Consider the following 126,138-nt stretch of genomic DNA (forward strand, 5'->3'; position numbering starts at 1 on the left):
GGCTTACAACACATAAAAACAGTAAATTACAATAGCATTAATCCAATTAGATTAAAATTCCAGTTCCTTAATCAAATAGTCGATTTGCAAAATCTTGGTTCCTTTCCTACAACAAGAGTCTCCAAAGGTTTCCTGCCAAAACGAGCCAGGCGAATTAACCGCTCTTGCCGTTTACCTGCCCGGTAAACGTTAACCTTCCAACGATGATTGACGTCGCAACTAGCCCATCAGCAGCCGCCCTTGCTGGGCGTTCCGAGCCCGCTCCTCGGCGGCTGGGCGTTGTCGGCTGCAGGTGCGAGGGAAAAAACAGAATTGGCGCGCGCCTGTTGGCTTTCCCGCCAAGCGCGCTTCTCAACGATTCTTCTGAGGAGGAGCGAGTCCGGTCAGATTTGGCCTCCTAGTTCGGGCCACGGCAAGAGAGGCGAGAAACGGCTGGTCGGCCTGAGGGGATAAACTCCTGAGAGGAATGCAGTGAGTCCGGGAAAAGCTCCTCTCAGAGGCTGTGGATGTATCATGATCCCTCAGAATAGTAACTTCAAGGCAATAGCGGGGATTTTTACCTCAGGAAAATGCCGCCAATGCTTTCGTGGTGTGGAAAGGGGGCGCTTTCTAAAGAACTCGACTTACCCACCATATCAGAGCAGGCCTTGGGATCTTCAGTTGGTTCATTTATGTGAGTGGGAGGATTATACTCGCTTTATCTCCCCTGTGTTTGCAGCGAGGTTTTTATTATATAAAATTAACAATCCGATTTCCTACATTAACCATCGGTTACTAACTAGGTTATTTTACCCTAAAGTCGTGCCAGTATTTACATTTATCTTATTTCTAAAGAACCTATCCTTGGTTGGTTTATATATTAGATGTCTATCATCCCTTTTATTATTTCATCAAGTAACTCAGGGCAGCAAACATACCTGTTTACTTCCTCCTATTTTCACTCTACCGTTCTTTTATTAAAGCTTATTAAAACTCCTCATTTATTGCTTTGTTAGCCATAACTGCTTTTCTGTTAGGGAGCTATTTCCCACATATAGAAATATCAAAATTACTTTAGGAGCAGCAAAGAGGGCTGGAGCTACAGTTCCTTTTTATAGGCTTATGTAAACCTAAAGAGGTGTGATTTATACAGCAGCAAGTTATTTGATTAGCACCAGCGCTGATGATGTTGCCTACTGTAGTTTGGGTAATGCTTAAAAACAAGCAAGCTCAGCACCAAGGAGCCTTAGTTATTTATTGTGTTCTTAAGTTAGAGAGGCCATTCAGTTATGAAGTCCTGAGGCAGCAGGACTATAGACACCAGGATTTTCAATGAGCAGAATTTCTTTTGTAGTTTCTTAATTGAAGGAATGCATTTATTCATAAATAAATCATCAGTATGTACAATAAATCTCTTTTGCTTTCCAAAAATTTCCCAGGCCTTCCCCAGCGTATCAACTTTTCTGAACTTTCTAAACGTTTTATGACAATTTTAGTATCCTTGGCTAAGTATTTGGGTGGTAAACTTAGTTTGACCCCTACATTCTCATTCAAGCATGAAGTCCAGCACTGTTGGCTTGTGTCCAGTACTGCTATGGATCTTTTTTCTCCTCTCAAATCAAAAGGTAATCCCATTAACTCTGGAATCTCTAAATAATCTAGTGGTCTTGCAGCTAAATTTTTAGTTTTGTGTTCCCCCGCTGTTTTACGACTGGGAGCTAACAGACTAGTCAGAATATGGGGAACAACAAAGTCATTTTAATCATAAACTGGGCTAGAATACATTCACTTAATATTATACAAGAGATCCATAACCTAACAATACTGTTGGGTATATCATCATCCTTTACCAAATTGTTTCTTTTTATGAGCATTCTAATTGGATGATGGGTTCCTTCTCTGCAGCCAATCACAAGCTCCAACAACCTCTGCCCATTGTTGCCCTTGGACAGGGGTCTAACAAATTTGATCACTATAAGACTTGTGGACTTCAACTCCCAGAATTCCCCAGCCAGCATGGCTAGCTGAGGAATTCTGGGAGCTGAAGTCCACAAGTTATGAAGTGCGGTGGCTCCTTGGCAATGCCTGTTGTTCCACATAAAAACAAAATTTAAAAGATGCTATCCTCTAAATTAGTGGTTCTCAACCTTTCTAATGCCGCAACCCCTTAATACAATTCCTCATGTTGTGGTGACCTCCAACCATAAGTCTAGCCCCTTTTCTCCCTACAGCTTTAAGGGAGAGGGAGGGAGGGAGACCTCGACTATAAATGCCTGATTGGTTGGATTATAAAAATACTTTCTAAAGCGCCAGAATAGAAGCTTTACTTCCTAACACCATGGGAAATTTGTCTTTTCCCATGGTCTTAGGCGACGCCTTGAGATAGTCATTTGACCCCAAAAAGGGTCCTGACCCCTAGGTTCTAAACCATAAAAGAGTCAGTTTGGCATAGTGGTGAGGGTGCCTGCCTAGATATGAAGACGATGAGTTCCAAGCCTGCCTTAGCCATAAAAGCTGACTGACTTTGGGCCAGTAACTCACCCTCAGGAAACCCAATTCACAGGGTTGTTTTTGTGGGGAAAATAGGCAGGAGGTATGTGTGTGCTTACTGCCTTGAGTTCTATATTAAAAGGCAGGATAAAAACTGAATACAGTGTTCCCTCAATTTTTGCGGGTTCAAACTTTGCAAAAAGTCTATACCACAGTTTTTCAAAAATATTAATTAAAAAATACTTCAAGGTTTTTTTCCCTATACCACGTTTTTTCCCGCCTAATGACGTCATGTCATCGGCAAATTTTCATTGGCCTTTAATAAATATTTTTTTAAAAAAACTTTAATAAATAAACATGGTGAGTAATAATCTAAATGGTTGCTAAGGGAATGGGATATTGTAATTTAGGGATTTAAAGTGTTAAGGGAAGGCTTGTGATACTGTTCATACAATAGCTGCGGGTGTCTCCAGTAATAGTGGCTGAGGGAGGGGTAGGCAGGAAATATGGGCATTCCAATTGGGTGATGGCTTCCTCCTCTGCAGCCAATCACAGGCTCCAGCAATTTCTGGCCACTTGCTCTTGGAGACTCCCTCCAATTTCTGAGGGTTTTCGAATGTGAGGGTGAGAAAAACTCTGAGGCTTGGCGGGACAGGCTGCTCCTCTTGAGGCTGAGAGGCAAAGGAGGCAGGCTAAGAGAATAACTATAGGAAGGGACCTTGGAAGGCTTCTTGTCCAATCCCCACTCCAAAGCAGGAGACCCTATACCAGTGATGGTAAACCTTTTTTTCCTCGGGTGCCAAAAGAGTGTGCATGTGCACTATTGAGCAGGTGCGAGTGCCCACACCAATAATTCAAGGGAGGGGAGGGCGAAAGCAGCTTGCCCCGCCTCCTGGAGGCCCTCTGGAGGCAGGAAACGGCCTGTTTCCCAACTTCTGGTAGGTACAGTAAGCTCGTGTTTTGCCTTCCCCAGACTCCAAAGGCATCCCTGGAACTGGCCAGCACACACATGCATATTAGAGGTGAGCTAGGGCAACGGCTCGTGTGCCAACAGATATGGTTTTGTGTGGCACCCGTGCCATAGGTTCGCCATCACTGCCCTATACTATTTCAGACAAATGGCTGTCCAATCTCTTCTTAAAGATCTCCAGATTAGACAGGCAGATGTCCTTGTGTAGGATTGGTATAGGTAGCCCTCGAATTATGACCACAATTGAAATCAGAATTTCTGTTGTTAAGCAATAAAAATGTAAAAAACTAATAATGTGATAAAACTGAGAGGACCTGCAGTAAATAAAATGTGAAGTGGGTTGGCAGCCTAGGGTCTCTCCCTGTTGTTAAACAAGACAGCTGTGGAGTGAATTATGCTCAATTTTACAACCTTGTTTTGCTGGGATGGTTAAATGTAGTTGTTAAGTGACTCAAGCCATCATTAAGCAAATCTGGTTTCCTTCATTGACTTTGCTTGTCAGAAACCAACTGGGAAGGTTGCAAATCACTATTTGCAAAGCTCTGAGATGCTGCACCCATTTTCATATAAGCTTGTTACTTCAGTCTCCTTGACTGTGAGGATGTTGCTACAGTCATTATGAGAACTGGTTGTAAGTATTTTTTCAGTACTGTTACAACTTAAAATGGTCATTAAGCAAATGGTTCTATGTGGAAGAGTGCCTGTAGAGCTAGTTTTAGTCAGAAAGACCCCATTTGCTGAAATATGTTCATTTGAACGTTCACTTCTTTTTCTTAGATGTTTTTGTTTTGGGGCATCCTGGCCCTAAAATTCTTAGAAGGCTATATGAAGGAAAGCAGCAGTGGAAAGAAAGCTGACCCCTGTTATTGCAAACCATTACTTAGAATGTGTCCCATTTGGGGGATCATTCACTGGAGAAAGCAATTATGTTTGAAAGAATTGGTAGCAAAAGGAAATCAGTCTGTCAAAGGAGGCTGGAGATCATCAACCCTGACAGCAGCTAAAGCATTAAACAATTCAAAGAAATAGTGCAAGATTGGAAGATGTGGAAAGACCTGGCCCGTAGCCAAGGATTGGACTTGACTGAATAATATCACCACCACCGCCACCACCATATCCTGTTTTCTTGTGGCAGATAAATTATCTTGAAAGCTTTGCATACTTAACTATCAGTCTTATCAGTTAGGGACAGAATGCAGAGAGCTGTAATGTAGTAGGAATGAACCCACCTTCTGGATGGAGCATCCTCTATCATGGGTGTGAATACTTTTATTTTATTATTTATTTTATTTATTCGATTTTTATGCCGCCCTTATCCTTAGACTCAGGGCGGCTTACAACATGTTAGCAATAGCACTTTTAAACAGAGCCACTTTGTTGCTTGTTTCTTCTTTTTTGCTATTGATTATGTACCATGTTTTCCAAAAGTGCGTAAAAGGCATGCTGATTTGTGTATAGAGGGCTCTTGATAGAAACATAGAAACATAGAAGACTGACGGCAGAAAAAGACCTCCTGGTCCATCTAGTCTGCCCTTATACTATTCTCCCATGCCTCTGGAAGGAGAGTCCAGCATGGGTTTAGCTCAAGTCTTATTGGTAGGGACTGAGTTTTAAATTAATATAATTAACATATTAAGTAGGTACCGCCCCCTTGCTGCCCCAGTACCTCAGTTTTAAAAAACTCAGTTTTTTGCTCTGGAAACAGAGTTGATTAAAATGTTTTATTTGTAATGATTGTGATGTATTTTGCCTTTTTAATTTGTTTTTTCTGTTTTCACAGGCATTTCTTCATCTAGGGGTCTCTGCCCTCCGTGGGCAGCACCCCCATCATTCTCCTTATGGGGCCTCTTCTCCCAGTGAGTACTGCCCTGACGAGGAATGTTGAGCCAGAGATCACTGTCCTCCGTGGTCAGATCTAGCTCGTTCACCCCAGGTGCGGGGGGTCCGTCCCCCACCCACTCTGGGGGTGGCGGAGACGATTAGCAGCGCGGCCGCCGGAGCGCGTCTCAGCTGGCGCCCGAGAAAAGCGGCTGGAGCGCCTCCCAGCTGGCGCCCGAGATAAGCGGCCGGAGCGCCTCCCAGCTGACGCCGGGAGAAACGGCCGGAGCACCTCTCAGCTGATGCCGAAGGGAAGCGGCGGAGCGCTTCCCAGCTGACGTTCGGCAGGAGAATAGTCGGCTGCTAGGGGCGAGAGACAGCCGGGGATTGCACAGTCAGGCCAAGCGCTGCAATTCCCCGGCGATTAACGATCGCCAAAAATGCTGCCGGTGAGAAGCCTCAAGTGCAGAGGCTAAAGCACCCGCGCCCACCATTTTTTTGTTCAGCGCACCTAGGGCTTTCTCCCGCCCGAATTTAGGCGCGATTTGGCGGAGTGCCAGCGAGCCGGTGACTAGTCTGCCCAGTAACAGGGCTTAATTGGTGCGGAGGCTCACGTGATGTGAGCAGCTACGGGGTCCCATGAGTCTCTCACTTGCGAGTGGAGCAGTCTCGGTGTGGAATTGTTTCTTGCATTTGTCCGGCTTGTGCCAGTTTGTGAGTACGCTGCCCCATTAAATTGATAAGGATGGCCGATCAACAGGTGCATCAGGGAGAGGAGCAACCCCAGTCTATTCCGGCGTCCTCCAGGGGCAAGGAGAAGACTGCTTCTAAGTCTAAAACCAAGTCTTCCCAATCATCTTCCTCCTTGAAGGAGGCTGAGAGGAAAATAAAAGTGTTAGAACAACGCTTGGATGCAGCATTAGCCTTTCCTGCTTCGGGGGTTCTGCACATACCCCCCTTTCAACCGCTTCCACCGGCAGGGGCATCTCCACATGGATTGGCCTTGGGAGCTATGGGTTCTGCTACAGAAAGGGATTGGTCCCCGGACCGTCAGGCCTTGCCATGCCCAACTCCACCATTGCCTTCACCCCACATCAGGCCAGAGAGGCCTGCCTCAATTAGCCATTCCTTATATGGGCCTTCTGCTGGGACACAACCAACTGGTGCCCCTTCTGCATCCTTCACACCTACGGCTGCAGGGTTTAGATCCCAAGCTGATGTCTGGCAGACCTTCCCTCCATCCCTGCAGGACATTATTGCCAACGCTTATGCTCAGGGAATGGTAGTTGGAGCCCAGCGTGCAACACCTCCTTCACCACAACCATACCAGCCCAGGGATCTTTGGTCAGCACCACCGCCCCCTCCTGGGCTAGACTCACTTGCAGGGAATGGTAGTTGGAGCCCAGCGTGCAACACCTCCTTCACCACAACCATACCAGCCCAGGGATCTTTGGTCAGCACCACCGCACCCTCCTGGGCTAGACTCACTTGCGGGAGACACCGGTATCCTGGAAGGGGACAGTGAACATGGGAACAATGAACTATCTGATGATGAATATACCTTTCCAGAGCAGCCAGCTCCCGCGGGGTTGTTTAAGCCAACGTTGTTTAGGGTGCTTTTGCACAAGGTGAAGCAAGCCTTGGATGTGCCAGGTGCGGCTGCACCAACTGATGCAGGGGAAGGACCTAGGACTTCTGCTTCCCTGTGTAAGGAGCAACCTAGGGAATCCGATAACGTACCTGCGATGGAGATATTTCTAGAAAATATTAAGCGCACCTGGCAGCACCCAGCAGCGGCGCAGGGTCCCTCCAATTTGGAGCGCCGCTTCTATACATTCGACGATGAGATGGAGAACCTGTTACAGTTTCCGCCAGTGGATAAGCCAGTAGCCACACTGGTGTCCAATGCCGTCGTCCCTTCTGAGACTGCGGACAGTCTCAAGCCTGATGAGAGACGGGCTGAAACACTCCTGAAAAAGGCACATCAGATGGCAGCATGGGCCCTGCGGGCGGCATCTACTGCATCCGTCTTCAATAGGGCATCCATTATGTGGATTCAGAAGGTACAGGCCAGGATGGGGCCTGAGGACTCTCGCCTAAAGCAGGATTTAAACAAACTCCTGGCGGCGGCCGAATTTTCCGCAGATGCCACCTTGCATGCGGCGAAGTTTTCCGCAAGGGGCATGGCTTCCACTATTTCCTCTCGACGCCTCCTTTGGCTCCGACATTGGCAGGCAGATGCCAAATCGAAATGGCGCCTGTCATCTGCCCCTTTCCAGGGCACAAAATTGTTCGGGGAGGTTTTGGAATCAGTCCTTGTGGAGGACAAGGACAAGAGGAAGATCCTCCCCAGATCCTCTCGACGTCAGGATCGCAATACCACCCCATATTGACGCTGACAGCCCTTTCGGTGGGACCCAGCTTCAGGGACCACCCAGTCCTCCAGACCATATGCACAAGGACAATATGGTCAGGCCTATTCGTACTGGAGTGATAGGACCTACTTCCAGGACCGGGGTAGAGGATACCAGCAGGCAATACGTCCCTTTCGGGGTTCTAATCAACGAGGCTTCCGTCGACCCAAGTGACTGCATAGGGCAGGTCCCTTTTGGGGGGGAAACTCCAAAGGTTTTGTACCGCCTGGAGGATCACATCCTCCGACGCTTGGGTCTTGGACACGGTAACTCGGGGCCTACGCGTGGAATTCCTTCAAGTTCCACCTACCCATTTTGTGTCATGTCCAGTGCCCAGAGACGTTACCAAACGGACATTACTAGAACGGGAAATTGCGCATCTCCTGGAGATCCAAGCCATCGAGAGGGTGCCATCCCAGATGGAAGGTATGGGATTCTACTCCAGAGTCTTCATAGTGCCCAAGACATCGGGAGGTTGCAGGCTCATTTTGAATCTAAAGCACCTGAACAGGTACGTGTTATACCTCAGGTTCAAAATGGCCTCCCTTCGCACTATCCTGGCGTCAATCCGGTCTCGAGATCTCATGTCATCCGGGGAATTTGCGCATGCGTCAAACTAGATAGACACATCTACAGAGAGCTCCCTAATGTGAATTAGGAAAAGTGAAAGTTAACCCCTGACAACCCTCTCTAGCTTGGTGGAAAGTGGATTGAGAGGAAGTGGATTGAATGGAGCTTTTGAAAACTTTACAAAAAAGAGACAAAAGAAGGAGCAAGCTACAGTTTTAAATGTGAGTAGGGGGAAAAAGTGAGAACAAAGAAAAGATGGCGTCTACTACGGAGCTGGAGGGAGAAATGGATTCATTGTTAACGGCATTTGCCAATATGGGACAGTTGCTCCAAGATATGAAAAAGGAGATAGCTGCCGTGGGGGCTGGGGTTGCTGATTTAAAAGAGCAGTCGAAAACACAAGATCAAAGAATTGTGAAACTGGAGGAGGGAAAGAGTCGTCAGAAATTACGTATAATTAACTTGGAGGACAGACAGAGAAGAGCTAATCTCCGCCTGAGGGGATTCAAAAAAGATTTTGCGGAGGGTAAACATCTTATCCAAGGAATTTACCAATGGTTCAGTGTAAATAACATTAAAAGTGATCCAGGTGAATTTGAAAGAGCGCACTGGGCATTTGGATCTCGGAATCAAGGAGATCAAAAAGATGTTATTGTAAGATTTAATTCGGAAAGGAGGGCAGCAGAAATCTTCAGAGAACTAAAGCAGATTTCAAACTTACGTTATAAAGCCACTCCAATACGCATTTTAAAAGACTTGTCTGCAGAAACTCTCAATATGAGAAACCAGATGAGAGATGTCACCTGCCAATTATATGAAAATGGAATCCGTTTCACATGGCATTATCCTGCCACAGTAATTGTTTTTAAAGACTCCAAAGTTTTCCAGGCGAGATCTCTGGAGGAGGGGAAAAAACTGCTTCAACACCTGGGGATTGATTCGAAGGCAACTTCCCAGGCATCAACATCGAAGGGCAAGCCAGAAGTAGGAGACGGGGACGGGAGACACGGAAGAGGAGAAGATGATTTGTTTATGCTCCAACCAACTTGTGCAGCAGAACAAAGTAAAGAGGAAAAAATTGCAGCTCTGCAAAAGGAACTTGAATTACTTCAGGAGAAGGAAAAAAGAGAAGAACCGAGAATCACGCGGCAGAAGAAGAAATAAATAACTGAACTGAGCTGATCTGCCAATATGGTATTATTGTTCTCAACTAATTAACTTCTTCTTTGTGTATTTTATGCTAATCAACAAGGGGAAAAGAGGGAATGAGGGGGGGATCTTTCTTTATTGTATTAAAAGGGGAGATGGGGGAGGTCTCTAGTGGAACGCAAATTCAGGAGTGCCTTTTGGATAACGAAAGTTTTTTTCATTGCCTCCCCTTGGGGGTGGGTGGGAGGGAAGAGGCACTAGGGTGGGGATTCATGATAATCAACAAGCATTTTTCCAGCAGGCTCTGTTTTGCAGGAGGGGGAAATATATTTAAAATTATGTAAATGGGTGAAACAGTGTTATTGTCGTTAAACGTAAATGGTCTCTCATCACAGAAAAAACGTTATAGAATCATGAAGCTGGCTAGGGACAGTAAAGCTGATATCTTATTTTTATCAGAAACTCATAAAGGAAGGGGAAAATCAGATAAATTAGTTACAAATGACGAGTGGCAACGGGCTTATGAGTCGAGAGGGATGGCAAAATCCAGACGAGTCGCCATCTTGATTAATCAAAGAATATTATTTCAATTAATTAATATTAAAAGAGACAAAGACGGTAGAATGCTATTTATCAAGGGAAAAATAAATAATAAGCTAGTAACTTTAGCAGTAATCTATGCTCCTAATGTAAATGCAAAACAATTCATAATGAATGTAAAGCGTAAATTAGATAATTTTGCAGAAGGCACAGTGATTTTAGCAGGCGATTTCAACCTGGAATTAACAGCAGGGAGGGGAGAAAAGAAAAAGTTACATTTAAATAAAATTAATATGATGGACCTACATGAAAATATAGCAAACAGGGATACATTTTATTCAGCAAGACATAATAAATTTAGTTGCATTGATTATATATTAATTAATAAAACAGCCGAGGTACAGCTTAAGAAAGTAGAAGTTAAAAGCATTTGGTTATCAGACCATGCCCCACTGTTAGCAGTGATTGAGATAGACGTTGGTAGGCAACAAAGGATTTGGAGATATAACCCTGTGGTTTCAGCTAGTGAGAAAAATAGACTTAAATTACAAAAGGAACTGAGTGATTTTTTTAGTATTAACGCAACAGGCGAAATTAAGCAAACAATAGTTTGGGATACACATAAGGCTGTCATGAGGGGTAAGTGTATTAGCACTGAAGCTTTTATTAGGAAATCCTGGGAAGTTGAAAGAGAAAGCCTATTAAAAGAAATAGATTTAATTCAAGAAACTTTAAAAATTACAAGAAATAGAGCTTGGAACACATTACTATAATCTAAGAAAAAGAAATTACAATCACTTGATGAAGAAAGATGGAATAAAATGAAGATGATTGTAAAACAGAGAATCAGAGGATGGGGGAATAAATCAATGAAACAAATGGTACATTATTTGAAAAAAAGAAAAGAGAAATCCCATATCTCTGCTTTAAAGGATAAGGAAGGTGTAATAAAACGTAGTAATGCAGAAATGGAAAAAATAATGAGTGACTTTTATGGGAATTTATATAAAAAAGAATATATTACATTGCAAACCATAGAGATTAATGAGAAATTAACGGAAGAAGATAGACAAATGTTAAATGCAAAAATAACAAATGATGAGATATCTAGAGTTATTAAAGGGTTGAAACCTGCTAAAGCTCCAGGTCCAGATGGTTTTACTGCTGAATATTACAAGACTTATATGAATGAATTATTACCGTATTTGGAAAAATTGTTTAACAATGTAATTGAGACTTTTGAAACTCCACAGACGTGGAAAATCTCAGAAATTATAACTATCCCAAAGCTGGATCGTGATCTAATAGACCCAAGTTCTTATCACCCTATCAGCTTACTTAATCAGGATTATAAAATATTTATGAAAATATTGGCAAACAGGGTAGAGAATATCTTACCAAAGGTAATTGGAGAAGACCAATATGGATTTGTTAAAGGAAGGAAGATTTATGAACCAATTAGAAACATGGTTAATGTTATACACCATGCTACCAATACCAAAAGAAAACTAAGTATTTTAAAATTAGACGTGTACAAAGCCTTTGATAAAGTCAACCATGATTACCTGTTTCAATTATGCAAAGATTTAAATATGGGAGATTCATTTTGTAGAATTATAGAAACAATTTATAAGGATAATATAGCCCATATTAGAGTAAATGGTAACAGAACAGAGACGATTAAAATTCAAAATGGAACTAAGCAGGGTTGCCCATTATCCCCAATGTTATTCGCATTGGCAATTGAGGTTTTAGCAAATAAAATTAGAAATGATAAGGAATGGAGAGGTTATCAAATAGGAAAACTTGAATTGAAATTAAATTTGTTTGCAGATGATGCTATAGTGATGTCCGAGACCCCAATCAAAATGATGAAAAGAATAATGATATTGCTCCAGGAATTTAAAGATCAATCGGGACTTATGGTTAATATAGAGAAATCGGAGATAATTTGTTTAAACACAGGCCCAAAAGAGCAAATTGAGATACAAAAAATATCAGGTTTGAAACTAGGATGCAAAAAAATGAAATATTTAGGAATTTGGTTGTTTAAGAATCCGATAAATGTGACAGCCAACTATAATTCAATATGGAAAAAAATTCAGAAGTAGATAAAAAATTGGAGGGGGGAAAAGGTTGGGAAGAATTGCCAAGATCAGAGTCCTTAAAATGATGATAATACCAAAAATGATGTATTTATTTCAGGTTTTACCAGGTACCTTCCCTGGGGCAAAACTGAGAGAATGGGATAGTAAATTAAACTTTTGGATTGAAGGAAACAAAAGGCCCAGAATAAGAAGAAAATGGCAGTTTGCCCATGAGAAAGAGGGGGGTGGGGGTGCCCGTGCTTAGTATTATATAGAGAAGCATTTCAAATAGAAAGATTAATAGAATTACAGTTATGGGGGGGAAAGAAGTGGGTGAATTTAGAAAAAAAAATTAATAATATAAATAATAAAGAGCTATTATTTAAAAATTGGAGTAAAATAGAAATCAGTAATTTAATTGACCCTCTGAAAGCATGTTTAGAAATATGGTCTAAATGGCAGGGGAAATGTGGAACCAGGAATTCCAAGCTATCAACGTTACACGTATTGAATACAGGTGATGATGTTAACTTAAGCAGAATTATTAAAGTATTAAATAGCAAAGGGATAATGAGAATTGAACAATTATGAGAAGGATGGAAGAGTTAGCAGAACTCGATTGGAATGGTGGCTTGGTCAACAGAAGTGGCTGCAGATTAATGCAATAAGTAAATATTTAAATAAAAGTGAGAATAAAGAAGCTTTCTTATGAGAAGAAAATTGTTTAGAAAAAATAATAAAAGAAAAGATTAATGAGATAAAAGCCCAAGCCGGTAATATATATAGAATGCTATTGCAGGCGGAAGAGGAAGTAATAAAAAGTTTGACAAGATGCTGGCAAAATGACTTACAAATAGATGAAAGTGAAATGAAAGAAATAGTAGAAAATATATATAAGATCAAAAATACAAGAGTTAAAGAGATGAGAAGGAAAATTTTACATAAATGGTATTATACACCGGCACAACTTGCACACTTCCAGGGGAAAGAGAAGGGTAATTGTTGGCACGGTTGCCAAAAAAAGGGAATCTTTATGCATATGTTCTGGGAGTGTGCAGAAATTCAGACATTCTGGAAGGAAGTACAGAACGAAATTAACAAAATGTTAAATATTAATTGGATAATTACAAAAGAAATAGCGATTTTAATTAAACAAAGAAAATTAGGAGAATTCAAGGAAATAAAATCTGCAGCGTTGGAAAGTGCTCAAGCAGTAGTGGTACTGGGTTGGAAAGACTCTACAAAATGGACAATACAGAATTGGTACTGGTACATGGTGGACCACATACATTTTGAAATTATGGAAATAAGATTAAACAATTTTGATGAAAACAAATTGGAGAAGCTGATGGTACGATGGAATAAGGTGAAAGATTATATGTTGAGTAGAATCTGTGATGTAAATGTGAAAAATAAACTGCAATCACTCTTTTAGTAATATCTAATGCAAGATAGAGCCAAGGAAATACAGATAAACAAAATCAAAAACTTTTGAATCCCCTTGTATGGGTGGTGGTGGTGAAGGGGGGTGTCTTGTTTTGTTAGGTGATGGGCACATGCACTGTGCACTGTTATATGTTCGTTCTATGTAATTATTTTATAAAATCAATAAAATTTATTTTTTTTTTAAAAAAGAGATCTCATGTCATCCATCGACCTGAAGGAGGCGTATTTACATGTGCCCACTCATCCGGATCATCGGAGGTACCTCTGTTTCTATGTCCAGGGAAATCATTATCAGTACTGGGCAATGCCTTTTGGCCTCTCTTCCGCACCGCGTACCTTCACCAAACTCCTGGATGCGCTAATCACTTCCTTACAGTCCCAGTCCATACGACTTTTAGCTTACTTGGACGACATCCTGGTGCTATCCAAGGATCTGGCGACTGCGCAGCAGGATCTACGGGACACGGTGACGCTGTTGCAGGAGCATGGCTTCACGATAAACATGACAAAAAGTCATTTTTCGCCCACAACCAATATCACTCATCTCGGTTCAGTTATAGACACCATCGCCGAGAAGGTTTACCTCTCTCCGGAGAGACAGCGCAATGTTCAGGACTTAGTTACCAAGCTACAACATCAAAGGATGGTACCGCTGGCCTTTTTATCCAAGGTTCTAGGGACCCTAGTGTCATGCGTGGACATCGTCCCTTGGGCAAGGTATCATTTCCGAACACTACAATGGACATTGCTTCCGTTCCAAAAGCGACGTTTGAGTCACATACGCAGATTGATTACGGTAGGACGAGGCCTGCGCGACTCCCTAAAATGGTGGAAGTCCCGGGCGCTACTTCAAGGGTCTCCGTTTGGCCACCTACGATACATCATAGTGACCACGGATGCCAGCCTACTGGGTTGGGGAGCTCATGTGGACCATCATGTAACCCAAGGGTTGTGGCATCCTCAGGATTTGAGGCCGGTGAATATCACTTTTTTGGAGCTAAAAGCAGTATGCCTTGCTTTGCTAACCTTCGCACCACTTCTCCAGGGGAAACATGTTTTGGTCTGTACGGACAATGTTACCACCAGAGTGCATCTCAATCACCAAGGAGGGACCAAATCTCTCAGGCTGATGGAGGAAACACAACTTCTCTTCGACTGGGCGGAGGCCCATCTTGCGTCTCTCCACGCAGAACATATTGCGGGGGAAACCAATGCTCAGGCGGATTGGCTCAGTCGGCAAGCACTAGATCCGACAGAGCGGAGCCTGACCCCGCAACTGTTCCAGCAGGTAACCAATCGGTTTGGCAACCCGACCGTGGATTTATTTGTGACTCAGCACAATGCACAGCTTCCGAGGTTTTACTCCAGGTTTCCCACACCAGGAGCCGAGGGGACCAATGCTCTATACCTTCCGTGGCCCAAGGAATTGCTGTATGCCTTTCCACTGATACCGTTCCTCCCAAAGGTCATCGAAAAGATTCTAGTGGAGCAGGCGGAGGTCATCCTGATAGCGCCACACTGGCCGCGACGAGCTTGGTTCGCCGATCTGATGGGACTCTCAATTGTCCAGCCTTGGAGGATTCCAGACGACCAGGTCACCCTCACTCAGGGAGCGATAGTTCATCCGGACCCTCAGTGGTTCCACCTGACCGCTTGGCGCTTGAGGGGGACAGATTGAGAACCTGGAATATTCCCGAGAATGTCATCACTACGATCCAGTCGGCCAGGCGGCCTTCAACGACTCAGATTTACCAGGCTACGTGGGCCGCATTCACCGCCTTTTGCATGGACAGACACCGGCGGCCACAAGATGCTCATTTAGTATTTGGAGAAGGGATTGGCTCCTAACACCTTGAAGAGACAGGTGGTGGCTTTGGCAACTATTATTCGATCTGAAGATGGTGGGTCTCTGTCTCACCATCCGTTGATTAAAGACTTTCTGAAAGGAGCTACTAACAAGCATCTCCCACCTATACGACGATTCCCTACTTGGGATCTTTTCGTGGTACTGCAAGCACTCACAGCTCCTCCGTTCGAACCTTTAAGAACGGTGTCGTTAAGGATGTTATCTCTAAAAACTGCCTTTTTAGTTGCCATTACATCGGCACGTCGGGTGTCAGAACTGTCGGCCTTGTCAGTTAGATCTGACCTGTGTATATTTCAGCCCGATAGAGTAATCCTCCGTTTGGACCCCACGTTCATACCTAAGGTCAACACCCATTTCCACCGAACACAAGAACTTGTTTTGCCGGATTTTTGTGTCCATGGATCCCATCTGTTGGAACTTAAGTGGCACAAGGTGGACGTGCGAAGAGCACTGAAACTCTATATCAGACGCACGAGTCCTTTCCGGAAGTCTGAGGCCTTGTTTGTCTCCTTCGGTGAGCATCGACTGGGTCTGAAGGTGTCATCACAGACTATTAGTCAATGGTTGAAGCTTTGTATAGTCGAAGCATACAAGGCGGGTTCCCATACCCTACCTAGTGGAATCACGGCTCATTCAACTCGTAGTGCGGCTACTTCAGCGGCATGGGCCACACAGGCATTGATAGAGGACATTTGTAGGGCGGCGATGTGGGCCACTCCTACCACCTTCATACGACACTATAAACTAGACACATTTGTTTTGGCCGAGGCAGCCTTCGGGAGGAGAGTATTGCAACGAGTGTGTGATACTACAGGGTCATGATTCAATGATGTCCCTCCCTTGAACACTGGAACTTGGGTATATCCCATGCTGGACTCTCCTTCCAGAGGCATGGGAGAAGAACCGTTGAACTTACCTGAACGGTCTTCTCGATGCCCTGGAAGGAGAGTCCAAACCCTCCCATTGAACCATGGACATTGTTGCATTTCAGTTAATGGTTGTAGTTAGTTGTTCAATAAATTCTGTTTATTACTTGACTTCGTTTTTTAAAACTGAGGTACTGGGGCAGCAAGGGGGCGGTACCTACTTAATATGTTAATTATATTAATTTAAAACTCAGTCCCTACCAATAAGACGAGCTAAACCCATGCTGGACTCTCCTTCCAGGGCATCGAGAAGACCGTTCAGGTAAGTTCAACGGTTCTTTCCTGTATTTTATCTTACAATGGATATATGTTTATCCCAGGCATGTTTAAATTCAGTTATTGTGGATTTACCAACCACGTCTGCTGGAAGTTTGTTCCAAGGATCTACTACTACTACTGATGGGCAATGTTATGTGATGTAGAACACACCTCTTCGCACTGCACCGAATTAACAGCATCATCTGAACTGTTATTTCTATTAATGAAATTAATACATAATGCATATTAACTGGAGATGTTTTCACCTGGGCCTCCTAAGATGTTCAAGCACTGGACAAAATCCTTAGACTCTAATGATATTTCCCAGCTTTTTCCAGAGAACCAATCCCTGATGAAACATTTCTTATTTTTCAATGGTGTCTTCTAGGTGGTGTTTTTTGGTCTTTTTAATATGTTTAGCAATTATTTTATCCTGTGCTGGAGAAAAAAAGATTTATTCTACAAATGAAAAATATTGAGAAGGGCACTTGGTACTTTGAGGTTGGTTTTTTTCTTGCAGACATTTCATAACCCAACTAGATAACATCATTTCTGATGAAACGTCTGCAAAAAAACAACCAAGCTCAAGGGGCACCAAAATTCCCTCATTTCAATCCTGACCTAAAAGCATTTTCCTCTTATAGATTGAGAAAGGTTTATTGTAATGAAACTCAAGAAAATACTGAACTTTACTTCTGCATATTGTAAGCTGAATGATTGATTAGTCTTACAATCTGTAATTTCAGAATAGGGTAGGTGAGAGGAAATAAAATGAGTGGTGGGACTCAAATTTTTAACAACCGGCTATGTGGGTGTGGCTTTTTTGGGAGGCATCGCTTGGTGGTCATGTGGTGCAAGTGGAAGTGTCTAGCTGGTGATGTGACCAGGTGGGCATGGCTACATGCATAGGGACTACTCAGAGGGCTGAAAAATGTCATCTATGACCGGTCCTCACACTTTTGACCTGTTGTCACACTTACAACCATTCTCACATTTATGCTTGTAGCATTATTAACAACCGTGTCACTCATTTCACAACTGCAGTGCTTCTCTTCACCATGGTAGCAAGATAGGGTGCAAAATGAAAAATGTGCGACGACTGGTCAACAGTGTGAGTACCAGTTAGAAATCACATTTTTCAGCCCTCTGGATAGTCCCTATGCACATAACCTCGCCTACCCGGCCACATCACCAACTAGCCATGCCCACCTGGTCACATGACCACCAAGTCGAGAAAATATGCCATATTTGTATTTTTTGGCAGCCTGTGAATAGCTGTTGACTTTTTGAGAGCCGCTTTGCAAAAAAGTATTGGAAATTGCGGAAAGAATTGCTGCCATCCTAACCCTGCACCAGCTAAAATGGGTGGCAGCTCCAGGGCCTCAAGGAATGGCGTGGCCCTGAGACCCCCAAACATAGGGTGAGTGGGTGGCATGTTTACTTATCTTTGGTGAACTGAGCAGAGAGGTTGAGGTGCAGAGATGACAGATGAGGTCCGTAGCTGGACCGCGTGGTAAAACAAAGGCCTATATAGGGCTTGGATGGGTAGGGTGAGCATTGAGAGAGCATTGTGTAAGCGGGCTGCACTAGTGAGTGTCAGGCAGGCAGGCAGGGTGAGCAGCAACTCGGCAAGTGGGATGAGTGTGTGGTGACTGGGGGGACCAGTTTGGGGGGTGGCCAGCCGGCCATCTCTACCGGTTCGGTGACCTTGGCCAAATTTCCATCACTGATTTACTTGAACTGGTATGAACCAGCTGAATACTACCTCTGCTTCAGGTTGACCCCTTCTTTGTAGCAGCCCCTGAGAAGATTGCTATCATGTCGCCCCTAGTTCTTCTTTTCATTAAACTTGACACACCCAATTCCTACAATTGTTCGTAATATGTTTTAGCCTCCAGTTCTCTAATCATCTGTTGTCTTCTGTGCTTTTTTTTCTAGGCCATCCTGGGCTTAGATTCAGTTTCTAAAATCCCCAAAATTTTGCCTTGTGCCACAAAGCCATTTTTCTTCTTCCAAAGATACACACAATTCCAAAGATAAATAACTAATAAAGCAGTTGATGATGGAGAATATTGATTGGCACTGGGCTGTTAGTCAGCCAGGCAGATGGAAAATAGTGACCACCACCAAGGAAAGAAAGTGTGCAAAATTTGGGCTCTGAGAGAGATACAATTGGCCCCACCATTCCAACACTGATACAATCCAAGAAGCTTCTGAGACCAAATGAAAATTGCTCCAATAACCACCAAGATACCTGAGCAATAGCATTTAGACTTAAATGCCGCTTCACAGTGCTTTACAGCTCTCTCTAAGCAATTTACAGAGTCGGCATTTTTCCCCAGCAATTTGGGTTCTCATTTTACCAGCTCTGGAAGGATAGAAGATTGAGTCTATCTTGAGCCGATGAGAATTGAACTGGTGGCAATTGGCAGAGATCACCTGCAATATTGAATCCTAATCAGTTCCATCATGTTGACCTAATAAAGCAAAGCCTTCAAAACAAACCAACAAACCTAATGTAATCTGGCTTGAAATAAACTAAAAGCTCTCTTGTCACCATCTTGAAAACAACAAGAATAACGTAGCCCCTTAATACTTAGATGCAGTATGGCCTCATCACTGTTGAATATTAGTTGGCAGAGGAGATGGCAAGAATCACAAGGTCAACTGTGAGAGCCCTCGGGAAACTTACCTGACTTATAGAAGCGGAACTTGTTATTTTCAGCATCTATTCCAACAGAAACTGGAGCAATCTTATTTATTTATTTATTTATTTATTTATTTATTTATTTATTTAATTTGTATGCCACCCCTCTCCGCAGACTCGGGATGGCTAACAACAGCAATAAAACACTATATAATAACATCCAATACTAAAAACAGTTAAAAACCCATTATATAAAAACCAATCATACATACAGACATACCACGCATAAAATTGTAAAGGCCTAGGGGGAAGTGTATCTCAGTTCCCCCATGCCTGGCGGCAGAGGTGGGTTTTAAGCAGCTTTCGAAAGGCAAGGAGGGTGGGGGCAATTCTAATCTCTGGGGGGAGTTAGTTCCAGAGGGCCGGGGCCGCCACAGAGAAGGCTCTTCCTCTGGGTCCTGCCAAGCGACATTGTTTGGTTGACGGGACCTGGAGAAGACCCACTCTGTGGGACCTAACTGGTCGCTGGGATTTGTGCAGCAGAAGGCGGTCCCTGAGGTAATCTGGTCCGGTGCCATTAAGGGCTTTATAGGTCATAACCAACACTTTGAATTGTGACCGGAAACTGATTGGCAACCAATGCAGACTACAGAGTGTTGGTGTAACATGGGCATATTTGGGAAAGCCCATGATTGCTCTCGCAGCTGCATTCTACACGATCTGAAGTTTCTGAACACTTTTCAAAGGTAGCCTCATGTAGAGAGCATTACAGTAGTCGAGCCTCAAGGTGATGAGGGCATGAGTGACTGTGAGCAGTGACTCCCGGTCCAAATAGGGTCGCAACTGGTGCACCAGGTATTGCCAGGGGGTTTATTAGCATCAAAGTTTAGGGAGTGGGATAAAGAACTTAACTATTGGGTTGAAGAAGATAAGAGACCGAGAATAAGAAAAAAGTTGTTAATAGTGAATGAAAATATAGGGCGGATGGGGAATTCCTTGTTTGGAGTCGTATAGAGAAGCATTTCAAATTGAAAGATTAATGGAGCTGCAATTATTTGAAAATAAATGGGTGAAATTGGAAACAGAGATAAATGGGATGAAGAAAAGAGAATTAATTTTTATAATTTGGAATAGATTAGATTAATAGGTCCCATGAAAGGGACTTTAGAAATTTGTAAAAAATGGCAGGGGAAAATAGGATTACATAAATCAAAACTATGTACAGTGATCCCCCGCTCGTTGCGAGGGTTCCGTTCCAGGACCCCCCGCAACGAGCGGGTTTTCGCGAAGTAGCGCTGCGGAAGTAAAAACACCATCTGCGCATGTGCAGATGGTGTTTTTAACTTCCGCAGCGCTAGCGAGGAGCCGAAGATTGGGGGCGGCGCGGGTGTTTTAAAACGTCCCCGCCGACACGGGGGGCTCGCTAGCACCCCCCCGAACCCCCAACCCGGGTTCGGGGGGGTGCTAGCGAGCCCCCCATGTCGGCGGGGACGTTTTAAAACACCCGCGCGGCTTTCCAATGAGTCCCGAAGACAAACGCGGAAGTTCCGCGTTTGTCTTTGGGACTCATTGGAAAGCCACGCGGGTGTTTTAAAACGTCCCCGCCGACATGGGGGGCTCGCTAGCACCCCCCGAAGTCCTTCGGGCTTCAAACTGGAGGGAAGCCGGCCGGGGGGGGGAGGCTCGGCGGCTGATAACGGGAATCCCTTAGCGGACGCTTGCTTTGGCTAGTCACGTTCTGACGGCGCGAGATGCTGAGCCGCGGCTCCAAGAAAGCGCCCGGGCCCCCCGGTTTGGCTGTGCTCGCGCGCGCCTGAGCCGACGACCTGCCCATCTCCTCATGGACACGGAGTCCCGGCCACAGCTCGGGGTTGCTGCTGCCGCTGCTGCGTCTCTGGGGAAGGCGGGTGGTGTGAACGCCGAGCCGCAGAGGGACCGGACGCCGATGCCTTCGTATGGGTGGGAGGCTGGGCGGGCTACCCATTCGGGGTCGTCTCGTTGGGCAGGGGGCTTAAGAGGCGGTTTTTAAGGTTTGGGTTGTTTTTATTATTTATTATTATTATTTGGGAAAGGCGAGGGAGGGGGGTGTGTGTGTGTGGTGCAGGCGACCACCCCAAGCCCCGTCCATGGCCAACCTGCGGCGGTGCCTCGAGCTGGAGCACTTCGAGGAGCGAGACAAAAGGCAGCGGCAGCGCTCGGGCTCCCGCCGGGTTGGGGGTTCGGGGGGTGCTAGCGAGCCCCCCATGTCGGCGGGGACGTTTTAAAACACCCGCGCGGCTTTCCAATGAGTCCCGAAGACAAACACGGAAGTTTGACGTTTGTCTTCGGGACTCATTGGAAAGCTCCGATCGTTTTAAAACAGTTGCGCCGTTCTCCGCTGACTCCTGGCGAACTTCCAGGGCGAAGGGCGAAGGGCGGGCGAGCGGGTGCTGGGGGGGGCTTCGCCCTCCCGCCAGCAAGAGGGGGAAGACCCAGGGAAGCCGCCCAGCAGCTGATCTGCCGGGCGCCATCTACGCATGCGTGCCCATAGAAAAAAAAGGCACGCATGCGCAGATGGTGTTTTGACTTCCGGGTTAAAAAATCGCAAATTACCCTGTTCGCAATGGTCGGGGACGCAATAACCGGGGGATCACTGTAATAAGTAGAAATAATGAAACAAATCTAAATAGGGTTATAGGAGAGTTGAAGGGAAGATGTATAATTAAGATAGTACAGTTATATGAGAAGGATGGGGGGCTAAGTAGAAATCGTATAGAATGGTGGTTGGGTAAGGGAAGATGGCTACTAATAAATGCAATATGTAAATATCTGAATGAAAGGGAGAACAAAGAAGCACTATTTAGGGAGGAGACAGAGTTAGAGAAAATAATAAGAGAAAAAAGTGAGGGTACCAAGGTGCAAGCAAGTAATACTGTATATATAAGATGTTTGTGCAGTCAGACCGGGATGTGATCCAAGGATTTACTAAATGGTGGCAAAGTGAGATACAAGTAGAGGCGTAAGAGATGAAAAATATAGTGGAGAATATAGACCAGAATAGCTATGGCATGGGCCCCAGCCCACACTTTATAAAAAATTATACCAAAAAGAAGACATAGTAGAAGATAAGGCTTTCAAATTTTTAAGCTCAACAGATTTACCAATAATAATCGAAGAACAACAACAAAACCTTGGCTGAAGTACAAGTACTTAAGAATCAGAAAAACAATAAAGCTACCGGACCTGATGCTATACCGGCGGAATTTTATAAGTTAAATAGTAATATACTCATAACAAATATGTTAGAGATTTTTAATAACGTAATTGCAGATGGCAAAATTCCAAAATCCTGGTCAGAAGCCTTAATAACGAATACAGAAACCAGGAACAGAGAAGGAAAAAATTCAAAATTATAGGCCAATTTCCTTATTAAACGTAGATTACAAAATTTTTGTCTCAGTATATGCCTTCAGACTTAAATATATTATGAATGGAATAATACATGAAGACCAAATTGGATTTTTACGGGTAGGCAGATTAAAAATAATTTAAGGATAATTATAAACACCCTAGAATACTATGAACAACATCCAGAAAAATAAATGGCACTAGTATTTTTAGATGCAAAAAAACCCATTTGATTATGTTGATTGTTCCTTTATGAAACTGCAATTGAACAAAATGAATTTTGGTACCAAATTTTTTAACATAATTGATGCTATATATTCAAATCAAATGGCTAAAATTATTTTGAATAATGATCAAACAGAAAAGATAGAAATACAAAGAGGAGTTAGACAGGGCTGCCCCATTTCACCACTGTTATTTATTTTAACATTAGTAACCTTATTGATAAAAGTAAAAACAAATAACAATATTAAAGGTCTAGAAATTAAAAAAAGAATCTTATAAAGCACAGGCATTTGCAGATGATGTAGCTTTTATAATAGAAGACCCTATAACTTCAATATCAAAATTAATAGATTTAATAGAAGAATATGGGAGTGTAGCAGGTTTGAAAATTAATAAAATCAAGATACAATTATTAACTAAAAATATGACAGATTTTCAGATTAAACAATTAGAAAAAATGACAAAAATGATAAATAAAGCAAAATATTTAGGTATTTGGATTTCAGTTAAATATATGTCATTAAAAAATGATAACATAAGATTTAGATTAAAATATTTTTTTAAATAAAACAACAGTAAATTTTGGATTATGAAAGGTTCCCACCGGGCACAGAGTGTGACCTCAGTGACTACAATAACAACCCGAAAACAACCAACTACTCCTGCTCCAACTTCTACACCCCGGACCTCCCCAACCTCATCACCGTTACAACAAAGGACCATACCCACAATGTTGGCCAAAGAGAAAGGAAAGGACAAGCCTACGATGGATCCTAGTCTTCAGATTATCCAAGAAGCACTAGCAGACATCAAGGCATTACAAACCCAGGCAAAAACTCAAAGCGACACAAATAAAGAAGAAATGAAAACTTACCTACAAGAACTGAGGCAAGAGATGAAGGAGATGAAAGACGAAATTAAAAAAGAAATTGCGGAACTTAAAACTGAATTAACTGAAGTAAAAGGGAATGTTGTCGAAATGGACGGAAATATAAAAGTCATCCAACAAAAACTACAAGACAGCGAAAAGAGAATACAAGTGACAGAAGAAAAAATCCAAGATGTGGGACAGAGAGTAGAAGAATACGAAGATCGCAACTACGCAGCCCGCAGAGACTTTGATATAGCAATAACCAATTTAGAACTTCATTCCGCACTACATGGTCTGAGGTTCCAAAACATTGAAGAAGAAAAAGATGAAGACTTGCCTGCAAAAATGGCAGAAGTTATGGGAGCCATTTTGCAGTCAGACCCAACAGAACTGGTAAAAAAAATCGATGAAGTCTACCGAGTTCAGACTGGATATGTAAGGCGCCATAATCTACCCAGAGAAGTCCACATCAAATTCACAAGAAGAATCGTCAAAGACGAGATATTGAGATACACAAAAAACGAGTCCTTTCAATGCAATGGGAAGGAAATTACGATCCTGAAACAAGTTCCGAGGAGAGTCCGAGAGACTAGAAGACAATATTATTTTCTTACAAGTATTTTAATCAGAAAGAACATTCCCTTCAGATGGCTGATACCAGAAGGTTTGACCCTAACATGGCAATCAACGAGAGTGAAAATAGAAAGTGTAGAACAAGCAAGATCTTTCCTAGCACACAGTGGACTGGACAGCACCGCACAAATTCAGTTTCAACCAAAGCCTAGCAACGAAACGATGGGGGCCACAGGTGGTGGAGGGGAAGAAGCATTGGTGGTGAGGCAGAAACAACTACAGATCTCACAGGACTTAATTTTGGATACCCGACTCCGAGAACCAAAAGAACCTAAAAGGTACTATAAATAAAGATGACGCATGATCTGAAAATATTTTCAGTCAATGTAAATGGATTGAATAACCCAAGGAAGAGAAACCAAGTATTAACTAAACTTATGAAACAAAAAGCCCAGATAAATATTCTACAAGAAGTCCATATCAAAAAATCAAAAAGAAGTCTCCTTAAAAACTCAAAATTGGGAAAATTATATACTAGTTTTGCTAATCAAAAGAAAAGAGGTGTAGCAATGTATATTGATGAACTAATTGAATCAAAAGAAATATACAATGATGGGGATGGAAGGATTTTGATAGTACAATTAGATTTAGAAACAAAACCATTAACAATTGTCTCAATTTATGCACCAAATGATAATCAAAAACAACTTTATAAAGATTTACATGAAAAAATTAACGAGTTATCAATTGAAAATATGATAATAATAGGAGACTTTAATGCAATTTCAGATGACCAAATGGATTATAATGGGGGGGGGGGGAAAGGTAATCTTACCGGCATCATTTTGGAAAATGAGTTCAGAATTATCATTAAAAGATGTATGGCGAGAACAGCATTTTTTATTCCAACCCGCATAAGACATGGTCTAGAATTGATATGGCTTGGGCCCCTATTCACATAATGGAACAAATAAGTGAAATAGAAATAGAGACAAATACTTAGGCAGACCATAACCCCTTATCTATATATTGGAAAGGTAAAAGGAGAATAAAGAATTGGTCAATGAATAGAACTATAATAAAAGATCCTGAATATAAGAAATGGATAGAGAAGGAATTAGATATTTTTTTAAAAATAAATAAAAATACAGATACCACTCCTCAAAATTTATGGGATACAACTAAAGCATATATACGCGGATTAACAATATCATTTATAGCAAAAAATAAATAAAAGAAAAAATATCAAGGAACACTAATAGAAGAATTAAGAAAATTAGAAATTTTAATGCAAAAAGAGGATAAGGATGACAAATTAAAAAATCAGAGAGAATTAATAAGACATAAACTGAGATTAATAGAACAAGAACCAATTGTAGAAAAGATAAAGAGAGCAAAACAAGATCATTTCGAACATGCGAATAAACCTGGAAGATGGTTGGCATACAAACTAAGAAAAGAGAGAGAAAATAAAATTATAAAAAATTTGACAGATTCAAAAGGTACAATAAAACATAGAATAGAGGATAAAAAGGAAATAGTATTGGAATTTTATAAACAATTATATAAGAAAGAAGAGATAAGTGAGGATTTAATTTTTAGATATCTGGAAAAAATAGAACTTCCAGTTTTAACCGAAACACAATAGCAAAGATTAAATAGACCTATTACAGATATAGAATTAAAACAATCTATAAAGAATCAAAAAAATAATAAAGCGACTGGTCCAGACGCAACACCAGCTGAATTTTATAAACTAGAACTAGAAACATTTTTTTCCAACATGCTTGAGATATATAATCAAATATTGACAATAGGTAAATTACCAAAAACTTGGTCAGAAACTTTAATAACCTTAATACATAAGGCTGATACCAAGAAAGAAAAAATTGAAAATTACAAACCTATCTCATTGTTGAACGTCGATTACAAAATCTTTATAACAATATTTGCTAATAGACTTAAAAGTATTATAAATAATACGATACATAGCGATCAAAATGGATTTTTACCAGGAAGACAAATAAAAAATAATTTAAGAATAATAGTTAATACTTTGGAATATAATGAGCAGCATCCTGAAAAGCAAATGGCACTTATATTTCTGGATGCTCAAAAATCATTTGACAACGTGGATTGGAATTTTATGAAAATACAATTAAATAAGATGGAAGTAGGAACAAAATTCTTTAATATAATAGATGCTATATATTCTGAACAAACTGCTAAAATTATAATAAATAGTGAACAGACAGAAAAAGTAGTTATACAAAGAGGAGTAAGACAAGGTTGTCCAATATCACCATTGTTATTTATTTTAACTTTAGAAACATTGTTGATAAAAATAAGAGCAGATAAGGAAATAAAAGGATTGAAAATTAGAAAAGAAACCTATAAAACACAAGCATTTGCTGATGACGTAGTGTTTGTTTTGGATGACCCAATAGAATCTATTTTAAATTTAATAAATGGGATTGAGGAATATGGGAAAGTTGCAGGATTGAAAATAAACAAGGAAAAGACACAGATATTAACAAAAAATATGACTGAAACACAGAGAACATATTTAGGAGACCTATCTAACATGAAGATCACGAAAAAAGTGAAATATCTAGGGATATGGATGACTTCTAAAGCCGTATCTTTAAAAAATGACAATTATCTAAAATTATTAAGTCAGATCAAAAAAGATTTAGAAATATGGAGTAATCTACAATTATCACTTGTAGGAAGAATCTCCACAGTTAAAATGAATATCCTTCCAAAAATATTGTTTCTTTTCCAAGTGATCCCAATAAATCCAGGAACGAAATTTTTTGCCGAATTGAATAAGATAATAAGAAAATTTATTTGGCAAGGCAAAAAATCAAGAATAAAACAAAATTCATTAGAAGATCGTAAGGAAAGAGGAGGCCTAGGTCTCCCAAATTAGAAATTATATTATCATGCCACGGCCCTGACATGGATAAAAGAATGGCTGACATTAGAAAATCAAAGATTGCTTAATCTAGAAGGTCACGACTTGATGGTAGGTTGGCACGCATTTGTATGGTATGATAAATTAAAAACTCACTCATATTTTAAAAATAATGTTATTAGAAAAGCATTGATAGAAGTATGGAATGAAATAAAGAAAAATCACTTTTTAGTAATGCCAGAATGGGTTTCACCCTTTGAAGCCATTGTACACCCGAATCTTAAAGGAAAAGGTAAGATTTGAAAATATAGTGACTTGTTAGATAATCAATTAAAACTAAGAACAAAACAAGAGTTATACGAGTTAGGTATAGATTTAGATTGGTGGCATTATATGCAGATTAGTTCCAGATACCAAATAGACGTAAAGACTTATATCTTTAGAAAAGAAAATAATGCATTGGGCAAATTATTATTCCAAAATCAAACAAAGACAATTGGAAATGTTTATAAATATTTATTAAATCATAGAACGATAGGTTGGATATTGAAAGATAATATGATTAGTTGGTGCAAAAATTTTGGCAAAGAGATTGATTTAGATACTTGGGAAAAGATATGGATGTATAATTGGAAAATTACAAAATCAATTTCTTTTAAAGAAAATCAAATTAAGATGTTCTATAGATGGCACCTTCCACCATATAGAATTTCTAAAATGCTTCCATCTGTATCGCCAATTTGTTGGAAATGCAAAAAAGAAGTTGGCACATATTATCATGCATGGTGGACCTGTTCTGAGACAAAAATATTTTGGAATAAAGTAGAGAATTGGATAAATGAAATAACAAAGGAGAAGATTAAAAAATCTCCTGAATTTTTCCTATTGGGTATTTCAAATATAAAGTATAAAAAAGAAATTTACTATTTAATAATACATATATTGGTGGCGGCACGAATAGTATTCGCACAGAAATGGAAAGAAAAGACGATACCGAAAGATACGGAGGTATTTTAAAAAATTATAGAATGTGCAGAACTAGACATGATGACTAAACGTTTGAATAACCAAACCGAAACGGAATTTTACAAAATATGGGATAAAGTATATGATTGGTGGAATGTTAAAAATAGTACTAAAAATTAAATATATAAGAATAAATGACTATTTGAAAAATTATAAGATAGAATTAAATAGTTTATATGATAACTAACCAAGAAGTCTTTATTTTATTTTTGTACTACTAATAATTTGTTTATTGTTCTTTATATATACATATATATATATACAAGTGTATCATTTTTTAAAACAAAGAAATTTAATCAATAATTTTAATCTTAAAAATATGGAATTAAATTTAATAATAATGTATTTTGCAAGAGTGGCATTTTTGCTTAGATCTCGTAACAGTTAGAGTTTTTTATATTCTGTATTAGTTAGACTTCTATGATAAGCGGAGCAATGGTAGCTCCTTAAATGTTCAATGTTGTATGTCTTTGTCTGTCCTTTTTGAAAATAAAAAGAAAATATTTTTAAAAATGATAACTATACAAAACTCTTAAACCAAATAAAAAAGGATTTAGAAATATGGAATAATTTACAGCTATCATTACTTGGAAGAATTTCCATAATTAAGATGAATATTTTATCCAAAGTTCTATTCTTATTTAAGGTAATTCCCATAAACCCAGGAGGAGATTTTTTTTTAAAGAATTAACGAAGATAACAAAAAAATTTATATGGTAAGGTAAAAAACCCAGAATAAAACAATGTGCGTTAGAAGATGTGAAGGAGAGAGGAGGCCTCGCTCTTCCAAATTGGAAACTATATTATCAAGCAGCAGCCTTATCTTGGATCAAAGAATGGCTTATTTTAGAAAACAGAAGGTTACTAAATTTGGAAGGCCATGATTTAATGTTAGGCTGGCATGCTTTCATATGGTATGAGAAATACAAAATGTACATTCATACTTCAAGAGGCATACAATTAGAAAGGTATTATTGGAGGTTTGGAATGATATAAAAAAAGACCACTTTTTAATTATGCCAGAATGGATATCCCCAATTGAAGCTATATGTCCCCCTAATTTATTACAAGAAGGTAAAATGTGGAAATACAGGGATATATTAGATAATCAATGTAATTTGAAAATGAGACAATTACTGGATACAGATGTAGTAATAGACTGGTGGCAATATGCACAGATTAAGTCCAGATTCCATAAAGATGAAAAAACATATACATTTAGAAAAGATAACAAACTTCTAGGTAAATTATTAATTACAAATCAAGGAAAACTGATTGGGAAGGTATATAAATATCTAATTAATTGCAAAACTGTAGGTTGGATATTAAAAGACAATATGATTATGGTAGTTGGTGTAGAAACTTAGGTAAAGATATACATTTAGATACATGGGAAAAGGTTTGGACATATAATTGGAAAATAACTAAGTCAGTTTCCTTTAAAGAAAACCAAATTAAGATGTTTTACAGATGGCATCTACCACCTAATAGAATTTCAAAAATGTTTCCAAGTAAATCACCAAATTGTTGGAAGTGTAAAACAGAAATAGGCACTTATTATCATACATGGTGGACTTGCTCAAAAGCAAAGAGTTATTGGAACATGGTAGAAAGATGGTTAAGAGAAATAACGCAGCAAGAAATCAAGAAAACCCCAGGATTTTTTTAATTAGGTATTTCAAATAATAAATATTTAAAAAGCAATATATTACTTAATAATTCATATATTAGCAGCTGCTAGGATAGTTTTTGCACAAAGATGGAAAGAAATGGAGACACCAAAAGAAGTAGTACTCAGGAAAATTATAGAATGTGCAGAGCTTGATATGATGAGGCGGTTAAATAATCAAGAAGAATCGGAATTCTATAATATTTGGCAGATGGTATATATCTGGTGGGATTAAAAAAATGTATAAGGATGTTCAAATATTAAGTCACAAAGTTAAATTTATTAAATAGAACAAGCTAGGTAGTGATGTTTCATAATAGAATGTATTTATATATATTTAATGAGTTAACAATGTTAGAAAATATATACATTTCAATATATCACTAGATTTATTTTCAAATAGCGAATTGTAATAGGTATTTTCTATAATTCTCTGAATTGATCTAAACAATAATAGGTTTTTCCTTTTGTACAATGAAGACTTCTATTTTGAGCAGAGCAAATGTAACTCCTTTTTATGTTATGTGTTGTGTTCGTAATGTTTGTCTTTTGAAAAATAATAAAAATATTTTTAAAATAATAATAATAATAATAATAATAATAATAATAATAATAATAATAAAGAAAGTCTCAATTGTTGGAGCTCTTACAACCTCTGAAGGTCAGCTGTTCCACTGGTTGATTGCTCTCACTGTCAGAAATGTTCTTCCCATTTCCAAGTTGAATCTGTCCTTGGTCAGTTTCCATCCATTATTCCTTGTCTGACTTTCTGGTGTGTTGGAAAATAGCCTGACCATCCTATCTACACTATTTGCCCATACTAGTTACAAGAGAAAAGATCTTCAGCTACAGGATGATGGGATTATCCTTCAGGGCAAAGACATTCAGCCACAATAGCAACTGCATTGCCTCAGCCCAAGTTTCAACCAAGCTTGATTCAGATAACCTCAATGAGTGATTTATTTATTTATTTATTTATTTATTTATTTTTGTTTTGTCAAGTATGCGTTGGTTGTATACAAAAATATACTATGTTTATATACATGATACTAGTAAAAGAGAAACTTTAGGATAGGGGGAAAAAGGCACGGTGGTGCATGCCACTTACTGACCACTTAGGATTTGGGAGAGGTCAACAGCGGATCTAAGGATAAAGTTTTGGGGGTTAGGTGATGATACTACAGAGTGGTATGTGAGTTCCATGCATTAAACTGCTCATTACTACTACTATATTACTAAAGTCATATTTCCTGAAGTCACATTTAGAGCAGTTTACTTTATGTTTTTATCTGTTGTGTGCTCGTGTGTTGTTCTGGTTGAAGCTGAAGTCGTTGATAGGAAGGACATTGCAGCAGATGATTTTATGGGCTATACTTAGGTCATGTTTAAGGGGACGTAGTTCTAAGCTTTCTAAATTTAGGATTGTAAATTGCGTACGGCATTCTGAACTGTAAGTGGAGGAGTGATGGGCTCTTCTAGTAAAGGATCTCTGGACGTTTTCTAGAGTGTTTATATCCGAAATGCGGTGTGGTTTCCAGACAGATGAGCTGTGTTCAAGGATTGCTCTGGTGAAAGTTTTGTATGCTCTGGTTAGTAGTGTGAGATTAGTGTGATGCAGTCTTGAGGTCACATCTCTTTCTACTGCACTGAATAAACAGTGTCACCTCAACTGCTATTGCAAATTAATAATATTTCTAATGTTTCTGTGCTTTCTTACTATGCTAGATGCATCAGGAATCCTGACACGCCATGGGGAAATAGGCCACATTTATACCAACACCTTGTCCCTAACAAACACATGCACGCATAATGGAACAAAGTATGCTGGGTCAGTTCTGAGTAGCATTGCCCCAAAGCATTTATTGATTAACTTTCCCCCCTTTTTTCCCCAGAAGATTCCAAAGCAGCAGTTCACTTTTAGCTCTGCATGTCAAGCAATCCTTATTCTGAAAGAAGAAATTACATTCCCTTCTCTGGATCAGCAAGAGGATAGACGGCGTAGTCGGCGATGGCGCATTGATTTGACCCTTTGGCCAGGCGCATGTAACCTTTCTCTCCCCAAGTGGTGGCCCAGCTGTGAAGATAAGAACACAGAACATTTATCTAGAGTTCCAGACAGTCAATTAATAGAACAGGGGGCTAGACTAGAAGACCTCCAAGCTTCCTTCTAAGTCATTCATTTTATCCATTCATTCTATTTCTGCAATTCTGCAGCACAGTGAATCATTCATAATTGTAGCTGAGGGTTTTCAATCTCCAAAAGCCTGGTGCAAAGGGAGGCTTTTTGCCATGTGTTAACAGGGAGGCAGCCATCTTTAAAAGAGGAGCTGTATGGCAACAACAGACCAGCTTCCTGGTCTGTGGCTTCACATAGGCTATGCAACCTGACTTTAAGATGGAAACTAAATGTTATGTGTTGAATATATTTAGTTGTGTTAAGCCCTGCTAAAGTGAAACTAACCTTTAGATGACCCTGTCAACGCCAACTGTTTTGGAAAGAAACTTAGAGCATTCATATTTTGGCAGGCTTTTTCAAATATTATGATAGTTTAATGCCCTGTTGACTCAGAATTACAGGGATTTGACTGACAGCTGAAGGGGGTTGTAACATGGAAGAGGGAATGGATTATTTTCCATATTTCTCCAGAAGACAGGACCAGAAAGGAACTATTGGGCCAATATTTTGGGCCAACTATTTACATTGTACAGTGCTCCCTCAATTTTCGCGGGTTCGAACTTCGCGAAATGGCTATACCACGGTTTTTCAAAAATTATTAATTAAAAAATACTTTGCGTTTTCCCCCCCTATACCACGGGTTTTCCTGCCCGATGATGTCATATGTCATCGCCAAACTTTCATCCGCCTTTAATAAATATTTTTTTAAATAAACTTTAATAAATAAACATGGTGAGTAATAATCTAAATGGTTGCTAAGGGAATGGGAAATTGTAATTTAGGGGTTTAAAGTGTTAAGGGAAGGCTTGTGACACTGTTCATAGCCAAAAATAGTGTATTTACTTCCGCATCTCTACTTTGTGGAAATTCGATTTTCGCGGGCGGTCTCGGAACGCATCCCCCGTGAAAATCGAGGGAACACTGTATTATTATTGTTGCTAGTGTTAATGTCTGAGATGTGATATGGGTTCCAAACAGAAGACAGGACCAGAAAGGAACTATTGGGCCAAAATTACAATGAATTACAATTATAAGCTAAACTGCAGAAAAACTTTCCAGGTAATTCAGATAAATGTTTGGCCCCAATGAGCATTCATTTGCAATTTCCTACAGCACAGCACAGCACAATCTCTTCATATGGAATATTAACAGAAGATAGGCAGAAGCACTCCTGAGAACATTGTGTGTTTCTTGCTCATCTTTACGGGAAGATAGGACAGAAGAATTCAAATATCCAAATCCCCCAGGTGGGAAAAAACTTTCTATTCTATTTTCAAGTGATGCTACCTGGAGATCACCTTCCTCACCTAAATCCTCCATATGAATTGGATGAGAACACTCACTAAGCCCCATGTACCCTATTTTTCAGAGTATAAAATGCATCAGAGTATAAGACACCTCTTAGTTTTGGGGGAGAAAATGCCTACCAGGTATTCATCTGGCGAGCGTCTTTAGTTTGGTCATCTTCAGCACATTATTTTATCCCCTGGTTAGCACTGACAAAATCTTATTCGGAGAGAGTAGCAATGAAAGCAAGCCTGCAACGACTTAAAGCTTGAAAAACCCTTTGGAGGAAGTAGCAATGAAAAAGCGTGCAAGCCACTAAGAGTCGGGAAGATCATTAGCACCTCATTAGGGCTGGGGGAAAAAACTTTGAAAAAGCTACATTCAGAATGAGGGGGGAAAGTATGTCTTATACTTCACAAAAGACAGTATTTCAGGAGCATTGTCTTCCAACCCATCTGAAGGACATTCTTGGAAGAAGCAAAATTATAACTTGGTAAGCCACTCAGAGTTACCCTGTAGTAAGATGGGTGGCCAATAAATGTAATAAATAAAATAAAATAATTTTTTTCTGTCTGGAAATCCCATAGGAAAAACAAGTACCGGTAAGCTACTGTATACAGTAACTTCCCATTTCTTAAACGTCTGCAAACTGATGTCTGTTTACTCACCTGTTCTTTATAATCCAATAGCCACCATCCTTGCTGGTTTCCTTATAACCCACAATCAGCACAGCATGATTTAATTTTATATGTCCACCATAGTGTTCTGTATATATACCTGAATAGAGAGAACGAGAAATGAATTGGGGAATAACCCATCCTTGCTGGCGTCCATTAAAGGTGCCCCACCCTATCAGCTGCAGCAGAGGCCTTTTTAATGATTGCATCTCTTACTGGAGAAATATGTTTTCACCTGGGTCGCTCAGATGTTGAAGCACTGGACAAAACCGAATAAAGAAGGTAATTGACAGTCTGTTATAACAAATAGTAGCTAGAACAGAGATATGTCACTCAGGGAAGGGTTAAGGAGGGGAAAAAAGTAGGAAGGAAGGAGAAGATAGATGGTGGAGAGGGGAGAGAAGGAAAGGTGGGGGAGGAGAGAAAGCAACTTAAAACTAAGGATACATTTCCTGACTGTCGGAACGGTTGATCAGTCGAACAGCTTGCCTCCAGAAGTTGTGAATGCCCCAACACTGGAAGATTTTAAGCAGATGTTGGATGAGCATCTGTCTGAAGTAGTGTAGCCTAAGCAGGGGGTTGGACTAGAAGACCGCCAAGGTCTCTTCCAACTCTTATTATTATTGTTGTTGCTGTTATTGTTAAGGGTCCAGGAGATTGTCAATGCTTCCTTGAGGGAGGGGTCATTTCCAGCTCCCCCGCAAGGAGGCACTTGTGTGCCCCCTCCTCAAGAAACCTTCCCTGGACCCAGCTCTTTTAAACAACTATTGTCCTTCCTCCAACCTTCCCTTTATAGGGAAGGTTGTTGCGAAGGTCACCGGTGTCGCTCCAGTTCCAACGGTCCTTGGATGATTATCTGGGCTCTCAGCAGTCAGGATTCAGGCCTGAAACTGCTCTGGGCCCAATTCAAAGTGCTGGTTATGACCTACAAAGCCCTACATGGCTTAGGACCAGATTATCTCCGGGGACCCTCTTCTGCCTCATGTATCTCAGCAGCAACTGGCAGGGCCTAGGGGAAGAGCCTTCTTTGTGGCGGCCCCGGCCCTCTGGAACAAACTCCATCCGGAGATATGTACTTCCCCCTCCCTCCTGGTCTTTCATAAAGCTTTAAAAAACTAACTTTGGCGGCGGGCATGGGGGCTGTGAGTAATGAGATTATCTCTGGCTGACACGAGATATGATTGAATTGGATGAATATCTGTGAGTGTACATGGGATCTTTTAGTAAATTTTCATATTTTTATAGTTATTAGATTTCTTATATATTGTTATATTTAATGTATGCTGCCCTGAGTCGCCTCGAGAAGGGCGACATAGAAATACAATAAATAAATAAATATTATTATTATTATTGTTGTTCTTGTTCTTGTTGTTAAAGTACAAGAAAGTAGACAAGAGAGAAGGTGAAGAGGGTTGAGTGAAGAGATCATGAAAGTTCAGACTGGCAGATATTGATAGTAATATTGAAGCCAAAGTAATGAATATTTATTGAGAAAAATTATGTTCTGTGTATGGTAATGTAAACACGTGTGGAGAAAAAATAAAACTTAAAAAAAAAAAAGCCCCCAGGAACGTTACCTGACTTGTAGAACTTGAACTTGTTACTCCGAGCATCTATTCCAACAGAAATTGGACCAATTTTGGCCACAGCTTCCTGAAGTGCTTTTTCATCCCCCACCATGATCCATCCGAATGAGTTACATCTGGTAATAGATTCCTCAGGTTTATAGCGACAACACAATTTCTGCAGAAGAAAACAGTGATCATCCTAAGAAAATGTTGCGGTTGATGGGCTTCAATTGTAATTATCTCTACTCATGACTCAAACCGTTTCTCTCTTTATTGCTGGAGGCATTATCAGCTAGAGGCATAGAGCAAAAGAGTTCATCTTGAAGCATGCAGAAGGAAAGGGCTGGGATATACACAGATTTGATCATTTATTACCTGTCTATCATAAGGATAGCTTTCCTCTGAATTGATCCCGCCTTCCTTAATCACAGTTTGAAAAGCTATTTGCATCAATCCACCATCGCACGTTCCCTGAGAACAGTCGAGAAGATTTTGTTCGCTCAACGAGACCAGCTTCTTCGTCTTCTTGAAATGCATGCCTTCCAGAGCACCAGTGGCGCTGAAGGCCCAGCAAGCACCACACTCACCCTGGGTTAAAAAACAAACAAATGCTGAAGTGATTCACTGAGCATGTGAAAACTCGGGACATAGAATAACAGATTTGAAAGGGAACACAGAAAATAGAATAGAATAGAGAATAGAATTTTTTATTGGCCAAGTGTGATTGGACACACAATGAATTTGTCATTGATGCATATGCTCTCTATGTACATAAAAGATAAATTTCTCAAGAATCATGAGATACAACACTTAATGATTGTTTTAGGGTACCAATAAGCAATAAGGAAACAATATAAATAGTAAGGATACAAGCAACACGTTACAGTCATACAGTCAAAAGTGCGAGGAAATGGATGATGGGAATGATGAGAAGACTAATAGTCATGGTAAATGACTATTTCTATGATAATGGTGATGAAATTATTTACTTAGCATAGTGATGGTGTTGAGGAAAAACTGTTCTTGTGTCTAGCTTTCTTGGTGTGCAGTGCTCTATGGAGGTCCTTTAGTCCAGCCCTTTGCTTGAGCTGGAGATCCTGTATCCATGAGAGCAAACCAGCTCAGGTCCACCGGCACCTGCGCACCTGCCTCATGCCAGCCAGCTGATTTTTGGGTTTCTGTAGTCCATGTGTGGGGGCAGAAATAATATTTTCTCACGTTGCTTCTGATCTTTCCCCCAATTAACTTCAGATTGCATCCCCTTGTTCTTGTGTTCACTTTCCTATTAAAAACACTTCCCTCCTGGACCTTATTTAACCCTTTAACATATTTAAATGTTTCGATCATGTCCCCCCTTTCCCTTCTGTTCTCCAGACTATACAGATTGAGTTCATTAAGTCTTTCCTGATACGTTCTATGCTTAAGACCTTCCACCATTCTTATAGCCCATCTTTGGATCCGTTCAATTTTGTCAATATCTTTTTGTAGGTGAGGTCTACAGAACTGAACACAGCATTCTACAATATTATGGGTTATAAGTGCAGGGAAGCCTACTTGGCCCAAAACGTGAACCCCACACAGCCTGAATTTGCTCCCAGAAGGCTGCGTGGAGGCCTATTTGGCACAAAACAGGGCATGTGGAGCTGTGTTGCCCCATGTGGCCTGTGTTTGTTCCCAAGAGGCTTCAGGAGGGTCATATGTACATGCAAGGAGTTGCACGAGGGGTCACTTGCACAATCGCAAGAGGTGGGGCGCACTGATGGGTAAATGCACATTGAATTATGGGTGTGGGTGTACAAACAGAATGGTTAGCCATCACTGTCCTATATCATTGTGGACAAAATGGCTATCCAATCTCCTTAAAACTTCCAGTGATAAAACAGACGCAACTTCTCAAGGTAGCCACTCCACTGATTAAATGTCCTCAATTGAATCTAGATGAACTCACAGATACTGTAACATCCTATACTTGCTTCTGTGAAGAGGAAGCTACAGAAAAGGTGATAGAATACTGTGCAATCAGGCCAGAAATATATTAACAAGGGAGACCAGAGCAGCAAAAAGGAATTACTCTGAAAGCTAAAGAATCAATTCTCAACAAATGAACCAGCAAACATGTGAAAATTCTCAAGATCTTCACCAGTTACAGCAACCTATTTCCACAACCTCCATCCCAGACACACCAACAACAGCCAAATCTACAAATGAATCCATCCCATTGAGTTTACAACCCCTAGTGATCTCAGAAAAGGAAGTGCAAGATCTATTTCACAGACAGAAGCCTGGAAAAGCACTAGGCCCAGACAAGATAACTCCTTGCTTAAAAGTCTGTGCTGACCAATTGGCCCCCATCTTCACCCAAATCTTCAAGAAATCACTAGAGCTGTGCTATGTTCCTTCCTGTTTCAAGCGCTGTATTATCATCCCAGTGCTGAAGAAACCCTCCATCAAGGAACTGAATGACTACAGACCAGTTGCTCTAACATCTGTAGTTATGAAAACCTTTGAAAGGCTAGTGATGTCCCGCTTAAAAACCATCACGGATCCATTTTTAGACCCCCTGCAACTTGCATACCGAGCAAATAGATTGACAGATGATGCTGTTAATATGGCTATACACTACATCCTACAACATCTTGAATCTTCAATCACCTACGCTAGGATCCTCTTTGTAGCAGTCAACACCATCATACCAGACATTCTCTTTACCAAACTAAATCAGCTAGAGGTATATGAACACACTTGTAAGTGGATCGTAAGCTTCCTAACAGACAGGAAGCAGTAGGTGAAGCTAGGAAAAATAACATCAGATACATATACAATTAGCATGGGGCCTTCCCAAGGCTGTATACCCTCACCACTTCTCCCTATACACCAATGACTGCATCTCAAACGATGCATCTGTTAAACTACTGAAATATGCAGATGATACAACAGTGATTGGACTCATTCCAGACAAAGATGAATCTGCATAGAGATGGTAATTTGAACAACTAACTTTGTGGTGTGACCAGAACGGTAGACTTTAGGATAAACCCTTCCATCCTTCCACCTCTCACAATACTAGACAACACAGTATAAACAGTAGAGACCTTCAAATTTCTAGGTTCTATCATATCTCAAGACCTAAAATGGACACCTAACATCAAAATCATCATCAAAAAGCACAACAAATAATGTTTTTTCTGCGCCAACTCAGGAAGCTCAAACTGCCCAAGGAGCTGCTGATCCAGTTCTACAGAGGAATCATTGAGTCTGTCATCTGCACCTCTATAACTGTCTAGTTTGGTTCTGCCACCCAACAAGACTGTCACAGATTTCAAAGGATAATCAGAACTGCAGAAAAAACAATGGCTGCCAATCTGCCTTCCATTGAGGACCTATATACAGCACGAGTCAAAAAAGGGCGGTGAAAATATTGACTGACTCCTCACAACCTGAACATAAATTGTTTCAACTCCTACCCTCAAAACATTGCTACAGAGTACTGCACACCAAGACAACTAGACACAAGAATAGTTTATTCCCCGAACACCATCACTCCACTAAATAAATAATTCCCTCCCTCAACATTGTCAAACTTTTTACTAAGTCTGCACTTCTATTTCTACAAGTTTCTTCTCATCATTCCTATCACCCTTCCCCCACCACTTAGCACTGTATGACTGTAAATAGTTGTTTGTATCCTAAGATTTTTATTAATATTGATTGTTTCTTCATTGCTTATTTGACCCCTATGACAATCATTAACTTTTGCACCTCGTGATTTTTGACAAATGTCTCTTTTTCTTTTATATACACTGAGAACATATGCATCAAGACAAATTCCTTGTGTGTCCAGTGACACTTGGCCAATAAAGAATTCTGTTCTGTTCTATTCTATTCTAGTTATATTCCTTTAAAACATTACTTGCTTTCAATATTGGTAATAAGCAGCTGGACAAGAATGAGTTCCGACAGGATTAAAGTTTTGGGATGCAGTTAAGAGAGAAAATAATTTAGCTTTAATCTGCAAGTCGACAGGAATCCGATTAGTGGACAGATCGTAACACTCTTTTCCTTGATAAGATATCTACATAAAACCCAGAACCATCCACCACAACCCACCTGATCCTTGACTTCGGTGACAGCACCTTTTTTTCTCCAATCCACACTCTTAGGAATATCTGCATCGTCTGAGGATTTGAACTTGATCCCTTTGGCTATAGTTGCGTTATCAAGGGGAGGAAGCAGGCAACGCAGCCTCTGGTCACGCTCTTCCTTGGTCTGAGGAGGAGAAGAAGAATCTTAACAGATCTCCATTTCGACTTCTCATCTTTCACCTTAATAAGTTTTATCCCACGATCAAATGCAAAGAATGTGTGTTATGAGCAAATGAAACCCGATTATCATAGAGGAGTTTGTGTATAATTAAGTCTACCGAAGTGTTTCTCAATTTTGGCAACTTTTAAGATGTTTAGACTTCAACTCCCAGAATTCCACAGCCTCCATGAATCAGCTCAAATGCCTAACAAATAAAATGCTAACGTTCCCAGTCTGGGTAACAAACTGGGAGAGATGGTAAATGCATCTAGTGTTTAAAATTATGTATTCATAAGTGCTGGAATATTAAAATTCCTTTGCAATTGGCCTTTGGTTGGGCCTGCTTGGTTTGCTCTGGGCATTCTGAAACCACAATATAGCAATAGCACATGGACATATACCACTTCATAGTACTTTTACAGCCCACTACGATTATAAAAGCCACCGACTGGAAAGAGTTTGTGACCACTTCGGCCATAGCAGCTCAGTGGGTCCCTTTGGGCTGAGAAAGAGCAAGCACCCCAATATACGTCTTGAGGTTTTTGATACGGAAAGTTGGGATACTAGATTTGGCTTTGGAACTTTCTAAGAAAAGGGACATCTATGTCTTATAAATAAGTGAAAACTAGAGTCATTTGCTGAGCTGGGTGGCTAAAGAAGTCAGATACATGTAGGTAGATGGATGGATGGAGGAACAGAGAGATGAATGATCCAGGCTTACCAAATCGCCAAAGTGGTTCATGCCAAGCCAGTAGGTGTATTTCCCCAGATCAGCCTCCTTGTTATGGTCTTGGACCATCTGCAAATTCTCCTCCCATATGGCTCTTCGAAAGGATTCCTCCTCCTCCTGAGAAGTCAAGACCCGGAAGATCCGTTAATTGCATCTGCCTAAACAAGTGGCACCTACAAGGTCTAGAACTAGTATCTTTCTCTACCCGGGACATTATCCCATGCAAAGCATGTCTGAAGACAGATAGCAGAAAGTAAGTTTAAAAACATTGTTTTTCTTTGTTGAAACCAATAATAATGATGATGATGATGATGATGATGATGATAATAATAATTCATTAAATTTGTTTGTCTACGAAAACTCGGGGTGGCTCACAACAATAATAAACAATGTAGAAATCCAATATTTAAAAACACAACTTAAAAACCCTTATAATAAAATAATCACACAACCCAATCAGACCATACATAAACCAAAGTCGTTAGGGGAGATGTAAATTTCCCCATGCCTGGAGGCAAAGGTGAGTTTTCAGCAACTTGCGAAAGGCGAGGAGGGTGGGGACAGTTCTGATCTCCGTGGGTAGTTGGTTCCATAGGGCCAGGGCTGCCACAGAGAAGGCTCTTCCCCTGGAACCCGCCAGACGACATTGCTTAGTCGACAGGACCCGGAGAAGGCCAAATCTGTGGGACCCAAGGTACAGAACTAGAACACTTGAAGTGAAAGAAATTTTGTTCCTATGGGACAGAACCTGCCAAAGACTGAGAACATCGGTAATAACAGCCAATTCAACCCCCATTGTATCCAACCAAAATATGGCAATTTCATTTGAGTTCTACTGGAGCAAACTCACCTGAGGGTACTCTTTACCATGAGTGGCCTTCCAGTCTCTCCATGTCCCCTCCAGGGTTGGATCCAAAGCTGTGGACAAGGTCCTCAGGGAGATCAACCAGATCAGGGCTGCCACCGAGATGGACAGCATTGTCTTTCTCTAGTCTAGGAGAAGAGAGAAGAGAAGAGCTCAGAGAGTAGAGTCCATGTGGCTACGTGCTAAAAGTTAAGACTGACAATACCTGGTTGATGAAACCCTCCAAACCCTGGTTTGTACTGACCCCCCCCCCCCAAAAAAAAATTAAAACTATTCAATTGCTGTTAAGAAATGCATAGAATCTCTTGAAAGTTTGAGGAAAGCGTAACTGGCTGGAACCTCACCTCAAACAATTCTTTTACAGAAGGCAAAGAGGCAGTTGTTAAACAAAACTGCAACAGCCCCTTTTATAAGCAAATATATAATTGCCCCCTCCCACTGCCTTTAACTGACATTTACAAGGAAATTTGCATATCTCTAGATCTATTGGGAAGGCAGTGTTTTTTTTCATTTCAGTAAGATAATCATTTAAATACCAAAATTTTTTTTAGTATAAGATGCACCTTAGTTTTGGAGATGGAAAATGGGGCAAATCTACCTATCAGGTATTCATCTGACTAGCATCCTTAGTCTGGTCAGCTTCAGCACATCATTTTATCCCCTGTTTATGGCTGGAAAAAAAATTTTTGGGGAGAGAATAGCAATGAAAACAAACGTAGAAAGACTTAGGACTGGAAAAAAACTTCAGAGTAGCAATGAAAAAAATACTTCCCTGCAAGCTGGGAAGATCTTAGCACCTCATTAGGGCTGGGGAGAAAAATTTCCAAAAAGCTACATAAGGAGTATAAGACCATCTAAATTTTCAATATAACGGAACTCAAAAAAGTAGAAAAAGGGGCAACAAGAATGATCAAGGAAATGGAGCCCCTCCCTTATGAAACCAGGTGGCAACGCCTTGGTCTCTTCAGCCTTGAAAGACGACATTTAAGGGATGACTTGATCAAAGTGTATAAAATCATGCATGGGATAGAAAAGGTGGATGATGATTATTCACAATATAAATGTGAACTCCTTTTTTCTTCTACCCTTATTCTTTCATCTTTTTTTTCTTTTCTTTTAGTTCAATTTAAGTTAGAATTTTAAAATTTTTACATATGCTGCTTAATATTTTAGATGTGTTCTTATTTACCACTTTATAATTGATATTTTTAAATATTTTATAGACGGTGTTAAACAACGACAAGATTTTTTCTTTCCATTTTTTTTATGCTTAAATATAAAGATGACTTCTACTCTGAGCGGAGCGACTGTAGCTCCACTAAGTGTTGCATGTTATGTATGTCATGTTTGTCTATGAAATTTAATAAAAATATTTTTAAAAAAGAAAGTGAGTACAAATAAGAATACCCTTATTCTTTCATCTTTTTTTCTTCCTTTTTTCTTTTATTTTGCTCAATTTAAGTTAGAATTTTAAATTTTTTACATATGTTGCTAAATATTTTAGATGTGTTCTTATTTACGACTTTATAATTGATATTTTTAAATATTTTATAGACGATGTTAAACAACGACAAGATTTTTTCTTTCCATTTTTTTAATGCTTAAATATAAAGATGACTTCTACTCTGAGCGGAGCGACTGCAGCTCCACTAAGTGTTCCATGTTATGTATGTTATGTTTGTCTATGAAATTTAATAAATATATATTTTTTTAAAAAATAAAAATAAAGGGAGGACAAATAAAGGGAAATATTTCTTCACCCAGAGGGTCCTTGGTTCACTTCCAGAAGAGATTGTGACAGCAGTCAGCCTGGATATTTCAAGGCAGGTTTAGACAGATTCATGGATGCCAAGTGTATCAGTGGCTATTGAAACGGATGTCCAAGTGCTGCCTCTGTTGGTTGAGGCAGGCAGGGTTCCCTTGGGTCCCATTTGTTGGGCGTCGAGGGAAAGGGAGGCTTTTGCCTTCTTTTTCTGCTCAAGATCCCCACGTACAATTGGTGAGCCCCTGTGTGACCCACAATGCTGGACTCGATGGGCTTTGGCCTGATTCAGCATGGCTCTTCTTAGGTTCTTATGTTCAACCTCTTTTTTGGGGGGGGGAGGTGTCTTATACTCCAAAAAATATGGTGTCTCTTAGAAATTTTATATTGGTGGAAGGTAATTCTATAAAGCAAAATAGCCACTGTTTAACTGCTGATCTGGAAACCTCATCGACTTTCTGTGGTTGCAACCGTTTCAATGACCTATGAAGATAAATTTCATGTTTGATTTCTATCCAGCTCTTGTATCTATCATGCATGTGCTCCATCCACCCTGCTCCTTCCCCCAAGCAGGAGATGGAAAGACAATTGCAGTTGTTACTAATTGTGGGGGAATATGTCAATTGAGTGTCGGTCTTTAAACCCTCACCTTGAGTACTGTCTATTAATTCTCACACTAAACTGGGTATATATTTCCAGACATGGCTTCTACCTGCCATTTCATCAGGCCTAATATAGGTAGCCCTCAATTTAAGACTACAATTGAGCCCAGCATTTATATTGCCAAGTGACATATTTGTTAAGTGAGTTTTGCCCTGTTTTATGACTTTTCTGCCCACATTTCTTAAGTGAATCACTGCAGCTGTTAAATTGGCCACACGTTTTTTCAATGAATCTGGTTTCCCCATTGACCTGGCTTGTCAGAAGCCAGCTGGGGCGATGGCAAATAGCAATCACAAAACCCTGAGATGCTGCAACGGTCTTCACATGAGCTTATTGCCAAGTTCTCAAATTTTGATCACTTGACTGTGAGAATGTTGCTATGGCCACAAGAATCAGAACTGATTTAAGTCCCTTTTTTCAGTGGGTGTTATAACTTTGAACTGTCATTAAGCCAATGGTTTTACGTCATGGACTGCCTGTATAGCAATATCACTTAGACTTATATACCGCTTTATAACCCTGTCTTAAGGGGTTTACAGAGTCAGCCTATTGCCCCCAACAATCTGGGTCCTCATTTCACCCAGCAACTGTGCAGAGAACTTGCTAAAAGTTTTGAATTTTACCCTGGATAGAAGGATGAGGGCTGTAATAATGTAGGAATAAACCCACCTTCTGCATGCAGCATCCTCTATCGGGGATGTGAATACATTGTTGGCAAAAGTTTTGTATGCTCTGGTTAGTAGTGTGATGTTGTGTGATGCAGTCTTGAGATCACATCTTTTTGCACTGCACTGAATAAACAGTGTCATCTCAAGTGTCATTGCAAATTAATGCATATTTCTAATGCACCTTTTCTGTGCTTTCTTACTGTGCTAGATGCATCAGGAATCCTGACACGCCATGGGGAGATAGGCCACATTTATACCAACACCTTGTCCCTAACAAACACATGCACGCATAATGGAACAAAGTATGCTGGGTCATTTCTGAGTAGCATTGCCCAAAAGCATTTATTGATTAATTTTTCCGCCTTTTTCCCCAGAAGATTCCGAAGCAGTAGTTCATTTATTGGTGACTTTTAGCTCTGCATGTCAAGCAATCCTTATTCTGAAAGAAGAAATTACATTCCCTTCTTTGGATCAGGAAGAGGAAAGACGGCATATTCGGTGAGGCCGCATTGATTTGACCCTTTGGCCAGGCGCATGTAACCTTTCTCTCCCCAAAGGGTGGACCAGCTGTGAAGATAAGAACACAGAACATTTATCTAGCGTTCCAAACAGTCAATTAATAGAACAGAGGGCTAGACTAGAAGACCTCCAAGCTTCCTTCTAAGTCATTCATTCTATTTCTCCAATAAATAAAGTAAATTTTTTTCTGTGGGGAAATCCCATTGGAAAAACAAGTACCGGTAAGCGACTGTATACAGTAACTTCCCATTTCTTAAACGTCTGCAGACTGATGTCTGTTTACTCACCTGTTCTTTATAATCCAATAGCCACCATCCTTGCTGGTTTGGTTATAACCCACAATCAGCACAGCATGAGTTATTTGTCTTTGTCCCCCATAGCGTTCTGTATATATACCTGAATAGAGAGAACAAGAAATGACTTGGGGAATAACCCATCCTTGCTGGCTGCCATTAAAGGTGCCCCACCCTATCAGCTGCAGCAGAGGCCTTTTAAATGATTGCATCTCTTACTGGAGAAATACGTTTTCACCTGGGTCCCTGAGATGTTGAAGCACTGGACAAATTCATTTCAATTCAGTTCAATTTATTAGATTTGTATGCCACCCCTCTCCGAAGACTCGGAACAAAACCGAATAAAGAAAGTAACTGACAGTCTGTTATAACAAATAGTAGCTGGAACATAGCAATCCTAATCTTTATAATCCTAAACTCATAATCTTCATAATCCTAAACTCGCCCTGCTTACAGTGACGCTCCAACCCCCCCTAGTGGCTGTAAAATAACACAGCAGTCACATCCAAAACCTTTCTCATCCCAAAGCTATAAATCTCTACAGGTCGCTCCAACACCCCTAGTGGCTGCAAAGGAACCTAGCAGTCACTTCCAAATTGCTCTCATTCAACCAGCAGCTATGCCGTCCAAGAAAAAAAACCAAGCAAATCAAGTAAATGATTTTTTTAACATTTGCTTCATATGCAACAAAACTATTAATACACAAGAAGGATTTATAAAATGTCACTCCTGCAAAAAAACAGCTCAACATGCCTGCCTTAACATTCATAAGCATGCCACCACTTTCCTTCAAGATAATCCTTCTTTCTACTATTTCTGCCCATCCTGTACTCCCAAACCAGACTCCCTTGGCAATCTATCCGATGTAACCCAATCAGCAGATTAGAATTGCCCCCACCCTCCTTGCCTTTCGAAAGCTGCTTAAAACCCACCTCTGTCGCCAGGAATGGGGGAACTGAGATACACTTCCCCCCAGGGCCTTTACAATTTTATGCATGGTATGTCTGTATGTATGATTGGTTTTTATATCATGGGTTTTTAACTGTACGGAGAGGGGCGGCCTACAAATCCAATAAATAAATAAAATAAATAAATAAATGGGACCACGGCTTGCCTCCATTAAAAAAAAAATCCAAGATCTGATACACGCTAAAACACCAAAACAAGTACCCCACCCCACCACCACCACTTTATACTCCACCCAGGCCACCACTACCTCTATCTCCAAACCCTACTACTGACATCTCCAACCTGATGCAAGATGCCATGGAACTTGGACAAAAACGCCGTACTGTTTGGCCTAGAAGAAAATGGGGAAACCGATCTATCAAATATCCGTAGTATCATCCACAACCATCATCCTCAATCATTCGACCCTGACGATATCTTAGCGGTTTCTAGAAGCGGCCCTGTACTAAAGTACAGTGATGGATCAATGGCTCCCCGGCTGTGCAGAATAGTCTGCAAAAATGAAACTACCAAACAACAGTTCATCAAGACCATGAACTCCATCGCCAGAAATAACTCAAAATACAACAAACTCCAATCCAGACCAGACCTAACACTACTCCAACGCATCCGCTCTCGGGAACTACGGGCCGAACTCCGGAGACGTTGTGACCAAGGTGAAACTAACCTCTACATTGACTATCGCTCTGATTGCATCAGGACCAAAACTCATAATCCTCCCTTCATCTCCAAACCCACTGTCCCTCCTCAACCATCTTATCCACCCACCATCCCTCATCTACAAACGGACCCCCCCCCCCCAGTACTTCAAGCAACGAATAGGATAGCGCCCCTCTTACTACCTCATTCCAATCCAATTTCAACTCAACTCAATCCAATCTCACCCCTGATCACAAACTCAATCTCAAATGTAAACTAATCAATGCAAGAAGTATTATCAACAAGTTGTCTGAATTCCTCAACCTACTTGACACCAACTTATTTGACTTAATCTTTCTTTGTGAAACATGGCTGAATCCTTCCTATCCTGACTCCTTCATCACACAAAGTAACTACCTGGTCTTCCGGTCTGACCGTGAATCCTGCAGAGGGGGTGGTGTAGCCATATTCTACAAAAGCTCACTCAATCTAAAAAACATTCAAGTTGTACAAGATCTTATCCTTCCTGAAAGCCTAGTTTGTGACATTTCCCTCAACACTAGACTCCCTTTCCTACTGTGCTACAGAGCTCCAAACTACGACATTACCCATGGAACTAAACTAACCTCCCTCCTAACTTGGGCAACCTCCTGCCCCCATCCCATTATCTTCCTTGGTGACCTCAACCTACCACACATCAACTGGTAACTAAATGAATGCTCCACTGAACCCATACACACTGCCATCTATAACGCTGTCACCAGCCTAGAACTAGAACAATTAGTATCAAACAACACCAGACTCAACAACTGTCTCGACCTCATATTCTGCAACAGCAAAAGTGCTATCTATGGACTGCACACAAAAGAACCCTTCTCCAACAGCGACCACAGTACGATCAACTTCAACCTCAACCTACATCATCTAAACACCCACCAGAAGTATGCGGCGCCTAAGTACAATTTCAGGAAAGCCAACTATGATCTCATAGACGCCAGTCTCTCAATCCTTAACTGGCAATCCTTGTTCTCTAACTGCATCACCACTGATGATCTCTACAATATGTTTTTACTCCAAATCAAAAGGTTTATCGAACTACATGTGCCACTCACTTCTTCCAGAGGTAAACGAAAAAATAACATACCTGTCACGATAAAGAAACTACAAACCCAAAAAAAATCCCTCTGGCGTAGAAACAAAAAAAGCCCAGTAACCAACTTTAAAGTCCGCTACAAAAGCATATGCCAAAGAATAAAAGCAGAATGCCTCAACTATCACAGCAAACAAGAGGAAAGCCTCCTTCGCACCAAGTCTAACCGAGCTTTCTATAACTTCGTCAACAACAAACTCAATGACTCCAGACCTATTCCACCACTCGTAGGACCCAATAACAAAGAATACCATGATGACTCATCCAAGGCCAACCTCTTCAACTCTTTTTTCGGCTCTGTTTTTGTTAACAGCAATGGTTCTTCCCCCATTTTCACAAATTGCACCTCTCAACCACTAAAAAACCTAACCCAAATTGTCTTCACTATAGACAATTTAGAAAAAGCAATCTGTGACCTTAAACCCTCCCTATCTGCCGGAACAGATGGCTTCTGTGCATACTTCCTAAGGAAACTTTCTTCTGCTCTCGCTGAACCCCTAAGCATTATCTTCCAAAAATCCTTCAGGACCAGCACGCTCCCCAAGCTGTGGTCAATAGCAATAGTCATCCCCATTTTCAAAAAAGGAGACCCTTCATTATTAGACAACTACAGACCAATATCTCTCTGTTGCGTCCCTTGTAAAATCATGGAATCAATTATAAATCGATCAATCACCCTCTATTTAGAATCTGATAACCTACTCTCAAACAAACAATTTGGATTCAGAAAGAAACTATCCTGCAACCTACAACTACTTCACTGCAAAAACATTTGGACTACCCTCCTCGACCAAAGAAAATCCATTGATGCAATTTATATAGACTTTTACAAAGCCTTCGACTCAGTGGTCCACGACAAACTACTCCTAAAACTCAAATCCTATGGCATCTCAGGACTCCTCCACAACTGGATTACTGCATTCCTGTCAAACAGGCAACAAATTGTCAAAATTGGTAGCGCCATCTCCACCCCCACCCCTGTCATAAGTGGCGTTCCCCAGGGAAGCGTACTAGGTCCTACTCTCTTCATTCTCTACATCAATGATCTCTGTGACCACATTGAAAGCAACTGTGTTCTTTTTGCCGATGATGTGAAACTTTTCAACACCACTGACAACACATTCACTCTCCAAAAAGACCTGGACTTTGTTTCAGACTGGTCTAATACCTGGCAACTTCAAATGTCAACCAACAAATGCTCTACCCTCCACATTGGCAAAAAGAATCCTAACCGCACATACAAACTGAATAAACAATCTCTCACTGCCAACCCACATTCTGTAAAGGACCTTGGAATACTAATATCGAATGACCTAAGTGCTAAAGCCCACTGTAACAATATCGACAAAAAAGCCTCTAGAGTTATTAACCTGATCCTACGGAGCTTCTGCTCAGGCAACCTCACTCTGCTCACAAGAGCCTACAAAACTTTTGCCAGACCCATTCTAGACTACTGCTCATCTGTCTGGAACCCATACCACATCTCAGACATCAACACCCTTGAAAATGTCCAAAGATATTTCACCAGAAGAGCCCTTCACTCATCCACTCGAAACAGAATATCCTACGAAAATAGACTAACAATCCTGGGCCTAGAAAAAGAAAGCCTAGAACTATGGCGCCTAAAACACGATCTGAGTATTGCCCACAAGATCATATGCTGCAATGTCTTACCAGTCAATGACTACTTCAGCTTCATCCGCAATAACACAAGAGCATGCAACAGATTCAAACTTAATACGAACCGCTCCAAACTTGACTGTAAAAAATATGATTTCAACAATCAAGTTATTGAAGCGTGGAACTCATTACCGGACTCAATTGTGTCAACCTCTAACCCCCAACACTTCTCCCTTAGACTCTCCACGATTGACCTCTCCAGGTTCCTAAGAGGCCAGTAAGGGGCGTACATAAGTGCACTGGTGTGCCTTTCGTCCCCTGTCCAATTGTCTTTCCTTTCTTTCACCTATCTTATATATTCTCTTCCTTTCATATATCCTCTCCTCTAAGTTCACTTTCACCCTCTTTTATATTATCACATGTCTATTTTTCTTCCTATGTATTTATGTATTGGACAAATGAATAAAATAAATAAAAACAGAGATATGTCACTCAGGGAAGGGTTAAGGAGGGGAAAAAAGTAGGAAGGAAGGAGAAGATAGATGGTGGAGAGGGGAGAGAAGGAAATGGGGGAAGGAGAGAAAGCAACTTAAAACTAAGGAAACATTTCCTGACTGTCGGAACGGTTGATCAGTCGAACAGCTTGCCTCCAGAAGTTGTGAATGCCCCAACACTGGAAGTTTTTAAGCAGATGTTGGATGAGCATCTGTCTGAAGTAGTGTAACCTAAGCAGGGGGTTGGACTAGAAGACTGTCAAGGTCCCTTCCAACTCATTATTATTGTTGTTGCTGTTATTGTTATAGGTCCAGGAGATTGTCAATGCTTCCTTGAGGGAGGGGTCCTTTCCAGCTCCCCGCAAGGAGGCACTTGTGTGCCCCCTCCTCAAGAAACCTTCCCTGGACCCGGCTCTTTTAAACAAACAGCTATTGTCCTGCCTCCAACCTTCCCTTTATAGGGAAGGTTGTTGAGAAGGTGGTGTCGCTCCAGCTCCAACAGTCCTTGGATGATTATCTGGACTCTCAGCAGTCAGGATTCAGGCCTGAAACTGCTTTGGTCATGCTGATGGATGATCTTTGGTGGGCCCGGGACAGGAGTTTATCCTCTGTCCTGGTGCTTCTTGACCTCTCAGCAGCTTTTGATAGCATCGACCATGGTATCCTTCTGTGCCAGCTGGAGAGGCTGGGAGTGGGAGGCACCATTTTATGGTGGTTCTCCTCCTACCTCTCTGGTCGGTTGCAGTCGGTGTTAGCAGATGGCCAGAGATCGACTCCTAGGTCCCCCCCCTTGTGGGGTTCCTCTTGCCCCTGCTGTTTAATATGTACATGAAACCGCTAGGTGAGATCATCCGACGCCATGGGGTGTGAGTTACCATCAATATGCTGACGATACATAGCTATACATTTTCACCCCATGTCCACTCAGTGAAGCAGTGGAGGTAATGTGCCTGGAGGCTGTCAGGGTCTGGATGGGCGTTAATAGGCTCAGACTCAACCCCGACAACATGGAGTGGCTGTGGGTTTTGCCTTCCAGGGACAATAGCAACTGTTCGTCCATTACCCTGGGGGGGGGGGGAAATCTTTGCCTCCCTCAGAGAGGGTCCGCAACTTGGGCAGCATCCTCAATGCACAGCTGAGCTTAGAAGACCATCTCTTAGCTTTAGCGAAGGGGGCGTTCGCACGGGTATGCCTAGTGTGCCAGTTGCGGCCCTATCTGAACACCGGAGTCACTTCTCACAGTCACTCACGCCCTTATCACCTTGAGGCTCGATTACTGCAATGCTCTCTATATGGGGCTGCCTTTGAAGTCTGTTCGGAGACTACAAATTGTGCAAAATACAGCTGCGTGAGCTATAGTGAGGCTCCCAAGATCTGCCCACATTTCAACATCGCAAGCTACACCAGTTGCCAATTGGTCTCTGGGCTCAATTCAAAGTGCTGGTTATGGCCTACAAAGCCCTACATGGCTTAGGACCAGATTATCTCCGGGGACCGTCTTCTGCCTCATGTATCTCAGCAGCCAGTTAGGTCCCACAGAGTCGGCCTTCTCCAGGTCCCATCGGCCAGACAATGGCAACTGGCAGGGCCTAGGGGAAGAGCCTTCTCGGTGGCGGCCCCGGCCCTCTGGAAGAAGCTCCATCCTGAGATTTATTTATTATTTATTTATTTATTACTTAGATTTGTATGCCGCCCCTCTCCGAAGACTCGGGGCGGCTCACAACATGTAGAAACAAATCATGGGTAATCAGACAAGTTTAAAATGTTTAAATATTAAAAACCCCGTATGCTAACAGACACACACACAGACATACCATGCATAAATTAAACGTGCCCAGGGGGAGATGTTTCAGTTCCCCCATGCCTGATGGCAAAGGTGGGTTTTAAGGAGTTTACGGAAGGCAGGAAGAGCAGGGGCAGTCCTAATCTCCGGGGGCAGTTGGTTCCAGAGGGCCGGTGCCGCCACAGAGAAGGCTCTTCCCCTGGGGCCCGCCAACCGACATTGTTTAGTTGACGGAACCCGGAGAAGGCCCACTCTGTGGGACCTAATCGGTCGCTGGGATTCGTGCGGCAGGAGGCGGTCTCGGAGATATTCTGGTCCGATGCCATGAAGGGCTTTAAAGGTCATAACCAACACTTTGAATTGTGACCGGAAATTGATCGGCAGCCAATGCAGACTGCGGAGTGATGGTGAAACATGGGCATATCTAGGTAGGCCCATGACTGCTCTCGCAGCTGCATTTTGCACGATCTGAAGTTTCCGAACACTTTTCAAAGGTAGCCCCATGTAGAGAGCATTACAGTAGTCGAGATATGTACCGCCCCCTCCCTCCTGGTCTTTCATAAAGCTTTAAAAAACTACTCTCTGGCTGATACGAGATATGATTGAATTGGATGAATATCTGTGAGTGTACATGGGATCTTTTAAAACGTTTTAGTAAATTTTCATATTTTTATAGTTATTAGATTTCTTATATATTGTTATATTTAATGTTGTATGCTGCTCTGAGTCGCCTCGAGAAGGGCGGCATAGAAATCCAATAAATAAATAAATAAATAATAATAATAATAATAATAATAATAATTATTATTATTATTATTATTATTGTTTTGTTGTTATTGTTATTGTTGTTCTTGTTCTTGTTAAAGTACAAGAAAGTAGACAGGAGAGAAAGTGAAGCGGGTTGAGTGAAGAGATAATGAAAGTTCAGACTTGCAGATAGTAATATTGAAGCCAAAGTAATGAATATTTATTGAAAAAAAATATGTTCTGTGTATGGTAATGTAAACACTTGTGATGTGTGGAAAAAAAATAAAACTTTTTAAATAAAAAAAGTCAACTGTGAGAGCCCTCAGGAATGTTACCTGACTTGTAGAACTTGAACTTGCTACTCCGAGCATCGACTGCAACAGAAATTGGACCAATCTTGGCAACAGCTATCTGAATTTCTTCTTCATCCCCCTGCGTGGTTTGTCCGAATGAGTTACATCTGGTAATAGATTCCTCAGGATTATAGCGACAACTCAATTTCTGCAGAGGAAAACAGTGATCATCCTAAGAAAATATTGCGGTTGATGGGCTTCAATTGTAATTATCTCTATTCATGACTCAAACCGTTTCCCTCTTTATTGCTGGAGGCATTATCAGCTAGAGGCATAGAGCAAAAGAGTTCATTTTGAAGCATGCAGAAGGAAAGGGCTGGGATATACACAGATTTCATCATTTATTACCTGTCCATCATAAGGATAGCTTTCCTCTGAATTGATCCCGCCTTGCTTCCTCACATTTTCAAAAGCTATGTCCATCAATCCACCATCGCACCCTTCCTCAGAACAGTCGAGAAGATTTTGTTCGCTCAGCGAGACCAGCTTCCCCGTCTTCTTGAAATGCATGCCCTCCAGAGCACCAGTGGCGCTGAAGGTCCAGCAAGAACCACATGAACCCTGGGTTGAAAAACAAACAAGCATTGAAGTTATTCACTGAGCATGTGAAAACTTGGGACATAGAATAACAGATTTGAAAGGGAACACAGAAAATAGAATAGAATAGAATAGAGAATAGAATTTTTTATTGGCCAATTGTGATTGGACACACAATGAATATAATACCGTCACCTATCTGGGACTCGACCAACTAGTAACTAACAATACCAGACTTGATAACTGTCTGGATCTCATCTTCTGCAACAGCAAAAGTTCAATATATAGCTTACAAATAACAGAACCATTTTCCAACAGTGACCACAGCATGATAAACTTCAGTCTCAACTTAAGCCACAATATGATCCACCAAAATAATACAACACCAAAATTCAATTTCAAAAAAGCGAACTACGAACTCATTGAAGCCCACCTCTCAACATTAAACTGGAAAACTCTATTCTCTGAATGCTACACTACACATTCCTACTTGAAATGAAAATTATCATCAGACTTCATGTACCTCTAACATGTACCATAAACAAAAAAACCAACCTCCCCATCTCAATAAGAAAATTACAAACAAGAAAAAAATATCTCTGGAGGAAAAACAAAAAAGGACAAGTTTCCAACTTCAAAAGCCGATATAAAAGCATTTGCAATCAAATAAAAACAGAATGCCTTAACTACTAGAGCAAACAAGAGGAAAACCTCCTACGCACCAAATCTAATAGAGCTTTCTACAACTTTGTCAACAATAAACTCAAAGACTCTAGACCTATCCCACCTCTCAAAGGACCCAACAACAAAGAATACCATGATGATTCATCCAACGCTAACTTCCTCAACTCTTTCTTTGGCTCTGTCTTTGTTAACAGCAACGGCTCATCCCCCAATTTCATCAATCGCACCTCAAACTCCCTCAACAACCTAACCCAAGTAGACTTCACTGAAGACCGAGTTGAAAAAGCATTACTTGACCTTAAGCCTTCTCTATCAGTCGGACCAGATGTTCTATGTGCTTACTTCCTAAAAAAGCTCTCTTCTGCCATAGCTGAACCACTAAGCATAATTTTTGAAAAATCCTTCAGAACCAGCACACTTCCTAAGCTATGGTCGAAAGCAATGGTCATCCCCATCTTCAAAAAAGGAGACCCCTCTCTTGTAGATAACTACAGACCAATTTCACTATGCTGCGTCCCATGCAAAGTCATGGAATCAATTATAAACAAATCAATTACTCTCCATCTAGAAACTAATAATTTGCTCTCTAACAAACAATTTGGTTTAAGAAAAAAACTATCCTGCAACCTGCAGCTCCTCCACTGCAAAAATATATGGACAACTCATTTAGATCAAGGGAAATCTACAGATGCAATTTATATTTACTTCTTGAAAGCCTTTGATTCAGTGGTCCACGACAAACTACTACTGAAACTCAAATCCTATGGCATCTCAGGATCCCTCCATAGCTGTATTACAGCATTCCTGTCAAATAGACAACAAGTTGTCAAAATAGGAAGCACTATATCCATCCCCGTCCCAGTTAAAAGCGATGTTCCCCAAGGTAATGTACTGGGACTAACACTCTTCATTCTCTACATCAATGATCTTTGCGATTACATCACAAGCAACTGTGTCCTCTTCGCCGACGATATAAAACTCTTCAACACCACCGATAACACAACTACTCTCCAAAAAGACCTTGACACTGTTTCTGAGTGGTCTAACACATGGCAACTCCAAATCTCAACTAGCAAATGCTCTGTCCTACACATTGGGAAGAAGAATCTGAACTCCAAATACGAACTGAATAATCAAATTATCACAGATAATCCCCACTCGGTTAAAGACCTTGGTATACTAATAACAAAAGATTTAAGTGCCAAAGCCCACTGCAACAATATAGCCAAGAAGGCTTCAAGAGTTGTAAACCTAATCCTACGTAGCTTCTGCTCTGGCAATCTCACACTACTTACCAGAGCTTACGGATCAATTATTAGACCCCCTGCAATTTGCATCCCGAGCAAATAGATTGACAGATGTGCTGTTAATATGGCTCTACACTACATCCTACAACATCTTGAATCTCCAATGACCTACGCTAGGATCCCCTTTGTAGCAGTCAACACCATCATACCAGACATTCTCTTAATCAAACTAAATCAGTTAGCAGTATCTGAATACACTTGTAAGTGGATCACAAGCTTCCTAACAGACAGGAAGCAGTAGGTGAAGCTAGGAAAAATCACATCAGATACATGTACAATTAGCACAGGGCCTCCCTAAGGCTGTGTACCCTCACCACTTCTCCCTATACACCAATGACTGCATCTCAAACGATCCATCTGTTAAACTACTGAAGTATGCAGATGATACAACAGTGATCTGACTCATTCGAGACAATGATGAATCCGGATACAGACGGTAGTTTGAACAACTAACCTTGTGGTGTGACCGGAACGGTAGACTTTAGGATAAACCCTTCCATCCTTCCACCTCCCACAATACTAGACAACACAGTATCAACAGTAGAGACCTTCAAATTTCTAGGTTCTATTATATCTCAAGACCTAAAATAGACACCTAACATCAAAACCATAATCAAAAAGCACAACAAATAATGTTTTCTCTGCGCCAACTCAGGAAGCTCAAACTGCCCAAGGAGCTGCTGATCCAGTTCTACAGAGGAATCATTGAGTCTGTCATCTGCACCTCTATAACTGTCTGGTTTGGTTCTGCAATCCAACAAGACTGTCACAGACTTCAGAGGAGAATCAGAACTGCAGAAAAAACAATTGTTGCCAACCTGCCTTCCATTGAGGACCTGTATACAGCACGAGTCAAAAAAAGGGCGGTGAAAATATTGATTGACTCCTCACAACCGGGACACAAATTGTTTCAATTCCCACCCTCAAAACATCGCTACAGAACACTGCACACCAAGACAACTAGACACAAGAACAGTTTATTCCCCGAACACCTTCACTCCACTAAATAAATTATTCCCTCCCTCAACATTGTCAAACTTTTTACTAAGTCTGCACTTCTATTTCTACTAGTTTTGCTCATCATTCCTATCACCCCCCCACTTAGCACTGTATGACTGTAAATAGATGTTTGTATCCTAAGATTTTTATTAATATTGTTTCTTCATTGCTTATTTGACCCCAATGACAATCCTTAAGTGTTGTACCTCGTGATTTTTGACAAATGTATCTTTTTCTTCTATGTACACTGTGAGCATATGCACCAAGACAAATTCCTTGTGTGTCCAATGACACTTGGCGAATAAAGAATTATATTCTGTTCTGTTCTATTCTATTTATATTCCTTTAAAACATTACTTGCTCTCAATATTGGTAGTAAGCAGCTGGGCAAGAATGAGTTCCGACAGGATTAAAGATTTGGGACAGAGTTAAGAGAGAAAAGAATTTAGCTTTCATCTGCAAGTCGACATGAATCCGATTAGTGGACAGATCGTAACATTTTTTTCCTTGAAAAGATATCTACATAAAACCCAGAACCATCCACCACAACCCACCTGATCCTTGACTTCGGTGACAGCACCTTTGGTTCTCCAATCCACACTCTTAGGAATATCTGGATCGTCTGAGGATTTGAACGTGATCCCTTTGGCTATAGTTGCATTATCAAGGGCAGGAAGCAGGCAACGCAGCCTCTGGTCAAGCTCTTCCTTGGTCTGAGGAGCAGAAGAATAATCTTAACAGATCTCCATTTTGACTTCTCATCTTTCACCTTAATATGTTTTATCCCATGATCAAATGCAAAGAATGTGTGTTATGAACAAACCAAACCTGATTATCATAGAGGAGTTTGTGTATAATTAAATTCCCTTGCAATTGGCCTGGGTGGCTAAATAAATCAGATACAGGTAGGTAGGTAGGTGGATGGATGGATAAACAGAGAGATGAATGATCCAGGCTTACCAAATCGCCAAAGTGGTTCATGCCAAGCCAGTAGGTGTATTTCCCCAGATCGGCCTCCTTGTTATGGTCTTGGACCATCTGCAAATTCTCCTCCCATATGGCTCTGCGAAAGGATTCCTCCTCCTCCTGGGAAGTCAAGACCGGGAAGATCCGTTAATTGCATCTGCCTAAACAAGTGGCACCTACAAGGTCTAGAACCAGTGTTCCCTCTAATTTTTTTGGGGGGTGGGCGGAAAAGTATAGTGTCTGAGCGGCAGTCCCTTCAGGACTGGGCGGCACAGAAATAATAAACAAACAAACAAACAAACAAATAAAAAACCCACCCTGTTTTGCCTCAGAGAATTTCAAAATAAAATACTGTACTGTGTGTCTATAACAGTGAGCTCATAATAGGGCAACTCTATCAATGTCAAAATGCCACTTAAATAGTTGAGCTAGTTTCAAACTAGATTTTGATTTTCTTTCTCTCTTCCTTACTCCCATTCTTTTTCTTTTTCTTTTCCTTCCTCTCTTTTTTCTATCTGTTTCTCTCTCTTCCTCTCTCTCTCCTTCCCTCTCACTCTTTCCCTCTCGGCTTCTGGGCAGGTTTGGAAAACTCTGAGTTGATGATGATTTTTAAGTGAGCGATTGCTCACTGCTCAGCTTAGAGGGAACTATGTCTAGAACTAGTATCTTTCTCCACCCGGGACATTATCCCATGCAAAGCATGTCTGAAGACAGATAGCAGAAAGTAAGTTTAAAAACATTGCTATTCTATGTTGAAAATAATAATAATAATAATAATAATAATAATAATAATAATAATAATTTATTAGATTTCTTTGCCGCCCCCTCACAATAATAAACAATGTACAAATCCAATATTTAAAAACACAATTTAAAAATCCTTATAATAAAATAATCACACAACCCAATCAGACCATACATAAACCAAAGTCGTTAGGGGAGATGTAAATTTCCCCATGCCTGGAGGCAAAGGTGAGTTTTCAGCAACTTGCGAAAGGCGAGGAGGGTGGGGACAGTTCTGATCTCCGGGCAGGGGAGTTGGTTCCATAGGGCCAAGGCCGCCACAGAGAAGGCTCTTCCCCTGGGGCCCGCCAGACAACATTGCTTAGTCAACAGGTCCCGGAGAAGACCAACTCTGGGACCCAAGGTACAGAACTAGAACACTTGAAGTGAAAGAAGAAATGTTGTTTCTATGAGACAGAACCTACCAAAGACTGAGAACATCAGTAATAACAGCCAATTCAACCCCCATTGTATTCAACCAAAATATAGCTATTTCATTTGAGTTCTACTGGAGCAAACTCACCTGAGGGTATTCTTTACCATGAGTGGCCTTCCAGTCTCTCCATGTCCCCTCCAGGGTTGGATCCAAAGCTGTGGACAAGGTCCTCAGGGAGATCAACCAGATCAGGGCTGCCATCGAGATGGACAGCATTGTCTTTCTCTAGTCTAGAAGAGAGAAGAGAAGAGCTCAGAGAGTAGAGTCCATGTGGCTACGTGCTAAAAGTTAAGACTGACAATACCTGGTTGATGAAACCCTCCAAACCCCGGTTTGCACTGCCCCACCCACCCCAAATTAAAACTATTCAATTGCTGTTAAGAAATGCATAGAATCTCTTGAAAGTTTGAGGAAAGCATAACTGGCTGGAACCTCACCTCTAACAGTTGTTTTACAGAAGGTAAAGAGGCAGTTGTTAAACAAAACTGCAACAGCCCCTTTTATAAGCAAATATATAATTGTCCCCTCCCACTGCCTTTAACTGACATTTACAAGGAAATTTGCATATCTCTAGATCTATTGGGAAGGCAATGTTTTTTTTTTCATTTCCATAAGATAATCATTTAAACACTGCATTTTTTTGGAGTATAACATGCACCTTAGTTTTGGGGATGGAAAATGGGGCTAATCTACCTATCAGGTATTCATCTGGCTAGCATCCTTAGTCTGGTCAGCTTCAGCACATCATTTGATCCCCTGGTTAGGGCTGGAATTTTTTTTTGAGAGAATAGCAATGAAAACAAACATAGAAAGACTTAGGACTGGAAAAAAACTTCAGAGTAGCAATGAAAAAAATACTTCCCTGCAAGCTGGGAAGATCTTAGCACTTCATTAGGGCTAGGGAAAAAAAGTTTTGAAAAAGTTACATAAGTAGTGTAAGACCATCTAAATTTTCAATATAATGACCACATTTGGAATACTGTGTTCAGTTTTGGAGACCTCATCTACAAAAAGATATTGACAAAATTGAACGGGTCCAAAGATGGGCTACAAGAATGGTGGAAAGTCTTAAGCATAAAATGTTATCAGGAAAGACTTCATGAACTCCATCTGTATAGTCTGGAGGACAGAAGGAAAAGGGGGGACATGGTCGAAACATTTAAATATGTTAAAGGGTTAAATAAGGTCCAGGAGGGAAGTGTTTTTAATAGGAAAGTGAACACAAGAACAAGGGGACACAATCTGAAGTTAGTTGGGGGAAAGAACAAAAGCAAGCAACATGAGAAAATATTATTTTACTGAAAGAGTAGTAGATCCTTGGAACAAACTTCCAGCAGACATGGTTGATAAATCCACAGTAACTGAATTTAAACATGCCTGGGATAAACATATCTATCCTAAGATAAAATACAGAAAATAGTATAAGGGCAGACTAGATGGACCAGGAGGTCTTTTTCTGCCATCAGACTTCTATGTTTCTATGGAACTGGAAAAAGTGCAAAAAGGGGCAACAAGAATGATCAAGGAAATGGAGCCCCTCCCTTATGAAACCAGGTGGCAACGCCTTGGTCTCTTCAGCCTTGAAAGACGACATTTAAGGGATGACTTGATCAAAGTGTATAAAATCATGCATGGGATAGAAAAGGCGGATAGAGAAAAATTCTTTTATCACACAATACTAGGACGAGGGGGCCCTCCCTAAAGCTCATAGGTAAGAAAGTGAGGACAAATAAAGGGAAATATTTCTTCACCCAGAGGGTCCTTGGTTTATGGAATTCACTTCCAGAAGAGATTGTGACAGCTGTCAGCCTGGTTATTTCAAGGCAGGATTAGACAGATTCATGGATGCCAAGTTTATGTTATTGAAACGGATGTCTAAGTGCCGCCACTTTTGTTTGAGGCAGGCAGGGTTCCCTTGGGTCCCATTTGTTGGGGGTCGAGGGAAAGGGAGGTTTTTGCCTTCTTTTTCTGCTCAAGATCCTCATGTACAATTGGTGGGACATTGTGTGACAGACAATGCTTGACTTGATGGGCTTTGGCCTGATTCAGCATGGCTCTTCTTATGTTCTTACGTTCAACCTCCTTTTTGGGGGGGGGGGAGGTGTGTCTTATACTCCAAAAAATATGGTATCTCTTAGAAATTTTATATTGGTGGAAGGTAATTCTATAAAGCAAAATAGCCACTTTTTAACTGCCGATCTGGAAACCGCATCGACTTTCTGTGGTTGCAACCGTTTCAATGTCCAATGAAGATAAATTTCATGTTTGATTTCTATCCAGCTCTTCTGTCTATCATGCATGTGCTCCATCCACCCTGCTCCTTCCCCCAAGCAGGAGATGGAAAGACAACTGTAGTTGTTACTAATTGTGGGGGAATATGTCAATTGAGGGTCCATCTTTAAACCTAACCCTAACCTTGAATACTGTTTATTAATTCTCACACTAAACTGGGTATATATTTCCAGACATGGCTTCTACCTGCCATTTCATCAGGCCTAATATACTGTATAGGAATGATAGAATAGAGAGAAGGGGAGGTGGAGTAGCCATTTATGTTAAAGAAAGTCTAAAAACAACACTAATTCAAAATACATGTAAAGATCTGGAGACTCTCTGGATTTGCATGCAAAATAAAGAAGGTTCTGTCATTAGAATTGGGGTGATCTATAGGCCTCCAGGGCAATCTGAAGAATATGACAACAAGATGGTGTATGAAATTACCCAAATGGCAGTGAAGGGAGATATTGTGGTTATGGGTGATTTCAACATGCCTGATGTTGACTGGAATATCCCCAGTGCCCTTACATGCAAAAGTAAGAATATAGTAGAGGCCTTTACAGGAGCAGCTCTGGCACAGCTGGTTAAGACACTAACTAGAGGGGAGAATATTCTAGATTTAGTTTTTACGAATGGGAATTGGGTTTCAGAGGTCAAGGTGGGAGAAAATTTAGGTTGCAGTGACCATCTATGTTTGTGGTTTGATGTAAAAACTGATTGTGAGCAATCCTGTACTGCAACCAAAGTATTGGATTTCAGAAAAACAAATTTTAATGCAATGGGGGAATATTTAAATAATGAATTAAAGGGGAGGGATAAAATGGCAGGAGCGAGCACCCAGTGGACTATATTTAAAAAGGCCATCTTAAAAGCCACTGGACTATATGTAAGACAAATAACTAAAGGTAAAAGGAAGAAGAAACCGCTATGGTTTAGCAATGATGTAAGGGCTATAGTCAATGAAAAAAAGGCTGCCTATAGGAGGTATAAAGAGTCTGGAAGTATAGCTGATAGAGAGGTGTATAAAATGAGACAGAAGGAGGCGAAACAGATAATATATGCTGCTAAAGCCTCAAAAGAGGAAGAAATTGCCAAATCTGTAAAGAAGGGGGATAAAACCTTTTTCAGATATATTAGTGATAGGAAGAAGAAAAACTGCGGCATCACAAAGCTTAGTACCGGGAATAATACTTAATGGGAATAAGGAGATCGCTGACCATTTCGATAGCTACTTCTGTTCAGTTTTCTCAAAAGACACCTTACAAAATAATTCTATAGAGGGATATGTCATTGCTTCCAGCTGTACGGATTCAGCTCCAGTGATCTTAGAAGCCGATGTCTTAGAAGAAGAACAATTAAAGATAAATAAGGCAATGGGTCCAGATGGCATCCACCCCAGAGTTCTTAAAGAACTCAGATCTGTCATTGCTACCCCCCTGACTGATTTGTTTAACCAATCCCTGTTAACAGGAGATGTTCCTGAGGATTGGAGAATGGCCAGTGTTGTGCCTATCCACAAGAAGGGCAGTAGAGAAGAAGCTGGTAACTACAGGCCAGTTAGCTTGACAACAGTTGTAGTTAAAATGATGGAGACTCTACTCAAAAAGAGGAAAAATCAGCACCTAAAAAACAATAACTTATTGGACCCAAATCAGCATGGCTTTACTGAAGGCAAATCATGTCAGACTAATCTCATTGATTTCTTTGACTATGTCACAAAGGTGTTGGATGAAGGTGGTGCCGTGGATATTGCCCACCTGGACTTCAGCAAAGCCTTTGATACGGTTCCACATAAAGAGCTGATAGATAAATTAGTAAAGATTGGACTTAATCCCTGGATAGTTCAATGGATTTGCAGCTGGCTGAAGTGTAGACATCAGAGAGTTATTGTTAATGGCGAGCATTCTGAACAGAGACAGGTTACAAGCGGTGTGCCACAAGGGTCTGTTCTGGGTCCTATTCTTTTTAATATGTTTGTGAGTTACATAGGGGAAGGTTTGGTAGGGAAGGTTTGCTTATTTGCCGATGACTCTAAAGTATGCAATAGGGTTGATATTTCTGGAAGTATCTGTAATATGGTAAATGATTTAGCTTTACTAGATAAATGGTCAAAGCAATGGAAACTTCAGTTTAATGTTTCCAAATGTAAAATAATGCACTTGGGGAAAAGGAATCCTCAATCTGAGTGTTGTATTGGCAGTTCTGTGTTAGCAAAAACTTTAGAAGAAAAGGATTTAGGGGTAGTGGTTTCTGACAGTCTCAAAATGGGTGGACAGTGCAGTCAGGCGGTAGGGAAAGCAAGTAGGATGCTTGGCTGCATAGCTAGAGATATAACAAGCAGGATAGGTCACATTTATACCAACATCTTGTCCCTAACAAACACATGCACGCATAATGGAACAAAGTATGCGTGGTCAGTTCTGAGTAGCATTGCTCAAAAGCATTTATTTATTTATTTATCTTTCAGAAGTTTCAGAAGCAGCAGTTCATTTATTGGAGACTTTTAGCTCTGCGTGTGAAGCGATCCTTATTTTGAAAGAAGAAATTACATTCCCTTCCTTGGATCAGGAATAGGATAGACGGCGTAGTTGGCGATGGCGCATTGATTTGATCCCTTGGTCAGGCGCATGTAACCTTTCTCTCCCCAAAGGGTAGACCAGCTATGAAGATAAGAACACAGAACATTTATCTAGCATTCCGGAGAGTCCATTAATAGACCAGGTTCTCCTGCTTGAGCAGGGGGCTGAACTAGAAGACCTCCAAGCTTCCTCCTAGCTCATTCATTCTATCCATTCATTCTAGTTCTGCAATTCTGCAGCACAGTGGATCATTCATAATTCTAGTTGAAGTTTCTCAATGTACAAAATCATGGTGCAACGGGCGGCTTTTTGCCATGTGTTAACAGGGAGGTAGCCATCTTTAAAAGAGGAGCTATATGGCAACAATAGACCAGCTTCTTGGTCCATGGCTTCATACAGGACAGTGATGGTGAACTCCCCCCCCCCTTGGGTTCCGAAAGAGCATGGGCGCCACTATCACTCATGCGCAAGTGCCCACATCCATAATTCAGTGTCTGGGGAGGATAAAAACATCTTTCCCCCATCCCCCTGAGGTGCTCTGGTGGCTGAAAATGGACTGTGTCCTAACTTCTGGTGGGCCCAGTAGGCTCGTGTTTCGCCCTCCCCAGGCTCCAAAGGCTTCCCTATTCCCCCGGAGGCTCTGTGGAAACCAAAAACACCCTCCCAGAGCCTCTGTGTGAGCCAAAAATCAGCTGGCTGGCACACACATGCACATTGGAGTTGAGCTAGGGCAACAGCAAATATGGCTCTGCATGCCATCTGTGACACCCGTGCCATAAGTTCACCCTCACAGACATAGCATATGCAATCTGACTTTAAGATGGAAATTAAGTGTTATATATTGAATATATCGGCAACCAATGCAGACTGCGGGGTGTTGGTGTGACATGGGCATACTTAGGGAAGCCCATGATTGCTCTCGCAGCTGCATTCTGCACGATCTGAAGTTTCCGAACACTTTTCAAAGGTAGCCCCATGTAGAGAGCGTTACAGTAGTCAAGCCTCGAGGTGATGAGGGCGTGAGTGACTGTGAGTAGTGAGTCCTGGTCCAAATAGGGCCGCAACTGGTGCACCAGGTGAACCTGGGCAAACGCCCCCCTTGCCACAGCTGAAAGATGGTTCTCTAATGTGAGCTGTGGATCGAGGAAGACGCCCAAGTTGCGGACCCTCTCTGAGGGGGTCAATAATTCCCCCCCAGGGTGATGGACGGACAGGTGGGATTGTCCTTGGGAGGCAAAACCCACAGCCACTCCGTCTTATCAGGGTTGAGTTTGAGTCTGTTGACACCCATCCATTTCTTACACTGCTGCATACTGGTGTCTGTTTACTCACCTGTTCTTTAGAATCCAATAGCCATCGCCCTTGCTGGAGTGGTTATAACCCACAATCAACACAGCATGGTTTGTATCTTTTTTTCTCTCATAGTGTTCTGCATATATACCTGAATAGAGAGAACAAGAAATGGCCTGGTGAATAACGCATCCTTGCTGGCAGCCAGGTGCCCCACCCTATCTTCGCTGCAGCAGAGGCCTTTTTAATGATTGCATCTCTAATTTGAAATATGTTTTACTGGAGAAATATGTTTTTAACCTGGGTCCCTCAGATGTTGAAACACTGGACAAAACCCCTAATCCATCATGGTATTTCCCAGCTTTTTCCAGAGACTCAATCCCCTAGGATTATTTAATCATAGAATAGAATAGAATAGGTTTTTTATTGGCCAAGTGTGATTGGACACACAAGGAATTTGTCTTGGTGCATATGCTCTCACTGCACATAAAATAAAATATACATTTGTCAAGAATCATGTGGTACAACACTTAATGATTGTCATAGGGGTCAAATAAGCAATGAAGAAGCAATATTAATAAAAATCTTAGGATATAAGCAACAAGTGACAGTCATACAGTCAACATGGGAGGAAATGGGTGAAAGGAATTATGAGAAAAACTAGTAGAATAGAAGTGCAGATTTAGTAGAAAGTCTGACAGTGTTGAGGGAATTATTTGTTTAGTAGAGTGATGGCGTTCGGGAAAAACCTGTTCTTGTGTCTAGTTGTCTTGGTGTGCAGTGCTCTGTAGCGACGTTTTGAGGGTGGGAGTTGAAACAATTTGTGTCCAGGATGTGAGGGGTCAGTAAATATTTTCTCCGCCCTCTTTTTGACTCGTGCAGTACAGTGTTCCCTCGATTTCCGCGGGGGATGCGTTCCAAGACCGCCCGCGAAAGTCGAATTTCCGCGAAGTAGAGATGCGGAAGTAAATACACCATTTTTGGCTATGGACAGTATCACAAGCCATCCCTTAACACTTTAAACCCCTAAATTACCATTTCCCATTCCCTTAACAACCATTTACTCTCCATTATTACTGGTATTCACCATTGAATAAGACACTTAGTGATCCTGATATTTATAAACATAATTATTTATTAACAATAATTTTTTTTGTTATTTATTTGCAAAAATTATTAGTTTGGCGATGACGTATGACGTCATCGGGTGGGAAAAACCGTGGTATAGGGAAAACCCCCGCAAAGTATTTTTTAATTAATATTTTTTGAAAAACCGTGGTATAGGCTATTCGCGAAGTTCGAACCCGCGAAAATCGAGGGAACACTGTATATAGTTATCTGTTTGCTGTAAGGTGGCAAATTGCTGGGAGGCACACGTTCCCCCCCCCCTTGTGCTAATCAGGCTGTGCTGAAAGTGAAAGTGAAACTGAAACAGGCTGTTTTCAGTTTGCTGCAAAGAGCCAAACTGCTGGGAAGCAGAAGCAGATTTTTTTTTTACTGTTTCCTCCCCCCCAAAAAAAGATGGGTGCATCTTATAGTCCAGAGTGTCTTATACTTCTTTTGTATTTCAAAGAAACCTTAAGAATTTAAGAAGGGGCGTACATAAGTGCACTGGTGTGCGTTTCGTCCCCTGTCCAATTGTCTTTCCTTTCTCTCACTTATCATATATATTTTCTTTCTTTCATATATCCTCTCCTCTAAGTTCACTTTTACCCTTATATATATTACTACATGTCTATTTTTCTTCCTATGTATTTGTGTATTGGACAAGTGAATACATAAATAAAATAAATAAATAAAATAAATTTCTCCAACCTTCTGAATCTCCCCACCCAAAGTAGCTTTATTAACTCCACCTGGCCATAAGAACCATCAATCAATTGAAAAACGTGCTTTTTCAAACAAGAAGAAATATTAACATTAACAGTAAAAATAAATAAATAAACAAAAATAGTATTGTATTAGTAGAAATATGATTTAAGTGTTATGTTAGACTTATTAGGGATAAGATTTAAGAGTTATGAATTACAATGTATGAAGATTTAATATAAAAAGTTAAACAAATTTCTTCTTTTCATTTAAAGTAATAAGTGGATTTTAAACTTTTTTGAATGTATTCTTTTTTTTGTGTGGAAATTTTACTTCAAGAATAAGCGGGGAAGATACAGCCCCTCTTTCATGTTAAATGTATGTTTGTCAGTTTTGTCTATTTTAAGAAAATTTAATAAATATATTGAAAAGAAAAAAGAAAAACGTGCTTTTAAAAGGGTGCTTCAACACTGGAGGTTTTTTAAGAAGGGACTGGATAACCATTTTTCAAAAATGGTCTTTTGCTTGAGCAGAGGTTTGGACTAGATGACCTCCAAGGTCCCTTCCAACTGTATTTTTCTGTTATTTTCTATTAAATCAATTTGAATAAATAAAACTGAAAAATTATATAATAATAGGATTGGCAAAATTAGAAGAATAAAGAAACTAACTGGCAGTCTCAATACCAGGGAAGATTTCGAAAGAGATAATCAAGCAATGAGTCAATGAAAACCTAGAAGCAAACAAAGTAATAACCAAAAGCTAACATGGTTTTCTCAAAAACAGATCATGCCAGACTGACCTTATAGCATTCTTTGACAAAGTGACAAAATTAGTGGACCAGGGGAATGTGGTTTACTTGGACTGAAGGCTTTTGACAAAGTAGACCATAACCTACTACTAAATAAAGTAGAAAAATGTGGGGTGGACAGCAACACCTCCAGGTGGATTCAAAACTGGCTAACTAACTGCATTCAACGTGTAGTGCTCAATGGAACTACATCTACATGGAGGGATGTATGCAGTGGAGTACCACAAGGTTTTAGGCCCAGTACTCTTCAACATCTTCATCAATGACTTGGACGAGGGGATAGATTGGGAACTCATCAAATTTGCAGGTGACACCAAACTGGCAGGAATAGCCAACACTCCAGAAGATAGGTGCAAAATACAGAAGGATCTTGGCAAACTTGAACAATGGGTGCTATTTAACAAAATGAAATTTAATGGTGAGAAAAGTAAGGTTCTACATTTAGGTAAGAAAAACAAAACGCACAGGTACAGTATATGTGGTACATTGCTCAACAGCAGTAACTGTGAGAGGGATCTTGGAGTCCTAGTGGACAACCATGTAAATATGAGCCAGCCGTGTGCAGCAGCTGCCAAAAAAGCCAACACAGTTCTAGGCTGCATTAACAGAGGGGTAGAATCAAGATCACATGAAGTGTAAATACCACTTTATAAGACCTTGGTAAGGCCACACTTGGAATACTGCATTCAGTTTTGGTCGCCACGATGCAAGAAGGATACTGAGACCCTAGAAAAAGTCCATAGAAGAGCGACAAAGATGATTAGAGGGTGAGGCTAAAACATATGAAGAATGGTTGCAGGAAATGGACATGGATAGTTTAATGAAAAGAAGGACTAGGGGAGACATGATAGCATTGTTCCAATATCTCAGGGGTTGCCACAAAGAAGAAGGAATCAGGCTATTCTCCAAAGCACATGAAGGTAGAACAAGAAGCAATGGGTGGAAACTAAACAAGGAGAGAAGTAACTTAGAAGTAAGGAGAAATTTCCTGACAGAATGGTTGATCAGTGGAACAGCTTGCCTCCAGAAGTTGTGAATGCCCCAACACTGGAAGTTTTAAAGCACATTTTGCATAACCATCTGTCTGAAGTAGTGTAATAACAACAACAACAACAACAACAATAATAGTAATAATAATTTTGCTGCTGCAAAAAGAGTGCACAGACTGACTACAAACATAGACATGATGCTGTGGCACAGATGATCCACTGGAACTTGTGCCAGAACTACCATCTACCAGTGACAAGAACTGGTGGGATCATAAGCCCGAAAAACTGGTGGAAAATGAGCAAGCAAAGCTACTGTGGGACTTCTGACTTCAGACTGACCGAATTCTGAAGCATAACATACCAGACATTGTGATTGTGGAGAAAAAGAAAGCATGGATCATCGACATCGCAATCCCAGGAGACAGCAGAATTGAGGAGAAGCAGCTAGAGAAATTAGTGAAATACGAAGAGCTTAAAATCGAGCTGCAACGACTCTGGCATAAGCCTGTGAAAGTGGTCCCAGTGATACTTGGCACGCTGGGCGCACTGCTAAAGGATCTCAGCGGACATTTGAAAACCATCGGAATTGACAAAATCTCCATCTGTCAATTGCAAAAGGCCACTTTACTGGGATCGGCAAACATAATTCACCGCTACATCATGCAGTCCTAGGAGCTTGGGAAGCGCCCGACTGGTGATGAAATATGAAATCCAGCATAGTGATCTTGTTTGCTGTGTTGTATTGACATAATAATAATAATAATTTATCAGATTTGTATGCTGCGCCCCTCCAGAGACTCGGAGCAGCGGTTTGAGCCTATTGACACCCATCCAGACCCTAACATCTTCCAGGCACTGGCACATCACTTCCACTGCTTCGCCGAGTGGACACGGGGTGGAGCTGTACAACTGGGTGTCATCAGCGTACTGATTATACCTCACCCCATGTTCTTGGATGATCTCACCCAGTGTAAGTGTCAGGCTGAAGCGTTCATGTGGAGTTAGAGAGTTCGTCCTGTCACAGCATAATGAGCCGGGGTGGCGCAGCTGGTAGAGTGCTGTACTGCAGGCCACTGAAGCTGACTGTAGATCTGAAGGTCAGCGGTTCAAATCTCATCACCGGCTCAAGGTTGACTCAGCCTTCCATCCTTCCGAGGTGGGTCAAATGAGGACCCGGATTGTGGGGGCAATAGGCTGGCTCTGTTAAAAAGTGCTGTTGCTAATATGTTGTAAGGCGCCCTGAGTCTAAGGAGAAGGGCGGCATAAAAATTGAATAAATAAATAAATAAAATAAATAAGGGGGAATGGGAGGGATAGTGAGGAGTCAAGGGGGAAAATTGCTAGACACAACCAAAGATTCCTTTCTCCAAGCCAAGGTCACCGTTTGTTTTGCCTCAACTGAAGAGAAGAGTAAGTTGATAAGCCCCTGCACATGGACTGGCTCTCGTGATAAATTTGTGGGTGTGGGGATATAAGATGAACCTTAACCTAGGTGGGTCGCCAACATGGTTCTGTTAATAAATCAAGCTCTGATTGAGAGAATTGGACTGGGACTTGATTTACATGTATTTCTTAAGTTCTATTTGGGACGCTGACAGTAGGGTTTCCTGCCTAAGTAGGGGGTTGGACTAGAAGACCTCCAAGGTCCCTTCCAACTCTGTTGTTGTTGTTGTTGTTGTTGTTATTATTATTATTATTATTTATTGGATTTGTATGCCACCCCTCTCCGCAGACTCGGGGCAGCTAACAACAGCAATAAAATAGTATATAACAAAATCCAATACTAAAAACAGTTAAAAACCCATTATATAAAAACAATCATACATACAGACATACCATGCATAAAATTGTAAAGGCCTAGGGGGAAGTGTATCTCAGTTCCCCCATGCCTGGCGGCAGAGGTGGGTTTTAAGCAGCTTACGAAAGGCAAGGAGGGTGGGGGCAATTCTAATCTCTGGGGGGAGTTGGTTCCAGAGGGCCGGGGCCACCACAGAGAAGGCTCTTCCTCTGGGTCCCGCCAAGTGACATTGTTGTTGTTGTTGTTGTTGTTGTTATTATTATTATTATTATTATTATTATTAAATAGCTAGAAAAGATATATTTCACTCAGGGAAGCATTAAGGAAGAAGGAGGAAGAAGAGAAGGAGGAAATAGATGGCAGAGAAGGGAGAGAAGGAAGGGGGAGAGAAATTGCAAGAAAATAGACAGGAGAGGAGGGGAAGAGGGTTGAGGGAAGAGATAATGAAAGTTCAGACTGGCAGATACTGATAGTAATAGTACATATTGAAGCCAAAGTAATGAATATTTATTGAGAAATATTATGTGCTGTGTTATGGTAATGTAAACACTTGATGTGTGGAGAAAAAATAAAACTTTTTTTTTTTAAAAAAGGGGGTGAACTGCGAGAACTCTCAGGAACCTTACCTGACTTGTAGAAGTGGAACTTGGTACTCCGAACATCTATTGTAACAGCAATTGGACCAATCTTAGCCACAGCTTCCTCAATTAATTTTTCTTCTCCCAAAATGAGTCCATATGAGTTACATCTGGTAACAGACTCCTCAAGTTTATAGCGACAACTCAATTTCTGCAGAAGAAAAAAGTGATCCTAAGAAAATGATGGGCTTTAATAGTAATAGTAAACTTCAGAAGAGAAGGATTTAGGGGTAGTGATTTCTGACAGTCTCAATATAGGTGAACAGTGCAGTCAGGCGGTAGGGAAAGCAAGTAGAATGCCTGGCTGCATAGCTAGAGGTATAACAAGCAGGAAGAGGGAGATTGTGATCCTGCTGTATAGAGCACTGGTGAGACCACATTTGGAATACTGTGTTCAGTTCTGGAGTCCACACCTACAAAAAGATATTGGTAAAATTGAACGGGTCCAAAGACGGGCTACAAAAAGGGTGGAAGGTCTTAAGCATAAAACCTATCAGGAAAAACTTAATGAACTCCACATGTCTAGTCTGGAGGACAGAAGAGAAAGAGGGGACATGATTGAAATATTTAAATATGTTAAAGGGTCGAATAAGGTTCAGGAGGGAAGTGTTTTTAATAGGAAAGTGAACACAAGAACAAGGGGGCACAATCTGAGGTTGGTCGGGGGAAATATCAGAAGCAACATGAGGAAATATTATTTTACTGAAAGAGTAGTAGATCCTTGGAACAAACTTCCAGCAGACGTGGTTGGTAAATCCACAGTAACTGAATTTAAACATGCCTGGGATAAACATATATCCATCCTAAGATAAAATACCGGAAGTAGTATAAGGGCAGACTAGATGGACCATTAGGTCTTTTTCTGCCATCAATCTTCTATGTTCCTATATTTCTATATAAATTGACACCCCAAATCTTTTCCTGATCCTATCTCCCTGACTTTGTTCTTCTGGGGTGCTTAAAATTTTCCCCACAAGCTCAGTTCACTGAGCATTGGCTTAATGACCGTTGAATGACCACTGCAAAAATTCCAAACTCATTTCATGTTTAAGAGACTGATAATATATTCCAAACTCTTAAACTAATGGTGCCTTTTCTGAGATTATTGTGTTTATATCACTTCTATATAAATAGCTCTTTGGTCTAGGTATATGTTATCAATCTAATGCTGGTGATTGGTAAATCCACAGGAACTGAATTGAAACATGCCTGGGATAAACATATATCCATCCTAAGATAAAATACCGGAAATAGTATAAGGGCAGACTAGATGGACCATGAGGTCTTTTTCTAATCTTCTATGTTTCTATTGTCTCTACCCATGACTCAAACCATCCCCTTCCTATGGCTGGACTCATTATCAGCTAGAGACATAGAGCAAAAGAGTTCACCGTGAAGCCTGCAGAAGGAAAGGCCTGGGATATACACAGATTTGATCATTTATTACCTTTGCCTCATAAGGGTAGCTTTCCTCTGAATTGATCCCGCCTTGCTTCTGCACAGTTTTAAAAGCTGCGTGCATCATTCCACCCACACATCCTTCATTAGGTGGTTCCTCAGAACAGTCGAGAAGATTTTGTTCGCTCAGCGAGACCAGCTTCCCCGTCTTCTGGAAATGCATGCCTTCCAGAGCACCAGTGGCGCTGAAGGTCCAGCAAGAACCACAGTCAGCCTGGGTTGAAAAACAAACAAACGCTGAAGTGATTCACTGAGCCTGTGAAAACTCAGGACATAGAATAACAGATTTGAAAGGGAACACAGAAAATAGAATAGAGAATAGAATTTTTTATTGGCCAAGTGTAATGGAGCCGGGGTGGCGCAGCAGGTAGAGTGCTGTACTGCAGGCCACTGAAGCTGACTGTAGATCTGCAGATCAGCGGTTCAAATCTCATCACCGGCTCAAGGTTGACTTGGCCTTCCATCCTTCCGAGGTGGGTAAAATGAGGACCCGGATTGTGGGGGCAATAGGCTGGCTCTGTTAAAAAGTGCTATTGGTAACATGTTGTAAGCCGGCCTGAGTCTAAGGAGAAGGGTGGCATAAAAATCGAATAAATAAATAAAATAAAATAAATAAATACATTTGTCATTGATGCATATGCTCTCCATGTACATAAAAGTTAAATTTGTCAAGAATCATGAGGTACAACACTTAATGATTGTTATAGGGTACCAATAAGCAATAAGGGGAAAAAAATATTAATATAAATAGAACGGATACAAGCAACAAGTTACAGTCATGCAGTCAAAAGTGGGAGGAAATGGGTGATGAGAATGAGAAGACTAATAGTCATAGTAAATAGTTTGACAGCGGTGATGGTGTTCAGGAAAAACTTCTTCTGTGAAGTTGTCTTCTGCATGAGTAAGACCACCTCCACCCGCCCCCCTCCCTTGTTCCATTCCGGACTGACATCTTACCTGTGCAGAAATGGGGGGAAGAAGAGGAAGAATCTTGCTTGACGGAGGAGCGCTCTGTCTGCTCCCCTCGCCCTCCAAGCAGCAGCCAATTCGTCCGGGTCCAGGCTCGGCAGAGAGCAGCGCCAGGCCGGACTTCCAGCACTGCGCTATTAAGGCCACCACTTGCTCGGAGCAGCCGCCATTTCCAATCTGAGAAATTCCTGTGGCGCGGGAGAGTACAGCCGGCTGCGCGGCTGCAGAATGGGGGCATAACTGCTGCTAGCTGGGGCGGCAAGATTTGGCTGCTGCACATGTGCAGAAGCCGAATGTTGTATGCAAGGCGCGTGCACAGTCGGCGGTGATGGAGCTGCACGTTCAACTCCATTTCCGCTGGTGGAAGGGCATTCCACCCCGTCCTGCCTCCTGCCCACCACTGCACTCCGCTGATTAAATGTCCTCAATTTATATTCCTTTAACAGGTTACTTGCTCTCAGTACTTGGGAGCTGGGCAAAAATGAATAGAATAGAATCGAATTATTATTTTTTAATTGGCCAAGTGTGATTGGACACACAAGGAATTTGTCTTGTGCATATGCTCTCAGCGTACGTAAAATAAAATATACATTTGTCAAGAATCATGTGGTACAACACTTAATGATTGTCATAGGGCTCAAATAAGCAACGAAGAAGCAATATTAATAAAAATCTTTGGATATAAGCAACAAGTTACAGTCATACAGTCAACATGGGAGGAAATGGGTGATGGAATGATGAGAAAAACTAGTAGAATAGAAGTGCAGATTTAGTAGAAAGTCTGACAGTGTTGAGGGAATTATTTATTTAGTAGAGTGATGGCATTCGGAAAAAAACTGTTCTTGTGTCTAGTTGTCTTGGTGTGCAGTACTCTGTAGCGACGTTTTGAGGGTAGGAGTTAGAAACATAGAAACGTAGAAGTCTGACGGCAGAAAAAGACCTCATGGTCCATCTAGTCTGCCCTTATACTATTTTCTGTATTTTATCTTAGGATGGATATATGTTTATCCCAGGCATGTTTAAATTCAGTTACTGTGGATTTATCTACCACGTCTGCTGGAAGTTTGTTCCAAGGATCTACTACTCTTTCAGTAAAATAATATTTTCTCATGTTGCTTTTGATCTTTCCCCCAACTAACTTCAGATTGTGTCCCCTTGTTCTTGTGTTCACTTTCCTATTAAAAACACTTCCCTCCTGAACCTTATTTAACCCTTTAATATATTTAAATGTTTCGATCATGTCCCCCCTTTTCCTTCTGTCCTCCAGACTATACAGATTGAGTTCATTAAGTCTTTCCTGATACGTTTTATGCTTAAGACCTTCCACCATTCTTGTAGCCCGTCTTTGGACCCGTTCAATTTTGTCAATATCTTTTTGTAGGTGAGGTCTCCAGAACTGAACACAGTATTCCAAATGTGGTCTCACCAGCATTCTATATAGCGGGATCATAATCTCCCTCTTCCTGCTTGTTATACCTCTAGCTATGCAGCCAAGCATCCTACTTGCTTTCCCTACCGCCTGACTGCACTGTTCACCCATTTTGAGACTGTCAGAAATCATTACCCCTAAATCCTTTTCTTTTGAAGTATTTGCTAACACAGAACTGCCAATACAATACTCAGACTGAGGATTCCTTTTCCCCAAGTGCATTATTTTACATTTGGAAACATTAAACTGCAGTTTCCATTGCTTTGACCATTTATCTAGTAAAGCTAAATCATTTACCATATTACAGACCCCTCCAGGAATATCAACCCTATTGCACACTTTAGAGTCATCGGCAAATAGGCAAACTTTCCCTACCAAACCTTCCCCTATGTCACTCACAAACATATTAAAAAGAATAGGACCCAGAACAGACCCTTGTGGCATAATGAGTTCTGATAATTAGAACTGCAGAAAAAACAATGGCTGCCAATCTGCCTTCCATTGAGGACTTGTATACTGCACGAGTCAAAAAAAGAGCAGTGAAAATATTGACTGACTCCTCACATCCTGGACACAAATTGTTTCAGCTTGCTACAGAGCACTGCACCACTAGACACAAGAACAGTTTTTTCCCCGAACGCCATCACTCTACTAAACAAATAATTCCCTCCACACTCTCAGACTTTTTACTAAATCTGCACTTCTATTTCTACTAGTTTTTTCTCATCATTCCTATCACCCCTTTTTCCCCCCACTTAGGAACTGTATGACCACAACTTGTTGCTTGTATCCTAAGATTTTTATTAATATTGATTGTTTCTTTTTTGCTTACTTGACCCCTATGACAATCATTAAGTGTTGTACCATATGATTCTTGACAAATGTATCTTTTTCTTTTATGTACACTGAGAGCATCTGCACCAAGACAAATTCCTTGTGCATCCACTCACACTTCGCCAATAAAGAATTCTATTGTATTCTATTCTATTTATATTTCTTTAAAAAATTACTTGCTCTCAATATTGGTAGTAAGCAGCTGGGCAAGAATGAGGATTAAAGATTTGGGACGGAGTTAAGAGAGAAAAGAATTTATCTTTAATCTGCAAGTCTACATGAATCTGATTTGTGGACAGATCATAAAACCCTTTTCCTTGAAAAGATATCTACATAAAACCCCTAACCATCCACCACAACCCACCTGATCCTTGACTTCGGTGACAGCACCTTTGCTTCTCCAATCCACACTCTTAGGGATATCTGGATCGCCTGAGGACTTGAATGTGGTCCCTTTGGCTATAGTTGCGTTATCAAGGTCAGGAATCACGCAACGCAGCCTCTGGTCACGTTCTTCCTTGGTCTGAGGAGGAGAAGAATAATCTTAACAGATCTCCATTTCGACTTCTCATCTTTCACCTTAATAAGTTTTATCCCATGATCAAATGCAAAGAATGCGTTTTATGAACAAACCAAACTGATTATCATAGAGGAATTTGTGTATAATTAAGTCTACCGAAGTGTTTCTTAATTTTGGCAACTTTTAAGACGTCTAGACTTCAACTCCCAGAATTCCGCAGCCTCCATGAATCGGCTCAAACACCTGGCAAGTAAAATGCTAACGTTCCCAGTCTGGATAATAGACTGGGACAGATGGTAAAGATGAATTCACAGGGATGGCTAAATGCATCCAGTGTTTAAAATTATGTATTCGTAAGTGCTGGAATATTAGTCATTACTCACAGTCGCTCATGCCCTCATCACCTCAAGGTTCGACTCCTGCAACGCTATCAACATGTGGCTACCTCTGAAGAGTGTTCGGAAACTTCTGATCTTGCAGAATGCATCCGCGAGAGCCATCGTGGGGCTTCCAAGGTCCACCCACATTTCGCCAACACTCCACGGCCTGCACTGGCTGCCGATCAGTTTCCGGTCACAATTCAAAGTGTTGGTTATGACCTATAAAGCCCTACATGGCATCGGACCAGAATACCTTCGTGATCGTCTTCTGCCGCACGAATCCCAGCGGCTGATTATGTCCCACAGAGTTGGCCTTCTCCGGGTCCCATCGACTAAACAATGTCATCTGGCGGGCCCCAGGGGAAGAGCCTTCTCTGTGGCAGCCCCGTCCCTCTGGAATCAACTCCCCCCGGAGATCAGAACTGCCCCCACCCTCCTTGCCTTTTGTAAGTTACTGAAAACCCACCTATGTCGCCAGGCATGAGGCAACTGAGGTATCCCCCGGCTAATATGTTTTATGTATGGTATGACTGAGTTGTTTGATTATTTTAATGATATGGGTTTTTAAATGTCTTTTTAAAGTATTGGATTTGTTACATTGTTTATCACAGTTGTGAGCCACTCCGAGTCTCCGGAGAGGGGCGGCATACAAATCTAATCAATTAAGTAATTAATTAATTAATTAGAACTCCATCCTCAGATGGAATGCTTGCAAATTTTCAACAATTCCAGTGCTATTGGCCTTTGGTTGGGCCTGCTTGCTGTGCTCTGGGCATATGATATAAATGAAGGAGCCAGGTGGCAAAATTGGAATCATGTGGTCATCAAATATAACATTGATGATTGGGTTCATGTTCTGCAGTATAGTATAATTATAAAAGCCATAGACTGGAAAGAGACAGGTTCATGACCGCTAGAGCCTTAGAACCTCACTGGGTCCCTTTGAGCTTAGAAATAGCAAGCAACCCAATACAGTGGTACCTCGTGATACAAACCCCTCATCATATGAACTTTTCGAGATGCGAACCCCAGGTTCGGAATTTTTTTGCCTCTTCTTATGGACTTTTTTCACCTTATGAACCTGCCGCCGCCACTGAGATGTCCCGCCTCGGGACTTTCGTTGCAAGCCAAGCACATGTTTTTGTGATTCTGGGATCCCCTGAGGCTCCCCTCCATGGTAAACCCCATCTCCTGACTTCCGTGTTTTTGCAATGCGGTAGGGAAATCCCAGGAGGGGAACCCTGGATCGCAAAAATGGGGGCTCTGCTGGGGAGAGTAGGGGGGACAAAAACGGGAGGGAAAGGCTCATGGAGCTCAAGGGAGGAGAAAGGTGTGGGGAAGATGAGGAGAGTGGGGTGGACAAAAACGAGAGGGAAAGGCTCATGGAGCTCAAGGGAGGAGAAAGGTGTGGGGGAGATGAGGAGAGTGGGGTGGACAAAAACGGGAGGGAAAGGCTCATGGAGCTCAAGGGAGGAGAAAGGTGTCAGGAAGATGAGGAGCGTGGGGTGGACAAAAACGGGAGGGAAAGGCTCATGGAGCTCAAGGGAGGAGAAAGGTGTGGGGAAGATGAGGAGAGTGGGGTGGACAAAAACGGGAGGGAAAGGATTATGGAGCTCAAGGGAGGAGAAAGGTGTGGGGAAGATGAGGAGAGTGGGGTGGACAAAAATGGAAGGGAAAGGCTCATGGAGCTCAAGGGAGGAGAAAGGTGTGGGGAAGATGAGGAGCATGGGGTGGACAAAAACGGGAGGGAAAGGCTCATGGAGCTCAAGGGAGGAGAAAGGTGTGGGGGAGATGAGGAGCATGGGGTGGACAAAAACGGGAGGGAAAGGATTATGGAGCTCAAGGGAGGAGAAAGGTGTGGGGAAGATGAGGAGCATGGGGTGGACAAAAACGGGAGGGAAAGGCTCATGGAGCTCAAGGGAGGAGAAAGGTGTGGGGAAGATGAGGAGCATGGGGTGGACAAAAACGGGAGGGAAAGGCTCATGGAGCTCAAGGGAGGAGAAAGGTGTGGGGAAGATGAGGAGAGTGGGGTGGACAAAAACGGGAGGGAAAGGATTATGGAGCTCAAGGGAGGAGAAAGGTGTGGGGAAGATGAGGAGAGTGGGGTGGACAAAAATGGGAGGGAAAGGCTCATGGAGCTCAAGGGAGGAGAAAGGTGTGGGGAAGATGAGGAGCATGGGGTGGACAAAAACGGGAGGGAGAGGCTCATGGAGCTCAAGGGAGGAGAAAGGTGTGGGGAAGATGAGGAGCATGGGGTGGACAAAAACGGGAGGGAAAGGCTCATGGAGCTCAAGGGAGGAGAAAGGTGTGGGGAAGATGAGGAGAGTGGGGTGGACAAAAACGGGAGGGAAAGGATTATGGAGCTCAAGGGAGGAGAAAGGTGTGGGGAAGATGAGGAGAGTGGGGTGGACAAAAATGGGAGGGAAAGGCTCATGGAGCTCAAGGGAGGAGAAAGGTGTGGGGAAGATGAGGAGCATGGGGTGGACAAAAACGGGAGGGAGAGGCTCATGGAGCTCAAGGGAGGAGAAAGGTGTGGGGGAGATGAGGAGAGTGGGGTGGACAAAAACGGGAGGGAAAGGCTCATGGAGCTCAAGGGAGGAGAAAGGTGTGGGGAAGATGAGGAGAATGGGGTGGACAAATACGGGAGGAAAAGGCTCATGGAGCTCAAGGGAGGAGAAAGGTGTCAGGAAGATGAGGAGCATGGGGTGGACAAAAATGGGAGGGAAAGGCTCATGGAGCTCAAGGGAGGAGAAAGGTGTGGGGAAGATGAGGAGAGTGGGGTGGACAAAAACGGGAGGGAAAGGCTCATGGAGCTCAAGGGAGGAGAAAGGTGTGGGGAAGATGAGGAGAGTGGGGTGGACAAAAACGGGAGGGAAAGGCTCATGGAGCTCAAGGGAGGAGAAAGGTGTGGGGAAGATGAGGAGAATGGGGTGGACAAAAATGGGAGGGAAAGGCTCATGGAGCTCAAGGGAGGAGAAAGGTGTGGGGAAGATGAGGAGCATGGGGTGGACAAAAACGGGAGGGAGAGGCTCATGGAGCTCAAGGGAGGAGAAAGGTGTGGGGGAGATGAGGAGAGTGGGGTGGACAAAAACGGGAGGGAAAGGCTCATGGAGCTCAAGGGAGGAGAAAGGTGTGGGGAAGATGAGGAGAATGGGGTGGACAAATACGGGAGGAAAAGGCTCATTGAGCTCAAGGGAGGAGAAAGCTGTGGGGGAAATGTGGAGAGTGGGGTGGACAAAAACAGGAGGAAAAGGCTCATGGAGCTCAAGAGAGGCTCTTTTCACCTTGCTTCGTTGGGACTCCCTCCCCCCATTCTGTTCGCCTCAGCTTTGTCTGGCCACCGCTTTTTTTTTTAAGCTTTAATATTTTGGATTCTCCTAATGGGCTTGCACACATTATTGGCTTTTCCATTGATTCCTATGGGAAACATTGTTTCATCTTACGAACATTTCACCTTATGAACCTTGTCCTGGAACCAATTAAGTTCGTAAGATGAGGTATTACTGTATTTGAGGCTTTTGATATGAGAAATGGGGATACAAGATTCGGTGTCTGGAACTTCTTGGAAAAGGGACATCCATGCCTAATAAATAAGTGTTTGCTGAGATGGGTGGCTATAGTAAGCAGATAGATAGATAGATAGATAGATAGATAGATAGATAGATAGATAGATAGGGGGGGAGAGATACTCCTATAATAAGACATGTCCCAATTATAAGCCTGACAGTGCTCTCTCTCTCTTTCTGCAAGTGGGAGAATCGAAATAGGTAGAAGCGGCCTGGCAAAGAGTGACCAGAATCGAGGGAATGCTCTGCCCTGAAGTTTACGGGAAAGAAAGAAAGATCTTGGCCCCTTCTGCTTTTGGCTGCTTGGAAGAAAAGCAGCATAAATCCTTTTTTCCCATTTGCCCCAAACTCTGCCTCTTTGGCTTCTAAATCCATCCAGGGCAGTGGTCACTCTGGACAAGCATCTAGGATGGGTGTCTCATGGTGGAGAGGGCTGCAAGACACACATCCTACCTGGGACTTGTGGCTCTGTCACATTTATTTATTTATTTATTTATTCATTCATTCATTCATTCATTTATTTATTGGATTTGTATGCCGCCCTCTCTGCAGACTCGGGGCGGCTAACAACAGCAATAAAACAGCATATAATAGTAATCCAATACTAAAACAGTTAAAAACCCTTATTATAAAACCAAACATACATACAGACATACCATGCATAAAATTGTAAAGGCCTAGGGGGAAAGTGTATCTCAATTCCCCCATGCCTGGTGGCAAAGGTGGGTTTTAAACAGCTTACGAAAGGCAAGGTGGGTGGGGGCAATTCTAATCTCTGGGGGGATTTGGTTCCAGAGGGCCGGGGCCGCCACAGAGAAGGCTCTTCCCCTGGGTCCCACCAAGCGGCATTGTTTCGTTGACGGGACCCAGAGAAGACCCACTCTGTGGGACCTAACTGGTCACTGGGATTCATGCGGGAGAAGGCGGTCTCTGAGATAATCTGGTCCGGTGCCATGAAGGGCACTTCTTGATTAAACTTGATTAAGAAGCTTGATTAAGCTTGATTTAATTTGCTTTTAGTATTGGATTTTATTGTATATTGTTCATGATTGTTGTTAGCCGCCCCGAGTTTTCGGAGAGGGGCGGCATATAAATCCAATAAAACTTGAAACTTGAAACTTAAACTCGCGAGAAGGTTTTTTTACTGATACAATGGGCTTTCTTCCCTGGACACAACACGGAGGAACGCGACAGAGCTACAAGTCCCAGGTAGGACATGTGTCTCACAATCTGGAGGTAGCAGGTGAGGCGCCTCCTGTACCCCCAAAATAATAAGCCCCCTGCTGAAAATAAGGCCAGGGGCATTTTGGTGTGTGTGTATCAAGAAATATAAGCCCCTGCCTTATTTTTGCGGAAACACCGTAGATGAGAGAGAGAGATAGAGAGAGAGGGAGAAGACAGGCAAGCAGAAAGATCCAGGCTTACCAAATCGCCAAAGTGGTTCATGCCAAGCCAGTAGGTGTGTTTCCCCAGATCAGCGTCCTGGTTATGGTCTTGAATCATCTGAAAATTCTCCTCCCATATGGCTCTTCGAAGGGATTCCTCCTCCTCCTGGGAAGTCAAGACAGGGAAAATCGCTTAGTCTCATCCGCCTAAACAAGTGGCACCTACAAGATCTGGAACTCGTATTCTTTTCCATAAAAGTTTTCTCAGACTAGAATTCAATCGCCCAGGAATGGACCAAATTCCCTTCAATTTTCATTTAGAATGCACGACATTATTCCTTGCAAAACATGTCTGAAGTACATAAGTGCACTGGTGTGCCTTTCGTCCCCTGTCCAATTGTCTTTCCTCTTTTTCACCTATCACATATATTCTCTTCCTTTCATATACAGTAGTCCCTCACCTATTGCTGGTGTTACGTTCCAGACCTGGCCGCGATAGGTGAAATCCGCGATGGGGAATTTCTCCTCCTTCCCACCAGCTCCGGATGCCTGGAGGCGAGCAACGGCCGGCTAACTTTCCCCCCCACTACTACTTACTCTGCGCCTGAGGAAAAGAAGGGGAGGGGGGCAAAAGAATTGCCACCCCTGAACATTCCCGACCCACTGCTATTCTTTGCAGCAGTTCGGCCAAACGTTGTCTTTTTTGCCTTGCCCCGGCTGGAAAGTTCCTGGTGAGCTGCCCTGGCTGGTTCTTTTTTTCTCTCTCTCTATTTTCTTTTCTTTTTTTCCCCCCTCCACCCGCCCAGCACTTCCTCTCCCGCCCTCAAGCCCAGTCTGGAAATCCCCGCCGCATCGCGTTCCTTTCTTTGCTCGCGCTTACACGTTTGCGCGCTGCTGGGAGCTCTTTCTACAACCCCAAGCACACTGCCGCCAACCACTAAGCGCGCCTCCAAAGACTGCCTTCTCGGCACTGGCAAGGCGGGTTGAACGAGGGGATGGGCCTCTGCCGGAGCTCAGTCCCCGTCCCACTCAGCATTCACCCAGCCGCGGGCTGGTTGGCTTGTCCTGCCCTTCCAAACTTCTAAGCGCCGTATCTGTGCCAACGCTGACTCCAAAACCCGCGATGAAGTGAAGCCATGGTGGGTGAAGCGCGATATAGCGAGGGACTACTGTATCCTCTCCTCTAAGTTCACTTTTACCCTTATATATATTACCACATGTCTATTTTCTTCCTATGTATTTGTGTATTGGACAAATGAATAAATAAAAAATAAAATAAAAAGACAGAGAGCAGAAACTAAATTTATAAACATTGCTATTCTAAGTTGAAATCAAGTTGCGGGACTGGAACGCTTGAAATGAAAGTAGGATTTTTGTTCCTGTGGGACACAACCCACAGAAAACTCTGAGAACATCAGTAGTGACAACCAACATAGCTCTCGTTGTATTGGAAATGTTCAAGCAAAGTACAGCGATTGCATTTGAGTATCACTGGTGCAAACTCACCTGAGGGTAGTCTTTTCCATGAGTGGCCTTCCAGTCTCTCCATGTCCCCTCCAAGGTTGAATCCAATGCTGTGGACAAGGTTCTCAGGGAGACCAACCAGACCAGGGCTGCCACCGAGATGGACAGCATTGTCTTTCTCTAGTCTAGAAGAAGAAAGAAGAGTAGAGAAGAGCTCAGAGAACAAGGTCCACATGGCATCATGGTACGAGTTAAGACCGACAGCACCTGGTTGGCTACAGGCTCCAAACCCTGGTTTACAGTGCAAAAAAAAAATAGATTAAAACTATGCAATTACTGTTAATAAATGCATAAATCAGATGAGGACATGAACATCTCTGGATAATTTGAGGGAAGGGTAACCAGCTGGAATCTCACCTCAAGCAGGTTTTTACAGAAGGCAAAGAAGAAGCTGTTAAAATCAAACTTGAAGCAGCACCTTTTATAAGCAAATATAAAATTGTCACCTCCCACTGCCCTTAACTGACATTTACACACAAATAACATATCTCTAGATCTATTGGGAAAGCATTTTTTTTTTATTTCAGTAAGATAATCATTTCAATATCTCTTTCTCAGAGATTTTATATTGTGGGAAGATAATTTTATAAAGCAAAATGGCCAGTGATTAAACTGATCAGATTTGTATTTCTTATCTCTGGGAACTTCACTGACTTTCTGTAGTTGCAACTGTTTCGATGACCTATGTAGATAAATCTCATGTTTGATTTCCATCCAGCTCTTCTGTCTATTACGCATATTCTCCATTTATCCTGGTCCTTCCAGCAAACAGCAGATTGAAAGACTGTTATTACTAATTGTGGGACAATATATCAATTGAGAGTCCTAATTTTGAGTACTGTTTGTTCATTCACACGCTAAAATGGTTATGATTTGGTATATATTTTCCAGACATGGGTCCTACATGCAATTTCGGCAGACCTAATATAGGTAGTCCTCAATTTAAGACTACAATACAATAAATCTAATTGGGCATCCATTATTGATTGATTGATTGATTGATTGTTAGAGTTGGAAGGGACCATGCGGGTCATCAAGTCCAACCCCCTGCCTAAGCAGGAACCCTATAGCATCCTAGCCAAATGGCAGTCCAATTTCCTCTTAAAAATATCCAGAGTATTGGAGTTCACAATGTCCGCTGGTAGGTTGTTCCACTTGTTGATCGTTCTGACCATCAGGAAGTTCTTCCTTATTTCCAGGTTGAATCTCTCCTTGGTCAGCTTCCAGCTGTTTTTCCTCGTCCGGCCCTCCGGTGCCCTGGAGAATAAAGTGATCCCCTCCTCTCTGTGGCAACCCCTCGTATACCTGTAGACTGCTATCATGTCCGCTTAAATTCCTTGTGATTCAAAATGGTCCTTTTTAATATCCATCTCATAATTTTCTTTTGCCCTTTCAGTTTTATTCTTACAAGGTTATGATCAACCCCCAAAATTGTGTCAATTACAATTTCTTCTATGTCTAAATTCAGTTCTGCCATTAGCCGTGCCATATCAATCCGAGACCATGAACCGTGTCGACCCGATTATGTTGTATTCCTGTGTTTTGTTCTCTCCAGCTGTCTTTAAAATTTAATTCTATCATTTTAAAGAATGTAACAGGCAAACTTTTTCTCATTTCTTTTCCAATTTTGTTACATTTATAGTCTATAAAATAATATATAATTATAAATGTATAAATTATATATTTATAATTATATATTATAAATTTATAATTGTAAATTTATAATTTAATTTCCCATCTACAATCATATTAAAATCTCCAATTATACCAATCTTCTCATATTCAAGCTCACCAATAATATTATGTAGAATAGAAAAGAATAGAATTATTTATTGGTCAAGTGTGATTGGAGACACAAGGAATTTGTCTTTGGTGCATATGCTCTCAGTGTACATAAAAGAAAAGAGATATTTGTCAAGTATCATGATGTACAACACTTAATGATTTTCATAGGGTTCAAAATAAGCAATGAAGAAACAATCAATATTAATAAAAATCTTTTTCTAAACATATTTTTATTGTTTTTCTTTAAGACAAACAATACAGACAACATTTAACATTTAAAGGAGCTACCATTGCTCCGCTGATCATAGAAGTCTCACTAATACAAAAAAAAGAAAATCTAACTATAATTAGATCAATACAGAAATATAGTTTATAATACTCTACTATCTTATAAAATCTATATCTATGTTTCCATTTTTATATTATAGTTCACATAATTAAAATCAATTCTAATGTCCATAAATTTTATCAATGTACTACTAAAATATAACGTTTGGTTTTATATTTTCATTTTAATAATGTAATTATACTGGTTAAAGTCGATTAATTAAACTAAAAAAAACTTATACTTAAAATTTCTTAAAATACTACAATACTATATAATTATTCAATTCAAAATCTACTATTTTATATCTATTTTAACAATATAATGGAATAATTGAAATCACTTACTCAATCTAAAAATCTTATCATTAAAATTTCTTAATATACTACTACTGTATTGTCTATTTAATTTAATAAGTTCAAATGTTATAAATTTATTCATATATTATTAAAACTGTTTTTTAACATTCCACCAATTATACACTTTATCCCAAATTTTATAGAACTCTGTTTCCATTTGGTTGTTTAACCGTCTTGTCATCATGTCTAATTCTGCACATTCCATAATTTTTTTAAATACTTCTTCATCCTTTGGTATTTCCTTTTCTTTCCATTTTGGCGCAAATGTAATTCTTGCCGCTACTAAAATATTAATTGTTAAGTAATATATCTCTTTTTTATATTTAGTATCGCAGATGCCTAGTAGGAAGAATTCTGGAGTCTTTTTAATCTTGTTCGTTATTTCCTTTAACCATTTTTCTTAGCTTCAGGGCAAGTCCACCATGTATGAAAATATGTACCAATTTCTTTTTTAGAAATATAGAAACATAGAAGACTGACGGCAGAAAAAGACCTCATGGTCCATCTAGTCTGCCCTTATACTATTTTCTGTATTTTATCTTAGGATGGATATAGGTTTATCCCAGGCATGTTTAAATTCAGTTACTGTGGATTTATCTACCACGTCTGCTGGAAGTTTGTTCCAAGGATCTACTACTCTTTCAGTAAAATAATATTTTCTCATGTTGCTTTTGATCTTTCCCCCAACTAACTTCAGATTGTATCCCCTTGTTCTTGTGTTCACTTTCCTATTAAAAACACTTCCCTCCTGGACCTTATTTAACCCCTTAATATATTTAAATGTTTCGATCATGTCCCCTCTTTTCCTTCTGTCCTCCAGACTATACAGATTGAATTCATTAAGTCTTTCCTGATACGTTTTATGCTTAAGACCTTCCACCATTCTTGTAGCCCGTATTTGGACCCGTTCAATTTTGTCAATATCTTTTTGTAGGTGAGGTCTCCAGAACTGAACACAGTATTCCAAATGTGGTCTCACCAGCATTCTATATAGCGGGATCATAATCTCCCTCTTCCTGTTTGTTATACCTCTAGCTATGCAGTCAAGCATCCTACTTGCTTTCCCTACTGCCTGACTGCACTGTTCACCCATTTTGAGACTGTCAGAAATCACTACCCCTAAATCCTTTTCTTCTGAAGTATTTGCTAACGCAGAACTGCCAATACAATAATCAGATTGAGGATTCCTTTTCCCCAAGTGCATTATTTTGCATTTGGAAACATTAAACTGCAGTTTCCATTGCTTTGACCATTTATCTAGTAAAGCTAAATCATTTACCATATTACAGACGCCTCCAGGAATATCAACCCTATTGCACACTTTAGAGTCATCGGCAAATAGGCAAACCTTCCCTACCAAACCTTCCCCTGTCACTCACAAACATATTAAAAAGAATAGGACCCAGAAGAGACCCTTGTGGCACACTGCTTGTAACCTGACTCTGCTCAGAATACTCGCCATTAACAATAACTCTCTGATGTCTACGCTTCAGCCAGCTGCAAATCCATTGAACTATCCAGGGATTAAGTCCAATCTTCACTAATTTATCTATCAGCTCTTTATGTGGAACCGTATCAAAGGCTTTGCTGAAGTCCAGGTAGGCAATATCCATGGCACCACCTTCATCCAACACCTTTGTGACATAGTCAAAGAACTCAATGAGATTAGTCTGACACGATTTGCCTTCAGTAAAGCCATGCTGATTTGGGTCCAATAAGTTATTGTTTTTTAGGTGCTGATTTATCCTCTTTTTGAGTAGAGTCTCCATCATTTTAACTACCGCTGATGTCAAGCTAACTACTTTTACATTTCTAACAAACAGGAGAAATTTTAGGGAACATCTTTGAAATCCTATATGGTGGAAGATGCCATCTGTAAAACATCTTAATTTGATTTTCTTTAAAGGAAATTGATTTAGTTATTTTCCAATTATATATCCATACCTTTTCCCATGTTTCCAAATTTATTTCTTTTCCAAAAGTTTTGCACCAACTAATCATATTATCTTTCAATATCCAGCCTATCGTTTTATAATTATTTTAAATATTTATATAACTTTCCAATTAATTTCCCTTGATTTTGAATCAATAGTTTCCCAAGTATGTTATTTTCTTTTTTAAAAATAAAAGTTCTGATGTCCTTTTGATATCTAGAATTAATCTGCACATACTGCCATCAATCTATATTGACACCTATCTCTTGTAGTTCTTGTTTAGTTCTTAATTTTAATTGATTGTCCCATAAATCTCCATATTTCCATATCTTCCCGTCTTTTAATAGGTTTGGGTGTGAAATGGCCTCAATTGGTGAAATCCATTCTGGCATTACTAAGAAATGATATTTCCTTATTTCATTCCAAACGTCTATTAACGCTTTCCTAATAATATTACTTTTAAAATATGAGTCGGTTTTAAACTTTTCATACCATATAAAGGCATACCAGCCTAACATTAAATCATGGCCTTCTAAGTTGAGTAATCTTCGATTTTCAAGAATTAGGAAAAGCAAGTAGGATGCTTGGCTGCATAGCTAGAGGTATAACAAGCAGGAAGAGGGAGATTGTGATCCCCTTATATAGAGCGCTGGTGAGACCACATTTGGAGTACTGTGTTCAGTTCTGGAGACCTCACCTACAAAAAGATATTGACAAAATTGAACGGGTCCAAAGACGGGCTACAAGAATGGTGGAAGGTCTTAAGCATAAAACGTATCAGGAAAGACTTCATGAACTCCATCTGTATAGTCTGGAGGACAGAAGGAAAAGGGGGGGCATGATCAAAATATTTAAATATGTTAAAGGGTTAAATAAAGTTCAGGAGGGAAGTGTTTTTAATAGGAAAGTGAACACAAGAACAAGGGGACACAATCTGAAGTTAGTTGGGGGAAAGATCAAAGGCAACATGAGAAAATATTATTTTACTGAAAGAGTAGTAGATCCTTGGAACAAACTTCCAGCAGACGTGGTTGGTAAATCCACAGTAACTGAATTTAAACATGCCTGGGATAAACATATATCCATTGTAAGATAAAATACAGGAAATAGTATAAGGGCAGACTAGATGGACCATGAGGTCTTTTTCTGTCATCAGTCTTCTATGTTTCTATGTTTCCATGTAACCATTCTTTTATCCATGTTAAAGCAGTGGCTTGATAATATAATAAATATATTAAGGATACAAGCAACAAGTTACAGTCATACAGACAAAAGTGGGAGAAAAGGGGATGAGAAAAAAATAGTAATAGTAGTGCAGACTTAATAAATAGATTGACAGTGTTGAGGGAATTATTTGTTTAGCAGAGTGATGGCATTTGGGAAAAAAACTGTTCTTGTGTCTAGTCTTGGTGTATAGTGCACTGTAGCGATGTTTTGAGGGTAGGAGTTGAAACAGTTTATGTCCCAGGATGCTTATTGGAGCCAAAAGAGTCCTGGATGCCAGTAACGTTCAAGCAGGGCAGGAGAACCTGGAGTCAGGGCACTGGGCATAGAGCGGCAGGAACAAGGGGCTGGGACCAGTGGACAAAGTGGAAAATCAGGGCTCGCGGGAACAAGGAGACCAGTAAACAGATCAGGAAATCCATGGAGATGCCCCCCCCAAGGTCTTTCGGGGGAGGGGGGGTTTCCCATGACTATCTTGGCTTGTCGACAACAGATGGAAGAGTTTACATAGAATTGGACATCATGATGAAGTTTAGGCCACCAAAAAGTTCAGGATACAAGGTGTAACGTGAAGGCCAAAATGGCCAGTTGTAGGGTTATTATGGCACTGGTTGAGGAGTGGCACCGCTGGTACATATAATAGATCTCAGTAAGATAGCAGGTCTTCGGAAAATGTCCATGATGAATCAGGGTCGAGGTCTTGTTTTCTATGGTCTACGAGGGCATAGTTCTTGAAGATCTACCGTGGTTTGTATGGCTGCGATTGACGCGAGGGGTAGAATGGTACGAAGTGGCAACGGTTTCTTGGCTTGGTTGTACTCAGGTTTGTGAGACAAGGCATTGGCTTGCTTGTTATTCCACTTGGAGATGTAGGTGATTCTGAAGTTGATTCTGGCAAAGAAATAGGACCATCGGATCCGTCTCTGGCTTAACTTCCTGGCAGTTTGAAGGAATTCCAAGTTTTTGTGGTCTGTTCTGACTTCTACTTGGTGACGGGCTTCTTCCAGGTGATGTCTCCAGGCCTCGAATGCAGTCTTGATCGCTAAGAGTTCTTTTCCCCAAATGGTGTAGTGGCATTCAGCTGGGTTTAGTTTTCTGAAATAATAAGCACAGGGAAAAAAAGGCCCTCCATCTTGGCATGTTTGAAGAAGTACAACTCCAATATCAGAGGCGTTGGAGGATAGGTTCTTGCGTGAAAGCTTTTTTCGAGTTCAAGAATGCTTGTTGCTCTGCATTGCCCATAGAAATTTAACTCCTTTCTGAAGAAGTCGAGTGAGGGGCACAGTCAAGGTGGTGAAGCTCAGAATGAAAATTCAGTAATAGTTGACAAATCCCAAAAATCTTTGAACATCTTTAACTCAACATGGGGGTTGCCATGCTTGCAAAGTGTCAAGTTTTCCAATGTCCATGGCAATGCCTTGGGGAGAAATAACATGTGCTAGGAATTCAATGGAAGTCTGGAAAAATTGACATTTCTGTAATGTGGCATAAAGATAGTTTTCTCTCAGGCGTTGCAGGACTTGTCGCAGGTGTTTCAGGTGGGTTTCTCTGGAAGGGGAGTAAATCAAAATGTCATTGAGGTAAACGACCATGAAACGGTCTAAAAAATCTCTAAAGACATCATTCATGAAATGTTGAAACACTGCTGGAGCATTGGTAAGTCCAAAAGGCATCACAGTAAGCTCAAAATGGCTGTAGTGGGTGCTGAACGCGGTCTTCCACTGTTCCCCTTCCTGGATGTGAATCAGGTTGTAAGCTCCTCACAAATTGATCTTGGTGAAGATGGCTGCTGTTCTAAGATTCTCCATGAGCACAGGGGCCACCAGTTCCCTTTGAGGGGGAAGTGTCTGCCGCTTCTTCTGGTGAAGCCGGAATCACAGAGTGGAACATTTTTTCTCTTTGACTGTCGCACTGTGGCTTCCTGGACAATGCGCTGGCCAATAGGTTCTTCCTTGCAGGGATGTGCTTCAGTTCAAATTTGAACCACCTGAAGTACTGAGTGAAGGCTTCCTAGGGGTTATGGTCCATCCATGCCTTGAAACGGTATCTTGGCCCCTTTTAGGAATTGCCTCCAAGTTAGCCGTGCCCAACGAACAGCAAAGGCTTCTTTCTCCCAGATGGCCCATCTCCTCTCAGTCGTGGTCAGTTTTTGGAGAGGTAAGTCCATGGCAGGAGTTGGCCTTCTTTGTTCGTTTGGAACAACACCACTGCCACAGCCACATCACTAGCATCGCATTGCAAAGAGCCGCTTCAGTCTTTCTAAGGCTTTCTAGCAATCTGTCATCCAGACGATTGGATGGCTTGGCTTTGGCTTGGGGGGGGGCTGTTTTTAGCAGCTCCATCAATGGCAGGGCTACTTCAGCAAAGGCCAGGATGAATTGCCTATAGAAATCCATGAACCCCAGGAAGCTTTGCAGTTGCTTGCGAGTACATGGGGCTGCCAATCGAGCACCACTCTCACCTTCCCCAGGTCCATCTCAATCCCATCCATGAAGATACGGTATAACAAATAGTTCTCTCTCTTCCTCTCTCTCTCCTTCCCTCTCACTCTTTCCCTCTCGGCTTCTGGGCAGGTTTGGAAAACTCTGAGTTGATGATGATTTTTAAGTGAGCGATTGCTCACTGCTCAGCTTAGAGGGAACTATGCCTCTGAGTCTTCGGAGAGGGGCGGCATACAAATCTAATAAACTAAACTAAACTAAACTATCCCAAGCTACAAGTGGCGCACTTGGAATGCACCTCTCTATGACTACTGTTTGTGCTTCTGTGGTAGTGTCATCTACTGGTAGCTGCTGGTAGGTCTGGGCAAGGTCTAGCTTAGTGAAGATTTGGCTTTCTTGCAGCAAGGTGAGGATGTGGCTTACCATTGGTACAGGGTAAGGAGACTTCTGTAGTATCTTGTTTATGGTACACTTGTAATCTGCACAGATGCAAACATCCCCATTAGGCTTAACTGGGCTCGCTATGGGAGTCTCCCACTGGCTACAGTCCACAGTTGAAGCACTCACTGTTATACCAGCTTGTCTAGTTCTGCATCAATTTTTGGCTTCAATGCAAAGGGAACCCTGCATGGTTTTAATTGGATTGGAGTTACTGCTGGATCAAGGCTGAATGAAATGAGTGCCCTTTTGTATTGTCCCAGTTCAGTGCTGAATAGGTCAGAATATTGTTTGTGTACCACTGCTAGATCAGCTATTTGGGTTCAATGAATGCCCATCATCTTGATGCTCAGGGCCCCAAATCAGTCTAGACCAATGAGGCTAGTTCTCAGCCCCTTTACAATCACTATGCTGAGAGGACTCTCAAACTCTCTGGATTATACTTCAATGGTAGTTTTGCCCCTTACAGGAACACAGCAGTTCTGGAAGTCTGTTAGCACTAAGCTTGATGATAGCAATAGCAATCGCATTTAGACTTATATATCGCTCCATAGTGCTTTTAAAGCACTCTCTAAGCTATTTACAGAATCATCATATTGCCCCCAACCATATGGATCCTCATTTTACCCACCTGGGAAGGAGGAAAGGCTGAGTCAATCTTGAGCTAGTGGTGAGATTTGAACTGCTGAACTACAGCTAGTGGTTAGCTGAAGTAGTATGCAGTGCTGCACTCTAACCATTGCACCACTCTGGCTCAATGATTTCAGTGGGACCCATCATCGGCTACGTTTGCAAATATGGTCAAACATTATGGAGGAGATAATGGATAGGGCTGATCCAATATCATGCTCCATGGAACCTGGGACCCCTTGAAATTTTACTTGGAGTCTTATCTTTTCTTTGATAGGGTGTTGGGCCTCTGTGTGTTGGATACGATGTCTTTCCAAACAGTTGTTCTGTCGAGCTCTCTGGTAGACTCCTCCCGAAAAGTCACAGGTACAAATTTCAGACACACACACGTTTGAAAATCCAAAACAATGTTCTTTATAATGAAAATTCACTTAAATCAAGCCCTCTTTTGGTATAGCAAAGAGCACTGGTCTCCAAACAAACTGGTAATTTGTACAAGTCTCTTATCAGTTCTGTGATACTTAGCTTGCAGCTGTGAGGCAATTCACAGTCCTTCTTCTTTCACAAAGTGAAACACCCTTTGCTCTGGTTTAGTTTCAAAGCGGGGAAAAATCAGCACACAAAAGTTCAAAGTCAGTAAAGCAGTCACGAAACACAACGATCAGATAATCCTCCACAATGGCCAAACCCACAGGCTGCTATTTATAGCAGCCTCACTAATGACCACAGCCCCACCCAACCACAGGTGGCCTCATTTTCTTTGATAATAATCTCTCAGTTGTTGCTGCCTATGCATCGCTCTCCGCATGCGTGGCTGTATCATTAACTCTTGTTCCGAATCCAAGGAGGAGCTAGATAATTGATCTCCTTCTGAGCTGTCTGCCACACTCTCCTCCTCCCTGTCACTCATGTCTTCTTGGTCAGAGGAGCCTTCATCAGCAGATGCCACCGGGGGCAAAACAGGCCTGTGGCATGTGGATGTCTCCCCCACATCCACAGTGCTTGGGGGTAGGAGCTGGGGCAGAGCTAACCACAACAGCAGTATTCAATTCTGCTCTGTCATAGGGGCCTTTTCCCCTAATGCTGCTGCTGCAGGTTTCGTTTTTCACTGATGACCTCCGCAAACTCTGGGATTGTCCCCTTGCTTTCTACAGGCTGTGCAGAAACTGCCCTCTGCTCTTTCATGTGTCCCCTGCATCTTGCACAGCTCTGTGGGGAATTGCTTTCTCTGTAGAGCGTCAGTGTTCCCTCTAATTTTTTTGGGGGGTGGGTGGAAAAGTATAGTGTCTGAGCAGCAGTCCCTTCGGGACTGGGCGGCACAGAAATAAATAAATAAATAAATAATCAATCAAGCAAGCAAGCAAGCAAGCAAGCAAGCAAGCAAACAAACAAACAAACAAACAAACAAACAAACAAACAAACAAACAAATAAAAAACCCACCCTGTTTTGCCTCAGAGAATTTCAAAATAAAATACTGTACTGTGTGTCTATAACAGTGAGCTCATAATAGGGCAACTCTATCAATATCAAAATGCCACTTAAATAGTTGAGCTAGTTTCAAACTAGATTTTGATTTTCTTTCTCTCTTCCTTACTCCCATTCTTTTTCTTTTTCTTTTCCTTCCTCTCTTTTTTCTATCTGTTTCTCTCTCTTCCTCTCTTCCTCTCTCTCTCCTTCCCTCTCACTCTTTCCCTCTCGGCTTCTGGGCAGGTTTGGAAAACTCTGAGTTGATGATGATTTTTAAGTGAGCGATTGCTCGCTGCTCAGCTTAGAGGGAACTATGTAGAGCGTGGCTTTCTGGATAGCTCTCTCCACAAGTGATTAATTTCATCGCTCTCACTGGCCTTCTCCCAACCTTCTGCAGTCTCTTGATGGATCTCTGGGGGGAGGATGTGTGTTTTTAGTAGATGGAGGGTCATCATGGTCCCTCTGGCAGCCGCATTTGCCAAGACTTCCTTCAATGCATCTTGGAATGTCAGTTTCTCCATGGCAAATAGCTGCTGCAGTAATTCACTGTTATGCAGGCCGCAAACAAGCATTTCTCTGTGATGGTCTTCCAGATCAGGAAGCTTGGTGAGGAGCTGCCACAAACTCTGCTGCAGATTCACTCTGTTCTCAGTGCTCGGTGCGAGACAATGATTGAGAGTTAAGGCTGAAAATGTTCCCTTAATTTTTTCTTGAGGTCTACATAGGCCACTGTCTCTATACTCGCCAGTACTATCAAGTTTTCAGTGGTATCAAATGTGGCTTGTCCACACATACAGAGTGGCAGCATATAATTCCAATAAATAAATAAATAAACATAGATGTTTACATATACCAGGGTGATCCAACAGAAAAAGCATATAGCCCCTCCCTGGTACAAAACTGAAGGGATCAGATCTGGTGGCCTAGAGGTTAATTCTCTGTCTTACAATGCAGAAGCCCCAGGATCAAATCCCAGTAAAGGTATGGCTAGCTGATGAGGCCAGAACAAGGCCGAAATAGTGCTATCCTAGTCTCCCATAATTTTAAAAATTCAGCAAAACATGTGAAGCACAAACACACACACACACACACACACACACACACACACACACACATATAATATAATAAAATAAAACATCTGTATTGCTAAATGTAACAACAACAGTGATTCGCTTTACAACTGTAATGAGAAAGGTCATACAATGGGAAAAAATTCACAGAACAATTGTCTCACTTAAACAGAGAAATTTTGGGCTCGACCGTAGCCATACTACCTGTAATCTACTGAAGGAGTATTCATCAAGCGTCCCCATTTAGTGATTGAAATCAGATAGAGCATCTGGTGGTTTTGTTCACTTTCATTGCCACTCCGGTCATAACTGATCGTGGGATAATGCTCATTCCACTCTTATCTGCTTCTTTCATGCCCGAACAGAAGCATCTGACCGTTTGTGGTGGTGTGACTTCCTTGTGATCAGAGAGGTTTAACGAAATGAAACAGAATCAGATTAGAGGTCTATCAGGCCCAGTTTAGTCATCAAAATAAGAGGATAGAGATTGATTCTGGAATGAGAAGGTATCTCAGAGGTCATGAGAGTACTTGACCAGCCCCCTGGTCAATCTGGCTTCCTCATAGATTTTGCTTGGCACCCGGCCTGGGACACTGCAACCCTGATCAACATGCGTTAGTTCCCATGGGCCTGAATTTTGATCACGTGGTCATGGGATGCTGCCACAGTCATGAGTGTGAAAATGGTCATAATACACTTTTCAGTGGTGGTGTGGTTAAGTTGAGGACTACCTGGATGCATAGTCACCATTTTAGATGTGAAATGGGCCATTTAAGTCAAGTACTCTCCTATAACTTATATAAGTTGGCCTTCTCTGGGTCCCGTCGACTAAACAATGTCGTCTGGTGGGTCCCAGGGGAAGAGCTTTCTCTGTGGCGGCCCCGACCCTCTGGAACCAGCTCCCCCCTGAGATTAAAATTGCCCCCACCCTCCTTGCCTTTCGTAAACTCCTTAAAACCCACCTCTGCCATCAGGCATGGGGAAACTGAAATAACTTCCCCAGGCCTATATAGTTTATGCGTGGTATGTTTGTGTGTATGTCTTGCTTTTAAATAAGGGTTTTTTAGATATTTTAATTATTAGATTTGTTATTGTATATTGTTTTTACTATTGCTGTGAGCTGCCCCGAGTCTATGGAGAGGGGCGGCATACAAATGTAATAAATAATAATAATAATAATAATAATAATAATAATAATAATAATCCCCACTGATGGGTACACCTTGTCGTGGTAGTGGGGCTTGTGTGCTTCAATGAAGCTGAGAGCTGTGCCGGTGGTAGTGTAAACTACTGGTAGGTCTAACCTTGCCGGAGTGGTCAAAGCAGAGGAGCCAGACTAAATGTACCTAACCCATTTAAACTAATGGAGAGACAAAACAAAAATAAGTCCATACTGGCTCGGTCGTCGCCCAGGATAAAAAGGACCACGGTGGCTGCTGTGGAACCTGGGCAGCCAGGTATAAATGAGCTACAGGAACAAAACAAACAAAGTTTACAAATCAAAAAGCGGCAGAAATTCTCAATGTCAGAGAATCGCACAGTCATGAAGTGTTATTACAACTCGGAGCCTGAAAAACATGGATATCAAAGACGGATGTACCAATTATGAATATGCAGACTCAAAAATAACGGAACTCCAACTGGCCGATCAGCGACGACTCATAATCAGGAACCAAATGTTCAGTGAAGTTGAATTAGAAGAAATACAGAAAATTTGCAAAATAGAAACACCAAAATCTAATCTGGCACCAGTAGAAGCTCCAATAAGATCTGAAGTCACTGCACAACTGGAACCTAATGAACATTTGGAAAGACAGCAAGAAGCTGCAGATGAGACACTTCACACTATGACTCAAAGGCAGCAAGAACTTAAGGACCAAATACTTGCTCATGCGGGGTCCAATGCAGAGCGAAAGAGACTGCCAGCCTTAAAAAACATAAGCAAGAAACGACTTGTCCCACTGATGGAAAACATTAACTCTGCACTTGCAACTGTCAATGTAACTTCAATTGAAGAACTGAATCAGCTTGCCTACAGTACAGCTGTGATAGTAACTGAAGAACTAGGGTTACTGCAACAGAAACCAATTGGAAAACCAACTGGAAAACCAAAATGGAAAATCCGACTAGAACTGAAAATCAAAAGCTTGAGATCAGATGCAAGTAACTTGAAGAACATTAAGGAGCAGAAACTTAACAATCAGAAGATCAAAGACTATTTGACAAAAAAGTACTGACTTAGTACAAGAAAGATCGAGGAAGCTCTGGAAATTGTACAGCAGCAGATAACAGCCACAGCCAGGAAAATTGAGCGATGTGAAGCTAAGATCACCCAGTACAGGCAAAATCAAACATTTCAATCCAACCAGAGGCAGTTCTACCAGAACCTGCATCAGCAAACAGATAAGAAAATTGAAAAGCCAGAGGTGAAAATAACAACAAAGTTTTGGAAAGATCTCTGGGAGGTCGAAAAGGACTATAACAAGACTGCTGGGTGGATAAAGGAGTTTGAGAAGGAATTCTCAGGGAGCAATATGCAGCAGGTGGAGATAACACCTGAAATGATTGCAGAAAGAGTGAAGAGGGTAAAGAACTGGACATTCCCTGGCACTGATCAAGTGCATGGTTTGGGCTGAAATACCTGACCAGCCTGCATGCAAAAATGGCCGAATTGTTCAACAAAATGCTGCAGACAGGAAATATCAGTGAATGGCTTACAACTGGCAGAACATATTTAATCCAGAAAGACGCAGCGAAAGGAGCCATACTAGGAAACTACAGGCCAATAACATGTTTGCCGACCATGCTCAAACTGCTGACAGGTATCATAGCTGACAGAATTCAGGACTGCCTAGAAGAAAATGACATCATGCCAGTGGAGCAAAAGGGCAATAAAAGACGAAGTAGAGGTACGAAAGACCAGCTCCTAATTGATAACATTATTTCGAAGAACTGTAAGAACAGGAAAACAATCCTATACATGACCTGGATTGACTACAAGAAAGCCTTTGACTCATTGCCACACAGCTGGATCATGAAATGCCTGGAAGTCATTGGAGTCAATGAAAACATCAGGAAATTCATAGAAAAGGCGATGAAATATTGGAAGACTGAGCTTTTTGTTGGGAATGAAAGCTATGGACTGATCAACATCAGAAGGGGCATCTTCCAGGGGGACTCTTTGTCTCCATTGCTATTCATCATCGCTATAATCCCGCTGTCACTCATCCTACAGAAAACAAACCTAGGCTACCAAACTGCTAGGAATTCACCAAAAATTTCACACCTGCTGTATATGGATGACCTGAAGTTGTAAGGAAAATCAGAAACTGAGATACAGTCACTAACCAATACTGTGCGAATCTTCAGCAATGACATGAACATGGAGTTTGGCCTGGATAAATGTGCCACAGTGTCACTGAAAAAGGGGAAAATCACTGAAAGTGAGGGAATTGAAATGCCAAATTGTGAAACCATCAAGTGCCACCAGCCAGAGGCCTACAGATACTTGGGCATCTTGCAACTGGAAAGTCCTATTGTTGACCTCCATCAACGCTGACTCTTTGCTCCCCTTCACGGGAATGGGACTTTCCAGTTGCAAGATGCCCAAGTAGCTGTAGGCCTCTGGCTGTGTTACTTCCACTGCTTTGTTGACTGGACATGGGGTGGAGATGTATAACTGGGTATCATCCGCATACTGATGATACCTCACCCCATGCCCTAGATCAGAGGTCCCCAACCTTTTTTGCACCAGGGACCGGCTTTAAGCTAGACCAGTTTTCCATGGCCCGGTGGGGGGGGGGGGGCTTTGGTCATATGGGGGTGGGGTTATGGAGGGGTGGAGCCAGGAATTTTGGGGCCCCATACAGCCTAAGTGTCTGGGGGCCCCCTCCCCGCCATTTTAAAACTACTTTATTTTGCGACATACCAATTATGTATGAAATTTACCTTCTTTGGGGAGGCGTGAAAGGGGAGAGTAAGAGAAGAAGGAGTGAAAGAAGGGAATGAGGGAGGAAAGAAGGGAGGAAGGAAAAGGAAAGCAAGAAATGGAGGGAGGAAAGGAAGGAAAGAAAGAAAGAAAGAAAGAAAGAAAGGGGGAAGGGACAGGAACAGAGGAAGGAAGCAAGGAAACTTATGAAAGGGGAGAGTAAGAGAGGAAAGACTGAAGGAAGGGAGGGAGGGAAGAAGGTAGGAAGGAGAAAGAAAAGAAGAAATAGAGGAAGGGAAGGTAAAAGAGAGAAAGAAAAAGAGCAAGAAAGAAAGCAAGCAAGAAAGAAAGAGAATGAAAGAGAAATAAAAATAGAGAGGGGGAATGAAAGAAATGGAAGGAGGGAAGGAAGGAGAGAAAGCAAGAGAAAGAAAGAAAGCAAGAGAGAGAAAAAAGAATGAAAGAGCAAGAGAGCAAGAGAGCAAAAGAAAGAGAGAGAGAAAGAAAGAAAGAAAGAAAGAAAGAAAGAAAGGCAACTTCAAAGAAAGGCTCACTGAGCATCTCTCACTCTCTTTCTATCCCTCTTTCTTTCTCTCTCTTCCTTTCTATCTCTCCTCTTCCTTTATCTCCTCTCTCTCTCTCCCTCTCTCTTTCTCTTCCCCCTCTCTCCCCCCTCTTTCCCTCTCTCCCTCTCTTGCTATCTCTCCCCCCTCTCCCTTTCTCTTTCTCTCTCTCCCTCTCTTGCTATCTCTTTCTCTCCCCCCTCTCCCTCTCTCTTTCTCTCTCTCCCTCTCTTGCTATCTCTTTCTCTCTCTTTCTCCCCCATCTCTCCCTCTCTCCTTCTCCCTCTCCCTCTCTTTCTCTCTCTCTCTCCCCTCTCTCTCTCTTTCTCTCTCTCCCTCTCTTGCTATCTCTTTCTCTCTCTTTCTCCCCCCTCTCTCCCTCTCTCTTTCTCCCTCTCCCTCTCTTTTTCTCTCTCTCCCCCCTCTCTCCCTCTCTCTTTCTCTCTCTCTCCCTCTCTTGCTATCTCTTTCTCTCTCTTTCTCCCCCTCTCTCCCTCTCTCTTTCTCCCTCTCCCTCCACTCACCCATCCCGGGGGTCTTTTTCGGACTTGCCAATCCAAGTCACGCAGCCTTGCGGAGCTCCTGGTGGTCTCTCACCCCCGAATCAGCCAGGTAAACACGGCCCCCTCTTCCCTGACCCGAAACCAGCGAAGGTTGGGGGAATTTCTGCGCAACCCCGGCCACTTTCGGGGTTAAATTCCTCTCCCCGCCCTCTCCGCACCTCCGAAGGGAGCAGGGCAGCGTTGCTGGGCTGGCCAATTCTGGGCAGGGGGCGAATTCCTCCCGGGGGGGTGGAGGTGTGGATGTGTGCGTGCGCCCAGAAGGCGTCCGAACTTTGCCCGGCGGAGCTCTGCAAACACGAGGCAGGGAGGGAGGGAGGCCGTTGCCCGGCCAGTGGGCACCAAACAGGGCAGGGCTCCATGGGAGGGGATGGGGCGCCCCGCGTGGGACCCCCCCCCCGGCGGGCTCCGTCCGGTCGGGAAAAAGGAGGGCAGGGGTCTCTCGGCTGGGGCGGCGCTGGGGGCGCTCTGCACACGCTCAGGGGGCCCGAAGCTGCGTGTGAAAGGGAAGGGGAGGGGGCACCTCGCAGCTGGGGGCTGCCTGGCTTTGTGATTTTGGCTGGGGGGGGAGTTAGGAAGGTCCTACTTCTCCCCCCCCCAGCCAAAAATTCAAAGCCTATCTTCTGGATACGGGCGATGAGTGGGACAGAGCGGCGCGGAAGCCTCTTGCAGCAGCTGCCACAGCCACCGGCTTCGGCGCCGCTCGTCCCGCTCATCGCCCGTATCCAGCAGATAGGCTTTGAGTTTTTGGCTGGGGGGGGGAGAAGTAGGACCTTCCTAAGTCCCCCCCCAGCCAAAAACTCAAAGCCTATCTGCTGGATACGGGCGATGAGTGGGACAGAGCGGCGCGGAAGCCTCTTGCAGCAGCTGCCACAGCCACCGGCTTCGGCGCCGCTCGTCCCGCTCATCGCCCGTATCCAGCAGATAGGCTTTGAGTTTTTGGCTGGGGGGGGGAGAAGTAGGACCTTCCTAAGTCCCCCCCCAGCCAAAAACTCAAAGCCAGGCAGCCCCCAGCCGCCAAAGGAGCCTCCTGATTCTCCCCGCCCTGCCCGACGCCCCAACCTGTCCTGCATAATGTCCTCTGCCGGGAGGGCAGCGGCGCCGCGGACCGGCTGGAAAACCCCAACGGCCCGGTCCCGGTCCGCGGACCGGCGGTTGGGGACCTCTGCCCTAGATGATCTCACCCAGCGGTTTCATGTAGATATTGAACAGCAGGGGGGAGAGGACTGACCCCTGAGGCACCCCACAAAGGAGTAACCTCGAGGTCGACCTCTGACCCCCACTAACACCGACTGCGACCGACCGGATAGGTAGGAAGAGAACCACTAAAGAACAGTGCCTCCCACTCCCAACCCCTCCAGCCAGCGCAGAAGGATACCATGGTCGATGGTATCGAAAGCCGCTGAGAGGTCAAGAAGCACCAGGACAGAGGACAAGCTCCTGTCCCGGGTCCACCAGAGATCATCCATCAACGCACCAAAGCAGTTTCCATGCTGTACCCGGGCCTGAATCCAGACTGCTGGGGACCTAGATAATCGGCTTCTTCCAAGAACCACTGGAGTTGGAGCGCCACCACTTTCTCGACAACCTTCCCCATAAAGGGAAGGTTGGAGATTGGATGGTAGTTATTAAGCATGGCTGGGTCCAGGGAAGGCTTCTTGAGGAGGGGGCACACAAGTGCCTCCTTAAAAGGAACTGGAAAGGACCCCCGCCCCAAGGAGGCGTTGACGATCTCCTGGACCCAGCTCGGTGTCACCTCCCTGCTGGCCGAAACCAGCCAGGAGGGACACGGATCCAGTAAGCAGGTGGCAGAACTCACAGCTCCAATGGCCTTGTCCACTTCATCAGGTGTCACCAGATCAAACTCTTCCCAGACAGATGGACAAGTACGAGCCTCAGTTGCCTCGACTGACTCGTTGTCAGTCGACTCTGTTATCCAATTGGAGTCGAGGTCCGCCCAGATCCGAGTGATTTTACCAGCGAAAAACATGTTAAAATTCTTGGCACTACTCTGCAACGGCTCCCCAACTCCCCCCTAGTTAAGAAGGGAGCGGGTCACCCTAAACAGAGCGGCCGGGCGGGATTCCGCTGATGCAATCAAGGCGGCATGATACGCGCATCTTGCCGCCTTGAGCACCACTTTGTAAGTCTTAATAAAAGCTCTTACAAGTGTTCGATTGGATTCGGACTTACTCTTATTGATATTAATGCAAGGAATATTGTTGTGAACACTTTAATAATTATCGCCTAAAATGACGTGTCCCCAGACAACACATCGTTCCATTAAAATTGGTATTTTTTGTACATTATAAACAAAAATAAACACTTAGTACCAAAAAAGAAAGAAAGAAAGAAGAACGACATTCATCGGTTGCAACAATAAAGATGGACCCACAATTGACATATTCCCTTGTAGTTAATAACAACTGCAGTTGATTTTGAATCTCCTGATTGTAATGGGGGGGAGAGAAGCAGGGCAGAGGAGCACATGTTTCTCACAAGACTCAAGATATGACAGAAGACCTAGATAGAAGAAATCAGATCTGAAATTTATCTCCTTAGGACATTAAAACGGTTCCAACCCCAGAAAGCTTGGAAAGTTTTCAGAGATAGAAGATGCAAATCATATCAGCAATCTGACCCATGGGTAGGTTGCAGCTGTTTGGCTGTGGTCACTTTCCCCCCATCATAAGGAGCCCCCCCCCAAGACAGAGCATCCAGAGATAACAGTAGGAAATCCCGTGCAAGAGTCCGTTAAAGGCAACTGGGAGGGACAATTTGATCATATCTCACTTTATATAAAAAGGGGGCCTGCTGCACTTTAGTTTAACAACTGCCTCTTCACCTGTCATAGGAGGCTCGCTTGAAGGTGAGATCTCCATTTTCTCGCTCTGTGTAGTCCATTCTGGGTAGTTCGTACAAAGCGACACTTAATTTTGTCCCCCATTAGATTAGACTCTCCAAATATTTTCAAGGTACTTGTTCGGTCCATGTATTTATTTACTGGCAGCAATTTATATAGAATTGTTTTATTATCCGGTCAGTCATGTAGCCCACCGGTTCTAGCTGACTTGCAAATCTTAAAAATGTGATGCCCCTTTAATGCTGTTCTTCCGATTCTCTTCCTTCTCCTAGAAGAAGACAATGTTGCCCGTCTCGGTGTTGGCCTTGACCTTCTTGGTCTCTTTGCAAACCTTGTCCACAGCACTGGATACGACCCTGGAGGCAACATGGAGAGACTGGAAGGCCACTCACGGTAAAGAATATGCTCAGGTGAGTTTGCCTCTACTAGACGTCAAATCAATCCATCCGAATGTAGCTAGAAGGGACCTTTGAGGTCTTCTAGTCTAACCCCCCCTTCCCTGTACCATTTCAGACAGGTGGCTGATGGTCTTTCCTTAAAAACCTCCAATGTTGACCTACAATTTGTGAAAGCAGGCTGTTTCACTGATTAATTGTTCTCTAGGAAATTTCTCCTTAGTTCCAAGTTGCTTCCCACCTTGGTTAGTTTTCAGCCATCGTTTCTTCTCCTGCATTCAGGTGCTTTGTAAAATAGATTGACTCCCTCTTCTTTGAGGAAGCCCCCTCAAATACTGGAATACTGCTATCATGTCACCCCTAGACCTTTCTTTCTCTAGACTAGCCTAATAATACCTAATACCAAAGATGAAATATATATATATATATATTTGTTTTCGTAAATTTTCACGGGTATATGTATGTAGATTGTTCTGAGTTCGGGTTTTATATATATGTTTTTTTTATGTCGGATCACCCTGGTATATTGAAGGAACATCACAGCTCCTTTTTCCCTGTGGCCCAACCCAGGACCATTTCAAGGCAGTTAATTTATTCATAGCCGACAACTATATTCTTTATGTATCAAATGTTTTTAGCTGAAATTTTAAAATTAAGGGAGACTAGGATGGTACCATTTTGGCCTTGTTCTGGCCTCATCAGCTAACCACACCCTTCCTTACTGGGATTCAATCTGGCAGCCTCTGCCTTGTAAGGCAGAGAGTTAGCAGTTGAGCCACCAGACCTTGATCCCTCCAGCTCTGTACCAGGGAGGGGTTATATGTTTTTTTATGTCGGATCACCCTGGTATATTGAAAGAACGTCACAGCTCCTTTTTGCCTCTAGGCCCAACCCAGGACCATTTCAAGGCAGTTAATTTATTCATAGCCAACAACTATATTCTGTATGTATCAAATGTTTTTAGCTGAAATTTTAAAATTAAGGGAGACTAGGATGGTACCATTTCGGCCTTGTTCTGGCCTCATCAGCTAGCCACACCCTTCGTTACTGGGATTCGATCTGGCAGCTTCTGCCTTGTAAGGCAGAGAGTTAGCAGTTGAGCCACCAGACCTTGATCCCTCCAGCTCTGTACCAGGGAGGGGCTATATGTTTTTTTATGTCGGATCACCCTGGTATATTGAAGGAAGGTCACAGCTCCTTTTAGCCTCTAGGCCCAACCCAGGACCATTTCAAGGCAGTTCATTTATTCATAGCCGACAATTATATTCTGTATGTATCAAATGTTTTTAGCTGAAATTTTAAAATTAAGGGAGACTAGGATGGTACCATTTCGGCCTTGTTCTGGCCTCATCAGCTAGCCACACTCTTCCTTACTGGGATTCGATCTGGCAGCCTCTGCCTTGTAAGGAAGAGAGTTAGCAGTTGAGCCACCAGACCTTGATCCCTCCAGCTCTATACCAGGGAGGGGCTATATGTCTTTTTATGTCGGATCACTCTGGTATACTGACGGAACGTCACAGCTCCTTTTTGCCTCTAGGCCCAACCCAGGACCATTTCAAGGCAGTTAATTTATTCATAGCCAACAACTATATTCTCTATGTATCAAATGTTTTTAGCTGAAATTTTAAAATTAAGGGAGACTAGGATGGTACCATTTCGGCCTTGTTCTGGCCTCATCAGCTAGCCACACCCTTCATTACTGGGATTCGATCTGGCAGCCTCTGCCTTGTAAGGATGATAGTTAGCAGTTGAGCCACCAGACCTTGATCCCTCCAGCTCTATACCAGGGAGGGGCTATATGTCTTTTTATGTCGGATCACTCTGGTATACTGAAGGAACGTCACAGCTCCTTTTTGCCTCTAGGCCCAACCCAGGACCATTTCAAGGCAGTTAATTTATTCATAGCCAACAACTATATTCTGTATGTATCAAATGTTTTTAGCTGAAATTTTAAAATTAAGGGAGACTAGGATGGTACCATTTCGGCCTTGTTCTGGCCTCATCAGCTAGCCACACCCTTCGTTACTGGGATTCGATCTGGCAGCTTCTGCCTTGTAAGGCAGAGAGTTAGCAGTTGAGCCACCAGACCTTGATCCCTCCAGCTCTGTACCAGGGAGGGGCTATATGTTTTTTTATGTCGGATCACCCTGGTATATTGAAGGAAGGTCACAGCTCCTTTTAGCCTCTAGGCCCAACCCAGGACCATTTCAAGGCAGTTCATTTATTCATAGCCGACAATTATATTCTGTATGTATCAAATGTTTTTAGCTGAAATTTTAAAATTAAGGGAGACTAGGATGGTACCATTTCGGCCTTGTTCTGGCCTCATCAGCTAGCCACACTCTTCCTTACTGGGATTCGATCTGGCAGCCTCTGCCTTGTAAGGAAGAGAGTTAGCAGTTGAGCCACCAGACCTTGATCCCTCCAGCTCTATACCAGGGAGGGGCTATATGTCTTTTTATGTCGGATCACTCTGGTATACTGACGGAACGTCACAGCTCCTTTTTGCCTCTAGGCCCAACCCAGGACCATTTCAAGGCAGTTAATTTATTCATAGCCAACAACTATATTCTCTATGTATCAAATGTTTTTAGCTGAAATTTTAAAATTAAGGGAGACTAGGATGGTACCATTTCGGCCTTGTTCTGGCCTCATCAGCTAGCCACACCCTTCGTTACTGGGATTCGATCTGGCAGCCTCTGCCTTGTAAGGATGATAGTTAGCAGTTGAGCCACCAGACCTTGATCCCTCCAGCTCTATACCAGGGAGGGGCTATATGTCTTTTTATGTCGGATCACCCTGGTATATTGAAGGAACGTCACAGTTCCTTTTTGCCTCCAGCCCCAACCCAGGACCATTTCAAGGCAGTTAATTTATTCATAGCCAACAACTATATTCTGTATGTATCAAATGTTTTTAGCTGAAATTTTAAAATTAAGGGAGACTAGGATGGTACCATTTCGGCCTTGTTCTGGCCTCATCAGCTAGCCACACCCTTCCTTACTGGGATTCGATCTGGCAGCCTCTGCCTTGTAAGGCAGAGAGTTAGCAGTTGAGCCACCAGACCTTGATCCCTCCAGCTCTGTACCAGGGAGGGGCTATATGTTTTTTTATGTCGGATCATCCTGTTATATTAAAGGAATGTCACAGCTCCTTTTTGCCTCTAGGCCCAACCCTGGACCATTTCAAGGCAGTTAATTTATTCATAGCCGACAACTATATTCTGTATGTATCAAATGTTTTTAGCTGAAATTTTAAAATTAAGGGAGACTAGGATGGTACCATTTCGGCCTTGTTCTGGCCTCATCAGCTAGCCACACCCTTCCTTACTGGGAGCGCTTTATATAAGGGGATTACAATCTCCCTCTTCCTGCTTGTTATACCTCTAGCCATGCAGCCAAGCATCCTACTTGCTTTTCTTAACGCCCAAGCACACTATTCACCCATTTTGAGACTGTCAGAAATCACTACCCCTAAATCCTTCTCTTCTGACGTTTTTGCTAACACAGAACTGCCAATGCAATACTCAGATTGAGGATTCCTTTTCCCCAAGTGCATTATTGTACCTTTGGAAACATTAAACTGCAGTTTCCATTGCTTTGACCATTTATCTATCCTGTCTCCCCTGGTCCTTCTTTTCATTAAAGTAGCCATGCCCAGTTCTTGCAACCATTCTTCATATGTTTTAGCCTCCAATCCCTTAATCATCTTTGCCGCTCTTCTCTGCACTTTTTCTAGAGTCATCCAGGTCAATTCCTGGATGATTTAATTCTAGCCTTATGGAGGAGAAGGATACTAGTTCTAGATCTTCTAGGTGTCACTTGTTTAGGCAGATGGGACTAAAAGGTCTTCCTGGTTTGGCTTCCCAGGAGGAGGAGGAATCCTATCGAAGAGCCGTGTGGGAGGGGAATTTTCAGATGATCCAAAGCCACAACAGCCAGGCTGACCAGGGAAAACACACCTACAAGCTCGGGATGAATCATTTTGGAGATTTGGTAAGTCTGGATCACGGCTAATTTTATTTATTTAATAGGCATATAGTAGATGTTTATATGTTTGATTTCTTTTCTTTTTTTAATATAAATGTTTATTGTTTAAAATCAGATGCATGCATTATATTTACAAGTGTGAGAATACTGTACATCAAATACACTAAGGAATTCCACAACACTTGGGACAGGGGGTATATCTGTCCCAAGTGTTGTGGAATTCCTTAGTGTATTTATAAATAAAAGAAAAGAAAAGAATAAAGAGAGAAAAATCAAATTATTGTTAAGAGGAAACATTACTACTATAAGGCACTATTATACCACGGAAAAATATAGAGGAAATGAAAGCAATTACATAGAAATGGATACGTTAGTAATAAATTAATATATATATATATATATGTAATAACAAATAAGAAGAAAATATATATATAGGTATATATTATAAATGAATATGCTGCATGAAACATTTAGCCTGCAATCTAGCAGGTGTAAATATTAAGCTCTGATACCAGGATAACTTATGTATAAAGCATAATGCTTTATTTTGTCTTGAATGTATATATGTATGTATGTTGTAACCCCTTTCCTTGTCATACTTCAATTTCTTCTCTTCTGTTTCTTTTCTTTCTCTCTCTCTGAAGGAAGCTTATGCATAAAAACTTATGTAATTTCATGCACCATGTAAACGTTGTATTGTTGTAATGTTTATACTTAATATTTTTAATGTAAATAATCAATAAAGTATTTTTCAAAAAAAAATTATATAAAAAAAACACAAAATGAACAGCATAACAAAAACAAAGAAAGAAAAAAGAAAGAAAGAAAAATACAAACAGTAACATAATTAAAAACAAGAGAGAAGTCCCCATTCTCTCTTAACTATCTAATTCTTACTTATAACTTTCTATATTATGTGCATTTATTCATATCATTTAGCATAATTACATTCTCGTCTTTGGTGTATTATGGTTCTATCTCAATAATAATAATAATAATAATAATAATAATAATAATAATAATAAGTTATTGCTATTAAATAACATATACTAAAAATAATTAATACATTAATACCTTCCACCTTTACATACTAATTTTTATTTTCTATACCAATTTTCCTATCTCTATATATTCTCCTTAAAGTCTCCTCTATGCAATGTAGTTGATTTGTTTTTCTGCTTCTTGTCTAACTAGTTATACCATTTGTCCCATACTTTAAAATAATCCATATCTTCTTTCTCTTTTATTCTCAGCGTTAATGAATGTATATGTTCGATTTCTAGAGGTGCCCATCTCAGGAGAGTTTTCAGTTCATTAATTCAATTAATTTACATACTGCCATCATCATCTTTTTTTTTTGCAAATAATTCAAAGTGGTGAACATATCCGAGATACTTTCCTCTTCCAATTTTCCCGACAACAACCCTGTGAGGTGGGTTGGGCTGAGAGAGGGACTGGCCCAAAATCACATAGCTAGTTTTCATGCCTAAAGTGAGACTAGAACTCACTATCTCCTGGTGATTTGTCCAAAGTCACCCAGCTGACTTTCATATCTAAAGCAGGACTAGAACTCACCGTCTCCTGGTGATTGTCCCAAAATCTCCCAGCCAGTTTTCATGTCTAAGGCAGGACTAGAACTCACAACTTTCTTACTTCTAGCCTAGCACTTTAGCCACTAGACCAAACTGCCCCTGCTAATCAACCCTGATAAGACGGAGTGGCTGTGGGTTTTGCCTCCCAAGGACAATTGCATCTGTCCAGCCATCACCCTGGGGGGGATTATTGACCCCTCAGAGAGGGTCCGCAACTTGGGCATCCTCCTCAATCCACAGCTCACATTAGAGAAATATCTTTCAGCTGTGGCGAGGGGGGCATTTGCCCAGGTTCGCCTGGTGCACCAGTTGCAGCCCTATCTGGACCGGGACTCACTGCTCACAGTCACTCATGCCCTCATCACCTCGAGGCTCGACTACTGTAACGCTCTCTACATGGGGCTACCTTTGAAAAGTGTTCGGAAACTTCAGATTGTGCAGAATGCAGCTGCGAGAGCAATCATGGGCTTTCCCCAAAATGCCCATATAACACCCAAACTCCACAGTCTGCCTTGGTTGCCGATCAATTTCTGGTCACAATTCAAAGTGTTGGTCATCACCTATAAAGCCCTTCATGGCACCGGACCAGGGTATCTACGAGACCACCTTCTGCCGCACGAATCCCAGCGACCGGTTAGGTCCCACAGAGTGGGTCTTCTCCGGGTCCCGTCGACTAAACAATGTCGTCTGGCGGGCCCCAGGGGAAGAGCCTTCTCTGTGGTGGCCCCGGCCCTCTGGAACCAGCTCCCCCCGGGGATTAGAATTGCCCCCACCCTCCTCGCCTCTCATAAGCTCCTTAAAACCCACCTCTGCCATCAGGCATGGGGGAACTGAGATATTCTTTCCCCCTAGGCCTTTCCAATTTATGCATGGTATGTTTGTTTGTATGTATGTGTGTTTGGTTTTACAAATAAAGGTTTTTAACTGTTTTAGTATTGGACTTACATGCTGTTTTGTACCACTGTTGTTAGCCGCCCCGAGTCTACGGAGAGGGGCGGCATACAAATCCAATAAATAATAATAATAATAATAATAATAATAATAATAATAATAATAATAATAACAACAACAACAACAACAATGATGATGTTTGAATTTCATACTCTTTGCAATCATCAGACTAATGAAGAGATTAACAAGAAACTTTACTGCCTGCTTCCTGACCTGGGTCTTGCTACTCAAAAGAACATGGTCCTCTTCAAATCCTCAAAAAATCCGAAGCTTCTCCCTGGGGTGGACTGGCGAGCCAAAGGCTTTGTGACTGAAGTCAAAGATCAGGTGAGTGCTGAATATTTTGGGTGGATGGGTTCTGACGTAGAGATGCTTTGAAAGAAAACAAAGGTACGAGGATCGTCTCATTTGCACCCAAGTCAAAATTTAGTGGATTCATGAGAACTTGTAGATAAAAGTTATTTCCCCTCTCAACTAAACTGATGAAATTGAACGGGTATTTGACATATCTAAATGTTTAAATGTTTCAATCATGGTCCCCCCCCCCTTTCCCTTCTGTCCTCCAGACTATGCGGATTGAGTTCATGAAGTCTTTCCTGATAGGTTTTATGCTTATGCAGTCTCAAAATGGGTGAACAAGTGCAGTCAGGCGGTAGGGAAAGCAAGTAGGATGCTTGGCTGCATAGCTAGAGGTATAACAAGCAGGAAGAGGGAGATTATGATCCCGCTATATAGAGTGCTGGTGAGACCACATCTGGAATACTGTGTTCAGTTCTGGAGACCTCACCTACAAAAAGATATTGACAAAATTGAACGGGTCCAAAGACGGGCTACAAGAATGGTGGAAGGTCTTAAGCATAAAACGTATCAGGAAAGACTTCATGAACTCAATCTGTCTAGTCTGGAGGACAGAAGGAAAAGGGGGAACATGATCGAAACATTTAAATATGTTAAAGGCTTCAATAAGGTTCAGGAGGGAAGTGTTTTTAATAGGAAAGTGAGCACAAGAACAAGGGGACACAATCTGAGGTTGGTGGGGGGAAAGATCATAAGTAACATGAGAAAATATTATTTGACTGAAAGAGGAGTAGATACTTGGAACAAATGTCCAGCAGACGTGGTTGGTAAATCCACAGTAACTGAATTTAAACATGCCTGGGATAAATATATATCCATCCTAAAATAAAATACAGGAAATAGTATAAGGGCAGACTAGATGGACCAGTAGGTCTTTTCCTGCTGTCAATCTTCTATGTTTCTATGTTTCTAACTACAATGTTCAATCTTGTTAAAACTCATTTATTTATTTATTCATTCATTCATTCATTAATTAATTCATTTATTTATTTATTTATTTATTTTGTTGAACAAGTATAGGATTGTAGTTTGCTTGGTGTTTTTTAAAAAATTATTTTAAATTATATATATATATATATATACACAGTATATCCCACTTAGTTGAAAGTTCACATCCCTTGACCCCCACCCACAAACTTATTCATCCATCCATCCATCCATCCACCCACCCACCCACCCATCCATCCATTTATTCGATTGATTGATTACTATGCATCCCTCTCCGAAGACTCAGGGCAGCTTAGAACAGGGGCCTCCAACCTTGGCGACTTTAAGACTTGTGGACTTCAACTCCCAGAATTTCTCAGCCAACAAAGCTGGCTGAGGAATTCTGGGAGTTGAAGTCCACAAGTTTTAAAGTTGCTGAGGTTGGTGACCCCGGCTTAGAATATATAATAAAAAACAATGAAATACCATGGCAATCCAATTAATTAACTATATAACAAACCTAAAATCCCCAATATTTTAAAAATCAATCATAAACATACAAACCTCAGCCGCACATAACATTCATCACCCAGGGGGCCCTCGCCGAGTCTTGAATAAATAAATAAATAACAAATAAATAAATAAATAAATAAATAGAAATAATAATAATAATAATAATAATAATAATAATAATAATAATAATAATTATCTAATTGCCCCAAATCTGGTGACATAAATGGATCTTAAGACTCTTACGGAAGGCGAGGAGGGTGGGGGCAGTGCAAATCTCTGGTGAGAGCTGATTCCAGAGAGCTGGGGCCCCCACAGAGAAGGCTCTTCCCCTTGGCCTCACCAAGAGACATTGTCTGGTTGACGGGACCTGGAGAAGGTCGACTCTGTGGGACCTCACTGATTGCTGGGACTCATGCAGCAGAAGGCAATCCCATAAGTAATCTGGGCTGATGCCATGTAGGGCTTCATAGGTCATTACCAACACTTTGTGTCCGGAAACCAATCAGCAATCAATGCAGTCCGTGGAGTGTTGGAGAGAAACTTGTCACGTTGACCACTCAGCTCGTGCCAGTGTGGCAAATCCTCCTTCTGTTTCCACCCAGGTGGGTGGGCATAGGATGTCCTTGAACCACTCAAAATAATGCTTTGTGATTGCATCTCCTCCCTTGTGAACATCACATCTCCCAAGTTCCCATAAACGTCAGGACTTCTGCACATAGTGTGGCAAGCCATTGATTTATCACCAACTTCTGCACACCGGCTTGACACATAAATTGGGTTGCTCTGTGCATCATTGAAGCTTTGTTTGGGCCTGGATCGGTGTCAACAAACTTCAAACTCAACCCAGACAAGACGGAGTGGCTGTGGGTCTTGCCTCCCAAGGACAATCCCATCTGTCTGTCCATTACCTTGGGGGGGGGAAACTATTGACCCCCTCAGAGAGGGTACGCAACTTGGGCGTCCTCCTTGATCCACAGCTGACATTGGAACATCATCTTTCGGCTGTGGTGCGGAGGGCGTTTGCCCAGGTTCGCTTGGTGCACCAGTTGCGGCCCTATCTGGACAGGGAGTCATTGCTCACAGTCGCTCATGCCCTCATCACCTCGAGGTTCGATTACTGCAACGCTCTCTTCATGGGGCTACCTTTGAAAAGTGTTCGGAAACTTCAGATCGTGCAGAATGCAGCCGCGAGAGCCATTGTGGCGCTTTCTAGATTCGCCCACATCTCTGCAACACTCTGTGGCCTGCATTGGCTGCCGATCAGTTTCCGGTAACAATTCAAAGTGTTGATTATGACCTTTAAAGCCCTACATAGCATTGGACCAGAGTATCTCCGGAACCACCTGCTACCGCACGAATCCCAGCGACCAATAAGGTCCCACAGAGTTGGCCTTCTCCAGGTCCCGTCGACTAAACAATGTCGTTTGGCGGGCCCCAGGGGAAGAGCCTTCTCTGTGGTGGCCCTGGCCCTCTGGAATCAACTCCCCCCGGAGATTAGAATTGCCCCCACCGTCCTTGTCTTTTGTAAATTACTCAAGACCCATCTATACCGCCAGGCATGGGGGAGTTGAGACACCTTTCCCCTAGGCTTTTTTAAATTTATGTTTGGATATGTATGTTTTGTTTGTTTTTTAAATATGATAGGGTTTTTATGTGCTTTAATATTAGATTTGTTTTCGCTAGAATATTGTTTTTATTGTTGTTGTGAGCCGCCCCGAGTCTTCGGAGAGGGGCGGCATACAAATCTAATAAATTGAATTGAATTGAATTTGTTTTCACACAGGGTTCATGTGGCTCTTGCTGGTCCTTCAGTGCCACCGGAGCTCTGGAGGGCATGCATTTCAAGAAGACGAAGAAGCTGATCTCGCTGAGCGAACAAAACCTTATTGACTGTTCTAAGGACAAGGGGAATACTGGCTGCCAGGGGGGAGATATGCCGCAAGCTTTTGCATCTGTGCACGAGCTAGAAGGGATCAATTCAGAGGAAAGCTACCCATATGATGGAAAGGTAATTCTCTATGAGTATCTGTGCATGCTTCAAACAATAACTGCTTTGGCTTGTTGAAAATATTTTCAAGCCATAACCTGTTACAGGTGGCATGCAGAGCCAAATGTACTGGCACGTGAGCTGATGCCCTAGCTCAGCCCTGATGTGCATGTGTGTGCCAGCCAGCTGATTTTTGGCTCACATAGAGGCTCTGGGAGGGCATTTTTGGCTTCCAGAGAGCCTCCGGGGGATGGGGAGGGGCATTTTACGCTCCCACGTTTCCAGGGAATCTGGAGCCTGGGGAGGGAGAAACATGAGCCTACTGGGCCCATCAGAAGTTGGGAAACAGGCTGTTTCACCCTCCAGGGGGCCTCCGGTCGGTGGGGGAAGCTGTTTTTGCCCTCCCCAGGCATTGAATTATGGGTGTCAGCACATGTACATGCACAATAGTGTGCATACACTGTTTCAGCACCCAAGGAAAAAAATGGTTCGTCATCACTGATATAGGGTCTCCTGCCTGAGCAAGGAGTTGGGCTAGATGACCTCCAAACTCCCTTCCAACTCTGTTAGTCTGTATTCTCTTTGGGACAGAGGTGGGTTCTTCCCGGTTTGCACTGGTTCTATAGAACCGGTACCAAACCGCTGATAACATCACGGAGGTGGTTCTGTTGATGCTGATCTATGGATGCCACCATCTTTTTTTTGTGGAATATTATTTCCGGCACTTCGTATGTGCCACCATCCCATTTTTTGGCTTTTTTGGAGGGAGGAGGGTGTTGGAAAGGCAGCCAATCAGTCGGAGCTGATACCAGCTCTGTTAGTCCGTATTCTATTTGGGGGGTTCTTCCTGGTTCACACCAGTTCTACAGAACCAGTACCAAACTGCTGATGACATCATGGAGCCAGTTTTATTGTTGCCAGTCCGGGGATGCTGCCATAATTTTTTGGGAATTTTATTTCTAGCACATCATACAGGGTGTTTTCCAAAAGTAATGCAATTTTTTAAAAAGTAATTTATTGAACAGATTTGCACAAACACTTAAAATTCGGCACTGTCCTTGGGCCTCTACACATTTATTCCAGCGACTCTGCCATGACCAGTACGCGCCCTAGAAGTCATTGTCTGGGATTTCTCACAAGGTCTTCGTCACAGCTGATTGGATCTGTTCTATGGATGAAAAACTGGTTCCTCTCAGGGCTGGGAACAAAAAGTCTGCTGGGGCGACGTCAGGACTATAGGGTGGGTGGGGCAGCGTTGGCACCTAGTGTTTGGCCAGGAACTCGTAGACTCGTAGCGCGTTGTGGCCAGGTGTGTTTTTCGTCCATAGAAGAGATCCAATCAGCTGTGACAAAGACCTTGCGAGAGGTCCCTAAAGACGCCTTCCAGGACACGTACTGATCATGGCAGAGTCACTGGAAAAAATGTGTAGAGACCCAAGGACAGTACTTTGAAGAATTTTAAGTGCTGGTGCAAATCTTGAGACTTCGGAGAGGGGTGGCATACAAATCTAATAAATTATTATTATTATTATTATTATTATTATTATTATTATTATTAAATCTGTTCAATAAATTAATTTTTTAAAAAAATAATTGCATTACTTTTGGAACGCACCCTGTATGTGCCGCCATCTTATTTTCAGCTTTTTGGGAGGGGGATTTTTGGCACAGTGCATGTGTGTGACGTTGTGTACACTGACAAGGTGCACACACACAGCATGGGGGGAAGTGAACCGGCTGTGAGGTAACTTAGAACCCACCCTTGCTTTGGGACTAACAGTGGTTGCTCTTTATTTTTCCACAGGATGACTATAGTTGTCGTTATGAACCTGAGAATGCCATTACCAAGTGTTCATCAATGGGAACCATCCTGGCTGGAGATGAAAAGGCCCTCCTGGAAGCGGTGGCCACGGTTGGCCCAATTTCTGTTGGAGTGGATGCACAGAGCTCTGGGTTTCAGTTTTACAAGTCGGGTAAGATTCATTGCGGAATAGGAAGGTGGGCCTCTTGCATCGCAACTTTGAATGTTGTTGTTGTTGTTGTTGTTGCTGTTATTATTATTATTATTATTATTATTATTATTATTATTATTATGCCAATAGAACACAGCAAACGAGATAACTATGCTGGATTTCCCTAGGTCCCGCCAGCCGACATTGTTTGGTCAACGGGACCCTAAGGAGACCAACACTGTGGGTCCTCACCGGTTGCTGGATTCATTATGTCACTTCCTTATATCACTAATCTTCCTTATATCACCAATCCTTCCATATATTTCCCTTTCTAGCTCCTGTTTTTACAGATTACAGATTATTAGAGTTGGAAGGGACCTTGTAGGTCATCTAGTCCAACTGCACGCTCAAGCAGGAGTCACCATTTCGGACAAATGGCAGTCCAGTCTCCCTTTGAAAGTCTCAAGTGTTGGAGCTCTCACAACCTCCACAGGCAACTTCTGTTCCACTGGTTGACCGTTCTCACTGTTAGAAAGTTTCTCCTTATTTCCTTGTCTGGCCTTCTGGTGCCTTGGAAAAGAGTCTGACCCCCTCCTCAGCCCCTTAAGTATTGGGACAATGCTATTATCTCTCCCCTGGTCTATTATTATTATTATTATTATTATTATTATTATTATTATTATTATTATTATTATGCCAATACAACACAGCAAACGAGATAACTATGCTGGATTTCGTATTTCATCACCAGTCGGGCGCTTCCCAAGCACCTAGGACTGCGTGATGTAGCGGCCAATTATGTTTGCTGATCCCAGTAAAGCTGCCTTTTCCAATTGACAGATGGAGATTTTGTCAATTCCGATGGTTTTCAAATGTCCGCTGAGATCCTTTGACCCTGCGCCCAGCGTGCCAAGTACCACTGGAACCACTTTCACTGGCTTATGCCAGAGTCATTGCAGCTCGATTTTTAGATCTTCGTATTTCACTAATTTCTCTAGAAAAAGAAAGTATGGATCATCCACATCGCAATCCCAGGAGACAGCAGAATTGAGGAGAAGCAGCTAGAGAAATTAGTGAAATACAAAGATCTAAAAATCGAGCTGCAACCACTCTGGCATAAGCCAGTGAAAGTAGTCCAAGTGGTACTTGGCACGCTGGGCACAGTGCCAAAGGATCTCAGCGGACATTTGAAAACCATCGGAATTGACAAAATCTCCATCTGTCAATTGCAAAAGGCCGCTGTACTGGGATCGGCAAATATAATTTGCCGCTACATCACGCAGTCCTAGGTGCTTGGGAAGCGCCCAACTGGTGATGAAATACGAAATCCAGCATAGTGATTTCATTGGCTGAGTTGTACTGACATAATAATAATAATAATAATAATAATAATAATAATAATAATAATAATAGTTGTCTTGGTGTGCAGTGCTCTGTAGGGTGTAAAGTCTCCTCCTTGGGGGGGTGGGGGGTGGGGTTGGACTAGATGACCTACAAGGTCCCTTCCAACTGTTAATCCATTATCTGTTAAACGTTTCCTCATTCTTCTTCTCTAGGTGTCTATAAAAATCCCTGGTCTGGAGACCCTCACATCAATCATGCTATGCTGTTGGTTGGTTATAACAGCACCAACAGCACCAAAAGCCCAAAGTATTGGATTCTAAAGAACAGGTGAGTGAAGGGAAGGGGATGCAGGCGGGAGATGCTCAAGGGGAACTTCTACTATTGCAGATTGTCTCATCCTTGGCTACTTGAAAATGCATGGACCACAACTCCCAGAATTCCCCAGCTAACAAGATTCCCTATGCAGTGGTATTTCTACCCAAGAAGGCCTCTACTTATGAACTTTTCTAGATAAGAACCGGGTGTTCAAGATTTTTTTGCCTCTTCTCAAGAACCATTTTCCATTTTCAAACCTGAGCCTCCGAAACTGTAATCGGTAAAGGCTGGGAGAAGCCTCCATGAGGCCTCTCTAGGAATCTCCTGGGAGGAAACAGGGCTGGAAAAGGCTGGGAGAAGCCTCTGTGGGGCCTCTCTAGGAATCTCCTGGGAGGAAACCGGGCTGGAAAAGGCTGGGAGAAGCCTCTGTGGGGCCTCTCTAGGAATCTCCTGGGAGGAAACAGGGCTGGAAAAGGCTGGGAGAAGCCTCTGTGGGGCCTCTCTAGGAATCTCCTGGGAGGAAACCGGGCTGGAAAAGGCTGGGAGAAGCCTCTGTGGGGCCTCTCTAGGAATCTCCTGGGAGGAAACGGACAGACAAGGTGGGGAGAAGCCTCCATGGAGTCTCTCTAGGAATCTCGTGGGAGGAAATAGGGCCAGAAAAGGCGGGGAGAAGCCTCTGTGGGGCCTCTCTAGGAATCTCCTGGGAGGAAACCGGGCTGGAAAAGGCTGGGAGAAGCCTCTGTGGGGCCTCTCTAGGAATCTCCTGGGAGGAAACAGAGCCTCCACCCTCCCTGTAGTTTCCAGAATCACACACATTATTTGCTTTTACATTGATTCCTATGGGAAAAATTGCTTCTTCTTACAATCTTTTCTACTTAAGAACCTGGTCACAGAAAGAATTAAGTTCGTATGTAGAGGCATCAGCCTTCCCCAACAATTTTAGCTCCATGGACCGGCCACAGTGGCCAGGGGGTGGGGAGAATGGTTTCAGGCGTGCTCCATGTGCTCACCCACCGCTTGCGCGACCCAATTTCCCGGGTATTGGGGACCCCTGCCCTACTCTGTTTGGAAATAAATGTCTTGCATGCTTCTCTTCATAGTTGGTCTCGCTTTTGGGGGGACAATGGATACATGCTCTTGGAAGAAGGGTCGAATCAATGTGGCATCGCCAATGACGCTTCATATCCAATTGCATAACCAGCCATTTGAGAAGGAGGACGAAAAGGCCACCAGCAATAATCTGCAGTTTATGAAGCTCCTGGAGAATCAGGAATATATACACAGTATATATATATCAGCTAAAAATCAATAAATGCTTTTGATGCAATGCAGCCTATTATCTAATCCGGTACCTGAGTGTTTGTTTTATGATGTGTCTGTGTTTGAATGGACACCACGATATTATCAATGCTGGTACATCTTCTCAGAGAATTCAGAATATCTGATGGTTTTAATAAGCTCCTAAAAATGGAAAGATCCAACCATTTCACCGTATCACTGTAAAGAGTCTATGGAGAGGGGCGGCATACAAATCTAATAAATAAATAGATAGATAGATAGATAGATAGATAGATAGATAGATAGATGGATGGATGGATGGATGGATGGATGGATGGATGGATGGATGGATGGATGGATGGATGGATAGATGGATGGATGGATGGATAGAGAAAGAAAGAAAGGAAGGAAGGAAGGAAGGTATAGAGCAGGAGTATCTCACCTGGGCAACTTGAGGACATGTTTATTATTTATTTATTTATTACTTAGATTTGTATGCCGCCCCTCTCCGAAGACTCGGGGCGGCTCACAACATGTAGAAACAAATCATAAGCAATCAGACAAATTTAAAACATTTAAATATTTAAAAACCCCATATGCTAACAGACACACACACAAGCATACCATACATAAATTAAACGTGCCCAGGGGGGAGATGTTTCAGTTCCCCCATGCCTGACGGCAAAGGTGGGTTTTAAGGAGTTTACGGAAGGCAGGAAGAGTAGGGGCAGTTCTAATCTCCGGGGGGAGTTGGTTCCAGAGGGCCGGTGCCGCCACAGAGAAGGCTCTTCCCCTGGGGCCCGCCAACCGACATTGTTTAGTTGACGGGACCCGGAGAAGGCCCACTCTGTGGGACCTAATCGGTCGCTGGGATTCGTGCGGCAGGAGGCGGTCTCGGAGATATTCTGGTCCGATGCCGTGAAGGGCTTTAAAGGTCATAACCAACACTTTGAATTGTGACCGGAAATTGATCGGCAGCCAATGCAGACTGCGGAGTGATGGTGAAACATGGGCATACCTAGGTAGGCCCATGACTGCTCTCGCAGCTGCATTTTGCACGATCTGAAGTTTCCGAACACTTTTCAAAGGTAGCCCCATGTAGAGAGCATTACAGTAGTCGAACCTCGAGGTGATGAGTGCATGAGTGACTGTGAGCAATGAGTCCCGGTCCAGATAGGGCCGCAACTGGTGCACCAGGTGAACCTGGGCAAACGCCCCCCTTGCCACAGCTGAAAGATGTTGTTCTAATGTGAGCTGTGGATGGAGGAGGATGCCCAAGTTGCGGACCCTCTCTGAGGGGGTCAATAATTCCCCCCCCAGGGTAATGGACGGACAGATGGAATTGTCCTTGGGAGGCAAAACCCACAGCCACTCCGTCTTATCCGGGTTGAGCTTGAGTCTGTTGACACCCATCCAGGCCCCAACAGCCTCCAGGCACCGGCACATCACTTCCACCGCTTCATTGACTGGGCATGGGGTGGAGATGTAAAGCTGGGTATCATCCGCATATTGATGATACCTCACCCCATGTCCTTGGATGATCTCGCCCAGCGGTTTCATGTAGATGTTAAATAGCAGGGGGGAGAGGACCGACCCCTGAGACACCCCACAAGGGAGAGACCTAGGAGTCAACCTCTGTCCCCCCACTAACACCGACTGCGACCGGCCAGAGAGGTAGGAGGAGAACCACTGAAGAACAGTGCCTCCCACCCCCAGCCCCTCCAGCCGGTGCAGAAGGATACCATGGTCGATGGCAGGACAGAGGATAAACCCCTGTCCCGGGCCCGCCAGAGATCATCCATCAACGCGACCAAAGCGGTTTCCGTGCTGTAACCGGGCCTGAAACCTGACTGCTGGGGACCTAGATAATCGGCTTCTTCCAAGGACCGCTGGAGCTGGAGTGCCACCACCTTCTCAACAACCTTCTCCATAAAGGGAAGGTTGGAGACTGGACGATAGTTATTAAGCACAGCTGGGTCCAGGGAGGGCTTCTTGAGGAGGGGGCGCACAAGTGCTTCTTTATAGAGTGATGGAAAAACTCCCCTCCCCAAGGAAGCGTTGGTAATCTCCTGGGCCCAGCTCCGTGTCACCTCCCTGCTGGCCGAAACCAACCAGGAGGGACACGGATCCAGTAAACAGGTAGCGGAACTCACAGCTCCAATGGCCTTGTCCACTTCATCAGGTGTCACCAGATCAAACTCTTCCCAGACAGGTGGACAAGTACGTGCCCCAGTCACCTCGACTGACTCGTTGTCAGTCGACTCTGTTTTACAATTGGAGTCGAGGTCGGCCCGAATCTGAGCGACTTTATCAGCGAAAAATGTGTTAAAATCCTCGGCACTACTCTGCAAGGGCTCCCCAACTCCCCCCTGATTAAGAAGGGAGCGGGTCACCCTAAACAGAGCGGCCGGGCGGGATTCCGCTGATGCAATCAAGGCGGCATGGTACGCGCATCTTGCCGCCTTGAGCGCCACTTTGTAAGTCTTAATAAAAGCTCTTACAAGTGTTCGATCGGATTCAGATCTACTCTTCCTCCATCGCTTCTCTAGACGTCTCTTTTGGCGTTTCAACTCCCGGAGCTCCTCGTTGAACCATGGGGCTCTACGGGGTCTAACGCCTCGGAGAGGTCGCAAAGGCGCAATCCGGTCGAGAGACTCCGCAGCAGCCGTGTTCCAGGCCTCCGCAAGAGACTCCGCCGAACTGTGGACGAGTGCCTCTGGGATAACCCCAAGCGTCGTCTGAAAGCCCTCTGGGTCCATCAGGCGTCTGGGGCGGAACATCTTCATTGGTTCCGCCTCCCTGCGGGGGAGGATTGGAGCCAGGAAGTCAAGCCGTAGTAGAAAATGGTCTGACCATGACAAAGGTAATGCTTCTAAGCCCCTTAGTCTCAGACCATTACTCAGTTGCTCGGAAAGGAATACCATGTCAGGTGCGTGCCCTCCCTCATGAGTCGGACCCTGTACTACTTGAGTCAGGTCCACGGCTGTCATGGTGGCCATGAACTCCTGTGCCAACCCAGAGGTTTCGCCGAGTGACGGCAGGTTGAAGTCCCCCAAGACAATGAGTCCGGGGAACTCCACCGCCAACCCGGCTACCTCCTCGAGTAGCAGAGGCAGGGCTTTTGACACGCAGCTGGGAGGCAGGTACATGAGAAATAAGCCCACCTGAACCCCTAAGTCCAACTTCATCAAGAGAGATTCGCAACCCGCAATTTCCGGAGCAATGAGTCTACGCAGGCAAAGGCTCTCCCTGGCTACAATGGCCACTCCTCCCCCCCTTCCCTGGGGTCGAGGCTGATGCCATATCTGAAACCCGGCTGGGCAAATTTCCGAGAGAGGAACACCTCCCTCTGGGCCCAGCCAGGTTTCAGTAATGCATGCCAGGTCGGCCTCCTCATCCAGGATTAAATCCCGGATGAGGAGAGCTTTATTTACCACCGACCTGGCATTCAGCAGCAGCAACCTGAGCCCAGGGCCAGAGTTACACTCACCACCAGTACCCAAGATTGGGCTCACAGAGCCAGAACAAGGGACCGTTATTAAGCAACGATCCCTCGTTCCCCTGGAACGGCTAACTCTGTGGCCCCCGCCATATCTGCCTCTCCCCAGCAACACAGGGATATTCCGACCCCCTGCCCCCCCAGAGATCGGTGCCCCTTCCTCTCCCACCTCCCGAGCGTCAGGTGGGCCAAAGCTATCATTCATACTACTATCAATGAATTCATCCATACCATAACCCCCCCCCCATCCAATCATACCAATCATTCCATTCATGTGGTCTTCAACTCCTAGAATTCGCCACATTCCACAGGTCTTAAAGTTGCCATTGTTAGATATGGAGCTTTCATACAAATCCAGTTTCAGGCAACTTTTAACAAGCTAAGTGTCGCCTGATTCTCATTTGCCATCTGCGATAACTCCCTGCAACATCAGGAAAGACTTCATGAACTCAATCTGTATAGTCTGGAGGACAGAAGGAAAAGGGGGGACATGATCGAAACATTTAAATATGTTAAAGGGTTAGATAAGGTTCAGGAGGGAAGTGTTTTTAATAGGAAAGTGAACACAAGAACAAGGGGACACAATCTGAAGTTAGTTGGGGGAAAGATCAAAAGCAACGTGAGAAAATATTATTTCACTGAAAGAGTAGTAGATCCTTGGAACAAACTCCCAGCAGATGTGGTTGGTAAATCCACAGTAACTGAATTTAAACATGCCTGGGATAAACATATATCCATTGTAAGATAAAATACAGGAAATAGTATAAGGGCAGACTAGATGGACCATGAGGTCTTTTTCTGCCGTCAGTCTTCTATGTTTCTATGTTTCTATCATGATCCATCTAGTCTGCCCTTGAAAAGGCAAATCCTACACCTAGGTAAGAAAAACCAAAGATATACCTATAAACCGGGTGAAACCACACTCAATAGCAGCGATTACAAGAGGGATCTCCGAGTCTTGGTGGACAACCAACTAAATGTGAGCCAGCAATTTGCAGCGGTATCCAAAAAAGTCCATGCAATCCTAAATTGCATTAATAGCGGGATACCATCTGTTCTGTCTGGGTCACACCGGAAGCCAATACCAACCCAAAAAGAGAATCCAGACACACTGATAAAAGGCAAAGGCAGTTTATAAAATTCAAGAAAAACACAGGTAACAGAAAATGTCCTTACAAACAGGAAAATGCTGTATCTTCAAATATATCCACGAAGACAAAAGTCCATGCAGCAATACAGGATTCTTGCTGCCAAGACGAGGCTGTAGATAGCAGACCTACACCTCCCACGGGTCTTCCAAACTGCTGGGCCACAAGCCAGGAACAGAGACGTCGAGAACAAAGCAGGACACCGTAACTCCAATTGATAACACTCCACATGGCTTCAAGGGCTCGCCTGCCTTTTAAACCCTGCTAAGGAGGACCACACCCAAGCCCAGCTGTTCCTAATTCAATGCTGATAATACTTCTTTAATTGCTCCTTTCTTTGATCTGACCGTCTCTGTCGCATGTCAATGACGGCTTGTGCTTCATCACCTAATGACTCCAAGCTACTGGCTGGGGAGAGGCCCCCCGGGGCTCTAATGCTGTTCTCCTTTGTCCCATTCCTGACTTTCCTCTCCCCCGTCCGACTGTTCAGCCCCCTCCTCTTCGCTGTCCTCCTCCTCCGGGCATGGAGCCAGCAGAGACACAGCCAGTCCCTGAGCAGCCTCAGGCTGAACCACAACACAATCTAGGACTAGGGAGGTAGTAATACCACTCTATAAAGCCTTAGTTAGACCACACCTGGATTACTACATCCAATTTTGGTCACCACGCTACAAAAGAGACATTGAGACTCTAGAGAAAGTGCAAACGAGAGCAACCAGGATGATTAGTGGATTGGAAACTATAACATACGAAGAGCAGTTGCAGGAACTGGACATGGCCAATCTAGTGAAGAGAAGGACCAGGGTGACATGATAGCAGTCTTGCAATACTTGAGGGGCTGCCACAGAGAAAAGGGGGTCAGACTGTTTTCCAAAGCACCTGAAGGCCAGACAAGAAGAGTCCATCACTCCTCTTCTCACCACAAAATACCTTACTCAGCCAAACTTGAAATTCTTGGTTTAGACAAGTTACAACTCCGTCGTCTCCGTTCGGACTTAATTATAGTTCATAAAATCATATACCAAAATGTCCTACCTGTTAACGAGTACTTCACCTTCAACCGCAACAACACACAAACACGAAATTGTTTAAAACTAAATGTCAACCGCTCCAAACCTGACTGCAAAAAATACAACTTCAGCAACAGAGTAATCAACGCCTGGAATGCACTACCTGACTCTGTGGTTTCTACTCCTAACCCCAAAACCTTTAGCCTTAGACCAGTGGTCCCCAAACTACGGCCTGTGGGCCACATGCGGCCCACTGAGGCCATTTATCCGGCCCGCCAGTGAGTGACAAGAGCACAGGGAAAAGAGAGAGAGAAAGAAAGAAAAGGGAAAGAGAGGGAGGGAAGGAGAAGTGGAGAGGAATGAAGGAGGGAAGGAAGGAAGGAAGGAAAGAAGGAGAAATGGAGGGAACAAGGAAGGAAGGAAGGAAGGAAGGAAGGAAGGAAGGAAGGAAAATGAAATGGAGGGACAGAGGAAGGAAGGACTGTTTTTTTGGGGGGGGGATTTTTTTTTCTCTCAACATACATTCAAACAACACAGTGTACCATCTAATTTTGCATGAATAAAATGTGGTATTTTGTTAGTAACTAATATCAATCATCAAAAAAGTTGCAAAAGGTTTTTTTCTAATTTTGTCATCCAGTTACATTCATTTTCTTTTAATTAAATTCCCTCCTTAATGTTCCTTCAAAAAGTGCAACACCAATTATATTTCTAACTTATTAACCATTATGCCAAAGTGCTTCCTTCTTTCTTTATACATTTTTCATAAGCCAAGAAAACCTTGTATAGCCAATCAGATGTTAACAAAAGAAAATTAAAAACAAAACATAAACATATATGAATTTCAGATCTTCTCCCCCCTCTAAATAGTACGTTCCCATTTTGTTTTTTACTTTAAAACAAGGTATGTGCAGTGTGCATAGGAATTTGTTCATAGTTTTTTTTTCTAGTCCAGCCCTCCAACAGTCCAAGGGACAGTGAACTGGCCCCCTGTGTAAAAGGTTTGGGGACCCCTGCCTTAGACTATCTACAATTGACCTCTCCTCCTTTCTAAGAGGTCTGTAAGGGGCGTGCATAAGCGCACCGCTGTGCCTACCGTCCCTGTCCTATTGTCTTCTTTTGTTACTTTTTATCATTACTTATCTAATGTTTTATTTGTACAAATTACCACCCTATAATTGTTTGACAAAATAAATAAATAAGTAAACAAGGAATAACGAATGGAAGCTGACCAAGGAGAGATTCGACCTGGAAATAAGGAGGAACTTTCTGACAGTGAGAGCAATGAACCAGGGGAACAGCTTTGTGTGGAGGCTGTGAGAGCTCCAACACTTGAGAATCTCAAAGGGAGACTGGACTGCCATTTGTCCGAAATGGTGTAGGGACTCCTGCTTGAGTGTGTGGTTGGACTAGATGACCTACAAGGTCCCTTCCAACTCTAATAATCTGTAATCTGTAAAAACAGGAGCTAGAAAGGGAAATATATGGAAGGATTGGTGATATAAGGAAGATTAGTGATATAAGGAAGTGACATAATGAATCCAGCAACCGGTGAGGTCCCACAGTGTTGGTCTCCTTAGGGTCCCGTCAATCAATCGGCTGGCAGGACCTAGGGGAAGAGCCTTCCCTGTGGGGGCCCCGGCCCTCTGGAATCAGCTCCCTCCAGAGATTCGCACTGCCCTCACCCTCCTTGCCTTCCGAAAGAGTTTAAAAACTCATCTTTGCCCCCAGGCCTGGGGTTTTTAGATCTCTCCCCCCCAATGAATATTTTTAGTATTATTGTTGAATAAATGGTATTGATAGTTTTTTAATTAGAATTTTAAAGATTGTTTTAATGTATTATTAATTGGATTGTTATTACTGTTTTCTTTTTTTTGTACATGCTGCGAGCCGCCCCGAAGCGGCATACAAATCCAATTAAATCTTAAATCTTAAATATGTTAACTTGGTTAAATAAATATTATTAATATTAATATTATTAGAAACATAGAAGACTGACGGCAGAAAAAGACCTCATGGTCCCTCTAGTCTGCCCTTGTACTGTACTATTTCCTGTATTTTATCTTACAATTGATATATGTTTATCCCAGGCATGTTTAAATTCAGTTACTGTAGATTTACCAACCATGTCTGCTGGAAGTTTGTTCCAAGGATCTACTACTCTTTCAGTAAAATAATATTTTCTCATGTTGCTTTTGATCTTTGCCCCAACTAACTTCAGATTGTGTCCC

At 42.4% G+C, this 126,138-nt stretch overlaps 4 protein-coding genes across 5 annotated transcripts; 1 reads left to right on the forward strand and 3 right to left on the reverse strand.

The window, feature by feature from the left end:
- The first annotated feature begins 450 nt into the window (after window positions 1-450).
- Window positions 451-118,316, forward strand: LOC139163136 (cathepsin L2-like). 2 transcript variants are annotated; one of them, XM_070744118.1, is made up of 8 exons: window positions 451-471; window positions 102,923-103,060; window positions 106,915-107,040; window positions 109,746-109,904; window positions 113,158-113,382; window positions 115,166-115,334; window positions 116,870-116,984; window positions 118,073-118,316. In XM_070744118.1, exons 2-8 carry the CDS (start codon window positions 102,932-102,934, stop codon window positions 118,167-118,169), a joined length of 1,020 nt encoding a protein of 339 aa, XP_070600219.1. In that variant the 5' UTR covers window positions 451-471; window positions 102,923-102,931; the 3' UTR covers window positions 118,170-118,316. The 2 variants fall into 2 exon arrangements, with proteins under 2 accessions (XP_070600219.1, XP_070600211.1); XM_070744110.1 differs by lacking the exon at window positions 451-471 and adding an exon at window positions 102,626-102,656.
- Window positions 31,707-41,594, reverse strand: LOC139163157 (cathepsin L2-like). The gene is made up of 7 exons (XM_070744128.1): window positions 41,420-41,594; window positions 40,561-40,686; window positions 39,645-39,803; window positions 35,913-36,125; window positions 35,547-35,712; window positions 33,961-34,069; window positions 31,707-31,903 (listed from the first exon to the last, which is right to left on the reverse strand). The coding sequence occupies exons 1-7, from the start codon at window positions 41,546-41,548 to the stop codon at window positions 31,789-31,791; spliced, it is 1,017 nt and encodes a 338-aa protein (XP_070600229.1). The 5' UTR covers window positions 41,549-41,594; the 3' UTR covers window positions 31,707-31,788.
- Window positions 44,843-59,273, reverse strand: LOC139163149 (cathepsin K-like). The gene is made up of 8 exons (XM_070744125.1): window positions 59,244-59,273; window positions 58,894-59,036; window positions 57,582-57,707; window positions 57,176-57,334; window positions 53,443-53,655; window positions 53,077-53,242; window positions 45,334-45,442; window positions 44,843-45,094 (listed from the first exon to the last, which is right to left on the reverse strand). Exons 2-8 carry the CDS (start codon window positions 59,020-59,022, stop codon window positions 44,980-44,982), a joined length of 1,017 nt encoding a protein of 338 aa, XP_070600226.1. The 5' UTR covers window positions 59,023-59,036; window positions 59,244-59,273; the 3' UTR covers window positions 44,843-44,979.
- On the reverse strand, window positions 63,502-83,470 carry LOC139163128 (cathepsin L2-like). The gene is made up of 8 exons (XM_070744099.1): window positions 83,420-83,470; window positions 83,045-83,187; window positions 81,579-81,704; window positions 76,052-76,210; window positions 72,445-72,669; window positions 70,986-71,148; window positions 64,995-65,103; window positions 63,502-63,743 (listed from the first exon to the last, which is right to left on the reverse strand). The coding sequence occupies exons 2-8, from the start codon at window positions 83,171-83,173 to the stop codon at window positions 63,629-63,631; spliced, it is 1,026 nt and encodes a 341-aa protein (XP_070600200.1). The 5' UTR covers window positions 83,174-83,187; window positions 83,420-83,470; the 3' UTR covers window positions 63,502-63,628.
- Window positions 118,317-126,138: the final 7,822 nt, after the last annotated feature.

This window comes from Erythrolamprus reginae, chromosome 1, assembly GCF_031021105.1.
Source record: "Erythrolamprus reginae isolate rEryReg1 chromosome 1, rEryReg1.hap1, whole genome shotgun sequence".
In the NCBI taxonomy this organism is placed as follows: domain Eukaryota; kingdom Metazoa; phylum Chordata; class Lepidosauria; order Squamata; family Dipsadidae; genus Erythrolamprus; species Erythrolamprus reginae.

Coding starts and splice junctions, on each gene's coding strand:
- LOC139163157 (XM_070744128.1), bottom strand. CDS start 41,548: ATGCTGTCCATCTCGGTGGCAGCCCTGATCTGGTTGATCTCCCTGAGG. Junction 39,804..40,560: donor TGAACCACTTTGGCGATTTG/GTAAGCCTGGAT, acceptor TCTCCTCCTCAG/ACCAAGGAAGAGCGTGACCA. Junction 34,070..35,546: donor GTTCAAGTTCTACAAGTCAG/GTAACGTTCCTG, acceptor CTCTCTATTCAG/GTATATATACAGAACACTAT.
- LOC139163149 (XM_070744125.1), bottom strand. CDS start 59,022: ATGCTGTCCATCTCGATGGCAGCCCTGATCTGGTTGATCTCCCTGAGG. Junction 57,335..57,581: donor TGAACCACTTTGGCGATTTG/GTAAGCCTGGAT, acceptor TCTGCTCCTCAG/ACCAAGGAAGAGCTTGACCA. Junction 53,243..53,442: donor GCTATCCTTATGATGGACAG/GTAATAAATGAT, acceptor TTTCCTCTGCAG/AAATTGAGTTGTCGCTATAA.
- LOC139163128 (XM_070744099.1), bottom strand. CDS start 83,173: ATGCTGTCCATCTCGGTGGCAGCCCTGGTCTGGTTGGTCTCCCTGAGA. Junction 72,670..76,051: donor TCACCGAAGTCAAGGATCAG/GTGGGTTGTGGT, acceptor TTTTCAACCCAG/GCTGACTGTGGTTCTTGCTG. Junction 65,104..70,985: donor GTTCCACTTCTACAAGTCAG/GTAAGGTTCCTG, acceptor CTCTCTATTCAG/GTATATATGCAGAACACTAT.
- LOC139163136 (XM_070744118.1), top strand. CDS start 102,932: ATGTTGCCCGTCTCGGTGTTGGCCTTGACCTTCTTGGTCTCTTTGCAA. Junction 103,061..106,914: donor ACGGTAAAGAATATGCTCAG/GTGAGTTTGCCT, acceptor TTGGCTTCCCAG/GAGGAGGAGGAATCCTATCG. Junction 115,335..116,869: donor GTTTCAGTTTTACAAGTCGG/GTAAGATTCATT, acceptor CTTCTTCTCTAG/GTGTCTATAAAAATCCCTGG.